Below are 134,117 nucleotides of genomic sequence, written 5' to 3'. Positions count from 1 at the left end.
TGAAAAAAAAATTTTTTTTCTGGATAGAAATCTGGATGCTAAAATGGGAGGTACTTTACCATTTGGGCTTGAATGTTTTCTGATCATTATGGTGCCCTAGGTCACTTTATGGAGTCTATGTTCTCTGGACTGGACTGTTACTGCTTAACAGTTCTGGGCTGAACTCCAGACCTGTCTACATAATCAGCTGCCCTCCTGACATCTCCGTTTGGGGGTGGGACTGTGATCTCACACTGAGCATGTCTAAGAGCAAGCCTCTGAGATGCTCTCTGTTCTTTACTAATGGCAACGCTACACTTTCAGTTGCTCAGGCCCCAAACCCTCTCTCCTTCCCACCTCTTCCAACCCACCAGCAAAGCTAGCTGCTCTACTCTCGAAATAGATTTTACAATTCTGACCACCTTTCACCATACCCCTTATCACCTCCCTTGCCTAATCAGCTGTTATCTGGTGCCAGAATTACTGAAGAGCCTCCACATCTCATGTCCCTTCCTTTGTTTCTACAGCCCGTTGTGAACCCAGAAGCCTGAGCGTTACTGTTAAGTAAGTCGGATGACGCATCTCCTCTGCTCAACACTCTTCAATGGCTCCCATCTCATTTAAAGTGTTGACTTAAAGAAAAACACACAACATAAGAGTTTAAGTTTTATTCAGGGACTTACTGAGGACGATAGCCCCGGAGGCAGTATGAGGAACAGCTCCAAAGTAGGGGAGGAGTCCGTTTATATACACTTTTTAGGGGCTAGGGAATACGTGCAGTCAAGCAACCATCTTGGTAATAGATGGTTGCTGTTCACCAAGAACGGATATCTCAAGTTAATGATTTTAGTGCTTTTCTGGTTATGGACAATGGAAGCATCCAGGCACAGTGAAGTTTTTCCTGAGACATGTGTCTGCTATCCGGTGGTCCATTTATCGAAAGCACAGGTGCCTCATCCTGTTTAATTCCTCTCATGGTGCACTCAGTGTGTGTTTGACTGCCAGGGGTTGGGACCTCACCCTCATAGAGCTGGGTGATGAGGATCACTTTTGGTTCTTTGCTCACAAAAGTAAACTCAAAGTCCTCCTTTGCCTGTGAAGTGCCACATGACCTGCCCCCCATTACTGCTTCTGCCTGTTGTTACCTTGGAATTCTCATGCCCAGTAGGTCAGTCTCCTTGATCTTTTCTTCAATATACAGGCGTATTCTTGCATCGGGGTCTTTGCACTGCTGTTTCCTTTGCCTAGATGCTCTTTCTCCAAATCTGTATGGCTGGCTTCCTTAATTTCTTCAGACCTTTATTTCAAAAGTCAACCTTGTTAAAGAGGCCTTCTCTGGTCACTCTGAAATATAATCCGTTCTAACATTTTTATTTCCTTCTCTCCTTCCCCTGACTTTCCCCCCTTTCTAACATTGATCCTTCTATAATATTATATCATGTATTTTACTTGCTTATCTTATTTGTCTCTCTCTCCTATTAGAAGTGGAGAAGGCAATGGCACCCCACTCTAGTACTCTTGCCTGGAAAATCCCATGGATGGAGGAGCCTGGTGGGCTGAAGTCCATGGGGTCGCTAAGGGTTGGACACGACTGAGCGACTTCACTTTCACTTTCATGCATTGGAGAAGGAAACGGCAACCCACTCCAGTGTTCTTGCCTGGAGAATCCCAGGGACGGGGGAACCTGGTGGGCTGCCGTCTCTGGGGTCCCACAGAGTCGGACACGACTGAAGTGACTTAGCAGTAGCAGTAGCAGCCTATTAGAAGATGAGATTTATGAAGGAATTTTTGTCTATTTTTCGTTCACTATTGTATCTCTAGTGCCTTGAACAGTGCCTGCCACATAGTAGACACAAATGTAAATATTTGATGAGTAAATGAAAATAAGGGACACAGAATTAGCTGCAGACCTTTATCAAGTCATTTGTCTAAAGAGCCTCTTGAGGAGGGTAAAAAAGGATTGAAAAAGCTGGCTTGAAATGCAACATTAAAAAAACTGAGATCATGGTATCGGCCCCATCACTTCATGGTGAATAGAAGGGGAAAAAGCGGAAGCAGTGACAGATTTTATTTTCTTGGGCTCCCAAATCACTGGGAACGGTGACTGCAGTCATGAAATTAAGACACTTGCTCCTTGAAAAAAAAAGCTATGACAAAATTAGACAGCATATTAAAAGCAGAGACACCACTTTGCTGACAAAGGTCTGTCTAGCCAAAGGTATGGTTTTTCCAGTAGTCATGTATGGATGTGAGAGTTGGACCATAAAGAAGGTTGAGCGCCAAAGAACTGATGCTTTCTAACTGTGGTACTAGAGAAGACTCTTGAGAATTCCTTGAACTGCAAGGAGATCAAACCAGTCAATCCTAAAAGAAATCAACCCTGAATATTCATTGGAAGGATGGATGCTGAAGCTGAAACTCCAATACTTTGCCCACCTCATGTGAAGAGGCAACACACTAGAAAAGACCCTGATGCTGGGAAAGGTTGAAGGCAAAAAGAGACGGGGGAAGCAGAGGATGAAATGGTTAGATAGCATCATCGATTCAATGGACATGAATCTGAGCAAACTGAGGGAGATGGTGAAGGACAGGGAAGCTTGGTGTGCTACAGTCCATGGGGTCGCAGTCAGGCACGACTTAGTGACTGAACAGGCTTGAGTTTCCTTGAATGTAAAATTGAGTTCTTTCACTAGATGGCGCTAAGGTTCCCTGCAACTGACTTGGAGCCAGTCCCTGAGTGAATCTGAAGTAAAAGCAGTTGTGTGGCAAGAAAGAAGGTCTGACGATTTGGGTTCAAGTCCCAGTGATATCCATGGTCTAGGTTTTCATTTTCACAACAACACTTGAAGAGGCTCTATCCATGGATCATGAAGCTTACTTACAGCTCTTAAAGTTTAAAACTATAAAATAAAGTCATTAAAAAAGAGAGAAATGGCCGCCATACTCCTCAATACCACACGGTGGCGAGGTTGTCCACCAAGGTCTCTGGCATTGCTGTGCCTCCTCTGCAACCAAAACAGCTCATGCGCTCATGAAATCTACATTTCATCAGCAACTGTGAGAGTAGCTTATTCATCAGATCTTGCTGGTTTATTTAAATAACAAATATAAAAAATTTTTTTAATTGATTGTTTTCTGATAAAAAGACATTAACCTCAAAAGCAAAACAGTGAGCTGAATTTTCAGCTGAGTCTTGGTCACCAATTCGAAAAGCTGAGGAATAAAAGAAGTGTATACCAGTGTTCGGAGAAGGCAATGGCACCCCACTCCAGTACTCTTGCCTGGAAAATCCCATGGATGGAGGAGCCTGGTAGGCTGCAGTCCATGGGGTTGCAGAGAGTCGGACACGACTGAGTGACTTCCCTTTCACTTTTCACTATCATGCATTGGAGAAGGAAATGGCAACCCACTCCAGTGTTCTTGTCTGGAGAATCCCAGAGACGGGGGAGCCTGGTGGGCTGCCGTCTATGGGGTTGTACAGAGTTGGACACGACTGAAGCGACTTAGCAGCAGCAGCAGCATACCGGTGTTAGACTAGTAAGGCCACAGCTAAGCTTAGTTCTGTAATACACATATCTGTCTGTACGTAACCAAGAATGTTCCCTCCAGGAGGTGGAAAAGATAGGCAAAGAAAGACAGTGAAGTCACTTAGTCATGTCTGACTCTTTGCGACCCCATGGATGATAGATAGCCTGTCAGGCTCCTCCATCTGTGGGATTTTCCAGGCAAGAATACTGGAGTGGGTTGCCATTTCCTTCTCAGCAATAGACGTATTCTAGGAAATTTTTGTTTGCTTGGAAGAGTTATTAAAGACTTAAATAAGAAAAGATTGTGAACAGTGATGGCATACATAGCATGCCTTCAATTCATAGTAGCCTTTATCATTACCGTTATTAGTGTAATTATTATTGTTATTCTCAGGGTCTATTTTTTTCCCCTGCTCTACCATCTCTCCAACTAGCAACAATGTTTTCAGCTTGAAATCTATTTCATTATTCCCTAAAAATATTTTTGGTCCTTTAACTGTAATCTAATTACAATTGTATTGCATGGTTTATTTTAGCTATATGGAAAATAAAAGTAAAATGAAGGTCATATAAATTAACCATACTCCACCACTCAGCTCAGAAATAATCAATAATAAGATTCTGGAACTATGCTTAACACACACACACATTTGTGATCAAATTTTATGAAGGGATTTTTCACTATTTTTCCATTTATTGTTATACTATGTACATTTTCACATCCTTAATAGTTTTCATAATTATTAGTTACAAACTACTTTTCTCATTAGAAAATCAGTACATTTTAATGGTAGAAAATACTGAAAAGTACAGGACAAAGGAAAAAAAAATCATTCCTAACCCCATCATCTAGCCTGGAGATAATTGTTCACATTTTGATATATTTCTTTCAATAATATTAATGTAAATATATATTCCATAGAATTGGAAATATATTACATATACAGTTCTGTTTCTTGATTTATTCAATTTACTTTTAAATTATTTTAAGATACAACAGATAGTTTTCTTTTTTCTCTTTCCACTTTGTTTGATCATTTCCCCAGTCATTACATGTTCTTCAAAGACCCCAATGGTATGGATAATTTTCCCTTTAATTCTCTTCTGATTGAATCTCTTTGGGGTCCCTGACTAAAAGGTTTAAAGGAAGTCCTTACAGACCCGGCATGGTTGTAAGAGGTGTAATTTCATACAGAGTTGTCCCACAGGGCTGCAACAAGGCTTAATGAAGCAGAAATACCGCTTGATCTTTATTCCTTGATTAAAAGACTCTAATCAATGTTAAAATGCAGCTCAGTCTCCAGAGACGAGGCATTCTAAACAGCTGCCACAGTACAGTTGTTTTCTGAACTGAAGTTTTCATAGGTGATGGGAGGGAGAAGAAAAGAGGGATGATGTCTCATCATTTTGATGTTTCAAACCCTCAGAAGACAGGAATTAAAATACTATTGATTGTGATAGAACATTTACAATTTATTGAGCACCTATTATATATTAGGTGTGGCTTCCCTGATGGCTCAGAGGTTAAAGCGTCTGCCTGCAATGCGGGAGACCTGGGTTCGATCCCTGGGTTGGGAAGATCCCCTGGAGAAGGAAATGGCAACCCACTCCAGAATTCTTGCCTGGAGAATCCTATGGACGGAGGAGCCTGATGGGCTACAGTTCACGGGGTTGCAAAGAGTCGGACACGACTGAGCGACTTTCCTTTCACTTTCTATGTATTAGGTACTGCAAGGAGTGCTTCTGACTTCATCTACTTCTCACAATAACATCATTTTACAGCAAATGAAACGGAGACTCAGAGGCGTGACGTGCCTTGTTCACAGTGACAGTGACTTGGACTTGAGTGTTTGGCTCCAACTTCTGTTCCATCAACCCTACCACACAGTGTCCCAAAACATTTATTGAACGACATATGACTGCAAATGTGGTTTATGAATCAGGAACTAGGGCTCCTCTCCTGAAATGGTGTAACGTGAGAGGTAAGAGGGGTTGGCTGACTCTTGGAAAAGCTTAAGGGATCGGCCTGAGGGATTTTAGCACCAAAGTATGAATAACTTTTCTTTTCTAACCAATTTTTATTGAAGTATAGTTAGTTTCTGCTGTACAGAAAAGTGAACCAGTTATACATATACCCACTCTTTTCTAGAGTCTTTCAGTCATTACAGGGAGGAGGCAATGGCACCCCATTCCAGTACTCTTGCCTGGAAAATCCCATGGATGGAGGAGCCTGGTAGGCTGCAGTCCATGGGGTTGCAGAGAGTCGGACACAACTGAGCAACTTCAACAAATTTTCACTTTTCACTTTCATGTGTTGGAGAAGGAAATGGCAACCCACTCCAGTGTTCTTGTCTGGAGAATCCCAGGGATGGCAGAGCCTGGTGGGCTTCCGTCTATTGGGTCGCACAGAGTCGGACACAGTCATTACAGAATATTGAGTAGCATTCCTTGTACTATACAGCAGGCTCTTATTAATTATCTATTTTATATACAGTAGTGTATATATGTCAGTCCCAATCTCCCAGTTTATCCCTCCCCCCTTTACCCTTCATAACTATATGCATGTTTTCTGTATTTGTGACTATTCTGTTTTGTAAATTAATAGTTTTAAAAAACACTTTCCAGAAGACCTGAGGATAGGGTGATATTCATTTATCAAATCAAGCTTTAGGCTCGAATAATAGTAACTGTTATTATAGTTTTATTTATTTATTTAGGCTTAATTAATTAATTTATTTAGGCTCAGTTATCAACTGTGGCGTTGGAAAAGACTCTTGAGAGTCCCTTGGACTGCAAGGAGATCCAACCAGTCCATTCTGAAGGAGCTCAGCCCTGGGATTTCTTTGTAAGGAATGATGCTAAAGCTGAAACTCCAGTACTTTGGCCACCTCATGAGAAGAGTTGACTCATTGGAAAAGACTCTGATGCTGGGAGGGATTGGTGGCAGGAAGAAAGGGGACGACAGAGGATGAGATGGCTGAATGGCATCACTGACTCGATGGATGTGAGTCTCAGTGAACTCCGGGAGTTGGTGATGGACAGGGAGGCCTGGCATGCTGCATTCATGGGGTTGCAAAGAGTCGGACACGACTGAGCGACTGAACTGATCTGATCTGATCAATAAAATAAATAAATTTTATTTCTTTAGGCTCAAATAATAATAACTATTATTATTTTGGGCTCCAAATCACGGCAGATGGTGACTGCAGCCATGAAATTAAAAGACACTTGCTCCTTGGAAGAAAAGTTATGACCAGCCCAGATAGCATATTAAAAAGCAGAGACATTACTTTGCCAACAAAGGTCCATCTAGTCAAAGCTTTGGTAGTCATGTATGGATGTGAGAGTTGGGCTATAAAGAAAGTTGAGCACAAAAGAACTGATGCTTTTGAACTGTGGTGTTGGAGAAGACTCTTGAGAGTCCCTTGGACAGCAAGGAGACCAAACCAGTCAATCTTAAAGGAAATCAGTCCTGAATGTTCATTGGAAGGACTGATGCTGAAGCTGAAACTCCAATACTTTGGCCACCTGATGTGAAGAACTGAGTCATTGGAAAAGACCCTGATGCTGGGAAAGGTTGAAGGCAGGAGGAGAAGGGGACGACAGAGGATAAGATGGTTGCATGGCATCACTGACTTGATGGACATGAGTTTGAACAAGCTCCAGGAATTGGTGATGGACAGGAAAGCCTGGCGTGCTGCAGTCCATGGGGTCTCAAAGAGTCGGAAACGACTGAACAATTGAACTGAATAATAACTACTACTACTATTTGACAACTCTGTATTAAGCACATAATATACATCCTGTCATTTAATCCTTCCAGAAGCCCAGTGAGATAGTATTATCCCTAATTTCCAGACGAGGGATCCAGAGGTACCAGGGCATTAACTTGCTAATGGCAAACAATGAGTATGAATTCTGATTCAGTCAAAATCCAAGGCTCCAAACTTTAATCATCAGTCTGTGATACTTGTTTGCTTTTTATCCCTCCTTTATCCTTCCTAACTTCCCTCCCTCCTTCTTTCTCTCTTTTCTTTCCTTTCCTTTTTCCTTCCTTCTTGTTTTTAAAGGGAAAGGCCTGGTTCAACTCCCAGTCAAGAAGTCTCTGCAGTTTCCTAGGGTGCCATTAATTAATTTCTTCCCTTGAGTGTTTCTGTGGGGGATGGACAGAGGAAAGAAGAAAATAAATATGCTAAATATCTAGTGGGTGTTAAGCATACTAAGAACTTTTGTGTGCTAAGTTGCTTCAGTCATGTCCATCTCTGTGATCCCATGGACTATAGCCTGCTAGGCTCCTCTGTCCATGGGATTCCAGGCAAGAATACTGGAGTGGGTTGCCATGCCCTCCTCCAGGGGATCTTCCCGACTCAGGGAACAAACCCATGTCTCTTACATCTCCTAGATTTGCAGGCCAGTTCTTTACCCACTGAGCCACCTGGGAAGCCCTCTAAGGCTGGTATTTCTGTCCATTGCATTGATTTCCATCTTCATGATTCCTAGACTCCACTATTTAAGCTGTAAACATCCTTTGATGCCAAACTTAAGCACCTCCTTATCCATTCGTCATCTATTCTCATCCTTAGAGATGGCAACATTTGATCATCTCCCAGCACTGTGTAAAAGCTTTCAGAGCTAACCTTTGTCTGCTTAACCAAACCCAGACTTTTTTCTCAGTCTGGTATTTAAGTCAGTCATTCAGTCACAAACATGTGCTGAGAGCCAATTATGTGCCAGATACACTCTAGGTGCTGGGACAACTGTGGAGAACCAGAGAGATAGTTGCTGCCCTCATAGTGAACAAGCTAGATAGTAAATAATTACAAATAATGAATTAAATACTCACTCCTCTGAATCAAGTAATTACAAGGCCCTCAACAAATCTGGTCTCAACCCATCTTTTCAGAGTTCTTTCTCATCCTTTTACTCCACCCCTGGGCTTACTCAGGCTTCCCCACCTCTGCAGCTGGGCCCATGCTCATCCTCTACTTCTGAATGCAGGTTCCTCCCTCTTCCCCACATCCACCTCCAGGACCAGCTTTAGTTCTGCCTCTTCCATGAAACCTGGCTAGACAACCTCTGCTAGACAGCTTTAGCCTGAAGGATCTTCCCTCATTTGAATTCCTAGCATTTATCCATTCAACAAATATTTACTGAATGACTTCTTGAAATGTTTGATGAATGAATGACTCTTCATGAGGTTCTAAACACATGCTATGGTATCCAAGATTTAAGTTACGTGGGGAATTAGACGTTTCCTACTGAGACAGATCCCAAGGTTTTTTTTTTTTTTTCCTTCTCTTCTGGGTAGGGGAGGAGTCAAGATAAAAACTGTATAGCAAAACATACAATATCAAGCAAAATGACAATAAAAATTGCCCATACTCATAATTCTACCACTTGAAAGAGATCACCATTGATGATTATTCTCTATCTCTTTAGGGTTTTTTTTTGTTTTTTTTTTTTTCTGTTTGTTTCTCTCTGTTAATACCATTTTGGAAAATTCATTGTTGCCCCAAATTAAATTTTTATTAAGAAGATCTTCTTTCTTGTATTTTTAAAAAACACAAAATGCCTGTACCCACTCCCTGCTTGCTCTCTTCTGCTTAGGAGTGGCATAGTTTTATTTTGAACAAAATTTAGAGAATTTATGCAAAGACTCATCTGTATCTTTTCCAGTTCACTGAATCTATGTACAAGAAGAATCCGAACACTGTTTTAGGGCATTTACTCAGAAGTCTTTGCTCAAGACCTATTCCAGTTGATCTTTAGACCACATTCTACCCTCCCTTCTTCAAGACCTGAAATGGGTGGTGGTTTTTGTTTAGTCCCTCAGTCGTGTCTGACTCTTTGCAACCTCATGGATTGCAGCCCGCCAGTCTCTTCTGTCCATGGGATTTCCCAGGCAAGAATACTGGAGTGGGTAGCCATTTCTTGGCATACAGTGTAGTCACACTCATGTGCAAACCACAGAATCTCAGGTCTGTAAGATGACAGATCTTCCAGATCACCCCTTCTCTTTAAGGATGAGCAGACGGTTTAGTACTTGCCCAAGATCTTGCAGCTGGTGGCAGCAAAGCTGGATATGCCAGCCCTGGTTATCTTTTCAAATTGCCTCACTGTCTTCAGTTTGTCTAAAGATTAACCCCAAACTGAAACAACAAAAAGAATAAAATACTTAGGAATATATCTACCTAAAGAAACAAAAGACCTATATATAGAAAACTATAAAACTCTGGTGAAAGAAATCAAAGAGGACACTAATAGATGAAGAAATATACTGTGTTCATGGATTGGAAGAATCAATCTAGTGAAAATGAGTATACTACCCAAAGCAATCTATAGATTCAATGCAATCCCTATCAAGCTACCAACAGTATTTTCCACAGAGCTAGAACAAATAATTTCACAATTTGTATGGAAATACAAAAAACCTCGAATGGCCAAAGCAATCTTGAGAAAGAAGAATGGAACTGGAGAAATCAACCTGCCTGACTTCAGGCTCTACTACAAAGCCACAGTCATCAAGACAGTATGGTACTGGCACAAAGACAGAAATATAGATCAATGGAACAAAATAGAAAGCCCAGAGATAAATCCACACACCTATGGACACCTTATCTTTGACAAAGGAGGCAAGAATATACAATGGATTAAAGACAATCTCTTTAACAAGTGGTGCTGGGAAAACTGGTCAACCACTTGTAAAAGAATGAAACTAGAACACTTTCTAACACCATACACAAAAATAAACTCAAAATGGATTAAAGATCTAAATGTAAGACCAGAAACTATAAAACCCCTTGAGGAGAACATAGGCAAAACACTCTCCGACATAAATCACAGCAGGATCCTCTATGACCCACCTCCCAGAATATTGGAAATAAAAGCAAAAATAAACAAATGGGACCTAATTAAAATTAAAAGCTTCTGCACAACAAAGGAAACTATAAGCAAGGTGAAAAGACAGTCCTCAGAATGGGAGGAAATAATAGCAAATGAAGCAACTGACAAAGAATTAATCTCAAAAATATACAAGCAACTCCTGCAGCTCAATTCCAGAAAAATAAATGACACAATCAAAAAATGGGCCAAAGAACTAAACAGACATTTCTCCAAAGAAGACATACAGATGGCTAACAAATACATGAAAAGATGCTCAGCATCACTAATTATCAGAGAAATGCAAATCAAAACCACAATGAGGTACCATTTCACACCAGTCAGAATGGGTGCTATCCAAAAGTCTACAAGCAATAAATGCTGGAGAGGGTGTGAGGAAAGGGAATCCTCTTACACTGTTGGTGGGAATGCAAGCTAGTACAGCCACTATGGAGAACAGTGTGGAGATTCCTTAACAAACTGGAAATAGAACTGCCATATGACCCAGCAATCCCACTGCTGGGCATACACACCGAGGAAACCAGAATTGAAAGAGACACATGTACCCCAATGTTCATCACAGCACTGTTTATAATAGCCAGGACATGGAAGCAACCTAGATGTCCATCAGCAGATGAGTGGACAAGAAAGCTGTGGTACATATACACCATGGAGTATTACTCAGCCATTAAAAAGAATACATTTGAATCAGTTCTAATGAGGTGGATGAAACTGGAGCCTATTATACAGAGTGAAGTAAGCCAGAAAGAAAAACACCAATATAGTATACTAACGCATATATATGGAATTTAGAAAGATGGTAACAATAACCCTGTATGTAAGACAGCAAAAGAGACACAGATGTCTAGAACAGTCTTTTGGACTCTGTGGAAGAGGGTGAGGGTGGGAAGATTTGGGAGAATGGCATTGAAACATGTATAATATCATATGTGAAATGAATCGCCAGTCCAGGTTCGATGCATGATACAGGATGCTTGGGGCTGGTGCACTGGGATGACCCAGAGGGATGGTATGGGGAGGGAGGTGGGAGGGGGGGTTCAGGATGGGGAACACATGTGCACCCGTGGCGGATTCATGTTGATGTATGGTAAAACCAATATAATACTGTAAAGTAATTAACCTCCAATTAAATAAATTTTTAAAAATGAAATTAAATAACAACAACAATAAAAAATGTGAAGCACTAAACTTGCCAAGTAAATCAGACCTATTCCTACCACGGAAGGGGAAAACTTCAGCACAGATCAGGCAGGACCTCTCAGCATGGGCTTATTTTGAAAAGTCACAGAATCTTCTCATTGAAAATCTATATTGCTGTGAAAGAATTTAAGCACAGAAGAAATGTTCGGGGCCACCTATCTCTTTCTTAAGGTTTGAGAAGTGGAGGATAACAAAAAGATAGATGGAAAGTCTGCCTTGCAGTATCGTATATTCAGCTTTGATTCTTAATCTGATTTCTACAGAGGTTACCGCGATCCAAGATGCAATTCCCCCAGATGAAAGAAATTCAAGATTTGTAGAAAAATGGAGTCTCTTCAGAGAGACCAAGCCCATTTCACCGACAGCTTTCCCACCCTCAAATTGAGCCCCAATAAAGTGATCTCTCTCTCTCGTCTGAATTCTAAAAATCGATGATATTGGACTCTCTTCCAACAAAAACCCAAGGAAGGGCAAGCTGTATGCAGCCCTCATAAAGGGCAAGAACTGTAGTTTTAAGAGTTCTAAAGAGCATTCCAGTGGGCCTGATGGCCTTAATAGACAAAGGTTACAGATGGAGTAGGGGTGCAATTCAGTCGGAGGGGAGTCGAAGCTGATCCACCTGGTAGGGACTGGGGCAGAGGCATCTCCAAGAGAAGGGAGAATCCAAATGTAAGAAGGAGCTGGAGAAGAAAGAGCTCTCCCAGAGGGCGCTACCCAGCTCGCCTCTCCTCCGCTCACTCTCAAAAGCTCACTTTAAGATCAAGAACACAGGTGGTGCCCAATGGGATTCCCTACCCCTTCGCAGCAAACAAAGGGAGCGGTCTCCCTCAGCCTTTTTGGTCTGAATGAGGAGGGCTCGGCTCTACCTTTGCGGAACCACCCATTCCTTTCTCAGGCACCCAATGAAACCGCAGCCTCTTCCTTGAACACTCCCAGGAAACGGACAGGTAGCTCAGACCAATGGTTGGAGCTGCGACGGGCCAATGGGAGAGAGAAATGGGTCAACCTGGGGTTTGAGAATGAGCGAGCCCGCACAGGGCGGGGGACGGGGACAGGGGGGACCCGTGACGTATGAGCAGGGTGGATGGAGAGGGGCGGGGTGGATGGCTGGCGGGGGTCCGTGGCGGCCAATGGAAAGACCGGATAGCCCGGGGGGCGGGCCCGGGAGCAGAGAGGCCCCGCCCCCTCGGGTCCGCAGGGCTGGGGTGGAGCCAGGTCCGCGTCAGGTGGTCCAGGGCGTGAGGGCGGCGCAGGGGGCGGGGCGCAGCGCGGAGCAGGGAGCAGCGGCCGGCTGGCGGCGGCGGCGGCGGCAGCGGCGGGCGGCTGCTGGCACCAGCTGCGCGAGCAGGTTACCCGCGGCGGAGGTAGCCAGGCCGCCTCAGAGTGGCGATCGCGAAGGCTAGGGCTCCGGCCCGCCTCGCCCCGATGCTGCGGTGAGCACTCCAGCTCCGCGCACTTGTCGCCGCGCCCCGCCGGCCCCAGCCCCGAGCGATCCGGCGTTCCCCGCCCCGCCAACCCCGGCCCTACCTGAGGCCGCCGTCGGGGGAGGGGTGTCCCCCCAGCTCTGCGGAGCCGCATGAACAATAGGCGGCGGCGGCTCCTGCGGGCGGCGGCAGCCCCGCACCCTATGGATCGGCCGCTCCATGGAGCCCTCCAGAGCGCTTCTCGGCTGCCTGGCGAGCGCCGCCGCTGCCGCCCCGCCGGGGGAGGATGGAGCCGGGGCTGGGGCCGAGGAGGAGGAAGAAGAGGAGGAGGAGGCGGTGGCGGCCCCCCGGGAGCTGGGCTGCGGCGCGCCGCTGCCCTACTGGACGGCCGTGTTCGAGTACGAGGCGGCGGGCGAGGACGAGCTGACCCTGCGGCTGGGCGACGTGGTGGAGGTGCTGTCCAAGGACTCGCAGGTGTCCGGCGACGAAGGCTGGTGGACCGGGCAGCTGAATCAGCGAGTGGGCATCTTCCCGAGCAACTACGTGACCCCGCGCAGCGCCTTCTCCAGCCGCTGCCAGCCCGGCGGCGAGGACCCCAGTTGCTACCCGCCCATTCAGTGTAAGGCGAAGGCGGGCCCAGGAGCCCGGCGGGGGAGGGGGGCGGGGGATGATGGAGGCCTGGGGATGATTGCGGAGGGAGGGGAGACCTCCCTGAGGGTTAGGTTGGGGTGGGCAATGATTGACCTGGGTGTGTGTGTGTGTGCGCGCGCGCGCTCAGGCTGCACGGGCTTTGGTGGGTGCAGTGGGTAAGATAGACACGCCGCAGGCAGGCCTCGCCTGGAACCTCGGGCGCTTGGGCTTCTTCACCTTCACCTGACCACCTCAGCAGCAGCTCGATTCCACATCCTGAAGCCCCAACACCACCGCCCCCGCCCCCACCCCGCCCCGCAAATCTGGCAGGATTTTAGGCAAGCTGGTGGTTTCTGTAATAACCTTAGTCCTCAAATCGGGGACCTTCCCGACCTCTTCTATCGCCTGTCCTCGCCCCTTACTTTTGGTTTAAAGGAGATGGTGGTGTCTCCCTCAGGGCCGAGCTGGTTCACAAGTCCTGGAAGCCTCTGAAACACCTTTGAAATACCATGTTGATTTCTTCGATCCTAATCTTGTATCTCAAAAGTGGTACCTTTAGGAGTCTTATTGAATAATGTGCTAAGAAGGGTGTGTGTGTGAGAGAGAGAGAGAGAGTGGGTGGAGGGGCAGGTGATGAGTGGAGAAATGATAGAGAGGGTAAAGTATGTCATTCCCCCCAGAGAGATCAGGAGCACAGGGTAGAGTGGTTAAATCCCAGCCCCTTGACACCTAGACAATATATTTTCTCCTTTCTTCTCACCCTAGATCTTTGCCTATATTTGGTATTTGCCAAATCTCAGGGGAATGATACCCAGGGGTCCCTCCCAGGGCCTTTCTTCCAGTGTCCTGGTTTTCACCAATTTCCCAGGAGCCCCCTGTAACACACCCTGTAATGAATTTTTCTTTGTTTTTTTTCAAAGGAGTTAACTTGCTATTAGAATCCTTTAATCCGTGATGCTAGGTGGTTTTAGAAGAAAGATGTAAATATCTCCCGGTACAGTTTATACTATTTTGCATTTGAGGGTTTCCATAATTTCTTTCCTGTTAAAAAAGTATTGTTAGTACACATGTATCTTTATTTATTCCATGTTTTATGTACTTTTCCCCTTAGATTTAAAAAATCATTACCGAGGGATAACTTTAAATAGTTTAAAACTGTCACTTGTAACAGTTATTTCTCTGGTCCTATGACTTATTTTTACCCAAGCAATTGTATTTTATCTTAACCTGTTTATTAAATAACAGCCATTAGTATAAAAATCATAGCCTCTTTCCTTGTTTTGACTGTCAAATTGACATTCAAGTATATAGCTTCCTTTGTTTTCTCTCTGTTTTATTCAATTAAAAACTTCCTGCTTCTGCTATTTGATCTTTATAATACCTGGAGGTGACAAATTACATTGTTTCCAGTTGTTGCATCTTTTTGGCTCTAGTGCTGGAAAAGTGAAGGCTAAAGGTCCTAGCATATAATGTCCCAAATAGTGTTGAGGATGAACTTGGTCTCATACTGGAAGAGATGTTGGTCTGGCATGTTAGAGAGTAGTGTAGTTTAAACATGTCATATTTTGAGGTTCTTTGTGGGTGATGTTTGGTGATTTGTTTTTCGGAGACATCTGGTGTCAGAGTAGAAGAGCTCTGTGAGGTTCCTGAGCAGGAACTGAGTTTCTTTAGTAGCTTTAGTGCTCCCGCTGTCAGAGCAGTCAAGAGTGAACCTGACCGAGGCTGGAAGAACCCATGCACAGAAAGCCAGATAGGTCCACACTGCACCATGTTAGAAGCTCCTTCTCCGTTGGGTGCCCAGGACTTCACCTTTACGGTAACAAAAGTTACCTTGGATAGAATAGATTCCTATATCTAAAACTCAGATGATGAGAAATTAGGAAGCATCTTGTACTTACTGAAATAATTGACTTGAACAACATTGCATTTGAAGGTCTTGTTAAGTTATTTAGCCACACTGGGAGTTCTGATCTTGACTGGGCTTAATTCTTGATAATTCAGAAAATTTAGTTCTAATCAAAACCCAATAAGAGTGCCCAGCGAAAGAGAGATACTGTGTTAAATACCAGGGGATAAAGAAATGAGAAAGTGAGGAGGTACTTAAAAGTCACACATGAGGGAAACTGGTGATGTAAATATATAATTTCAGTGCAGTGCTTTGCTAAAAGAAGTTGCTGATCTGATCAAGTGTTTCTGGTCTGTATGCTGTGTCCATCGGTTCAGTTACTGTCACTCAGAAAATAAAGACAAAGAAAAAAGACAAAGTCTTGTCTCCAAAGACTTTGAATGAAATTGAGCCTTTGACAACTTTTTCCCAGTTAGTTTTTCGAACTTCCTCTTTGGGGCATGAATTTTGCTATTAGATTGTGAATAGAAGACACAAAAGTGTTAGTGACTCTGTAGTGTCTGACTCTTTGCGACCCCATGGACTCAAGTCAGCCAGGCTCCTCTCTATGCATGAAATTCTCCAGGCAAGAATACTGGAGTGGGTTGCCATGAATAATGTTCAGTTTTAGTTTCAAATGCTGCTTTTCAGAGTGAAACTTTTGTTGCAGACTTTAATCAAAACAGAAGAGGAGGAAATTGCTAAATCTTGTGACAAGGAAAACATATAGGAAGGATATTATAAATCATCCAACACTCATAGAGTGCTTTTATCTTCTCCAATGTAGGTATTAGAATTTAGCTCTCCATGGGGCTGACAAATATAAATACCCCAGGAGCATGCTCATCTTCTTTATTTTAGTGAAAGATGGAAAATGTACAGTTACATCATCTTTGGAGATCTATCACCGTAGGTATTGAGAAAAAGTTTCTCTTACAGGAGAGTTGTTTTTGTTTCCAAGCAGGGCATAAATTAAGGATATGATTGATTTACATTTCTTTTTCTTGTACTCACCAGAAATATAAGGGTATATTTTCAGATGTACTTAAGATTTTTAAATGAGTGATGTGTGTACTATTCATTTACCCCAAACTCATCAGAATGTGCCTGTATGTTTAGTTTCTAAGGATACATTTGAGAGACTCCAAGACTGAAAGAAATAAGGATTTTTTCCTGATATTCCTGGAAATATTCTTCCACAGAAACCGAAATATGTGCTGCATGAGACTTGACCTGATTCTTACTTAAAACCAGGTCTTGATAGGAGCAGGGAAGGGAAGGAGTCCCACATGTTCTCAGCTGCAGTGATAGTCTAGTTTCGATCCACAAGGACTTCCTAACAGGGAAGAGAAAGGAGAGGACCCTCCCCACATCCCCCACTATTCTGTCTTCTGTCTGCTTGTAAGTTCTCTTCTATGCTTTTCTTGAAGGCTGGTCAAAATATTTCCTTGACTAAATAGCAAGAACATGAGAGTTTATGTTCTACACACAGAGAGAGAGAGATCATGGCTTTGCCTTCCCCACAGAGGTTTTCTGTCTTCTGTGGAATGCCATCAGAGGAGCTGTCCTTTCAGCACCCTCGTTCAGAATCACATCTTTTAAGTCCTCATGTTCCAAATAGGAAAAGGACTACGTCAAGGCTGTATATTGTCACCTTGCTTATTTAACTTATATGCAGAGTACATCATGAGAAACGCTGGGCTGGAAGAAGCACAAGCTGGAATCAAGATTGCCGGGAGAAATATCAATAACCTCAGATATGCAGATGACACCACCCTTATGGCAGAAAGTGAAGAGGAACTCAAAAGCCTCTTGATGAAAGTGAAAGAGGAGAGTGAAAAAGTTGGCTTAAAGCTCAACATTCAGAAAACGAAGATCATGGCATCTGGTCCCATCCCTTCATGGGAAATAGATGGGGAAACAGTGGAAACAGTGTCAGACTTTATTTTGGGGGGCTCCAAAATCACTGCAGATGGTGACTGCAGCCATGAAATTAAAAGACGCTTACTCCTTGGAAGAAAAGTTATGACCAACCTAGATAGCATATTCAAAAGCAGACACATTACTTTGCTAACATAGGTCCGTCTAGTCAAGGCTATGGTTTTTCCAGTGGTCATGTATGGATGTGAGAGTTGGACTGTGAAGAAGGCTGGGCATCAAAGAATTGATGCTTTTGAACTGTGGTGTTGGAGAAGACTCTTGAGAGTCCCTTGGACTGCACGGAGATCCAACCAGTTCATTCTGAAGGAGATCAGCCCTGGGATGTCTTTGGAGGGAATGATGCTAAAGCTGAAACTCCAGTACTTCGGCCACCTCATGCAAAGAGTTGACTCATTGGAAAAGACTCTGATGCTGGGAGGGATTGGAGGCAGGAGGAGAAGGGGTCAACAGAGGATGAGATGGCTGGATGGCATCACTGACTCGATGGATGTGAGTTTGAGTGAACTCCGGGAGTTGGTGATGGACAGGAAGGCCTGGTGTGCTGCGATTCAGAGGGTCGCAAAGAGTCGGACATGACAGAGTGAGTGAACTGAACTGAACTGATGTTTAAATAAGAGGCTTCCCTGGTGTCTTAGTGGTGAAGAATCTGCCTGCCAATGCAGGATCCATGGGTTCATTCCCTGGGTTGGGAAGATCCTCTGGAGAAGGAAATGGCAACCCACTCCAGTATTCTTGCCTGGGAAATCCCTTGGACAGAGGAACCTGGTGGGCTATAGTCCATGGGGTTGAAAAGAGTTGAACGTGACTTAGTGACTAAATAACGATGATAAGTGTTTAAATAAATGTTTAACACCTCCTGTGTGTTCACAACTATGCTTCAGACCAGAGGAAAGAAGAGGGTGGATACACAAGAAAATACAACACTTAATTTCCTTAAGGAGAATTCAGATATCTGAGGAAAAAGATATGTAAATATGCATTTATTAAACAGGCACCTATCTTTTCATCCATGAAAAAAAATCTGGTAGGAAAAAATATGAGTGCTCCCTCCATGACCCCTTAAGGGATTCCTAACATAACTTACATTTTTCTCCAGGAAGGTTCTAATCTCTTTTTGACGTAGGCATATTTTTTCTTGTTCATGTAATAGATAAGATAAGAATTAGTAATCAGTCAAGATTCGTATTAGGACCTAAAAACACTCAAGCTACTTTAAACAGAAAACAATTTAGTAGAAGAAATTGGGTGCTTGTAGATTTGTTGGAAGGGCAGGGAGAAGGAAGAGGCTCTTGGCTAGAACTATGGGACCAACTCGCAGTCCATTGCAGACCTGGCCCACCAGACAAGCTGCTTCTCTGAGAAGGTACAGAATCAGGAGTTACCATTGAAGTTGACTTCTCCAATACCCTGTTGTAGTTGCTGTCTGGAGATTAGGTGACTACTTGGCTTTGCAACATTCCTTCAACATCTGCAAAACTAGTAAGCTACCCCCATGAACTATAACCCACCAGGCTCCTCTGTCCATGGGATTCTCCTGGCAAGAATACTGGAGTAGGGTGCCTTTTCCTTCTCCAGGGGATCTTCCTGGCCCAGGGATTGAACCCACATCTCTTAATCTCCTGCATTGGCAGAAAGATTCTTTACTACTAGCGCCACTTGGGAAGCCTAATAATTGGACACTGATTTGATATTATAGAAAACCCACTTCTCCACAGCCATGCTTACCAGGAGAAGCAGCAAGGAGATGGTCTCCATATCACTTCTGCCTTCTGAATCTTACGCATCTCATTGGCTGAACCAGCACTCTGTCAAGAAGTCTGGGAAATATAGTTTTTAAACTTTTCAGCTTCTGTAGTACTGAAAGGTATACTGGAGGATTGTAGAATGGATGTAGATTATTAGTCTGCAGAACACACCATTTATTTTTCAAGAAGGGTACTAGATAAGGTGATGATCTTTTGTTGTTGCTGTCATTTATTTACTTTTGTTCTCATAAAACTTTTAAATTTATTTTTTAATTGGAGGAAAATTGCTTTACAATGTTGTGTTGGTCACTGAGGTGATAATCCTGAACAATTGGAACTTTGAGGGTGCAAATGGGCCACATATTTTGTATACTTAAAGGCAGTCCGACTAACTTCCTAAGAGTTTTCTTTGTGCAGACTGCCAGGTAAATTACAAAATATAAATGAACATTAGCCCTAGATAGGATGGAAATGCTATAACTGAGCAGGAACCTAGTTCTGAACACCACCAGCATCTGAATGGAGAATAGAGACATTGTGGAGCTGGCTGAGAAGAGAAAAGAACAGTCTTTTTAATGGCTGAGTAATACTCCATTGTGTATATGTACCACAGCTTTCTTATCCATTCATCTGCTGATGGACATCTAGGTTGCTTCCATGTCCAGGCTATTATAAACAGTGCTGTGATGAACACTGGGGTACACGTGTCTCTTTCCCTTCTGGTTTCCTCAGTGTGTATGCCCAGCAGTGGGATTGCTGGATCATAAGGCAGTTCTATTTCCAGTTTTTTAAGGAATCTCCACACTGTTCTCATCAGTTCTAATGAGGTGGATGAAACTGGAGCCTATTATACAGAGTGAAGTAAGCCAGAAGGAAAAACATAAATACAGTATACTAACGCATATATATGGAATTTAGAAAGATGGTAACGATAACCCAGTGTACGAGACAGCAAAAGAGACACTGATGTATAGAACAGTCTTATGGACTCTGTGGGAGAGGGAGAGGGTGGGAAGATTTGGGAGAATGACATTGAAACATGTAAAATATCATGTAAGAAACGAGTTGCCAGTCCAGGTTCGATGCACGATACTGGATGCTTGGGGCTAGTGCACTGGGACGACCCAGAGGGATGGTATGGGGAGGGAGGAGGGAGGAGGGTTCAGGATGGGGAACACATGTATACCTGTGGCAGATTCATTTTGATATTTGGCAAAACTAATACAATTATGTAAAGTTTAAAAAAAAAAAGGAACAGTCTGCAGTGGGCATCTCCTCTTTTGGTCTTGCCAAGAGTTCAGAAATATATGATCTTTGTGTTCAGTTTTTTCTTTTGTAGCAGTGTGACTATTCTCTGTATTTGTTTCAGGAGGTCCAGTTCCAGCTTTTCCCCAGATCTGAGTTTGATTTCTTTCATACTGAAGTAGATTCTCCCCATTTTGCTTTACTCTCTATTGGTCTCCAGCTGAATCAGCACGTAAAGGACAGTGGTGTGTCAGGCAGAGAGGATCAGCCCTCATGCATCTTGCAGTCTAGTAGGAAAATAGGCATTGAACAAGTAATTATAACTTTGTTGAGTCTTGCCAATAGAGACTGCTATGGGAGTGCTTGATGGAGGCCTGGCCTCGTTTAGTAGAGGGGTTAGGAAAAGTTCCTCTAGGAGATTATAGTTAAGCTGAGACTTGAGACCAGCTGGGTCAGCTAGGTGAGGACAAGGGAAGAGACTGAGAAGACAGAGAATAGGGTTTTCATGAGAGAAACATGAAATAGCACTTCACTTGTACAGCAACACCATATCTAACTCAAGATTCATAATCACTTGTGGTTATTATTCTCTATCCATGGAAGTTTTTCCAAACAGTCAAGTATGGTAGATTCAAACTCTGGATTTGGGATGGGAAATGAGAGGGTGGGGGTGTCACTGGGAACCTCAGGGCTGGAACTGTGGTGGGGGTAAGATGTTGCCTTGGAGACTCCTCTTTCTTGCACACTTTAATCACCAGGTCCTGGTAAAACCAAGTTTTGAAGATCTCCTGATTTTTCCCCTGATCTCCAGCCTTCACGGCCCCTGAGATTTGACTCTTGTGCTTATGTACCTGGATTACTGCAACGGTCTCCTTAGTGGTCCTCTTTGCTATTACGTTCCACATAGCTGCCAGAGCTGGTTTTCTTTCTAAGTCACAAGTCTGACCCCAGCAAGACTTTGAGCCTCATCTACCCTAATGCATATAATCCAGCTGCCCTGGACTCCTGAAATTCCTGATAGGCTATATACCTTCATGCACATGTTCTTTCCCTTCCCCCCGCCCCCGCCTTTTCTCTTTATTGAAGTAGAGTTGATTTACAATGCTGTGTTAATTTCTGCTGTATAGCGAAGTGATCCAGTTATGCATATACTTACTTTCTTCCTTATATTCTTTTCCGTTATGGTTTATCACAAGATGCTGAATGCAGTTCCCTTGTAGGAACAGCAGGACCTTGTTGTTTATCCATTCTATATATACTAGTTTGCATCTGCTAACCCCAGACTCCCACTCTGTCCCTCTTCAATACACTCACCCTCTTGGCAGCTCCAAGTCTGCTGTGTCTGTGAGTCTGTTACTGTTTCATAGATAAGTTCATTTGTTTCATAATTTAGATTCCACGTACATGTGATATTATACGGTGTTTGTCTTTCTCTGTCTGACTTCTTCCCTTCCTATGAAAATCTCTAGGTCCGCCCATGTTGTTGCAAATGGCACGATTTCATTCTTTCTTATGGCCGAGTAACATTCAATTGTGTGTGTGCATCACGTCTTCTTTATCCACTCATCTGTCAGTGGACGTCTAGGTTGTCTCCACCTCCTGTCTGCTGTGAATAAGTGCTTCGTGCCCTGTGTTCTGGCTCATGACCTTCCATCTGCCGGGACTGTCTTCTCCACCTTGGTCTTCATTTCCTGATGATAGCCCTTCCTCTCATTCTTTGGGCCCGTTTCAGATGTTTCCTTCCTTGAGAATCCTTTTCCCACCCACCCTCTTAACCCCTGTCCTGTGGTGGGAGTGAGTGATTTCCCTCATCTTCGGATCATACCACCACCGAAGCTCTTTTACACCACACTTTGGCTGTTGTCTGTCTGCCTTGGCACTGTATTACATGCTTCTTGCTACCTGGTATATACACAGTAAAATGTGAACAAGCCACACAAGGACTGATCTCCCCCAGTTTTTCTTTTAGTTAAAATGGTTGCTCTCAGTACAGTATTCTTCATGAAGTTCCAAGTAGAAGTTATTTCGTGAATACTTATTGAATACCTACTATGTGCCAGTCACTAAAGATAACGCGCTGGCCACAGAAAAAAATGTTACCCACTTTTCCTGTCCTTGGGGAGTTTATTGTGGGGAGACTGAAAAGCCAAGTGAACAGACAGCTTGTTGTGTTTACCCAGCTAGGTAAATGGGTGATTAAATGGTGTTTTTCAAATGTTTTTGACTTGCTCCTTTTTTCCTGTTCTTTCTCAGTGTTAGAGATTGATTTTGCGGAGCTGACCTTGGAAGAGATTATCGGCATCGGGGGCTTTGGGAAGGTCTATCGTGCTTTCTGGATAGGGGATGAGGTTGCTGTGAAAGCAGCTCGCCATGATCCCGACGAGGACATCAGCCAGACCATAGAGAACGTCCGCCAGGAGGCCAAGCTCTTTGCCATGCTGAAGCACCCCAACATCATTGCCCTTCGGGGGGTGTGTCTGAAGGAACCCAACCTCTGCTTGGTCATGGAGTTTGCTCGTGGAGGGCCTTTGAATAGAGTGTTATCTGGGAAAAGGATTCCCCCAGACATCCTGGTGAACTGGGCCGTGCAGATTGCCAGAGGGATGAACTACTTACATGATGAGGCGATTGTCCCCATCATCCACCGTGACCTTAAATCCAGCAACAGTGAGTACAGAGAGGTGGGGCTGGAGGGCTTGAGATCACTTTCAGACCCGGTCATAGCTTGGGTTGAAGTGGATGTCTCAGGAATCTTAGTGGGCAGTGAAATGCCCTGCTTAAAGCCAGTCCATCCTTTGGGAATTCTCTGGCAGTTCAGTGGTTAGGGCTCCGTGCTTCCACTGTAGAGGGCATGGTTGGGGAACCAAGATCTTGTATGCCACATGGCACAGCCAAAAAGAGAAAGAAAAAGGAAAAAAAAAATTACCAAAAAAAAGAGAAGAAAAATACCAAAAAAAGAAAAAACCCAATTAGCAGGCATGTTTGGCAGTGTGTGACTCTGTGATGTGCTGTTCAAACAAAACACTTAGATGCGTTTTTCCATTTTGAGGGAAGGGTGGGTGCTTCTGAACACAAAAGGAGTTTTCCTCCTCCGTGAAACAATAGATAAAGCAAACCAATACCATCTGTTTGCATTTCTGTCTGAACTATCCAACCTGAGTTCCCACCAGAGAAGGGGTATAAGAGAGAGGAGGCGTGTCGTTGAAGCCATGAGGCCCGTTCAGGTAACCGTGTCAGCTTGGGGAACACGACCTCACTGGTAGACCTACAGCTCTCCTGAGAGCCTCAAGGTGGTATTAATTAATAGTCATAACTACATAGTGTTTAATAGCAGGGAACTGAGAAGTAACTGTTTATTAAACATCTAGAACCCATAAACCAGATTGTAAAGCAAGTGTTAGACATAATTAAATGGTGGGTTGGTATAAACTTCAGTCTCTTTCCTTAGCTGAATCAGCAGGCCTTGGGAGTATGCTTCTTTTGTGTGGTAATTTGGACTTTCCCTGGCCTAAAGTGCATGGTAGAGAGGATACAATTTGCTAAGTGGTATATGCCTAAAGTCACTTTGAGCAGCCTGTCCAGAGAGGAGGGCGTTAGGAGTTTGGGGTCCCAGAAATTTCACGCTCTGTGTCCTTCAGCTTTGAGCCCAGAAATCCTTTAGACCTTGTTTTCCTCCTGGTTGTTCCACATGTGGCTTATTTTTGTCTTGATGCTATTGTGAATCTGTTAACTTTAAAAAATACATTTTAAATAACATAGGTAGTAAGTGCTTTTGTTCTAAAAATTAGGAAGTGTAGATAAACAGAAAGAAGGATCACCCATAATGTTTTCCTTCTGGAAGTGTATATATTGCATTTGGCATATTTTCCCAGACATTTACAAAGCATATATGGCCCATATATACAGAAATATACTTTCCAACTTACTTTAAAATAGCATTTGTTACCCTTACCTCATCTACATGCATCCTCTTCCCCTTTAATAAGAGCAAATTTCCTCCTGGTGAGTATGGAGCATTAGATATGTATTTTGGATATAATGCATGTGAAGGATTTCAGTTCCATGAAATAAATCTGGTTTCTCTTTTCCTTCTGCCATTATTCTCTCTCTTTATTATATGATTATTCTCATCCTTCCTGCACAATTCTGTTCTTTAAATGTGTGTGTGTGTGTGTGTGCTTAGTCGGTCTGACTCCTTGCAACCCCATGGACTATAGGCTCCTCTGGCCATGGGGATTCTCCAGGCAAGAATCCTGGAGTGGGTTGCCATGCCCTCCTCCAGGGGTTCTTCCCAACCCAGGGATTGAACCCAGGTCTCCCACATTGCAGATGGATTCTTTACCATCTGAGCCACCAGGAAAGCCCTTTAAATGTATAAAATAAGTTAAAACTTCTGCTGACTTCCTTTTTAAGAAAAAAAATTTTTTTTCTACCTAGAGATTGCTTTGGATGATGGAGTGAGAATAAGCTCATGTGTTGGTAGAAAATGGGATATAGAAGCTGAATTGTTAAAAAATGCATTCTTATATCCTTATCATGCTGGGTGAGCTAGGCATTGTGCACTCATCTTACATAATTGAGCCCATTTACAAACTTGGGCCAGGGTGATTGTAAAAGTTAATAATTTCCTCTATGAAGTTTTACATCTGGGTATAATTTCAAGCTGCAGATACGAGGTTTTACATTTTCTGATTTATGCTTGGAAGTCTAAACTCTTATGAAGGGAAAGCTATCTTGCTAAGGAGGTGCAGGGGACCTGAGTGTCATTCTGTCTCCTTGGAGACAAAAGCCTGGTCCTTTGTCCTAATGTGGGTCTTAGGATTCCCGAGGGGGACCTTCAGGTACAGTGTATGGTGGCAGGGCATACTATTTTAAAGGACCTCACCCAGCAAGACCGCTGATGCCCTGAAATGTTCATAGTCCACTGGGCTGCTGGTTGGTGCTGATGTTGATGCTTGCTGTAAATCTCACATGTGAGTTGGGGGTAGCTCCTTGGGTGGCTGTTTGTCTGTGATTGAATTTATCCAACATGAGCCCTCATGACACTGTTGTTCTTATTCCATCGCCGTGTATACACGACTTGAAAATCATTTTAGAAATGTTACGTCACTTCTTTGCCTCCAGTTTGAGTTGTAACTTCTTTGAGTTTTGCAGATTTGGGGATACTGGCCTGTTCCTCTTGGTTTTTATTAGGAGCTCCAGAGAGTCGCATTTTGTTCATAGTCATGTGAGGGCAGAATTCTGTGAATTATATGTGTTAGTTGACTTTGAACCCCCAGAGAAAAGAGTAAGGTACACATGGGGGCTGTCTTGTGGAAAAAACAAAGTAGCTTGTGATAAAATCTAACTGTTACAAAAAGTTCAGTAAAAAAGTGATATATTAAAAGGCTGATTATCAGGCTGATAATATATCCTGATTATCCGTTTAAAAAAGTCATGTGCTATTTATGACATATGTGTAGCATAGAACATCTTAGGTTGTTCGTGTATCATCTGAAGTAAGTTTTGGTTTAATGCCCATAACTTGAAAAAACAAAACAAAGTAACAGTGGCTAAAACAAGGTGTACATTCATGTTTGAAAGGAAGGCCAGGGGTGTTTAAAGCATCTCCACCTCTCTTTACTGCATCTCAGGGTTGCCTTAGGATCCAAGATGACTTCTGAAATGCCAATTATTTGGTCTGAGTCACAGGCCTGAAGGAGCAGGAAAAGCAGAAGCACAGAGGAAGCTGCTCCTGTGGCTGAGTCGTCTCCCTTTAGCTTCCTAGAAATCCAGCACAACACATCTGCCTGTATTCAGTGGCTAGAATGGAGTCCCGTAGGCATGGCTAGCACAGGGGCCACTGGGCAGTGGAGGGTTTTATTCTGGGTTGGCATGGATCCTGGCCAATAATCAGGGTCTGTTACCAAGGAAGAGAGAGAACATGGATGGTGGGGAAACAGCTGGCAGTCTTACCATGAAGTCTGGGAACATGCATTGGGAAGAAGTGTTATCTTAGATATTGATTAGATATTTACCATTATACAGCCAATAAAGCAGGGTTAGCCAGGTGCTGGGACGTGTGGCTCAGACTCCTGATTTAAGGGGTGGTTTCTACTACTCTACTGCAGTGCATCATTAACTTCAACATCTCTTCTTGAAACTACTCACTGAAGTCCTGGCTATAAAAGTGGATTTATGTGTCTCTGCTCCTCACACTGGGGAAAGCCAGCCACTTGATTGTTAGCAAAGACGTTAGTGAAAGATGGTCTTTTAGTGGAAAGATTGTCCTTTTGGGGGTAGGTAAGTGGAGTTCAGGGTTTTGGCTTAAGGGCATTTGGCAAAATAACAGTTTAATAGGGGCTATTAAAAATAAAATTAGTATAAAAATGAGGTGATGGAAAATGAAAAGCCTTGCTCAAAGTGAAGGTAGTGGTATTACTTTTGTTATTAACGTCTTTCCTCCCATTAAAAAACATGGAAGAGCATAGAGCTAAACGCAGTGTTTTTCCTTTTTTTTTGGCATTTTTGCATATTTCTTTTTACCCCTAAATCTTAACTGTGTGTATGTGCTAAGTCACTTCAGTTGTGTGTGACTGTGATCCTGTGGACTGTAGCCTGCCAGGCTCTTCTGTGCTTGGGATTCTCCAGGCAAGAATACTGGAGTGGGTTGTCATGCCCTCCTTCAGGAGACCTTCCTGACCCAAGGATCAAACCCACGTCTCTTACATTGATCCATGTCTCTTTCATTGGCAGGTGGGTTCTTTACTGCTAGAGCAACCTGGGAAGCCCCAAATCTTACACAGGAAATCCTAATAAGTACATTGCTTGTAGCCTGCTTTCTCTCCCCACTGCCAACTTGCTATATTGTGACCACTTTCTTATTAAATAAATATTCTTCTACCACAAGATATTTAAAGGTTTTACAGTTTTCCACTACACTATTTTGGCTTCCCAGGTGGCTCAGTGTAAAGAATCTGCCTGCCAAGCAGGAGACACGGGTTTGATCCATGGGCCAGAAAGATTCCCTGGAGAAGGAAATGGTAACCCCACTCCAATATTCTTGCCTGGGAAATCCCATGGACAGAAGAGCCTGGCTGGCTACAGTCCATGGGGTCACAAAAGAGTTGGACACAACTTAGCAATTAAACAGCAACAACATCTACAGTATTTAGATATAGTATATTAACTAAACCAAACCCGTATATAATCATCATCATCACCAAACCTCTAAATAATAATAACAACAAGCAACTACTGCTTATTGAGTGTTCTCTTTTGGTCAGGCCCTATCTAAGCATTTTATGTGGGTTCCCATCTAATTTTCACAGCAACCCTGCAGAGTGAAGACTGTGCATGTCTTTATTTTACAAATAGGAAGCAGAGACTCAAAACAGGCAGCTGTTTCTCTGGGCTCTCGCTGGTGGTCCGGAGACCAGGTCTGACTCCTCATGGCTGCACCATTCCCTGCACTCTGCTCAGGGTTAGCTGGGGTGTCTCACTGCTCCACTACTTACTTCATGTAGTGCTTTTGTTTTATATAATTAGGAGTAATGTTACTGTGTTTACTGGGTCTTAGTGTCCACATGTCATTAACTCATGAGAACTCATTGTTAATTTCACAGCTGAAAGAGCAGAGGTGAGCGATGAACTGGATTTGGTTCGGGACTAGCCACGCCTTTTCAAATGTCAGCTTGAACTCAGCTAGCCTTCCTCTTTTCAGATGTCAACTTCTCACGGGTCTTTGCTGTCCTATCTCCCTCTTCTTCCTCTGCAGGTGTTTCCCCTTTAGCCAGGCCAGTTTCGTCTTTCCCTTGGAACCTGCTGTGTATTACTTCCCACCCATGGGGCCCTCATCACACTTACTGTTGCTGTGGGATGAAGCTTGCTTTCAGAGGTACTCTCACCTCATCTCTCTGCCTGGCCAAACCCCACTCATTTTCCTGTACTCAAGTCACACCTGGCCACTTCCTGCTAGCCCGTCTCTGGAGTCAGTGCTAAGCAGGAGGCTCTTTCTAAGGTTACCCAGCAGGTATACGAGGCATGTCCTAAAGTATTGTGTTCAGTGGATGGATTCCATTTTCTGTGGGTACAGAGACACATTCTGCAAGTCAAAATAAATACATAAGTAAATAAAGCAGAAATGAAGCAAAGAACCATCCTGGTGAGTGGGACTCAGCGGGCGAGGCTGGGAGGTCTGAGCTGCAAGCCATGTGCACCTCTCAGTTCTTCAACTTTGCCTGGAAGCTTTGCTTTCCCGCTTTCACCTGAACATGACCATCTCCTGTGCAGAGATGGCTCTCGTTGGTGTGTCATTTTGAGCACTTGGTGTTGGGGCTATAATTGACACAGCCCTGCCCTCAAGGAGTTCCCTGTGGGGTCACAGAGAAGGACCTAAAACCAGCCCAGTGCAAGCACGGGCCCCCAGGAGGTGATGGTGCCTGAACACTCCCCATGGATTCTCTCGCCTCAGCCCTTTCCTGAAGTTGGAGGGGCTCAGGTCCCCTTCTTAGGATTCGCAAAGGGCGCTGCCCTCTTCGTGGAACATTTGCCCTCATTCTGCCCAGCTTGCTGGGGGAGGCTGCCCACCTGTTTTTCCTCTGGCAACCCTGGGTTCTGCTCTGTAACTTACTCAGGTGCAGGGAGAAGCCAGGCCCTGGAGAGCATGTAGGTACCTGCAGAGCCTGTGCTGGCATGGTCAGAGGATTGTGTTGTATGGACGATCTTGGTAGGTGTCCCTGGACTATGACTGAGCCCTGAGCTTAGGGAGAACACCATGGTAAGGGTTGGGTTCAGGGCAGGAAAGGATTTGGATAAAGGATGGAAATTGTGAATTTCCACACCATTCTTCTGTCCCTTCCCTGCTATTTCTGTTTCCTCTGATTCGAGCCTTGGTTACCTTGAAAGTCAGGGAAATTGTTCTGTCTTCTCTTCCCCACACCCCCCACCCCAAACCTGGTAACAGCTAAGTAGCCATCTCCCCTTTCTGTGGGTGGCCTGTGGGACTGTCATTGCTCAGGGTCACGGTTTGTGCTTTGGGATCTCGGAGGAGACAGGAGTCTGTCTGTGTCTCCTTCCCCGCCGTGGCTCTTGGACAGTTTTCCGTTCCTGACTTGGTGCTTTCCCCCATTCCCAGGAGGTAGCTCGGGATCACTTATGGATGGGAAACTGGGACACAGTGGAGACAGTGGTCTGGTTGAGGCAAAAGGAAAAGAGAGCTTCTTCCCAGGTCACCCATCTCTTTACCTAAAAGTCCCTGTCAGGACCCCCATCAGCTTCCTGCTCAACCACACTTGCTCCTCTTATTAAGGAAGGATCTATGCAGAATGTGTGTAGGTTTGGAAGGAAGAGGGTTACAGCTCATACTAATTTTGGGAGAAGAGGGTTACAGCTTATACTCATCTGAGGCTCAGAGCAGGTTATGGCGAAAGGAGAGCTTCTTAGTTGGGCGTCTGGGTAAGAAGAGGATGGGGCAGTGGAAGGAGCACTGACCCGGTGCCCCCTGGGCAGACGGGCTGGGTGGTCCCAGGCACATCTCATCATCTCTCTGGGCCTCAGATTCCTCACCTGTGAAATGAGAGGTTTGGATGAGATGGTCTCTGAGATCCCTCCCTCCCGGGGCTGACATTACACGATCCAGTGTGAATGTGTGTGTGTCGGGGGTGGATGATGACCCCGCGCTCTGTCTAAATCTGTGTCACGCTACAGGGCGCCCAGGCTCCCTGCTTCCTGGGCTCATTGCGGGGGCCAGAGCTCCCGATGGGGAGTCTTCACCAAGCGGTTCAGTGGGGAAACAGCTGACTGGAGCCCACAGGTTCTCCCTTCCCCCTTTGCTGCTCGGAGCATGACAGATGGCCTTGCTGAGACAAGATGCTCCGGCCACGTGAATCATGCCAGGGACCTAGAATATACCAAGGGCAGCCTTCCTCCTGGAAGCAGGACGCAGCTCATCACAGGCCACCTCTGTCCTTGGAGCTGAGTGAGGGGGCGTCCTGGCCTGTCAGAGCTCTGCGGCTGGTTTCCCACTCGGTCCTCTGAATCAACAACACAAGGCTTTTTCAGGCAGGGCTCCAGACCACTTGTTGTTTAATCACTAAGTTGTGTCTGACTCTTTGCGACCTCCATGGACTGTAGCCTGCCAGGCTCCTCTGTCCAAGGGGTTTCCCAGGCAAGGATACTGGATTGGGTTGTCATTTCTTTCTCCAGGGGATCTTCCCCACCCAGAGATCAAACCCATGTCTGCTGCATTAGCAGGGGCATTCTGTACCACTGAGCCATGAGGGAAGCCCTCCAGTCCACTTAGGCACTTTTAATCTTGTGCCTCTGTGCCCAGCACCAACAGAAGTGAGGGAGACTGCTTGTGCAGCACACGAAAAGTGGCCGTGAGACACAGAAATGAGAAGTGTTAAGGCTGTGGATCTACTTCGCCTTCTTTCCTAACTTTCCCAGGAGTTTTGCTCTCTGTGGGAAACTCAAAGATTTTGAGAAGTAAGCATTTCCCCCTTAAGCTTGACACTGGGAGCCATGTGGTCTCACGGAAGGAACACTGCTTGGGAGTCAGAGAGACTCGGATTTAGGCTACTTCTTGTGCCCCTGACATTGGGTGTGTCTCTTGGAGCTCCAGGATTCTCATCTGTAACACGTGGACACGACAAAAGAGAGCAGTGTGGTTTTAAGACAGCCTGAAATGATGTGCGCCAAGTATCACCTGGGCTCCCCAGGTGGTGCTAGTGGTAAAGAACCCGCCTGCCAATGCAAAAGACATAAGAAACGCACCAGTTTGATCTCTGGGTCAGGAAGATCCCCTGGAGGAGGGCATGGCAACCCACTCCAGTATTCCTGCCTGGAGAATTCCATGGACAGAGGAACCTGGCGGGCTACAGTCCATGGGGTTGCAGTGAGTCGGACACGACCGAAGAAACTTACCATGAAGGTATCACCTGCAACCACATTCAGTGAAGGGCTGCCCCTTTCCCCGCTCTTTCTATCTCTTGTTATTTTAGGTATACACAGGCTCTAGTTGGGTTTCCCTTTTTAAAGTAGTATGGGGATTTAGGCAGCCAGAAAGCCCTACTTTCTGCCAAGTCAGCCAGGGGTAGTTTTATCCCTCTCACGAAAAAGAAAGTGAAGTCACTCAGTCGTGTCCGACTCTTTGCGAGTCCATGGACTGTAGCCTACCAGGCTCCTCTGTCCTTGGGATTTTCCAGGCAAGAATACTGGAGTGGGTTGCCATTTCCTTCTCCACCAAAACGGGCAGATTTGTTTCAGCTGAAGCCACGGAAGGCATCGACCCCCAGCCGCTCCTTCCTGCTGTGTGCGGGCCTCTTGCTATCTCGACCCAGCCTTAACTCCGAGCACTTGGCCCCCTGAGAACACCGCCTTGTCTTGTTATGGCCTTTGGCCTGATTGAATGGGACAGCTGGCCAGTTTTATGGCTCTGCTGGCCTCTCAGCTGACAATTAAAATGCTTTTGCCCCAGGAGGAAGGCAATATATTTCTCTTGCTCTTTCGTCTGCTGCCAAGGTCAAAGGGAATGCCCTTTCTTGCATCCCCGTCCCGACTTACCCAAATCAATGTAGCATTTTTGTGGCATGGTTTCTTTTGAGACCCTGGAATATTCAGAGTGGGTGAGAGATTTTATTTTAAGTGTTATTGTCTTCTTTTGGAAGGAGAATGGAGTATGATTTCCTCTTTTCCTTCTTGGTATTACAGCTTTATTTCCAAATCTGGTTGTGCCCAGCACTTAAAAGTTCCTCAAGAAATGTTTGTGGTTTTGATCATCACAAATTCCAGCCTTGTGCCTTTTCCCGTGCATGAATCCCCTTGCCCCCAGATACCTTCTCCAGAAAACACTCAAGCTCTCCTCCTTTAGAGCCCACACTTGAGAGATGAACCCCCTTTTCCACTTCAAATGAGCCCACGTGAGCTCTGGGTGACACTGGTTTTGAATCCTCGCTCTGATGCTAGCTGGGACCTTCGGAAAAGGATGTACTCTCTTGGTTTCTGCAAATGTAAAATGGGAATAATTGTAATCCCACTTCCCTCATTTTACTGGGTAGAAGTGAGGATTAAATAAAATCGTGTAGGTGTAGCTCTTAGCAGTGCCCAACACACAGTAAGTGGCGCATACATCTATTGTAATTCCAGCAGCTATATTCCCTCGGTATTTACATCCACAATTAGTGATCTTGTACTTTTGGGTATGATTTGTCTTATAGTTGTATTTTCAGCATTTTATTTATATTTTCTCCAATTGCACTATAGATTTTTTTTTCAGTAAGTTTTTTTGGGGTGGGGGGCACACCATGTGCCGTGGGATCTTAGTTCCTCAGCAGTGAAAGCTCAGAGTCCTAACCACTGGAGAACCAATATGTATGTAGGTCCATGTTGGTTGTCTGTTTTATATATAGTGTGTATATGTTAATCCCAATCTCCTAATTTATACCCTGCCCTCTAGGATTCTTGACAGCAGAAGTGTTGTTGTTTTTCCTTCTTCCATCTTCCCTGCTCCTGTCTCCCCTGCTCCCCTACCCTGCCTAACATAGGACTTACATATGGCAGTCCAGATGTTTGGCAGCAGTTCCAATTTTGCTGTGAAATCTTGCCTTTTCTGTTCCTACTTCCTTTCCGGATGGACTCAAACTTCTTTACTGAGTGAGCTGCCTTTATGGTTGTCCAGCCTTGGCTTCCATAAACTTTTTGGGAGCTTGGGGCCCTATGGAAAGGGTTCCTTGAAGTTGCTTGGAAAGTCAGAAGCCTAATGTCTGCCTCTGGAATTGCCTACTTCTGAAGGCTCCGTCTGTCTGCCCATCCCTGGGAGCAGAGTTGGGGCACCCCAAACCTGGCACAAGGGCGAGGTAGTGATGGATCTTGAAGGTAAGATCTTCCCCTGCAAATCCTAGTGACTTGTTTCCAACCTGGTGTGCCTGATACAGCAGTGTAACAGGAAGAAGGATGATGATTGGGAAAAAAAAGTTATCCCAGATTCCACTGTGCAAATCTGGCTGTTTTAATGGTTGTATATGATTTGCTCAATAGACCTCATCTTCTCCTACCATTATAGTCATAGTTCACAGACTATCTGGACATTTATTATATTTATTTGTTCCTGCCTTCTGTTAAGCTTCAGAATCCAAGAGGAAGGGCAAAGGGCCATGGCTGAGTGAAACAGAGATAGTCTTCAGTTTCCAGTGACCCTAATTTTCTCTTGTGACTATTGGTAAGGTTAGAGCTTAAAGGAACCTTCTTTTGTGACCTGGAGAAGTTGAGTGGCGTGCTGGGTTACTGAATCTCGTGACTGTGTTCTTTCTCTCAGCCACTCCCAGACCCTGACAATGGCCAGTTACTCTGCCTGTGGTGTGGTGGGCAGTGGTGGCTTGAGGCTCTTGACACCAACCAGGGAATCAGCGATGACTAACTTACAGGACCTGGAGGTCGGAGTGAAGTCTGTCTTTCCTGCTTGCCAACAGGAACTTGGTCATTTTCTTCTCCGTATTATGTAGAAGGATAACAGTATTCACTGTTTTTCTAGGTGGTTTAATTTTCAGGAGGAAAAAAACAGTAAAAAAATCTTTGTTTCTTCCCCCCCCACCAGTATGGCTGAGATATGATTGACATATAGCATTGTGTACATTTAAGGTGTACAACATGATTACCTGATATGCATAAATATTGTGAAATGATCACCACAGTAGGAGTAGTTAACGCATCCATCACCTCACATAATTACTGTGTTTTTGTGTGGTGAGAACATTTAAGATTTATTCTCCTAGCAGCTTTCAAGCATATAATCCAGTGTTGTTAACTATAGTCTCCATGCTGTACATTAGATCCCCAGAACTTATTTATCTTATAACTGGAAGTTTGTACTCTTTGACTGGCATCTTGTTTCTCCCACCTCTCAGCCCCTGGGAACCACCATTCTGTTCTGTTTCTATGACTTTGACTTTTTTTTAAGATTCCACAGGTAAGTGAGATCATACAGTATGTGTCTTTGACTTTTTTCACTTAGTGTAATACCCTCAAGGTGCATCCATGTTGTCACAAATGGCAGGGTTTCTTTTTTTTGTAGCTGAATAATATTCCATAATATATATACACTTCGTCTTTACCCGTTCATCCAAAGACAGACACTTAGTTTTTTTATGTAACTTGCTAATTGTGAATAATGCTACAATGAACATGTAAGTGGAGATATCTCTTCTGGATAGTGATCTCATCTCCTTTGGATATATACCCAGAAGTGGGATTGCTGGATCATAAGGTCCTTCTATATTTAAAATTTCCTTGAGGAACCTCATACTGTTCTCTATAGTGGCCGCACCAGTTTACATTCCCACCAACAGTGCACAAGGATTCCCCATTCCCCCACACCCTCACCAACACTTGTTTCTTTTTTTTTTTTTGGTAGTAGCCACTCTAACATGTGCAAGGTCAGGTACACAAAAGGTAACCCTCACTGTGGTTTTAATTTGTGTTTTCCTGATGATTAGTGATGTTGGACAGCTTTTCATGTGCCTGTTGGCCGTCTGTGTATCTTCTTAGGAAAAATTTCTATCCTGGCCCATTTTTTAATCAGATTGAAAAACATTTTTATATCTTAAGTAGTGAACTCCTGGCTACCTGAATTTAGATATAGGAGGCCCAGGGGTGGATCAGTAATCTCACTACCATTGGCAATTCTTCTCCCCTCCCTACCCACAATGCCATAGGAGACCTACCCTTCCTAATTATTTGGATTAAATTACTTGTCTGTCCCAAGTGCATAGCAGCTGGTGACATGGAAGGATACTCCATCAAGTCCCATGGATGGTAATGGAAAATCAACTTACGTTTTCCCAGGAAAAGCTTCTCTAGGGTGATTTAAGATGATTAATGTGCTGTGGCACTATCTGATTTTGTTCCCTTAGCTTGTTATTCATGGTGAAGCAATACATGTCCCTTTACTTTCCCCACCCCCCGTATTCTTAGAGTTAGGATGAAGAATAATCATATTTTGTATTTGGTGCCATAGGGGTTGATTTGGAACAGTATCTAAGGTACTCCAGGCAGAGGTGGTGATCACCCCCATTTAACGGTAGAGGAAACTGAGGTTGAGAGAGGCTTAACACCTTGCCCAAGAACAGAACTAGAGAATGAGAGTGCCTGAACTCGAATCCCGTGGCTTTGTGGGGCGGATCGTCCCCACATCTGGAGCTGCAGGGGGGTGATCCTGCACTGTTCCAGCTCAGGGGCCTCTGGTGCCTCTGAAGTTTCTGCTCTATTGGTTTTATCTTGGTTTTGCTTGTGTTTATGTTATGGTTTTGTGTTTGGTTAAACAAGGGACGTGTCTGCTAGATTTCCAGATAAGTTCACAGATGCTTGTTTATGGAATTTAAAAATTTCTAACCAGAAGAGTAATGTAAACATTTAGAAAGTGTCTGGACACATTTATTAATGGCACAGCCCTTCGTGGTTGTTCAGATGTCACAACTCGTAGCTCCGTGTCATCTGGGAGGTAAGCAGGCCTTCCTGGGGCACTGCTTTTGCAGCTGAGTGTGTAACCAGATGGACTGTGTTGCACCAGTATGGCGATTCCATGCCCCGTGGAAGACAGCTTGCTAGGCATGCTTTGTGGTGCCCGCTTATATTCTTAGATTAATGCTGTGAAAAAGAAGTCACAGTAAATCCCCTATATATGAATGAGTTCCCTTCTAAGAGCACATTCATAAGGCCAGTTTTAAGTCCAATAAAGTTAGCCTAGTTACCCAACTAACACAATCGGCTATATAGTACTGTACTGTAATAGGTTTATAATACTTTTCATACAAATAGTATATAAAAGACAAGCACAAAAAAATAATGATTTTAATCTTATAGTACAGTACCTTGAAAAGTACAACAGCTAGAATACAGGGTCTGGCATCAGGCACACAGGCAAGAAGAGTTACTGACTGCAGGTGGGGAAGGAGGTGGAAGATAGCAGAGCTGAAGAATCCTCAGCTGTAGGATACGGAGGGCAAGCTGCAATTTCACTCACAGCTGATGCTGATGACACAGGTTCTGATTCCTTGCTGGAACCAGATACATGTTCGTATCTTTGAAAGTTTGTGCCTTGAAGGTTTGTATGTAGGGGATTTGCTGTAGACTTTTCACCATTCATTCCTTACTGCCCTGATTAGGACTGATCGCTGAGGGAATAGCACCCAAACTCTTACAGGTAAAGAATCCACCTGCCAATGCAGGAGATGCTGGAGATGCGAGTTCGATCCCTGGCTTGGGAAAATCCCCTGGAGGAGGAAATGGCAGCACATTACAGTATTCTTGCCTGAAAAGTTTCATGGACAGAGGATCCTGGAGGGCTACAGTCCATGGGATCATAAAGAGTCAGACTGAGCACACACGCACAGATCTCTTTTAAGTGAAGCTTCCCAATTGTCCCCTTCTCCTGCCTCACAGACAGAATTTTGACTCTGTTGCTACTTGTACTTTTGCGCTTTTGTGATGGGAGGACAGGCAAGGGGACAAGGACTAGAATCCTGCACATTCAGCCCAACAGAAACATTTTGTAAAATGGAATTTTAAGCAGGAAATTTGTGGGCTGCTTTGTGTAAAGACAATGAGTGGGAGGAAAAAAATGGATTAAAAAAGTGTTGCAGTGGACATGAGCCCTCTGCCTAAGAAAATAAGTCAAGTCCACCTAATTTGGAATTACTTTAGGATCCTCCTCTGGCCATTGAACACATCTCTGCTCACATTCTAACATGAGTCTGGCCTTATTTGCGTGGCTCTAGGTTGGATGGACCATGAATCTGGCCAGTTTTAGGCCCATCATAAGCTTTTTGGTGCTTGATTTGATATGTAGTATATAGGAGAAGTGACTGGGAATGGGAAGTTTACCGATAACAACCTTCCAGGAAGAGTAAGAGTGTCCCTGCTCAGGAAAAAGGAAGAAGTTCTTTAATAACAACACATAAGGCAGTGGAGCTTATTCCCAAGCAGTTTCTGGCTGTGCCCAATATGCCCAGCTTCCCAGGTATCAAGGAAGGAAGGAACAGGCAGGCCTTCTCCTGGAAACTGAACTGTGCCACCTTGAGAATCTGTGTAGTCTTGAGTTTTACTGCCATAGTAAGATCTTCAACTCCATCCCAGAGGAAGTACAGTATTCTTTGGAGGTAGGCTGGAAAGGTGAAGGCAACACGCCTTGTCTCACCCATCCCAGTGGGCATGGAGGTGGAAGGAAGGTATTGGCAAGAGCATCCGTGGCACCGACAGGAAGACGGTGAGTCAGAACAAAGCTAGTCTGACCTGAGGAGGTCTGGAGGTTGGTCCCTCCCTACTTAGGCAGAGAGGTTGAGGAATGATTCACAGGAAGCTTTAATCTGTGTCTCTTAGCTTTCTAGGACAGTTAAGGACTTGTGGTTCAAAATGGCAGCCCCCACTGTTTTGAGCCTTTGTGGCTGGGGCTCCCTCCCTCGAAAGGTGATGTGATGGGTCTCTATGGTGTGCCGTGCTGTTTCCTCCTCCAGCCTCAAATCCTTTCTCCCCTTGATGCCTCGGGTGAAGTGCAAGTTGCAAAGCCTGGAGTGTTTGCGTTGAGCCTGGGTGACGATTCTCAGTCCAACAGGTCCTTGTGTGAGACGGCTGTGTCTGCTATTATAACGATGCCGTAGGCAATATGATGGGTCAGTTGTTTTATCATATGCCTACATAGATGTCTCTTCCTCCTTCTTCCCATCCTCAGAGCCATGCTGTGTAAACACCCCCCAACAACCAGCACAGTATGAAGCCGTATGGAATAGTGTGCCAGGTATATATGAGACGGGCAGGGGTATGGAGAATTCTCTGGAAGGCCTTGATGGATAGACCTTAAAGAAGGAGTGGGATTCAGGGAGAATCAATAAAAGGGTGGGATGTGTGTGTGCGCGCACACTAAGTCACTTCAGTCATGTCCAACTCTTTGCAATCCTATGGTCTGTAGCCTGCCAGGCTCCTCTGTCCATGGGATTCTCTAGGCAAGAATACTGGAGTGGGTTGCCATGCCTTCCTCCAGGGGATCTTCCTGACCCAGAGATCAAACTGGTGCGTCTCTTATATCTCCTGCACTGGTAGGCAGGTTCTTTACCACTAGCACCACCTGGGAAGCCCAAAAGGGTGGTAGGCCACAGCAGTGGCTTTATAGGGAAGGGAGCCAGCCCCTGCTCAGATAAGGCCAAGTGTTTGTCGATGCCATGCCCCCGTTACCTGGCTTCTTCGGGGAATTCCCAGACCTGGCCTACTGAACAGGAAAGCCAGGTAAGGAACTGAGTCTTTCCTATAGAAACAGCTTCTGTCTCTGCATGGCCAAAGAGCAGCGTTAGGGGCTCCGAGTCAGGCAGACCTGGCTTTGGGCAAGGTCCTCAGCCTCTGAGCCCATTTCTACTTCTGTCAAATGGGGATAATCCTAGTTTTAACTCACAGCACCAGAATGAGCATTAAGTGAAATTATACATTAGCTCTTAGCACAGTGCCTGGCGCAAAGTAAATGCTCAATAAAAGGGAACTTTTCTTTTTCTTAAAATTCTGTTTCCAAGAGCAGCTGCTTCTCTGGTGGCAGTAGATCTGAGAATAGACTCACAAGTATGTCACCAGCTGCTTCTATGACTATTGCCTCAGAACACATCACCCTTCAAACAAGAGCCATTTCATTATACTCATGGAGATTTGGGGTCAGGAAAGGAGGGCTCAGTGGGAATGGCTTGTTCTGCCTCTCGGTGTCTGGAGCCTCTGCTGGGAAGATTTGAAGGCTCGGGGTGAGGCTGCAGATGAAGGCAGGAATCATCTGGAAGACTTGTTCATGTCCGTATCTGGTGTCTGGGCTGGAGGACTGGAAGGCTAGGATGGCTGGTGAGGTTGCTGGTGTATTGCTCCTCCAGGAGCGTGGTATCTCAGGGCTCTCAGCCTTCTTACATGGTGGCTTAAGACTTCAAGCACAAGTGCTCCAGGGACCAAGCTGCGTCATCCTCTCTGGTCTGGCTTGAAAGTCACGCAGTGTCACTTCCTCTGCTTCCTGGCAGTGGAAGCGAGTCTCAGGCCCACCCAGGTTCACAGACAGGCCACAGACACATCTTTCAGGGGGAGGGGTGTCGGGTCTCATTGGAGGAAGCATTTAAGATGGGAGGTGTTGTGCCATTTTGAAAATCAACCTGCCATGCCTGCCCTGGGAATTCTGATGGCAGAGCTGAGGATACAAGATTTTAGGGAGCCAGTCATGCAGCAGCCCCCCACACCCACATGCCAAGAAAGAAGAGTGACTGTTGACAAAATCATCAAGAGTCTGACGTGAGGACTCTTTTTTTTAATTTTTATTTTTATCTAGTTTGCAGCTGGGTGCTTCCTAGGCATGGCAGAGATCTGGCCATTGTCCTCAGTCACTTTGAGCCGGGTGGTAGGGATATTCAGGGCAGGCGGGTGTTGGAGATGACTTTAATAAGGAAAGTGGCTGTGTAGGGGCTGTGTCTCTGGCTTTCTGTCTCCTTCTGCTGCCATCTGTGTCTGGAAGAGCTCAGGACTGGAGTCCCAGCTGTGTTATCTGAGCTTAATTTGTACAAGATGGCAATGGCTATAGGTGCCCAAGTGGATCTGAGATTTTTGGGCTATAGGTGCCCAAAAGATCTGACTTTTTAAATAGTCATATTTTAGGATGTTGCTGAGAGCAAGGTATCCAGCAAACATGTGCTGGTGACTCTGGTCAGGGAGGTGATACCAGTTTTTCTGTTTTAATCACAGGAAGCTTGGCTATAAGAAAACTTTTCCTTAGCAGCATGAGGGAGGTAAGAAGCAGGTATGACATCTAGAGAAGAGATGAAAGGGAAGCTTCTGTGGAAAACGGGCTAGTCAAGGGGTCACTGAAAAATAGCTTGAAACAGGCTGATGAATTATTGCGCCTACTGGAGCCACTGTCGGTCTCTAAACAGAGTAATTCCCTACCACATTCTCTTCTATCTTCCAGCCCCCAAAGGTAGCAGAAGGCCACTCTTCTTGCTGTTGAGTCATGTGGCAAGCACAGACGTGGGCACATTACGAGGAAGCCTAGTGCCTTGAGCTGCTTCTCAAGTGCTGGTCCACACGTGTATATGTGACTCTCGCTTGCTCCCCGTGGCCCGTCGTCACGACATGGCCAGCCAGTCGGGACTGGCCTGGAACCCTGGACACACTTGGGGTGTGAACCAAGGCCTCTGTGTCACAGTCCCGTTAGCTATCTTAAGGCCCAGGTACCTGACTGAGGACTGGCTCTCCAGGACAACACCCTAGCCAGCTGAGGCAAGCTCGTCTATCAAATCCATCCCCTCTGGCCTGATTCTTAGCCCTAGCCGTTCGCTGAGCTCTTGGTTGCACACCCTTGGCTGACACCGTGAAGCGCAGGGCCCTGGCATCTGGGGCTGGCCCACGGTGCCAGGCCAGTGCAGCACGGAGCTCTTCTGGTCTTAGCGTGTCTGGACTGTGGAGCGGCGTGTGGTCCAGACGGGGACAGTTAGTAAGGTGTGAGTTGGTGGTTACAACTGAAAGCAAAGAAACCATGTTCCTTGGTGGTTGTAGAGAGGCTGGAAGGAGATGGGCAGCTTTAGTCCCTACTGGAAGGAAAGAATAGGTGGGCAGATGTTGGCACAGAGGTAGGGGAGTGGAGCATCCAAAAGCCCCCCTGTACTCACTGAATGCTGGTACCTTCCTATGAGACTGATGACATACAGATTCCCTGCCTGAGCAAGCGGGTCATGCAAAGCCAGAGGATATTCCTAGGACTGGCTGGCCACTCTGTCTCCCTTTAGTGTAATTAATGACTCTGTCTCTTCTCCCATCATCCCCACCCCCAGTACCTAGTTCATTCTTCATCACCTTCCCTGAACAGTTAATAGGTTACTTCTTGTGTCCTTGCTGCCAGCCTCTTGCTTTTTCAGTTCCATTTGTCTCACTGCAGCCTTGGTTGTTTGACTAAAACACAAATCTGCTCACACCGCTTCCCTGCTTAAAAACTGCCTGTGACTCCAGGATAGAACCCCGCCCCTCTGTGTGGCCTGTGTCTTCCGGTCCTGCCCCAGCCCAGTGATCCAGCTCCATCTTTTCCTTTTCCCCTCATGAAGGTTCAGCTCCAGCTACAAGGGACTCTTTCCTATTTCTTGGCGGCATCAAGGTTTTTTTCCCCTCTCTGGCTTGGAATCACATTATTCCCCTTCCTTAGAGTGGCCTTCTGATGCTCTCCCATGGACTAAGCCCTGACCCTTCTTTACAGTTGCAAGAGCAGATGTATATTTTGTGACCTTCTTCCGAGGAGTTTCTTCCTTTGCCTGTTATTCGGCAGGAGATGCTCAAATAAGATGGGGCAGAGTCAGATCATCAAGCACATGGCAGCTGAAGCCACTCATCCAGCTTTGCCACTTCCTGGCTGTGTGACTTTGAGTTAGATCCTCACTTGATTCAGCCACAGTTTCTTCATCTGTAACTAGAGATGAGAACACTGCCCATGTTTGAGGTTTTTAAAAGAGATAGTGCTTGTGAAATGCTCAGCACAGTGCCTGGCATGTAGGAAGTGCTCCATAAATATATAAACCCAGTAATGATGATGAAAGTGGTTATAGGTGTAGCTTTGTGGCCAGAACGAATGGGCATAGAAATGTGAGAATGAGCGAACTGCCATCCTGTGTTTCTTGATAAGATCATCTCTTCATCCCATTCTGTTCCTCTCCCTTTGCCTATCTAAGTGTCAGCTGACTTTTTCCAATAACCGAAGCAGTTGGTAACTTTTACTGGCCAAACTCAGTGGATTTTCACACAGGAATGTTTAGTGGGGATGAGTCTTGATCTCTTGGAGTAACAGCCTGGATATTCTCTCAGTTCTCATTGTGATCCTGGGTGTAGGTTGTGTTTTAGAGACTAGTTAACCAAATCACTTTCCATCCATGTTGGCTCCTTCCTGGAGAGGAGGGTGGATGCTCCAGTTAGCCAGGATGGGGCCCTGAGGTCTGTGGACAGAGCCCAGGATCTCAAGAGTTGACCAGTTGGGGCACGTTGCCCTCTGGTGAGGGGCTGCTCCTTGTGCTTCAGAATTCCATCCCGGGTACCCTGACCACTGTTAATAGCACCAGGCTGGTCTGATAGGAGTCTTTCTGAGCCCTGGAGTGTGATGGAGCAAGGAGAATCTTCCTGCCTAAAATAACCTTTCCCTCCCGTTTTGAACATGATGAACTGTCCTTCCTGGGGTGGATGAGCAATGAGTTTCATTTCCCTGTTGGGAGACCCAGGTGCAGAGTTTCGGCGTTCATGCTTATTCTTTGCCTTTCTGCTGTATGAACCTCAGCCTTTCTTACCGCTCTCTGGGGGATGCTTCTGCTGATCTGGAGGTGAATCACTGGGTAGGGCACACATTTTAGAAAAGGAAAAAGAGATGTGGATGGTGGCTTGGTATGTGTGGGGGCAGGAACTGAGGACTCGCCTGTGAAAGGGTTAATGATATTTGCCCTGGGCCAAGCCCCAGGAGCTAGAGTCAGGCAGACAGCTGGATGAGTCAGGCAGAGGCGTTTCATAGATCTTCCAGCCTCATGGCTGAAGGGCCCCTGGGAGAGGATCCTGTACATTGAAGTGGAGATCCTGGAGCAAGCACATTTTGTTCTGGGCTCCAATGAACAGCCATGTTGGCCCCACCTGCTACGCTCCGCACCTGTCTCACTTGTCTTGAGGGTGATGGTCCAGGGGTGATGGTAAACTTGAAGAGCCTGGGGGTGTCTCTGCTTTATGACTTCTTATCCTCACTCTTTGGAACATTTCACGTTCTCTCCCCAGCTCTCCACTGACCTTACTGATGGTTTGCCCAGCTGTGCCATCTAGAGGGCTGGGACTGAGAGATGGTCGGTGGTATTGAGTTTGCAGGGTTGGCTTGTACAACCCAAAACAAACCTCACAGCTTCTGAAGTGGTGTCAGACCTGGTGCAGGGGGGTTACGTGTCCTGCCCATGAGACCTTCGTCCCAACCCTCAAGCTAACATGCTAGCCATGGTGCTTCTAGCACACCTGTGCCCTGAGTTAGGGCTGGTGAGAAGCTGCCCCCAGCAAGCCTTTGCCACCTCACCTTGTCAAAGCTGTCCTAGTTTGAGTAGCTTCTAGCTCCCCAAATATGTACAGACTTCACTTCTAAAGCCCTCCCATTTACATATAAAGGGCAGGTTCCCTTCTCTAGAAGCATCTAGAGCAATGCTCAAATGCTTTAGCTTTAGAGATTCCCCTCTCGTCCCCCAGGTTCTAGTGGAAAGGACCGTGGACTCAGAATTACATTTGACTCCTAGTTTCTGGGGCTTCTCTGTCAGCTTTCTTCCGCTCTGAACACAATTATCCCTCCTTGTCCTTTCCAGTGAGAAGTAACCTTCAACTTGACAGAGAAAACTACCCTTAGCAGTGGCTCTGCCCATACAGGACATAGGATTAGGTGAGCAGTCTGCCCAATTACTTTATAATCTGAAGCTGCCCCAAGACACATCAAATCCAGATGTGGTTCGTACACTGGTGTAGGGGAGACCAGCATTATAGAGACACAAGGGCTTTTAGAGATGGATCTGTTAAACATCAGAACCCTGGAGGGGAGGGGCAGCATGGTACAGGGAAAGGGCATGGGCACAGAATCCAATGCATGGTTCACATCTTGCCTCTCTCTCTCTGCCTAGATGCGGGCAGGTTACTTAACCTTTGAGCCCAGCTTTCCAATCTGTAAAATAAGGATGTCACCCCCCCTTGCAGGGTTGTCATGAGGACTGAATGAGGTGATGTATGTGAAGTCCTTGTATTGTACCTAGGACAATAGCAGACATGTAAGAAATGGTAGCTACTAGTGTTATTAAATGGCCTAATTTTAAAAAATTTAAACAAAAACTGTGTGCTTATTTTAAATGATTTCAACAATATAGATGAACATAGAGAAAAGCTTGTCACCCCACATCCCAATCCCATAGCATTCAGGTGTTTTTCTATGTGGTAGATAGATAGCATATTCTTAACAGAAAGGACTGATCAAATTATGTATTTTTGTATACTCATATCTTCTTAGTATATAGTCACATATATAGTTATGTATCATTAAATTGCCTTCTATATATCTTTTAAATATCTGAGTTATTTCAAATCCGAAAAGATGGTACTGTTAAAGTGCTGCACTCAATATGCCAGCAAATTTGGAGAACTCAGAAGTGGCCACGGGACTGGAAAATATCGGTTTTCATTCCAATTCCAAAGAAGGGCAATGCAAAGAATGTTGAAACAGCTGCACAATTGTGCTCATTTCACATGCTAGCAAGGTAATGCTCAAAATCCTTCAAGCTAGGCTTCAACAATATGTGAACCTAGAGCTTCCTGATGTACAAGCCGGATTTAGAAAAGCCAGAGGAACCAGAGATCAAATTGTCAGCATCCCTTGGATCATAGAAAAAGCAAAGGACTTCCAGAGAAGCATTTACTTCTGCTTCATTAACTATGCTGAAGGATTTGACTGTGTGGACACAGCAAACTGTGGGAAATGCTTCCTCCTGAGAAACCTTTACGCAGGTCAAGAAGCAACAGTTAGAACCAGACATGGAACAATGGACTGGTTCCAAATTTGGAAAGGAGTACGCCAAGACTGTATATTGTCACCCTGCTTATTTAACTTATATTCATAGTACATCATGCGAAATGCTGGGCTGGATGAATCACAAGCTGGAATTAAGATTGCCAGGAGAAATGTCAATAACCTCATATATGCAGATGACACCACTCTAATGGCAGAAAGTGAAGAGCAACTAAAGAACCTCCTGGTGAAGGTGAAAGAGGAGATTGAAAAAGCTGGCTTGAAACTCAACATTCAGAAAATGAAGATCATGGCATCCAGTCCTATTACTTCATGGCAAATAGATGGGGAAACAATGGAAACAGTGACAGACTTTATTTTCTTGAGCTCCAAAATCACTGCAGACAGTGACTGCAGCCATGAGATTAAAAGATGCTTGCTCCTTGGAAGAAAAACTATAACAAACCTGGAGAGTGTATTAAAAATCAGAGACATCACTTTGCTGACAAAGGTCCGTATAGTCAAAGCTATGGTTTTTCCAGTAGTCATGTATGGATGTGAGAGTTGGGCCATAAAGAAGGCTGAGCGCTAAAGAATCGATGCTTTCGAACTGTGGTGCTGGAGAAGACTCTTGAGAGTCCCTTGGACTGCAAGGAGGTCAAACCAGTCAATCTTAAAGTAAATCAACCCTAAATATTCTTTGGAAGGACTGATGCTGAAACTGAAGCTCCAATACTTTGGCCACCTGATGTGAAGAACCGACTCATTGGAAAATACCCAGATGCTGGGAAAGATTGAGGTCAGAAGGAGAAGGGGGCAACAGAGGATGAGATGGTTGGGTGGCATCACTGACTCAACAGACATGAGTTTAAGCAAATTCCAGGAGATAGTGAAGGATAGGGAAGCCTGATATGCAAAGAGCTAGATGCAACCGAGCAACTAAACAACAATATATCTTTTATGCATATTTTTAAAGTAACACATGTGTATTATCTGGTTTGACAAGCCAAGTTATATCACAAGGCTCATAATAAAAAATAAAGCTCTCCTGCTCTTGCCTTTCTTACTCCCTGAATCTCCATCCTGGCTAGTGATCTTCTTGAGGGGAGGTACTGGTTTTATTTATATTTGAACACTCTGTACTTAGCACAATGCATATGGGCCCTCTATACATGTGGGCTTTTGGGGGGGAAGGATTTAAGTCAACACTTATTATAGAACATGACATTCTACTAAGAAAAAAATATGCAGCTGAAACCCGTTTCAAATGGAATCATTTTATAGCAGTTCGGAGAGGCTGTCCAAATCTTTGGCTATATCATATGGAGATTTTATTGCCTGGAATGTGGCTTTTGGTTTAGATTTTCAATTTTAACGTGTCTATTTCTGTTTTGCTATAAAGAGATTTTATAGTAGTGAAATTGAACTTTATATTAGTTAGATTAGGTTAGCTATGAGAAACAGACACCCAAAGTAACAGTAGCTGAAATAAATCTGTTTCTCTTGTATGTAAAGGTCTTAACAGGAGACCAATCCATGGCTGGCACAGCATCTCTGTTCCATGAGCCCTAGAATCCTTCCTGTCTGTACCTCTGCCAGCCTTTGGGCATGATCTTCTCCTCCTAGTCCAAGATGGTAGCTCGATCTCCAGCTATCACATTCATGTTCCAGGCAGCACAGGGTAGGAAGGGATGAAAAGAAGAGCCAAAAGCCCTGAGCTGATGTCCTTTAAGACAGGTTACAGAAAGCAGTCACATGATACTTCTTAGTCACCTGGCTGTATCTTGGAACAAGGTGCCTAGGAAATGTTAATGTTATCCGTGGCCAGGTGCCCATCTTGAAATGGAGGGTTCTGTTACTATGGGAGGAGGGGAGCATAACCACTGCAGGGTGACTGGCAGTCTGGGTCACACATTTTAAGCTCTTTTCCTACCATTAATCCCTTGTTAGCCCTTTCATGATACACTGCCAGGATTGCTAATGTGGCAGTTCATTTCTGCTGTGTTTCCACTTTGTTTTCTTTCTCACAAATGCTGCTGAGTCTGTCCTTCTTTTTTAACCCTTCCTTGGAGGTGCTCACCCATCCATCCCTCTGGAGTCAGAGGCTTTGGGACACCTGTTTCTTCAACGGGAGATGACAGCAGACGAGTGGACCCTTTCCCCAGGGGCAGTAACCAGCTGTTTTTTTTGCAGAATGGGCTTCCGGTGGCAGCCTGGCCATCAGCAATTCCCAATGGTGGGCAGCAGACCCAGGGGGAGGGGACTGCTGCTAGGTGCCTTTGAATCTAAAGGCACTGTAGAAAGGATGAGTATTCATATTTCTGTTTTTAAAAGGTGTGTAGGTGATACTGTGTTGGTAAAATGCAAACTCATTTAAAAACACTTTTCTCCGGGGTGTTTCATATAGCCTGGTAGTCTGGGGCTCTCCTTGTGCTTTTATTCAGACCTGGGTTATGTCCGGTCCCTACCTCTTGCCCGCTGTGGACCAGCCTGTCTTCATGTCACTCTCCATATTTGCCGTGCCTTCCAGAATGGTTGAGACAATTGAATAAGATTATGCACATGAACCATTTAGTGCCCTGCACACACGAAGGCGCCCATAAGCATGAGCTCTGGTTAGTGTTTTCTTCTTAATCAACACACACTATAAGTACAGCTGTCGTCATAATAGAATTTTTTTTAAGCTGAAAGGACGTATTTTAAAAGATCAGGAGTGATTGATGGCGCCTCTGGTGAATCCAATGTAACCAGTCCTCAAACTCCTATTTGGGGCTACTGCCTTAACTGACTTAATTAGAAATCTTTGGGGATAGTTAATATTCATTCGTTCGTTCAGGACCATTATTTTTTGAACACTTATTAGGCCTCTTCAGGTTACAGAAGGGGAGCCATTACAGTTCAGATTTGCCCTGGCACTTGGACAAAATCCCTCCTCTTACCGAGTTCTCTGGCTTTGCCAGGAGTGCACTGCACACGTCCCTTCACTTTGGTTTCCTCTTTTGTACTGAGAGAGTGGATCCGAAATCCCCAACCACCCGATTCGCCCCATCCTTCTGTAGTTCTCCCGACAGGGATTTCTGGCTGCCTGCGCCCAGGGTTTGCCCGGAAGCCCCGTTTTCTTTGCTGGCTGTGCCCGCAGAACTCGGCGCAGCTCTGCTCTGCTCACAGTGCTGAACCCGGCTGGGGCCGCAGCGGCCGCCGGCATCTCCCTGCCGCCTCCAGGCAACGCCACACCTCTCCCGAGGCGGAGAGTCAGGGAGTCTAGGCGGTGAATCATTTGCCTCGGTTGAGCAGGTCCGTCCAGCCTCTCTCGGCCTCGCCCGGGGGGACAGAGTGGGCCGGGGGCCAGGGTGGGGACAGAGAGGCCGGGGTTCGGTGCTGGCCGTGCTCTCACCGCACGCGAGTGGCCAGTGAAGTGAGGCTCTTCCACGTGGCTCCGGCTGATTCAGCCCCACAGCGAGCCTGCCGTGGGATTTTACTGCCGGTTCTCTGGAATGCTGGATGGGGCTGAGCCCGAGGTCTTCTTTCATCCTCTGGAGACAACGGGCTGCAGGAAGCAGTGTCTTCGGTGCTGACTCAGGCACCCTAAGGCCTGGCTGGGTCTGGTGAGGAGAGCTTTTCTCTGGGCTAGAATCCTCTGGTCTAATGCCTCTGGCCTAATAGCCCTCAAGTGTAGCTGGCCTTCAGCTCAGATGGGTGGGGGAGCTGCGCTGACCCCCAGGAGAGACTATCACAGCTTTTAAGGAATTACACTCTTGAGAAGGTCAGAGGTGGGCCACAGGGGCCTGGTGAAGATTGCATAGCACTGAGGCCAGAAAGCCAGGCATTCTGGTTCTTCATCGGTTGCTTTTTCCCTTTCTGCCTTGCTGTGGCTCAGAGATTGTTCTGGGAAGGTGCTTGCCTCTCAGTTGGAAAAAAAAAAAAAATTCAGAGAACAAAAAAGAGGTCATTAGAAATTAAAGTCATGTAGGGGAAATGAGAAGCCTAATAGAAGGGTTAGAAGACAAAGTGATGACATTTCAGGAAGAAGATCAAAAAGAGAAAAAAGATGAAAGAGTAGAGGAGAAAAGATTAGAAGATTGGAAGATCAATAAGAAAGCCTAAGACCTAAACAATAGAGGCTCCAGAGAGAGAAAATAGAGAAATATGGGGAAGAAAACAACAGTGAAATACTTCAAGAAAACTCCCTGTAACTGAAGAACATGAGTGTTCAGATTTGAGAGGACTCACAAAGTCTTCACCCAAGGTGCATCCCTCTGATACTTCAGAACACTGGGGATTAAAAAGAGACTCAAAATTTCCTGAAAGAAAAAGACACGTCACATACAGAGCATCAGGAAGCAAAGTGGCTCCGGATTCCTGAACTGCAGTGTTGGAAGCAAGAAACTGATGCATGATGCCTTCAAGATGATGAAGGAAAATCTCATCATTTATGCCAAGTATGGGGATAGAATGTAGAACTTTTATAACAAAAAAGTGTACCTTCCGTGCATTCTAAGGAGCTGTTGGAGAATGCCTATCACTAAAGTAAGAGAAGAAAGCAGCAGAAAGAGAAAGCAGGGTACAGGACAGAGGACACCCGTGAAGGGAAGCCCCCGAGGACTGTGAAAGGAGACCCCAGGAGTGGAGCTGTGCATGGGACATAGAGGGGGCAGTTTAGATCCGGAAGTGTGACTGAGGACTGTCATCTCCAACTCGCCTACTGCCACTGTTCCGTCAGTTTAACCTGAGGAATGACTACCTGGGGATCCTCATCAAGATTCTTATCCATACTTGGCTGTCTTGCTCATGTGCTCATGAAACTCTGTTGCCTGGATAGACAAAAATGTTTTCTCTGACCAACCCCAAGAACCTGAGGTAGGCCCAAGTGAATTTAGAAACAGAAAATAGAGGGATTCCACCCCCCACAAACATATTTCTGATGGATGTCCAGTGTCTGCATCTCTCCCCACAATTCCCTGCAGTCAACTTTCCCCACTGTGGCCACCTACCCAGTTTTTCTAGCCCTCATATATGATCTTGCTTACTGACTTTCTCAGGAAGGGCTCTTGTCAGTTCTCCGGGACCATGGCCAGACACTGTTTAGCTTATTTCCTTGAGAGCTTTCTTCTAGCAAAGGCAATATTTTTTACTGTATTGTGGGTCAAATTGTGTCTCCCTAAAAATGACATGCTGAAGTTCTAACCTGTGGATATGACCTTATTTGAAAATAGTCTTTGTTTTTTCTTTTTTTTCTTTTGGCCATGTAACGTGGCTTGTGGCCTCTTAGTTCCCCAGCCAGGACTGAACTCAAACATTCTACAGCAAAAGTACAGGGTGTCTTAACCACTGGACCTCCAGGGAATTCCAGAAATAGGGTCTCTGTAATCAAGTGAAGATGAGGTCCTGTGGTATGAGAACTGGCCCTTGTCCAATGCTTGGTGTCTTTATAAGAAGAGGATTTTGGATAGAGACACACAGTGATGGGAATGCCATGTGAGGACCAGAGACAGACACAGAGGGCAGATGGCCAGTAGAGAGATTGGAGTCATGCTGCCCTAAGCGGGGGAATGCAGAATTGCTGGCAGCCACCAGGAGCCTGAAGAGGCAAAGGAGGGTTCTTTCCTACAGCCTTTGGAGGTAGGGAATGCCAACACTTTGATTTTGGACCAGAGGTCTTGCTTCAGACCTGAGATTCAGTAGATTTCTGTTGTTTTAAGCCGCCATATTTGTGTTAATTTGACAGCAGCCCCAGGAAACTAGTACACCTGGCTACATTTGTGCTTGTCACTTGCTTTTTCAAAACTAAATTACATCTTAATTCACAGATGTATACATAGGGGGTAAGATAACAGGGGCGAATAATTGAAGTCACAGCAAGGAGATCAAATCAGTCAGCCCTAAAAGAGATCAGTTCTGAATATTCATTGGAAGGACTGATGCTGAAGCTGAAGCTTCAATACTTTGGCCACCTGATGAGAAGAGCCAACTCATGGAAAAGATCCTGATGCCTTGAAAGACTGAGGGCGGGAGGAGAAGGTGGCAACAGAAGATGCGATGGTTGGATGGCATCACCGACTCAATGGACATGAGTTTGGGCAAACTCCAAGAGATAGTGAAGGTTGGGGAAGCCTGGTGTGCTGCAGTCCATGGCGTCGCAAAGAACCAGATAGGACTTAGTGACTGAACAACAGTAGAAGTCAAGATTGTGAGATATCTGGAGAGAGGGAAAGGGATGTGATGGAGAGGAACATGTGGAACTTCTAAGGACTGGATGGAGTCAGATGGGTTTTCATCTTATTCTTTAAATCCTATGTGTTTTATACACCCTTTCATGTGTATATATACTTGACAGTAAGCTTTGAAAAAAAAAAAAAAAAGACTAAACCAAGCAAAACACAGCTCTCAAAACAGAATTGGACCTATTGTTCAATCTGGGAGAGATGATGTTGAATCATTTGGGCTAAATGAAAGCTTGGGGATGTGGGAACCTTGGAGCCAAGGTGAACATTTAGCGACTCAAAGTCCCTTGTGCTAATGGAGATGAATAATTAATAAGAAATCTCAAAATGATAACTCATCAACCAAAGCTCAATTTCCCATTAGGACATATGGGAAAGTCTCCTCAGTTATGCCAAGTTTGGAGAGCCTGGCCTCCAGCTAAATGATGCTTGGTTGGACTCTCAATGTCCTTTGTGGCCACCCCTGCCTGATTCATTCGCTTCTCCCTCTGTTGTTCTAGCGGGGGATGGACTTGAGATCCTTGGTGGTGGTCTGTGTTAGAGAATATCAAATCCCATAGAAAGTCATTCACCCTCTCTGAATTCATGGAGGATCAAGATTCATTTTGGTGCGAGTTTGCCTTTATTCCTTTCTAACCCTTTTCTTTCTAACAGAGGCACCTGGTCTTAGACTCAGAACTTTGACTAGTGCAGGATCTGCTAAAACTTACATTAATTTTTGTTCTCATTTTATTTATTTGCACAGGTTACCTGATACTAAGAGAATATTTGTTTTTTTCCACTTAAAATAATGATATAAAATGTCTTCTTTTAGTAATTTTTAAAAAGTCAGATTAAAGAAAAGTACTAAGTAAATGGATATAGGTGGTAGCCTGTCTGGAAATAGTGTCCTTGGTTTACTGAGGTTTGGAAAACTGTGATTATCTTACTGCAGATAGAGTAAAACGTGAGCCCTCAGTTGACGCACATGTCGTCTTGAGCTGATCCTCAGATTTGTCACATATCTTTGCATACATCATGCAGGGGGCGCTTAAGGACAACATCTCTATCTTATCTATCCTTGGGTCCCCCCTCCCGCCTGACAGCAGCAGGATGTATTCGTCACCAGTAACCCTGGCTGAGGTAGTCCCCCTTTCTCTGGTCTTGTTGTCTTGCCTGGTACCCACCCGGCTCCCCTCAGTGCTTCACGGTAGGATAATGTAGGAGAGATGTCCCTCCAGCCCCAGCAGCAACAGGATGAGGAAGTGGATAGTCTGAGAAGGTGCACAGAGACTGCTTCAGTGAAATAAGGGACCAGCGAGGGGTCGGTTCTTTCTGAGAGCATGGTCCTCTGCTTGGTTCCTGGAGGGGCGTTGGCATGAGTCTCAGAAAAAAGAGAATTGAGTTTCTGCCTTCTAGAAATTATATTCCATCACATTCTAAAGGGAATGATGAGACAAGTACATGCAGCAGTTGGGAATAATTAAAAGAAGCATATAGGGGACTTCCCTGGTGGTCCAGTGGTTAAGACTTTGCTCTCTTAGTGCAGGGGGTTGGAGGTCCATCTGTGGTCAGAAAACTAGATTCTGCATGCTGCAACTAAGATTCTACATGCCATACCTAAGACCCAGTGGTCAGAAACTAAGACCTGGTGCAGCAAAAGAAAAAATCTTTAAAAATCTTTAAGAAAATAGTATATAGTGTTAAATTATATGGTACTGGTTTTGGGTGCTGAAGGAATACTTCATGAAAAAGGAAAGCAGTGAAGACTAGTTGATTAATGACAGCATTAGGGATCAGGTGGAAATTGAGCTAAGCCATAAAGATGTATAGGATTTCTTCCTGTTCTCTGGATGGCACAACACGTGAAGAGAGATCCGGCCTTGGAACACCTCTCCATCCTTCACTCGCTGTGGGCAGCTGACTTAACCTCTCTGTGTCTGTTTCAGCACAAGTGTAATAGGGAAAATAATTATGCCTACTTTATAGGGTTGGTTTAAGGATTAACTAAGGTAATGGCATGGAGAAGGCAATGGCACCCCACTCCAGTACTCTTGCCTGGAAAATCCCATGGATGGAGGAGCCTGGTGGGCTGCAGTCCATGAGATCGCTAAGGGTCGGACACGGCTGAGCGACTTGACTTTCACTTTTCACTTTCATGCATTGGAGAAGGAAATGGCAACCCACTCCAGTGTTCTTGCCTGGAGAATCCCAGGGACGGGGGAGCCTGGTGGGCTGCCGTCTACGGGGTCGCACAGAGTCGGACACGACTGAAGCGACTTAGCAGCAGCAGCAGCAGCAGCAGCAAGGTGATGGCAAGCTCTTTACATACATCATGTAAAGAGCATAACTCCACTACAGGCTTGTACCTTGGAGATATTTCGGATTTGGTTCCAGATCACCACAGTGAAGTATCACAATAAAGCAAGTCACATGAATTTTTTGGGTTCCCAGTGCATATAAAACACAGGCTACACTGTGTTGTAGCCTATTGAGTGTAGTCTATTATGTCCACAAAACAACGTACATACCTTAATTAAAAATACTTTCTTGCTAAACAATGCTAACCCTTATCTGAAGCTTCAGCGAGTCATAATCTTGTTGCTGGTGGAGGGTCTTGCCTCAGTGTTTATGGCTGCTGACTGATCAGGGTGGCTGTACCATTTCTTAAAATAAGACAGAGATGTTTACAGGATTGATTGACTTTTTTTTGACAAATGATTTCTCTGTAGCATGCAGTGCTGTTTGATAGTTTTTTACCCACAGTAGAATGAAATTGGAGTCAGTCCTCTCAAACCCTGCAGCTGCCTTATCAACTAAGTTTTATGTAATATTCTACCTATGTTGTTTCAACAGTCTTCACCAGAAGTAGATTCCATTTCAAGAAACCACTTTGTTTGCTCATCCATTAAGAAGCAATTCCTCATTTGTTAAAGTTTTATTATGAGGCAGCAGCAATTCAGTCATGTCTCCAGGCTCTACTTCTAATTCATGTTATTTCTTCTCTTTCCATCACATCTGCAGAGACTTCCTCCACTGAAGTCTTGAACCCTTCAAAGTCATCCATGAGGGTCAGAACCAACTTCTAAATTCCTGTTAATATTGATATTTTGAACATCACTAGTGTTCTTAATGGCATCGAGAATGTTGAATCCTCTCCAGAAGTTTTTTAATTGGGCTTGTGCAGGTTCATCAGATACATCACTGTGGGAGCTATAGTCTTAAGAAGTGTATTTCTTAAATAATTTTAAGATTTGAAAGGCAAAGTTGCTCCGTGCTCCACGGGGCACAGAATGGATGTCGTGTGAGCAGTTGTGAAAGCAATAAGAAACTCATTGTACTTCTCCACCAGAACTCTTGGGAGGTCACACGTATTGTCAGTGAGCAGTAATATTTTGAAAGGAATCTTTCTGAGCAGTAGGTCTCAACAGTGAGCTTAAAATAATCAGTAAACCATGTTGTAAACAGAGGTGCTATCATCCAGGCTTGCCTGGTACCCATCCGGGTAAATTTAGCATGACTCTTAAGGTCCCTAGGATTTTTGGAATGGTAAATGAACACTGGCTTCAACTTGAAGTCATCCGCTTCATTAGCCCCTAAAAGAGTCTGTCCTTTGAAGCTTTGAGATCATGCATTGACTTTTCTTCTCTAGCTATGGAAGTCCTAGGTAGCAGCTTCTTCTAATATAAAGCTGTTTCATCTACACTGGAAATCTGCTGTTTAGTGGAGTGACCTGCCTTAAAGATCTTAGCTAGATCTTCTGGAAAACTTGCTATAGCTGCTACATTAGCACTTGCTGCTTTACCTTGCACTTTTATGTTATGGAGATGGCTTCTTTCCCTAAACCTCTTGAAACAACTTCTTCTAGCTTCACACTTTTCTTCTGAAGCTTCCTCACCTCTCTCAGCCTTCATAGAATTGAAGAGTTAGGGCCTTGCTCTGGAGAAGGCAATGGCACCCCACTCCAGTACTCTTGCTTGGAAAATCCCATGGACGGAGGAGCCTGGTGGGCTGTAGTCCACAGGATCGCTGAGTCGGACACGACTGAGAGACTTCACTTTCACTTCTCACTTTCATGCATTGGAGAAGGAAATGGCAACCCACTCCAGTGTTCTTGCCTGGAGAATCCCAGGGACAGCGGAGCCTGGTGGGCTGCCGTCTATGGGGTCGCACAGAGTCGGACACTACTGAAGCGACTTAGCAGCAGCGGCAGCAGCGGCAGGGCCTTGCTCTGGATTAGGCTTTGGCTTAAGGGAATGTTGTGGCTGGTTTGATTTTTCTACCTGGACCACTCAAACTTTCTTCATATCATCAATAAGCCTGTTTGCTTTCTTATCATTCATGTGTTCATTGGGGTAACACTTTTAATTTCCTTCAAGAGCTTTTTCCTTTGTATTCGCCATTTGAACAACTGATGCAAGAGGCCTGGCTTTTGGCCTGTCTTGGCTTTTGACATGCCTTCCTCACTAAGCTTAATCATTTCTAGCTTTTGATTTAAAGTGAGAGAGTTTCATCTGAATACCTAGAGGCCATGCTGCTGCTGCTGCTAAGTCTCTTCAGTCATGTCCGACTCTGTGCGACCCCATAGACAGGAGCCCACGAGGCTCCCCTGTCCCTGGGATTCTCCAGGCAAGAACACTGGAGTGGGTTGCCATTTCTTTCTCCAATGCATGAAAGTGAAAAGTGAGAGTGAAGTCGCTCAGACGTGTCCGACTCGTAGCGATTCCATGGACTGCAGCCTACCAGGCTCCTCCATCCATGGGATTTTCTAGGCAAGAGTACTGGAGTGGGGTGCCATTGCCTTCTTGACTAGAGGCCATAGTAGGGTTAATAAATGGCCGAATTTCAATATTGTGTCTCAAGGAATAGGGAGGCCTGAGGAGAGGGACAGAGATGGGGGAACAGCTAGCTGGTGGAGCTGTCAGAACACACACAACATTTACCAATTAAGTTCGCCATCTTTTGTGGGCATGGTTCATGGTTCCCTAAAACAATTACAACAGTAAGAACAAATGTCACTGATCACAGATCACCATAATAAGCATAATAATAATGAAAAAGTTTGAAATATTGCAAGAATTATCAAATGCGACACAGAGACATGAAGTGAACAAATGCTGTTGGAAAAATGCCACCAGTAGACTTTCTCAATGCAGAATTGTCACAAATCTTCAATTTTGTTTAAAAAATACAGTATCCATGAAACACAATAAGGCGAAGTACAATGAAATGAGCTAAGTCTGTATATAATAAGTGATCAATAGCGGTTAGCTATCATTATTATTTAATCAACCATTTGATTTAGTCACTCAGTCATGTCCAACTCTTTGTGACACATGGTCTGTAGCCCACCAGGCTCCTCTGTCCATGGAATTCTCCAGGCAAGAATACTGGAGTGGGTTGCCATTCCCTTCTCCAGGGGATCTTCCCTACCCAGGGATCGAACCTGGGTCTCTCATATTACCGGCAGATTCTTTACTGTTTCAGCCATGAGAGAAGCCCATGTATTTATACAGTAAAGATGTATTGCATGGTTATTATGTGTCAGGGCCTGCCAGGCTTTCCAATAGAGTTCTCAATACTTTGAACTCAGAGTCCCGTGGTTTCCACATACATATGAGACCCTTAATCATAATAGTGGTAACGATAGCTGTAATGTCCTGCGTGCCTATTTATTTATGTGTCAGGCACTCTGGGGGGTGCCTTATCACTGTATTGCCATTAATCTTTATCCTCGTTTTATAGAATCAGGAATAATGATGCAGAGTTTATGAAAGTTAACAAGCGTTGCATGGAAAATGTCAAGCCTGAAATTTAGATTGCCTGTTTTTGTTTTTTTCTATTCTCACTGACTCTTGTTACTGTCACCCTAACCCATTATGTCCCAGATTGAACTTGGCTTCCTCAAATGGGTTTGTCTTTCAACTTCTCAGTTAGGGGTACTGCTATTCTACTTATTATCCATATCTGAAAGACAAGAGATGTCTTCCTTCTGTGTAAAGCCCCTATATCTGATTAATCACTAGGATTTGAGTTCAGTGCATCTTTTTCTTCTCTTCCTCTGCCTGGCCAGACCTCTCTTGACTTGTATTTGTTAGTTTTCAGCATTTGTTCTACCGCACCCCCAACGACAGGGGGGTTTATACGATACGCTTTCATGGAATTCATCAGATTTTGATAAAAGATCGTTAAGTTTTCCAAGAAGTAAAAACCACAGTAGTTTGTTACTGCTGCATCTGTGTTTGTCAGCAGTAGACGCTTGGAATGGGCTCACAGCAGTGGTGTAGATAAGTAAGCTGCTATGAATATAACCTTTCTCTCTTACCTAGGAAAACATGTTTGGAGGAAACTATGCTCCACTCTGTTTTAAAAAGTAAAGCTTTCCCTTTTAGCAAACAGTGCTGGGAAAATTGGATATTCACATGCATAAGACTGGCGCTGGACCCCTATCTCATATGAATACAGAAATTAACTAAGAATGGATTAACGACCTAAATATGAGAGCTGAAACCATAACACTCTTAGAAGAAAACATAGGGGCAAATCTTTATGAACTTGGATCTGGCAGTTCTTTGGTATTACATCAAAAGTAGAAACAACAAAAGGAAAAATAGGTGAAGTGGACTTCATCTAAATTAAAAACTTTTGTACATCAAAGACCATTACCAAGAAAGTAAAACGCCTGTAGAGAGGGAAAAATACTTGCAAATCATGTGTTTGATAAGGGTCTAGAATCCAGGATATATAAAGAACTTATAACTCAGCAAAAGAATGACAGACATTTCTCCATAGGAGATGTACAAATGGCCAACGAGCATGAGAAAAGGTGTTCAGTGTCATTAGTCATTAGGGAAATGCAAATCAAAACCACAGTGAGATACCACTTTATATCTAGTAGGATGACTATAATAAGAAAAAGGAAAAGGAAAATAGCAAGTATGGTGAGGATGCAGAGAAATTAGAACCCTCATACATTGCTAATGGGAATGTAGAATGGTTCAGCTGCTGTGGAAAATAATGTGGTGCTTCCTCAGAAAGTCCAACAGAGAATTACCATATATCCTAATAATTCCACTCCTAGGTATACACCCCCCAAAATGGAAAACAGGCACTCAAACAAGTATATGTGCACATATATTTATAGCAGCAGATTCACAATAATCAATCGATGGAAACAGCCCAAATGTCTATCAGTGGACAAAAAGAGAAACAAATTATGGTATATACATATGATGGAATACTGTTCAGTCACAAAAAAGGATTAAAGTACTGGTGTGAGCTACAATGTGGGTGAACCTTGGAAACATTAGAAAGCAATTTAGTGGTTGCCAGAAACTAGGAAGAGGGGAGAACAGGGATGATGTGTGATGATAATGTTCACTTGCTAAGTTGTGTCCAACTCTTTGTGGCCTCATGGACTGCAGCACACCAGGCTTCCCTGTCCTTCACCATCTCCTGGAGCTTGCTCAAACTCATGACCATTAAGTCAGTGATGCCATCCAGCCATCTCATCCTCTGCTGCTCCCTTCTCCTCCTGCCCTCAATTTTTCCCAGCCTCAGGGTCTTTTCCAATGAGTTGACTCCTCATATCAGGTGGCCAAAGTACTGGAGCTTCAGCTTCAGCATCAGTCCTTCCAGTGAATATTCAGGGTTGATTTCCTCTAAGATTGACTGGTTTGATCTCCTTGCTGTCCAAGGGACTCTCAAGAGTCTTCTTCAGCACCACAGTTCAAAAGCATCACTTCTTCGGCACTCAGCCTTCTTTATGGTCCAACTCTTTACATCCATACATGACTACCGGAAAAACCATAGCTTGGACCATACAGACTGTTGGCAAAGTGGTGTCACTTTTTAATACACTGTCTGGGTTTGTCATATCTTTTCTTTCAAGGAGCAAGCATCTTTTAATTTCACAGCTACAGTCACCGTCTGCAGTGATTTTGGAGCCCAAGAAAATAAAGTGTGTCACTGTTTCCACTTTTTCTCCATCTATTTGCCATGAAGTAATGGGACCAGATGCCGTGATCTTAGTTTTTGAATGCTGAGTTTCAAGCCAGCTTTTTCACTCTCCTCTTTCACCCTCATCAAGAGGCTCTTTAGTGCCTCTTTGCTTTCTGCCATAAGGGTTGTGTCATCTGCATATCTGAGGTTCTTGATATTTCTCCTAGCAATCTTGATTCCAGCTTGTGCTTCATCCAGCCTGGCATTTCACATGATGTACTCTGCATATAATAGCTGTTTAATGGATATGGGGTTTCCTTTTGGGGGTGATGAAAATGTTTTGGTACTAGACAGAGGTGGTGGTTGTATAGCATTGCAAGCGTACTAAATGCTGCTGGATTGTTCAATTCAAAATGGTTAATTTTCTGTTATGTGGATTTCATCTCAGTTTAAAAAAACTACCAAAAAACGGCTTTCACAAATTTTGTTGCTTTGATTGTTAATAGTAATACATATTTGGTAGATACCAGTATTTCAGGATATTATTCTTGAGAACCATTGACTGCAACCATCTGCTAGAATTACTGACTACCAGGATTATAACCTCTCTCCTTTGCTGTGGGCAGGACCCCTAGGCCAGAGATTTCTAACTTCCATGCCTTCAGGGGCCCAACTTGTTAGAACAAATGCTTGAGGTCATCTGGGTGTAAGGCCGCAGAGAGTCATGGAGATTAGGTGGAGCTGGGCTGGACGGGCACTGTCTAAAGGCATTCCAGTTTACACAAACTGCCCTGGGCTGCCTCTTGCCTGTTTGCATCTTTTGACTATCCCTCTTAAGCCATCCAGACACTAATATATTTAGAAAATCACCTTCAGTAGGCCATCCCATTTCTAAAAGTCAGTCTCCTGTCATAGCATCTAAACTTCTCTGCCTTCCTGTTCCAGCATAGGCTCTGAGAAAGCTCAGCTGGACTCATGAAGCACTGTGAAACCATAACGCTCCTCCCACTGCACCCCATCCCAGCCACCTGTCCAATCCTGTCACCCCATTGGATCTGTAAGGGGAAGGGCTCTCCCAGAGTCTTCGATTTACAGGTGGCTCAGAGAAATGCTCGGTGACCAGTTACTGCCACTGGGGCGGGCATGGTGGCTTCTGTGGTGCCGCTTCCCCAGCAGTCTGAGTGCTTATTAGTCTGTTATCTCTCTACCCACAGAGAAGGGGAGAGAGGCACAGAAGAATCTGGGAAGATTTTTGTGATTAGATGAGATATAGACAGTTGTTTGTTTTAATCTCCCAAGCATTTCAAGGCTGGGACCCATTCAGGATGCTGGAAGCTTGGAGTGGGGCGGGGGTGTGTCAGGGGTCAGGGGAGCAGGGGAGAGGGTATGGAGGAAAGAAACTTAGTCCATTAGATCCAGGGAGTGGCTGGAGCTGTTTTCTTTTGTGCTTCTATCCCTATAGCTGCTTGTCATCCCTCTTTGGGGCTTCCCTGGTAGCTCAGTGGTAAGGAATGCACCTGCCAAGCGGGAGACGTGGGTTTGATCCCTGGGTCAGGAAGATCCCCTGGAGAAAAAATGGCAACCCACTCCAGCATTCTTGCCTGGGAAATTACATAGACAGAGGAACCTGGTGGGCTACGGTCCATGGGGTTGCAGAGAGTTGGACAAGATTTGGCAACTAAACAACAACAATCTCTCTTTACTGCTGATTTTCTGGGACGCACACAGAACATAGAAAACTTTGATGCACATCTTTCATTGTGTAACAATTTAGTGGACGTGTGCTGGGCACGGTTTAGGGGGCGGGAAAAAAAAGTACAGTTGTATGACTTGAGGGATTGACATAGAAAACTTTGACCCACATCCTTTCATTGTGTAACAATTTAGTGGACGTGTGCTGGGCACAGTTTAGGGGGCAGGAAAAGAAAAGTACAGTTGTATGACTTGAGGGATTGACTTCAGCTAAAACCCACCCTCTTCTCCTGCTCTTCGCATTTAGACTTGAACGCCAGAGAGAATCTTCCCTCCTTCTCTGAAATCCTGTGCACAGAGCTCTGAACTCTAGGTGGTTCAGCATCTAGGCCTCAGAGGGGTGCTAACCCAGGGGCCCTGGGAACTGTTCCAGCTGTGGAAATGGAGGCTCGGCTTCCTCACATCCCAGGAGCTCAAATTTAGGGGAAAATCTCTGCCCAAAAGATATGCTTTCATAAGACTTTAAATAAAGTCACTTGCAGAGGCTCAGGGAAACTGTTCAGACACTATCTGAAAACCTTAGAAGTCCAAAAAGCACCTCCACTCTTGATGGTGAAAGCCCAGGAGTGCCCTGGAAGAGACAGGAAGCCCAGGGAGCTTCTCCTCAGGAGAGTCAGCTGTGACCCCCTGCTCTTCTGTCCTGGGGTGTGAGGGGGCCCTACGGTGTCACGGTAACAGAGGAGGCTCTTGAGTCAGGCTGCCAGGGTTTCACTCCTGTCCTTATTAGTTGAGTGACCTTGGAAAATTTATTTAGTGGCACTGCAGTTTCCTCATCTTTAGAGTAGCCATGGCGATAGTATCTACCTCATAAGATTGTTGTGAGGGTTGAAGATCATGCCTGCAATATACCTGGCACTAGAATGGATGCATCCGAGGTGTGTAAGGATGGTGGCTCCACCATCCACCCATGGTAGCCGCACGACGGAGCCTGCAGGAGGGGCCCAGAGGAAGGCAGGAGGGCTGTGTATTGCGTGGTTTCCTGTCATTAATGCAGACTCTCTGGTCTCTTCTATATTCCTTGCCTTGTCCAGTACTGATCCTCCAGAAGGTGGAGAATGGAGACCTGAGCAACAAGGTTCTGAAGATCACTGATTTCGGCCTGGCTCGGGAATGGCACCGAACCACCAAGATGAGCGCGGCCGGGACGTATGCCTGGATGGCCCCTGAAGTCATTCGTGCCTCCATGTTTTCCAAAGGCAGCGACGTGTGGAGGTAAGGTCCAGAGGTGAACAGTCAGCCTTCCCCATGTGTATTTTCACTGCACAGATGCCTCGGGACTTGGAGAATTGGTGCAGAATCCCAGGCACCCCCAAGAAGGTCTGGGTGACCTCTTCAGAGCAATTTCTACTAAATTCCACACTGCTCAATGACAATTTCTAATGCCTCATCAACCAGAAGTCCCTCCAGTGCTGTGGCTGGCACCAGTTCTATGTAGGCTCCTTTGTGTTGGTGACTGATCCCTCAGAAAGACCAGGAGATTCTAGGGCAGTGTGTACTGACCTACAGGATGGTGGGGGACCCAGTCACTCCTGGAGACCTTCCCCACGGTCACCCTGGCTTCCTTAGCATCAGTGGCTGTTACTGATGCACTTGTTCTCACTGTAAGCTCTTCAGCTGATGAGTATTGTTTGTGCTGTCTCTTTTTTCCAGGTGGGCTGGAAATTATCCTTTCCAGTTATCCAGTTAAGCTTTTAGTTAAGGATCTGTCTTGTCCGTTGAGCATTGATAAAGAAATGGGAAGATGGGTCTCAAGCATGTGCCCAGAACTGCAGAGTCAAAGATTAGACCAACCATCCCTCTAGTTAATGTCAGCCCAAAAGGTCACAAAGACACGGAGCTAAAAATCTTGTTCCCACTAATGGGAGGATGAGCATCTGCAGAGTCTAAGCATCATTATGGCTGTGAGACAGTAGCATCACCTTGGTATACAAAAGAAAAGACTTTAGATCATCTTTAGATCTGTAAGTCCTTTAAAGGATTTATAGATCATCATTATATTTTGTCTATGAAGTTGTTGCTTCTCACTGTGTTGTAAAGTGAGCTTGTATGTGTGTGTATTTTAAATAACAGCTTTTTTTAAAATATAAATTTATTTATTTTAACTGGAGGTTAATTACTTTACAATATTGTGTTGGTTTTGCCATACATCAACATGAATCCGCCACAGGTATACACGTGTTCCCCATCCTGAACCCCCCTCCCTCCACCCCTCTGGGTTGTCCCAGTGCACCAGCCCCAAGCATCCAGTATCATGCATCGAACCTGGACTGGCGATTTGTTTCCTATATGATATTATACGTTTCAATGCCATTCTCCCAAATTTTATTGAGATATTATTCACATACCATAAGGTGTATCTTTTAAAATATATTTAAGTCAGTTGTTTTTTTGGGTGAATTTACATTGTTTTACACTAATCATCATTATTACTAGTTTCCGAAAGCTGCTTTAACAAATTACCAAAAACCTGATGGCTTAAAACAGTAGAAATTTTTAGTCTAGAGGCCAGAAGTCTGAAATTGGTGTCAGTCGAATCGTACTCTCTCCAGAGACTATAGGGCAGATTCTGTTCCAAATAAGGATTCTAGGTATTAGGACTTGGATGTACCTTTTCAGGGCCACCATTCAACCCATGACAAGCAGAATATTTTTCATCACTCAAAAAAGCCCTCAATACCTATTAGCAGTCATTCCCCATTATCTCCTATCCCTACCCTTACTCTCTGGAAACCACTAATTCACTTTCTGTTTCGATGGATTTGCCTGTTTTGGACATTTCGTATAAATGGAATCACATGGTAAGGGGTCTTCTGTGTCTGACTTCCTTCATTTGCATGTTTTCAGGATTCATATATGTTGTAGCATGTGTCAGAACTTCGTTTTTTTTATGGTTGAATAATATCCCATTGTATGGATATACCACAATTTGTTTATTCCTTCATTAGTTGGACTTTTTGGTTGTTTCACTTTTTGTCTAATGTAAATAATGCTGCTACAGACATTTGTGTGAACATATGTTTTCAGTTCTCTTGGGTACATACCTAAGAGAGAAATTTTCTGAGTCGTATGGTAATTCTTTATTTAACTTTTTTGGGAAGTGCCAAACAATTTTTTTGTTTACCATGGCTTACCGTTAGCAACACACGAGTGTTCCAATTTCTCTATATCATCTCGACACTGGTTCTTTTTTTATTGCAGCCATTTTAGTGGATGTAAAGTGGTATCTCATTGTGGTTTTAATTTGTATTCCCTAATTAATGATCTTGAGCATCTTTTCATGTGCTTATTGGTCATTTGTATATCTTCTCTGAATAAATGTGTTCAAATCCTTTACCAGTTTTAAAATTGAGGTATATTGAGTCCTTCCATTTTTATGTTGAAAGAGTTCTTTATATATTCTACATACAAGAACCTTATCGGGTACATGGTTTGCAAATATTTTCTCCCATTCTGTGCATTTTCTTTTCACTTTCTTGATGTTATCCTTTGAAACACAAGCATTTTTAAAGTTTGGTGTCCAGTTTATCAGCTGCTTTTCGATTGGTTGTGCTTTTCGGTGTCCTGTCCAAGAAACCAAGTCATAAAGTTTTATACCTTTGTTTTCTTCTAAGAGTTTTATAATTTTAGCTCTTAACGTATAGGTCTTTGTTCCATTTTGACTTAACTTCTGTATGTGGTGTGAGGTGGGGGTATAATTTCATTATTTTTCTTGTGGCTATCTAGTTGTCCCAGCACCACTTGTTGACAGGACTGTTTTTTTCTTATTAAATTGTCTTGACATCCGTGTCGAAAAGCAGTTCACCACAATGTAAGAGTTCATTTCTGGACTCTCACTTCTATTCCATTGATCTATGTGTCTACCATTATGCCAATGTCACCTGGTTTTTAAGTACTATAGCTTTGTAGTAAGTTTTGAAATTAAGAAGTGTGAGTCTTCCAATTTTCTTCTTTTTCAAGATTATTTTGGCTATTTGGATCTCTTCAATTTCCACATGAATTTTAGGGTCTTTCTGTCCATTTCTGAAAAGTAGGCAGCTAGAATTTTGTGTTAAGGATTGTGTTAAATCTTTAGACCACCTTGGGGAGTATTGCCTTCTAAGTAATACTAAGTCTTCCAATCCATGAATATGGGATATCTTTCTATTTATTTAGACCTTCTTTAATTTCTTTCAATGATGCTTTACAGCTTCTGAATATTGAATCTTATTTCCATGCACATTAATTACAGGGTGAAGTAGCTATTGTGAAGAAAAGAATATTTGACCAGATCTCATTAGGTTAAGCTATACCCTGATATTCAACTATTTTTGACCTACAAAAACAGCAATTTCATACACTTCAACTTAACACTTTCATTGCTTGACTGTTGGCTAATTAGATTAGTTGACGTATTAAGCTAATTGGCTGTTACAAAGAGACCGACCAATGAAAGAAATGTGTTTCTTTTTCAAGGAGTAGTCCAGCCTGTCCAAACTGGTGGGACAGCTGTGCCCCTTGAGATTGTTTAGGAACTCAGATTCTTTCAGGATCCCTCAGCATGTTGTTCTCATCTGAACAGTTACATCTGAGTGACAGTTACTTCTGCACAAGTATTGTATTTATATCCCACAGAAAAGGAGAAAGAGAGCTTATCCAGGGGAAGCAGCTTGTCTTTAATTTGAAGATGACTCCAAAAGTAGGTATTCTTATTTCCACTTTACAGATGAGATAACTGAGGCTTAGATGATTGAACTCAGTTGCCTGGGTTCACCCAGGTGGTAGAGGTAAAGCTGTGATTTGAACTAGATATGTGTCTCTTGAAAATCTGTGCTTGCAGCCACTTCACCATCTGTGTACTCTTAATCCTGCACTTTGGGCCCCCTCTTCCAGGGGGACTGGCCCATGGCCCATGATGCCTGAGACCTAGTAGGATGTCCCAAGAGGGCCAAAGCATGTCTAGGAACTCAGGACAAAGCTGGTTTCCAAACTCACTTATAATGCATTACTCCTTCAAGAAATGTTTATTTAAAAATTACTTACTCTGTGTTATGACCAAGCAAGTGTGCTCGCTTCCTGCTGCATAATGGAAAGACCTAACATCAAGACTTTTGCAGAGAGAAAAAGTTTTTATTGTAGGGCAGCCAAGCAGGAAGCAGTGCTCAGATCTGTCTCCCTAATCGATTGATCCAATACTTTGGCCACCTGAGGTGAAGAGGCACGTCATTGGAAAAGACCTTGATGCTATAGGAAAGATGGAGGGCAGGAGGAAAAGGGGATGACAGAAGATGTGATGGTTGGATGGCATCACCAACTCAATGGACATCAATCTGAGCAAACTCCAGGAGATGGTAAAGGACAGGGAAGCCTGGTGTACTGCAGTCCATGGGGTCACAAAGAGTAGGACATGACTTAGTGACTAAACAACAACAAATCAATCAGCTGTTGGGTGAGATATTTATGTGGAAGTAGGGAATAAGAGGGGAAGGGACTGGGAAATGATTGGTGGAAAGTGATTTTGAGTTTCTGGAGTTCTCTGCACAGTCTTGACTGCTCTTCATGCCTGTGCAAATTCAGGGGGCTTCCCTACATTACGTGAGGTGGATTTTCAGCTTGTAATGTGTGAAGTTCATTATCTAAGTTCACTACTGGTTGTCCTAGTCCCTCAGTGTGCCTTGAAGGAGGCTCTCAGCAGGTTGTCTTCTGTATCTGTGGTTTCCCTGGTTTTCTGCAAAACAAGCTTGATATCCTCCAGGTATCATTTTATTCCTATCTCGTTTCTACCTTATGGGCCTTGAGTGCGAGAGGTAATGGTATGGTTTCAGTGTCAGATGCTGGGCTGAGCCTGAGTCCAGCCACCTTCCCTTGCGCTCTCCTACCTTGCCTTCACTCTGCTGAACTCGTCCAGGGCCTTGGGCCTCTGCAGTTGCCAGGTGCCCAGGGCCAGCAGAGTGTGTCTCACTGTTCTTCAAGGATAGTTCTCTGGACCTCTTCCAGGCTGTGATGGGGCATAGGATGAGAATGGCCCAGACTCCCTCAAGAAGACATTCTTACCCTCTGATTGTGCTGTGCAGGGAGGGCAGTGGTGATAGTCGGAGGGCATCCTCCCATGGTGACTCCTTGCCTGTGGTGTGTAGGATGAGGTGGGGGCATTTTGTTAATTATTTTAAGTTTTTTAAATGACAGAAGGAAAACATGTTCACTGCAGAAAAAAAAATTAGAAAATATGGATAAACAAAAGAGAGAAAGAAAGAAAAGAAGAAAATCACCCACAGTGCACTTCTAAAGATAATCTATGATGACATTTTGGTGTATTTATTCCTGTTCTCATGATCACCCACCCGTCCCTTAAAATGGGATCATTTCTGTTTTGTAAGCTAACTTTTTGAATGTAATGCAGCATGAACATATTGCCATTTTTTTGGGTATTTATCCTTTTTTACATGAATGCTCATGCTTTTTGTAAAAAAATGGTTTTGTGTATTTTTTATGATTCTTGCTCTTTGTTTTTTTCTAATATTTATTTTTAAGTAACTTATTTATTTGGCTGTGCCAGGTCTTAGTTGTCATACACGGGATCTTTGGTTTGGGGCATGTGGGATCTATGTGGAATCTTTAGTTGCAGCACGCGGGATCTCGTTCCCTAGCCAGGGATTGAACCTGGGTCGCCTGCATTTGGAGCACGGAGTCTTAGCCACTGGACCACCAGGGAAGTCCCCATATTGCCATGTTAATAAGTATTTATTATGTCAATAAATATATTAATGTGTATATTTGTAAATAAATTAGTAAATATGTTGTCATTTTGAATGAGGGTCTGGTTAACAATAAGAAGAGCAATTGTATGCTACCTCCCAGTTTGCAAAGTGCATTCACGTATGGTAGTTCAGTTGTCTTTGCCAAGATTATTAAACGGTCAGTGTGGTTCCTGCAACGTGGGGTCCCAGCTGATGACCAAGTGCAGGAGCCCATTCAAGGGAACACCGTCTCCTTTTAGAGAGTGGACCCCTGAGCTGACAGTCTTAAAGTCCATGCAGGTTAATAAGAAAAACAGCCCTGGCCCAGGACAGGTGCAGAATTGCTGACCTTCGGTTCGGAAGGTGTTCACTCTCAGCCTTTCCTTCACCCCTTCCCCACATCCAGCATTACCAGTGGAAAGGATTACTGCACCTCTGAAGGTGGTTAATGATTGACACAGGGTGCATTCCCGAGGGTTTGAGGTTGGGCTCTGAGGACTCTTGGGAAATTACTGGCAGCCCTGTGAGAGCTGGCAGTTCTCTCAGCGGAAGGGATGCTGAAGCAGAGTTCTAGCTAGCTGGTACCGGGAGGCCACTTGTAAATGGTCTTGAACAGACTTCTTGACCTTCTCTTATCCCTGGGAGGGCAAGAAAATAGGCTAAACCCAAGGTAAATCATGTGTACCTCTCCCCAGGGGCTCAGATCCACTTAATGGGTGTTTCTCCAGTCCCCCTTTTGGACTCTAGTCCTGCCAAAGGAATACCAAACCTTCACTTATATCACCCACTTTCTGTTATAAAAATACAGAGGAACATTGGCAGAGGAACACTTTGGTTAATTCATCCCCAGAAGGGCTCCTTCCCTGAATGCTAGTGCCCCTCCAGACGCTTTCTCATTTCAGGCCCTTTCCGTGGAGAAGCACGCAGCATTTTCCAGCAATAGGTGGCAGTTTCAGGATGCAGGGTAGTTATTGTTATTTGTTCCTTGCAACTCTTCTGTGAGGTGTTGGGATTGCCAGTTCTGTTACACGGTTGAGGAGACAGGTTTGGAGAGGTGAACTTGCTTTCTCAAGGTCACACGGCTGTAAGTGGTAAAGCAGGCATTTGACTTAAGTCTAAGTCTTTCTTGAGCAGCACTTCTCCCACTTTTCCTCATTGTGGAGCCCTTCAGATGGAGTGGAAAGCCCATGAACAAAGGACCAAGACAGGTGAGAGCAGAGCTGCCCTTGTGGAAGCTGGAGGGGAGGGTCCGTGGCTCCTCCCGCTTCCAGGTGGCCTGAGACATCACCCTGGAGTAGAACTCAGTGTAAAAACCAGAGCAGGCGGGACTTGAGGACACAGACAGGATACGTTTGGATCTTTGGATACATTTGGATCTTTGAAAACACCTTGTTTTTCCAGGTTGTTAGGGTTGGGATATCGATTGTCTTTGGCTATATAGAAGAAAGGGGTTTGGGGAACATTGAGTTTTCATTCCTCAGGCTAGGAGTAGGCAGTAGTGCCAGGAACACACACGGGAATGACTCTAGCATGGAATCTAGGTAGCAGTGCCTAGAACTTGTAGGGGTCCCTGGGTGGGTGCTGCCCAGCGTGGCTGCTGTCTAGATAAGTCACCTGAGAGGTTTGGCCGGAAGTGCCCTGGTGCAGTTCCTGATGATATTTGGGGCTGACTCTGCAGCACCTGGTGCAGCCTGCGGGACAGTCTGGCTGTGCCCTCGCTCCTACATCCACGCATCAGCTCATTCACTATGTGAGGGTGTAGGCGTACCGGAGCCTGGGCAAGGCCCTGAGAATGCAAAGGTTACGAACAAGTTGTCCCTGCCCTTTAGGAGACCACAGGCTGGTAAACAAACAACTGAAGGGCTGAGTAACACGTCGGGGTGTCAGGGAAGGCTTCCTGAAGCGTCCAATTGTTCCCATCAGTCTCAGACTAAAATCCAACTTCCTGTCAGGACAAGACAAGACCTGTAACTACCAGTCTACTAGGCTATTTTTTCCCCCCTGTCAAAATACATGAAAAAAATGTATAGTATCTGGAGGGCTCACTGGGAGAAAGCCATTGTCCAAGGAGACTGGCCAGTCCACTCTGAGGGTCCCTCTGTAGAGACCCCTGGGATGCCCTGGCACAGAAGTTGCTTTCCTTTGGAGCCATGCCAGGCCACTTGGAGCCCTTTGACGGCAAGTCCACACCCTTTTTTATGCTGATCCCTGGCCTCTCTACCTCCCTTAGCAAAGTTTTGCTCAGGGTTTAGCTGCCCCCTGCCTCTGTACTGGTCTGATGTAGGTGACCTTCCTTTGCGCCCTCATAGTATTTCTGTTGTGACGTCTCTCTCTGTATTCTAAGCAGTGTTTTTTTTCTGTTCCTTTCTCTGATTTCTTTGTGGATAAGATCTGTGTATTTTTATCCTATATCCTAGTGCTTGGCATTGAGTTTGATGCATAGTAGATGTTTAAAATAAATGAATAAATGGTGGTGCATTTGAATCAGATCTTGAAAGATAATTAGCAGAGTTTATCAAGCAGAAAAATGGTAGAAGGGCAGTCTAGGGAGAAAGAATTGAGAATTGGTCCAGACCCACTATGACTTACTCTATATACGCCCTTAATAGATGTGGCTAAAACTTAACTTTTCTCATCTGAAAAATGATAATATTTATCTTGCAGGTTTGTTGTAGGGATTCAAGATGACACTTGTAAATGTCTTAGCATGCTGTATGTACAAGGTACCATGGTCAAATAGTTACTGGGTTTATTATTCTTTTTAAAATTAATATGTCTTCTTGTTGGTCGATGAGTATTACCGATGAGTATTACCAAAAAATTGAGGTTTGTGTTGCAAATATAAGGAAAGACCCTCTTCAACTGCTCATGGCCTCGTGGTTTCTGTTCCTGAGTTATTCCTGGAAGGATTAAACACTACATGAGTTTGCCTGGTTGTGATTGTGAATTCATAGGATAATTATTCCACTAAACTCTATATTCCTGGTTCTCTAACTCCAAGGACAAATGAAAAGAAATTCTTCATGTGCACTTAGAAGGTAGGGAGGGAACTTGAAGCCTGCCCCGATCCACCACTGCAGTCCGCCCTTGTGAAACTTGCCCCTTTGAATTAGGCAGAGTTCACTGTTATGGATGCACTCGCGCTGGTCACGGGCAAGAATCTACTCAGCCTAATGGGCACTGAAAGAAATCTTTTGCAGGAACAAAATCTGTTTATTTCTGGTGGTCATCTCTCTGCTTTTCTAAAGCTAAACAAACAATGTATCTGTTGCCATATAATCCAGCAGTCCCACTTCTGGGCATCAGATCAGATCAGATCAGATCAGTCGCTCAGTCACGTCCGACTCTTTGCGACCCCATGAATCGCAGCACGCCAGGCCTCCCTGTCCATCACCAACTCCCGGAGTTCACTGAGACTCACGTCCATTGAGTCGGTGATGCCACCCAGCCATCTCATCCTCTGTCGTCCCCTTCTCCTCCTGCCCCCAATCCCTCCCAGCATCAGAGTCTTTTCCAATGAGTCAACTCTTCGCATGAGGTGACTTTCCTTCCAAAGAAATCATTCCTTCCAAAGAACACCCAGGGCTGATCTCCTTCAGAATGGATTGGTTGGATCTCCTTGCAGTCCAAGGGACTCTCAAGAGTCTTCTCCAACACCACAGTTCAAAAGCATGAATTCTTCGGCGCTCAGCCTTCTTCACAGTCCAACTCTCACATCCATACATGACCACAGGAAAGACCATAGCCTTGACTAGATGAACCTTTGTTGGCAAAGTAATGTCTCTGCTTTTGAATATGCTTCTGGGCATATACCCAGACAAAACTGTAATTTGAAAAGATACATGCACCCCTATGTTCTAAGCAGCACTGTTTACAATAGCCATGGAAACAACCCACATGCCCATCAAGAGATGATTGGTTTAAGAAGATGTGTGTGGTATACGTATTCAATGGACTATTACCTGGCCATTAAAAGGAATGAAGTAGTGCCATTTGCAGCAACATGGATGGACCTGGAGATTATCACACTAAGTGAAGTAAGTCAGAGAGAGAAAGACAAATACTATATATGTCACTTATACGTGGAGTCTAAAATATGACACAAATGAACATATCTACGAAATGAAAACAGACTCGCAGATGTAGAAAACAGATTTGTAGTTGCCAAAGGGGAGGCGAGTTTTGGATTAGCGTTGCAAGCCATTGTATATAGGATGGATAAACAACAAGGTCGTACTCTATGGGCTTTCCAGGTGGCTCAGTATTATAGAATCGGCTTGCCAGTGCAAGAGACATGGGTTCGATCCCTGGGTTGGGAAGATTCCCCTGGAGAGGAAATGGCAACCCACTCCAGTATTCTTGCCTGGAAAATCCCATGGACAGAGGAGCCTGGTAGGCTGCAGTCCATGAGGTCAAGTTGGACATGACCTGGTAACTGAGCACACACAGGCACGGTATAGCACAGGAAGATATATTCAATATCCTGTGATAAACCATAGTGGAAACCAAATGAAAAAGTATACATGTGGGGGGTGTGTGTGTGTATATTATTAAAAAGCAAATACTTTGCCAACAAAGGTCCGTCTAGTCAGAGCTATGGTTTTTCCAGTGGTCATGTATGGATGTGAGAGTTGGACTATAAAGAAAGCTGAGCGCCGAAGAATTGATGCTTTTGAACTGTGGTGTTGGAGAAGACTCTTGAGAGTTCCTTGGACTGCAAGGAGATCCAACCAGTCCATCCTAAAGGAGATCAGCCCTTGGTGTTCACTGGAAGGACTGATGTTGAAGCTGAAACTCCAATCCTTTGGCCACCTGATGGGAAGAGGTGACTCATTTGAAAAGACCCTGATGCTGGGAAAGATTGAGGGCAGGCAGAGAAGGGGACGACAGAGGATGAGACGGTTGGATGGCATCACCGACTCAATGGAGATGAGTTTGAGTAAACTCCGGGGGTTGGTGATGGACAGGGAGGCCTGTCGTGCTGCAGTCCATGGGGTCACAAAGAGCTGGACACGACTGAGCGACTGAATGGAACTGAATCACTTTGCTATAGAGTAGGAATTAAATACAACATTGTAAATCAACTATACTTACATACAATTTAAAAGAAAATAATATATCTGGTGATTAAAGCTAAAGTTTTCTTAAAGCAGAAAAAAATATATTCCTGGGAGCCTTCCTCTTCATCCAGTTTATTACATTCACAATAGCAACCACAGAATAGCTGTGGCCCTTGAGCAATGATTTAAACAATAGAGCATTCATTTCATGATAGCCTTGTCCAACTGCTCATGTCATTCGCACTTCACAGATGAGGAATTTGAAGAATAAGACTTTGAAACCGAGTATGGTTGACTCCAGAGTTTTTGCTTATAGCCAGTAGGGCTTTTTGCTTATAGCCAGTAGGGCTTGGCCTCCCTTTTATATTACGGCAGTATGTCTGTTCTGTTAGTCTCCCTACATGTTAGAGAAGATGTGGGATGCTCGTCAAAGCCTCATTAGCTATTTCAATGAAGTTACAGCTGTGGTTCATTGTGTGACTTCTGTCTTCTTCCTCTCCCTAGCTATGGGGTGCTGCTTTGGGAGCTCCTGACTGGTGAGGTGCCCTTCCGGGGAATCGATGGCTTAGCAGTTGCTTATGGAGTGGCCATGAACAAGCTTGCCCTTCCCATTCCTTCTACATGCCCGGAACCTTTTGCCAAACTCATGGAAGGTGAGTGACCCCTGGCTGGAACAAAACTGGAGACTGTTTGACCTTTCTGTCCGCATGGGTAGACTGTGGCCAGTTCTGCATGACCAGTAACTGGAAGAGGAGGTGAAGTAGGAGTCACTCCAGGAGGAATCCTAAAGACGGTTACAAGAGTTAGCTCAAGAGGATATCAGCACCCTGCTGCACTGGCGTCACCCACGTCCCTTCTGTCCACCTAGTGACCGTAGAGCTTAACTTAGAAACTAAAGGCTGCTATGCAGTGCCTCGGTATATTAGTTAATGCAAAATAAGAAGAATAGTAGCTTTTATTTCAAGACCTCAGTGTCTTATGTGTAGAAATGAAGAAGATCTAAGAAAAGAAAAATTCTAAAAGTTGTCTAGTTAGGCCCTATGATTTTTATCACTGAGAAACCCTAAGCTGAGAAAGGTTAAATGGATAGGTAGCCCCTCCATTAGTTAGGGACTGAGCTGAGAGAAGATAGAATTCACTTTTTCTGGGCCCCCTGCTTGTGCTTTTCATCTCATCAGCACATCAAGGAGGGGGAGGGTAGCTCATTTATTTATGGGAAATTGAGGCCCAAAGTGTAACTACCCATTGTCACGCCTGGAATCATGTATTATACTAACTTGATAAACTGTGGTTGTTGTACTTTACGCAAGAAAACTCTTTGGACTTGCCTTTCTTCTGCTAAATGAGTAGAACAGAGTGGGTGCAGAGTTGCTGTGTTGTGTTTCCAGTTTCACTCCTGATGACTGTGATGCTGGGCAGCTTGCTTTACCTCCTGAGCCCTGTTGGGGGTTCCCTCAATGCCAGTTTCTCTGTTTCTGGAAGAAGAAATAAGAGGTGGTTTTCTGTCAGATGTCACGTGACATCCTAAGTCTTCCGTCTGCCTCTGTCCATTCATGCTTCCTGACTCGTGTGCTCCATGCAGATTGCTGGAATCCCGACCCCCATTCACGCCCATCTTTCACGAGTATCCTGGACCAGCTAACTACCATAGAGGAGTCTGGTTTCTTTGAAATGCCCAAGGACTCCTTCCACTGCCTGCAGGATGACTGGAAACACGAGATTCAGGAGATGTTTGACCAACTCAGGGCCAAAGAAAAGGTAAGAAAGAGAAGCAGAAGGCATGTGTTGACTCAGTGGACCTTCTCCACTGGGGCCTCTGAGCAAGGCTGTGATGCGGCCACTCTCCTGCTTGGTTTGTGATATCGAAGCAGCTTTTTCCTTCCTGGCTTTATGTGGAGCGTTCTCCAGGACTCAGGTGTGACCTCACACGATAAGAGAGTTTTTCTCTCTTTTGGGGATGTGGTAGGAATAAATGGACGAGGGCATGGCAACCCACTCCAGTGTTCTTGCCTGGAGAATCCCATGGACAGAGGAGCCTGCTGGGCTACAGTCCACAGGGTCACAAAGAGTTGGACACGACTGAAGCAACTGACCGAGCATGCACTCACAGGAATAAGTAAGGGAAGTCATGAGCCCAAAGCTGTCCTTGCAGAGTATCTACTTCACTGTCCAAACTGGAGGAGGAGCACCACTGGGCAAGTACCAACAGGATGTCTCAGTCTGGCGGCTGGACAGATTACGAGAAGGTTCTAGAAAGGTGTCTTGGTTCTGCAATGGACTCGTCAAAGGGGGTTAACAGGATATAGGGATACTTGAACGCTGAGAACAGTTATCAGAACATCCTGCCAGTGTCTTTGGGGATCAGGATCAGAAACAGCACATGAGCTAAAAATACCATGAGTCTCAAATTATTTGGCATGTTTCATGTTTTTATGGAAAGGGCTCAAAGGCTGAACCAACTGAGGAGTTCAGAGACTCATAGCCCATTAGAGATCTGCCTTTTTGTTTTGGTGACCGTTCTCTGAATGGCCCTGTTTTATGCCGTAGTGTCTAGCTAACAGTCAGGGTCCACACGGAGGAAGCTAATCCAAATCAAAGCAGTTATGTTGCTTGTTCCTCAGGACCTGCAGCTCGGGGCACGAGGGATGTCCAAGGTAGACTTGGTTAATTTCTTCTTTCCCTTCTCATTCCCCACTGTGGAAATTCGGAAAGCAATATAATAGTAGTGTCTAAAATTGTCTTCATGGCTTCCCAGTTCTTTCACTTGCAAGGTCTGAAGAGACCTTTTCATCCGTTTTATCCAGGAGTTTTATGGCCTCTGCTACAGCATGTAGGGCAGGTGTTATTAGCTTTTGCATCTCAGAGCTGAAGATCAGTATCTATCTAAAGCCATACTACTAGTAAGTGAGGAGGCAGAATCTTGAACCAGGGCCTTCTGGTTCCAAAACCATCTCTTCTTTCCAATATCATCATTGTTCCCTAAACAAATAACTTAAAAATCATTTCCAAAGCCGATCTGAAGATGTAAATGTTTTGCTGCAATGTAGCAATCCTAGTGGAGAAGGCAATGGCACCCCACTCCAGTACTCTTGCCTGGAAAATCCCATGGATGGAGGAGCCTGGTAGGCGGCAGTCCATGGGGTTGCTAAGAGTCGGGCGCGACTGAGTGACTTCCCTTTCACTTTTCACTTTCATGCATTGGAGAAGGAAATGGCAACCCACTCCAGTGTTCTTGCCTGGAGAATCCCAGGGACAGCGGAGCCTGGTGGGCTGCCGTCTATGGGGTCGCACAGAGTCGGGCACGACTGAAGTGACTTAGCAGCAGCAGCAATCCTAAGCCTGGTTTTGTTGTTTAGTCGTGTCTGCCTCTGTGTTTAGTTGTGTCTGACTCTGTGGTCCCATGGACTGTAGCCCACCAGGCTCCTCTAATTCTGTCTATGGAATTTCCTGTCTGTGGAATTTCCCAGTCAAGAACACTGGAGTGGGTTGCCATTTTCTTCTTCAGGGTGTCTTCACAGATCAGGGATCAAACTCATGTCCCTGGCATTGGCAGGTGGATTCTTTACCACTGAGCCACCAGGGTACTGTTTGGCAAGTCAAGGAGCATTCTGCAGGGGGATGCAATGAGCTTGTGACAATTCTTTAGCTGGGAGAGGGCGTGGATCCTCACTGACCATTGAGTAGAATGATTAAAAGAGACTGTTCCAATTACTAATTATATTCCAACTAGAAGAACCCCAGAGTTCCTGACCTTTTTGAATCATTAATTCCTGTTTTTTTTTTTTTTTAATTTATTTTTTATTGAAGTGTAGTTGAATTATGGGCTATCCTGGTGGCTCAGCGGTAAAGAATCCACCTGCCAATGCAGGAGACTCAGGTTCGATCCCTGGGTTGGGCAGATCCCCTGGAGAAGGGACTGGCAACCCACTCCAGTATTCTTGCCTGGAGAATTTCATGGACAGAGGAGCCTGGCAGGCTAGAGTCCGTGGGGTCACAAAAGAATCGGACATAACTTAGTGACTGAACTACAAAAACAAATTGAATTACAGTGTTGCATTTGTTACTGCTGTACAGCAAAGTGATGCAAGTATACATGTGTGTATATATATGTATGTTTATATTCTTTTTCATATTTTTTCCACTATGGTTTATCACAGGATATTGAATATAGTTCTATGATTATTTCTTTTGATTGATGACACTATAAGGGTACCAACCAGTAAGAAAAATGCAAGCTGGATTTTGTCAGAAAGTAGATACTAGGAAAAGTCAAACCAGTTCTCATAGTAGCTAACACATGTAGAGCATGGGCTATATGCCATGCTCTAAGTAATTTATATGAATTCTTACATACTCTTGCATAAAAAGCTAGTAATTGTTTTAGGTAATACAACCCTGTGATGTTGGTGCTGTTACCTCTGTATTAAATGCGATGCTCATTTTAACTTGCCCAAGGCCACAGATTCAACCACTCTGTTTTGGAGTCCTTGCCTTGAGTGTGGATGGCCTCTCCATTATAAGTCTTGGAGTTCAACAAGTGAGGGTAAAGATAGATGATGAGCTTTCTCTCTGGAGAGATTCCTCTTAAATCATTGTATGTGAAAGATGTGATTTATATAGTACGGAGCTGATGCCCAAATAGGTGTTTCATAAGAAGGGGATTTACCATGTTGGAGGGGTTCCAGGTATATGGTGCCATAGGCCAGTACTCCATAAATGTCCTGGTTTCCCATGTAATTCACTCTTCAGGTTAGCTCAACCTGCTGCTCCCTTGTATGTGAGGATGGATTGGTTTCTGGGCTGGGGTTCGAATTCCCTTAAAGGAAGGAGTTTAGACCCAAGCCATTCCTTAGACAAAAGCATGTAGGAGAGAGGAAGGCTGAGAGTAGCTTGAACTAATTTTAGCTTTCCCATTTAGCAGCAAAATAACCAACCAAGAATAATTTTTCTGAATCTTCTACGTGTTTTTGTTCTGATGGTGAAAACAAGAAAGCCAAGGGTTTGGAGGACACACAGCAGTCAATCTGTTCATCAAATAAGAAGTTCAAGCTCATTTCTCAGGCACTTGTGATGAATCCATATTACCATAAAGAAGGGTTGCGTTTATAACATTGTCTTCTCCTCTCCTCATTTCTTTCGTTCATTCATTGACTCAATAGTTAATCAGCAACTACTGAGAATCTACCCTGTACCAGCCAACCTTCAAAGTGCTCACCCTCTTCTCATTTCTATTCTTTTTATCACTTCAACGGTCATTAGCAGGTATTCTTGCGAACAGAAGGCAAGTTGAATGAAACACTCCTTTCATCAGAATATTTTATTCCCATTTTGCCTCTGTTCTGTCTTCTGTTTTCTGCCTGCTGCTCTGCTTCCCCAGTATGTGACATACTTTTTTTCTAGCCCTGGGTTCCATTTCTATATTTTTATCTAGAGCAGAATGACTTCTTAGAGTGGAGCATTTCATTGAGAATTTTAAGTTCCAATCACAGGAGTGTTGCTCTGACTGCTTTATTGGGGGGAAAAAAAGTCTCCCCTTTCTAGACCTGGTTCTCTCAGGTTGTTGACATGAAAGCTTCTGAAGTTTTAACGCTCTGCTCCAACCCCGTTTCAATCCTGAAAGTAAAAGTGTTTGTTGCTCAGTGATGTCCGACTCTTTGCATCCCCGTGGACTGTAGCCCACCAGACTCCTCTGTGAAATTCTCCAGACAAGAATACTGGAGTGAGTTGCCATCCCTTCTCCAGGAGATCTTCCCGACCCAGGAATTGAACCTGCATCTCTTGTGTCTCCTGCATTGGCAGGTGGGGTTCTTTACCAGTTGAGCCACAGCCTTTTTTCACTTCATCATGGGCCTATAGTAACCAGTATTAATAGTTTAGAATCTATAAAGTTGTTTACAGATGCTTTATTCTTTTTCCTGGGTTCTCTCCTATTTGCTGATGCTGTAATCTCCCACCTCTTCCTAGGAACTCCATGCTGAGTTCATTTATAAATTCACGCAGAAGGACAAAGGGAAGGCAAGGAAGAGGTTCTGCCCCCCCCGTGTGGTGGTGTTTCTAGAGCAAGTGCCTGGCAAAGACTTCAGGAAATGTTCTTGCTTCTCTTTGCTGGGCTGTCTCCATCCCTCTAGAGCACATGGCTGCCCTTTAAGATAAGATGAAAGCTTCAACCACATGCCTCAGTGGACTCACTCACCAGGTGAACCAAGATTTAGATGACATGCCTCACGAACCTTTTGAACAGCCACCCTGGGAATGTATTTATTTTTATTTGCACATTAGATGATCCCTGGAGTGTGACTCATTTATAGCTGGCTCATTTTTAAGCTAGATTACCGTAAGTTGGCCCTGGTTTTTAAAAAATTTCCTTTATGTAACAGAAAAAAAAAAATCAAAATAGAACCGAGACTATGAAAGTTAAGTACATGATTATGATTATATGATCATCACCATATGATTATATTTTCTACCTAAACTTTGTTGTTTTTCCTGGTCACAGATAATTTTAATCAATCAGTCAAGATGTTGTTGTTATTTACTCCCTAAGTCATGTCCAACTTGTTGTGACCCCATGGATGCAACATGCCGGACTTCCCTCTCCTTAACTATCTCCTGGAGTTTGCTCAAACTCATATCCATTGAGTCAGTGATGCCATCCAACCATCTCATCCTCTATCGCCCCCTTCTCCTCCTGCCTTCAATCTTTCCCAGCATCAGGGTCTTTTCCATGAGTCAGCTCTTTGCATCAGGTGGCCAAAGTATTGGAGCTTCAGCTTCAGCATCAGTCCTTCCAATCACTATTCAGGGTTGATCTCCTTTAGGTTTGACTGGTTTGATCTCCTTGCAGTCCAAGGGACTCTCAAGAGTCTTCTCCAGCACCAGGAACTCTCAGCCCCCTTCTGCAGGGCTTGGCCTGTGACTACCCTAGCTGTGTACTCAGAATGTCTCTTCTGAGCCTGTCTTCCCTTACCATTTGGGTGGTCAGGTGTTCATTTGCCAACTAGCTATCCAGCACCCCCATCTCCTCCAGAGAGTGAAGTGTGGGGCATTAGAGGAGAGCTGTCCAGGTTGCCGTGAGCACTGCTGTCCCAGGGGTGAGCCCCCCCCACTGCCCCAGGGGTGCCCCTTCTCTCTGACGGTTCTACCCGCCCGGCAGGAGCTACGCACCTGGGAGGAGGAGCTGACGCGGGCCGCGCTCCAGCAGAAGAACCAGGAGGAGCTGCTGCGGCGCCGGGAGCAGGAGCTGGCGGAGCGGGAGATCGACATTCTTGAACGAGAGCTCAACATCATCATCCACCAGTTATGCCAGGAGAAGCCCCGGGTCAAGAAGCGCAAGGGCAAGTTCAGGAAGAGCCGGCTGAAGCTCAAGGATGGAAATCGCATTAGCCTCCCTTCTGGTTGGTACCCGGGAGACCTGGGGGAGGGCTTCCCAGGTGAGGCTAGTGGTAAAGAACCTGCCTGCCAATGCAGGAGACGTAAGACCAGTGAGTTTGATCCCTGGGTCAGGAAGATCCCTTGGAGGAGGGCATGGCAACCCACTCCAGTATTCTCGCCTGGAGAATCCCCATAGACAGAGGAGCCTGGTGGGCTACAGCCCATGGGGCCACAAAGAGTTGGATACGACTGAAGCGACTGAGCACGCACGACCTGGGTGAAGCATGAGTGAGCCGAGGGGCTCGTGCGGCAGGGGGTCTGTGGGAACCAGGGACTGGGCTCAGAAACGTGAGACCCCGGGTTCCTTATAGAGCTGGTTGGAAACCCAGGTTCTATTCCCGGGAAAGCCTGGTCTGCTGAGAAGCTTCACCCTTCCAAGGGGGATTTTGGAGTATGACTGCATACAGAACATGAGGGCAAGGCCATGACCGTGGCTAGCCTGACAGGCAGGTGTGGTCCAGTCTGCTAGAAAGCATGACCATGCATGCTTTTCTACAGGCAATTCCTACAGGCAATTCTTACTGTAGGAAAACCTGGAGAATGAAGATGTCATTGGGGTAAAAGATTCCCAGGGTGAGTGTGTGCATGTGCCTATGAGATAAGAAGACTCCTGGCTCTGCAAAATAACTCAGGGTTTCCGTAATAATTAGTTCTCTGTGTGCAGTTGAGATTAGGATGAATGTTTAAGAATTTGATTTACACGTAACCTTTCAGAAACACATTAGTTGAGCAAAGGTACATTTGCGGTAGGTACCACCTTGGGAAAATGCAAAGAAATAAGAAACTATGAATTAGAGCCTCTGGAGTTTATGTACCCACGGAGGGAGGTGAGTACTCATGTGTGTGTTTATGTAGATAAAAAAGTTCATTGTATTCTGAGCCTGTCAGTCCCCAGGAAAGCAGACTTATTAGAAGTGTAAGGAATCAAGGGAAAATAGCGTAACGGGAGCAGTAGTAGATGATTTTAAGCACTGGGATGGTGGCTTAGGTACAGACAAGAGAATCCAGTTAGTGAAATTCAGTGAGTGTTGCTGCACATTTTTTTTTTTTTTTCAGGCAACACAGAGTCTTTAAGCATCTCTGGAGCAACATGTGCCAGCATCTTGATGTGTGCTAAGGAAGCAGATAGAAAAGCCATGGATCCCACCTCTAGGGAGATCACCGTCTAGAGGGGAAACCTAGGTGCCAACAGGCAGATCTTTTTGATAAGCCCTTTGATAGATGGGGAGAATGAAGCCCAGAAACTCAGAGAATGTACATTTTACATTCCTCATGCTCTGATGTAAATGCTTTTGGAATAAACTGGAATTTGGACCATTAACTGCATCTCGCTCACTTTCTGAGATTCCGTGGGTTAATCCTGTTACCCTGCCCTTAATGAGAAGCATCGGTCTCCCTGCTTTGGTCCCTGAGAAAAGGAGATGTGTACCAATAGATTATATGAGACAGAGTAGTTTATGTATTTTATGTTAGATTTCCTAGAATAATCAACTGGGCTTCCCCAATGACTCTGTGGGTAAAGAAGCCACATGCCATTCAGGAGACACAGGAGATGCGGGTTCTATCCCTGGGTCAGGAAGATCCCCTGGAAAAGGAAGTGGCAACCCACTCTAGCATTCTTGCCTGAAAAATCCCATGGACAGAGGAACTTGGCAGGCTACAATCCAAAGGGTCGCAAAGAGTCAGACACAACCAAGTGACTAAGCACACACACACAGAATGATCGACAAGGTCTCATGATATTTTAAAAATTGATTCCAAGTAGGTACTTGCTGCCTCTATGTACATTATATGGACAGCTTTACGAAAACAGTCTAATGAAGTTCACTTGGGTAGTGAAGCTTCTGTCTCTGCATACATCCAGCCGCCACATCCCTATGGGAAAAAGAAATGATTCTAAAAGAAAACATTTCCCAATTGAAAAGGAGCTTCTCAGGACATACTGCCCATCCCTCAAGGCTGCCAGCAAGTATCAATTCTCTCATAGGAATTTTTTTAAATTGAAGTAGAGTTGATGTAACATTTTATACAAATTTCAGGTGCACACATAATGACTCACCATTTTTAAAGGTTATATTCCATTTATAGTTATTATAAAATATTGGCTATATTTCCTGTTTTGGACCACATATCCCTGTTGTTGTTTAGTTGCTAGTATCCAGCTCCTTTGTGACCCCGTGGACTGTAGCCCACCAGGCTCCTCTGTCCATGGGATTTCCCAGGCAAGAATACTGGAGTGGGTTGCCACTTCCTTCTCCAGGGGATCTTTGCAATCCAGAGATCGAACCTTGAGTCTCCTGCATTGGCAGGCAGATTCTCTACTACTGAGCCACCAGGGGAGTCCATATATCCCTGTAGTTCATGAGAATTTGATGATGGGAAAATTCTAACACACACATCTGTTTGTCTTCCCCCAAGCAGACTTCCAGCACAAGTTCACGGTCCAGGCCTCGCCCACCATGGATAAAAGGAAGAGTCTGATCAACAGCCGGTCCAGCCCTCCTGCGAGCCCCACCATCATCCCTCGCCTTCGCGCCATCCAGTGTAAGTCCGTTTCCCAAATTAGCTGGGGCCAGAACACACCAGGGCACCTGTCCCCTGTTCTGTCCAGCCACAGCCTGGTCAGGCTGGCTCCGTCATTACTCTGCCACCTCTCCTGGACAATATGTGTACACATGCACACGTGTGAGGGCTTCCTAGGTGATGCTAGTGGTAAAGAACCCGCCTGCCAATGCAGGAGGCCTCAGAGACGCAGGTTCAATCCCTGGGTTGGGAAGATCTCCTGGAGAAGGGCATGGCAACCCACTCCAGTATTCTTGCCTGGAAAACCCCAGGGACGGAGGAGCCTGGTGGGCTACAGTCCATAGTGTTGCAAAGAGTCAGACATGACTGAAGCGACTTAGCATGCTTGCACTCACATATGTATGCAGGCCCTTATCCTCCATTACCTCATCTCTCTGTAAACTTGACCCTGCCTCCTCTACATTTCACTGTTAGCCAGATACCTACAGAGGGGTTTGTGGGTGTTGGCGGGATCTTTAGTGAATTACAGAGTAATTTGGGATGTGATGAAGGTACCCTGGACTTGGGATCTGGTATATTTAGGACTTGGGACCTCTGCCATATTTGGAGCATCATGGTATTTCTTTGGTCCATGCTTCCTAGGAAGGGGCTTTGTCAAAGTGCAGGTTCCAAGGTAAACTTGCCAAATACTTTACAATAGTCCAAATCTGAGCCAATTTTATTTTATGATGGTGTTTATTAAAAAGAAGTTAGGCATACCACACATATATACATATATTCCTAGTGTGTGGGAGGGAGAGGTTGAAGGGGCATATGCCCTAATTTAAAGATAGAGAGATTTCATCCCAGAGAAAACCCCCCAAGACCTGAATTTTGGGCTTTCCTTGAAAAATCAAATCAAATCAGTGGATTCTTTTTCTCCTGTGCTCTGTATTTTGCCTCAGTCCCATTAACTCTTTGTTTTCTGATAACTGGCTCCTTCCATTCTCCCCTGGGGAAGGGAATGGCTACCCACTGCGGTATTCTTGCCTGGAGAATTCTACGGACAGAGGATCCTGGAGGGATATAGTCCATGGGGTTGTGGAGTTGAAGATGACTGAGCAACTAACACACTCCTTCTACTCATTGATGATATAAGGCCAGTCACTGAAGAATTTGGGTTTCAGCCCTTGCTCTAAGGTGTCAGGGTCAGGAGAAGGTTCCTCCTCCCCTCTCTGTTATATTTCTCCAGGCCTGTTGCTCCCAGTCTCTAATTTCCCTCTCCATAGTGTTGAACTCCTCACTTCCTTGCTTTCCAGCACTTTCTTACCAAAATTTCTTCACTTCTACATCATCTTTACTCCTTATCTCTCCCACCTACTTTCTCACCCCCTCCCCCCACATCATCCCCCAGGCCAATTCCCACCCACCCACCCCCAATAAAACATGTTGCCTAAGTCAGGTCTGTTTGGAGCTCTGGTGACTGGCTGGCCAGGATTCCACCTTCCACTGGACTCGGAAGAATCTGGGTGGTTTTCCCACATTTGGCACTTTGAGTGCACAGAGTGAATGGTGGCTGGGAACTCCCTTACATGCCCGGCAGGCTCCACTTGGGCACAGAGTTGCTCACAAAGTCTGACTCTCCCACACCTGCAGCTCCAGTTATGTGAGTGTGTGTATCTGGTCAGGAAGAGGCTAGTTTAGGGGGAAGCCTCTCTGTTTTCCTAATCCCATTTGACCTTTATTATTCACAGTGACACCAGGCGAAAGCAGCAAAACCTGGGGCCGGAGCTCTGTGGTCCCCAAGGAGGAGGGGGAGGAGGAGGAGAAGAGGGCCCCCAAGAAGAAGGGACGGACGTGGGGGCCAAGTACACTTGGTCAGAAGGAATTTGCCTCAGGAGATGAAGGGTAAGAGCCAGATGATGGGAAATCCTTTAAAAATGCGGCGTGAAATACCTTTTTCTCTGTTGTGTGTTTCACCTTGTTCAAAGAAATTACATGCCTCTTGATCTTTACAAGAAGGTTTTCCAATTGCCTTGTTCCCCAGAACCTCCTAGTTCAGGAGTTGGCACAGTTTTTTTCATAAGGGGCCCAGTAGGAAGTATTTTAGGCTTTGTGGGCCATGTGGTCTCCGTAGTAACTACTCAGCCCCACGAGGTGGTAATGCAGAAGCAGCCACAGATCATGGACAATATGTGAATGAATGGACATGGTTGTGTTCCAGTAAAACTGAACAAAAACAAGTGATGGGCAGGATGTAGCTTGTGAGTTAGTTTGCCGGCCCCTGGAGCATCCTGTTCAGAGGAGCAAGTAGCCCAAGCATTTGGCATGTGCGAGGAGTTCCGCCTGAGTGTTTTACTTACACCTGGCTCTTGTCCTTAAAGCATCTGCCCAGAGGAGAGAGAAGGAAAGGCGAGATGACAGGGCTCTTGAGCGGAGGCTTGTCCTGAACCAGAGGCAGGCAGAGCTACCCGGCCTTGGAGGTGCAGGCGGAGGTCACTCCAGGGCCACTAGCCCTTCTCTATGAGCCCACCCTATAACCATGCTGATGTGTGTGAGACCCCTCTGGACAAAGCACACTGCAGGCCCTGTTGCCTTGGATGTGCTCGTGTTCTCACGGAGGGTTTGCGGCCCACGGGTCCTGGTCTTTCATAGACCAGTTGATTGTAGCGTGGTAGTGAAGCGCATGAACGCTGACTCCAGGCTGCCTGGGTGTGAATCCCGACTCCTCCAGCAGTGGGGCCTTAGGTATCCTCATCTGTTAAATGGGGATTCTCTCCATACCTGTCTCATGGAGTTGACCCTGAGTAAGCTTATCTTTGGGAAGTCCCTTAAAAGGTGGGCTAGCTCATAGTAAACTTGCATAAATAAACTTATGTAAATACTTACTCTGATGATTCTTCCATGCTTCTCATGCAATTCTGCTTCATACCTGAAGAATGCACGTGATGGGCTATACTTCTTATTCTTGTGTTAGAATCTAGAACCATATTTCTTGACTTTTCCAAGTGTGAGGATAAGCAGCAGCCCTCTTTATCCTTTTTAGTGGCTTTCCAAAGAACTTCTAAGGTTGACTATTAGACTTAAAGGTGCCCTCAACCTGTAACTGGCCTTGGCCTTGGTATTTCTCTGAATACTAAGATTTCATGTCCAAAATCTATTTTGCTATGCTAGAACGTGAAAATAAGTTTTGGTTCATGAAGGATGGACTCTTTGAAGCCAGGCTTTGGAAATCACTAGTTACATTGGAACAGAAAATTTAGATATGTAGGGCAGGCCTCCCTAAGCTGAATAAGAAATCAGTGATGGAGTCCCCTGGTTGCTCTGCTGTACTAAATTCTGCAAGTGCAAACACTCCCTAGTCTGTCCCTTGAGCCTTGGCTAGAGTGGGGTTGAGCTGGGGCTGAGGAACCCAGTCACCCTGAGTCCCTTGGTATTTATGACATTAGTGTGATTCTGAGTAGGCTTTACCAGGTTGGCTATGGATTCCAACAGTCTCTCTGGTTCTGTTTCATTTCAGTGTATTTTTTGTCTTGCCAGTAAATTCACTGCATTTCAACATTACACAAAACATTAACTTTAGAATTTTCTTCCTCCTTACATAGATTTGCCCTCAAAACTTTTGAAGCAGTTCAAAATATGTGACTTAATTTTTCAGGATTATCAATTCCTCTGAAGAAATAAAATCTCAGGAAAAGCCTTAATGTTGGGAATTTTTGAGACCCTCTGTATGATACTGTTTCTAATGTTAGTTCCTGTTGACTGAAGAAAATATATAATGACAAAAAGCTGTACTGAATTCAACAACATTAGGTGAATTTGCATCCCCATCCTTTAAAAAAACAGTATGTTTCTGTAGGAAACATAAGCACCTGTCTGTAATCAGCAGCTATCTATGGATTCACAGCCCCCACCCCTCCTCCAATTAAGCTGTGGCTGCCCCTGGGATGTTTATCCCACAGATAGGGAGGTCGTGGACCTGTGACCATTCCAGCAGGGCCATCTTGTTATGATCCCTTCATGATGTGGGCTTTGCAGACTGAACAAGGGGAGGGCAGCTGGCTAGGTAACAGGAGCCCAGCCTTGAGGGTTCTCAGGTGGGAGAGGCTGAGCAGCATGTATCCACTGTTGCCTGCTACTGATTCTCTTTATTCATTGAAGATCCCCTCAGAGACGGGAGAAAGCTAATGGTTTAAGTACCCCATCAGAGTCTCCACATTTCCACTTGGGGTGAGTCTGATCTTCACCACCTCATCACATGTACTATAATAATCCTCCTCCCTGCCCCCGTTTCCTTGTCCTCACAGCACACCCGGCAGAATCAAGCCTCATTATTGCCAGGGCCATGTTGACTTTTTTTTTTTTGGAAGCAGTACCATCGTGCACCTTGGGAAAATTCCTGTGTTGGTCCGACTTAACGTTTCCTCATTGCCCTGACCACTCCTGTTGTTAAGATTCTCCCAGCATCCTTTGTTTTAGGGAATCAGTACATGGCTGTTTATCCTTTGGTCTTCAGCACAGGCTTTGACGCTGCTGATCTGAATTCCCTGGATCCAGAGCTGGAAGGGATTTATAAGATTTTCAGTCAGAAGTCTCAGGCTGTGGGTTTGGCAGATGTTTCTCTCTGGCTGTGTATTTTGGTTGAAATCACTGATGTCTGGAATGTACTTTAATCACTGGTATTTCTGATAGCACTTGAAACAGAGATCTGCAGGCAGGGGAAAAAGCTGGTCCTTCTCCCTCCCTGGAGATGGGATGGGAAGAGTGGGCTTTAGTTGAATGGCTCTCTCTAGTCCTAAAATGAGAGCTGCCCCTGGTTATAATCCCAGTATCTCCTTGGCAATCATAGCCCGCAGATTCCTCAGGCCTCCTTCACTGTTCTTTAGGAAAAAGACCAGTGCTTGTGGGCCTCTGATGCCCTGTCCTGTAAGAGGGTTGGCGGGGTACCCAGTGTGTGTCCTTGGAATTACTGACTTGCCACTGGGAGCTGATAACAGGGATTTGAAAGCCAGCTCCTGTCCTTTTCCTCTCCGTTCCCAGACAGGCCGAGGGTTCGAGTCCAGCCTTATGTACTACCCACATAGGTCTGTCCCAAAGTGCACTGGGTTGACGCAGCTTTTGTCAGTCGATTTTTGTATTTGAAACATGGATGGCTTTGGAAGTTGCCTAAGCATGCTGGAGGCTTGGAAGGAGAAGTTGAGAAGTGGTGTGAGTGGCGTGGCCTGGCCCATCTCTGTGAGCTCATTGCCCAGTGCTTGCCTTGCACTGCACATCTCAGCATTGCAGTCTTTCTAATGTCACTGGTGTGTTGTATTATAGTCAGTGTCTGTGGAGTCTTGGCCTTTCCCTTAAGTTGGGCTTAGGCAAGACCCTGGCCAGGGCCGGGCAGTCCTCATTCCTTCTGTTCTCTCGCCAGCCTGCCCAGGAGGTCTTCCCACAGCTCCATGGCAGCATGTGTAGGGGTGTGTCATGCTTCTGCTTTTCTGTCCCTAGAGCATGTGCACTTCTGTTAAAGAAGCAGGTGGGCTCAGGAAGCTTTTTGCCTGTACCCTGAGGCTCTTGGGCTTTGCTGTAATGAAGCAGATGGGGAGAGGCCCCCGGAGCTAAGGGTAAAGGGGGTAACCCGTTCTGACAGTTTCATCATTTCCTCTTGTTCAGCCTCAAGTCCCTGGTAGATGGATACAAACAGTGGTCGTCCAGCGCCCCCAACCTGGGGAAGGGCCCGAGGAGTAATCCAGCCCTGCCAGGGTTCACCAGCCTTATGGAGATGGGTGAGCATTGCCTTTGTCTTAACTCCCTCCCGATCCCTCAGGGAAGTTGTGGCCAAGCTTCTTGGACTCTTTCAAAACCTCTAGCACTGCTTCGTGGGGCTGTTTCCTCTTTTCCTCAACTCTTGGTCCCGCACCCTATTCCCTCTGTTTGGCTCTACTCCCATTACAGGGAATATTTCCACATGACCACCGCTGCCGTGGAATCTGCCCTTGACCTCCTGTCCCAAGGGGCTGGTTATAGTCTCCTTAGGGCAGTGAGGCAGGGGGAGGTGTGGAATCAGGCACTTGCCTTTCCTGGGTCTGCTTCCTTGTATTTTAACGTGGGGAATCCATAGAATGGGAGATGGCAATAGAACCCCAGTGTTCCTCCAAGGAAGCTCTTCCAGTGTTGCCCTGTGATTACTAAATGTGTAAGGCCTTCTCCAGGCTGTCTCTCAGAAAGTACTCCTCGCTCTAGAATTCCAAGGTCATAATCAGTCAGTCCATAGAGTAGACTGGCCTTCATCCATGCCGAGGATTCTAATCCTTTGCAGGAAATGGGTCTTAAGACAAGTCTGTAGGTTGTCAATTCTAGAAATTCAAGGTCCCTTCCCATTTCTTTTTTAATTAATTTTTATTGGAATATAGTTGCTTTACAATGTTGTGTTAGTTCCTGTGTGTGTGTGAGTTGCTCAGTGGTGTCCGACTCTTTACGATCCCATGGAGCCCACAAGGCTCCTCTGTCCATGGGATTCTCCAGGCAAGAATACTGGAGTGGATTGCCATTTCCTTCTCCAGGGGGTCTTCCCAACCCAGGGATCGAACTGGGGTCTCCCACATTTCAGGCAGGTGCTTTATTATCTGAGCTACTAGGAAAGCCCAGAGTTAGTTCCTACTGCACAGCAAAATGAATCAGCTATACATATACATATATTCCCTCCCTTTTGAACTCCCTTCCCATTCCCTTCCAGTTTCAACTTGTAAAATAATTAAGGATGTACCTGTTCTGGGAAACTGACACGGCACTTCTATGACAGAAGGAGCAAATTGGCAGATCCCCTTTTCTGCAAATGGGAAAACAGGCTCTGGGAGGGAGAGCGACTTCCCCATGTTGGTCACTGTTGAGTGTGAAGTCCTATTGGTTCCTGGTCCTGCACCCCTGACTATTCAACCCCTGGATCCCTAGCACTAAGCCAGGGACGTGGGGTTGGGGAGAAGGACCAGATTTTTATTCCTGCAGCCTCGTTCCCATCTTCTGTTCCCCCTCCACTTCTCTCCTCTCCGCAGAGGATGAGGACAGCGAAGGCCCACGGAGTGGGGAGAGTCGTCTCCCGCCGTCACCCAGCCAGTCCTACCTCTGTATCCCATTCCCTCGCGGGGAAGATGGGGATGGCCCCCTCAGCGACGGCGGTCACGAGGAGCCCACCCCGGTCAACTCAGCCACCAGTACCCCTCAGCTGACGCCAACCAACAGCCTCAAGCGGGGCGGCCCCAACCACCGCCGCTGCGAGGTGGCTCTGCTCGGCTGCGGGGCCGTCCTCGCTGCCACGGGCCTCGGGTTTGACCTGCTGGAAGCTGGCAAGTGCCAGCTGCTGCCCCCGGAGGAGCCCGAGCCACCAGCCCGGGAGGAGAAGAAGAGGCGCGAGGGGCTCTTCCTGAGAGCCAGCCGGCCCCGCCGGAGCACCAGCCCCCCATCCCGGAAGCTCTTCAAGAAGGAGGAGCCCGTGCTGTTGCTAGGAGACCCCTCCGCCTCGCTGACGCTGCTGTCTCTCTCCTCCATCTCTGAGTGCAATTCCACCCGCTCCCTGCTGAGATCCGACAGCGATGAGATCGTGGTGTACGAGATGCCCATCAGCCCCGTGGAGGCCCCGGCCCTGAGCCCCTGCACCCGCAACCCCCTGGTCAACGTCCGAGTGGAGCGCTTCAAACGAGACCCAAAGCAGTCACTGACCCCCACCCACGTCACCCTCACGGCCCCCGCACAGCCCAGCGCTCACCGGCGGACTCCTTCCGACGGGGCCCTCAAGCCGGCTGCCCCTCCAGCCAGCAGGAGCCCCTCCTCCAGCAATGGGCTGAGTCCCAGCCCTGGAGCAGGTGAGACCTGCCCTCCTCCTCCTCCTCCTTCCTCCTTCCTCTTTCCCGCCTTGGGGCCTCTCTCCCAGAAGTGGAGATATCAGGCCGACCTCAAGTTCCTCCTCTGACTCAGCCAGTTGAGACAGGCTGCTCTGGGCCACAGGAGGGGACTGACGTCTGTCTGTCCTGTGCCTCGGGGGGGTCTTCCCTGAAGAGGGGAAGCAGACAGACAGGATCTGGGGAGAATCCCACTGGGACTCCTGTGAGATGCTCAGGCCCTGGATCTGGGAGTGTACGGGCCAGTACTTTCAGGGCGCATCAAGGGTAAGAGGCCAGCTCTGTTTGTTCCCTGGAAAGAAGACTGCAATTACAGGGAGGAATCTGGCCACACACAGGAGGGTATTTTCTGCCACGTAGCTTAGCTCTTGTCTGTCATTACAGAGTGAGTACAGACCATGAGTACACACTCGTAAGGCAGGCTTCCAGCCGGGCATCACACCCTGCATCGCTCATCCCTTACTCACACCTGACTCTCAGACGTGGAGATGCGTCCCGGTGAACTGCTGTGCCGATGCACACCCTGTCCTTCTCTGGCTGACATCTGAGACACCTGAGCATACACTCTCACTCCTGCCCCATCCCTTGCTCCCTAGAAGACCTCGATCTGACATAAAAACTACCTGAAATCCCATAGGAGAGGAGGGTGCGGCAATACCCGTTCAGTGAGACGCGAATATGAGTGACAACTGTACTTTACTATTCGGCTTGCCCTTCTCCTGCTCAGATTTTTTTGTTAAAATCAGACAGGTGGCCTCTTTGGAAAAAGAGACCCCCAGATTACTAGTCTTTAGGTTTCTGATGCATTGGAGAAGGAAATGGCAACCCACTCCAGTGTTCTTGCCTGGAGAATCCCAGGGATGGGGGAGCCTGGTGGGCTGCCGTCTGTGGGGTCGCACAGAGTCGGACACGACTGAAGCGACTTGGCAGCAGCAGCGGCAGCAGGTTTCTGATACCTGCTTTGTCCTTGTTGAGCATGCTAAGTCGCTTCAGTCATGTCTGACTTTGTGCAACTGTATGGACCATAGCACACTAGGCTCCTCTGCCTACGGGATTCTCCAGGCAAGAATACTGGAGGGGGTTGCCATGCCCTCCTCCAGGGGATCTTCCTGACCCAGGGATTGAAACTGTGTCTGTTATGTCTCCTGCATTGGCAGGCGGGTTCTTTACCACGAGCGCCACCTGGGAAGCCCTTGTTCTTGTCACACGTTTATTAAATGGATGAACTGAGAATGAAAGACATTTCCTTAAGTTGTTTCATTACAGATATGACCTCATGTGTCCCATTATTATAAGATACAGGGACCATGGTCTGTGCCCTGGATATGGTCTGTAGTTCATTGTTACACCCCCAGTGCCTGCCAACACACTGCATAACACAGAGTAGGTGCTCATTTCTCAAGTTATCCCAGGTGGTCAGGGCCATGGTCCGTGGGGCGGGGTGGCGGGGGGGTTGGGGCCGGGAGTAAGTGGCGTGTGTGGTCTGTCATCTGATACCTCTCCCTTTGTCTCTTGGACCAGGAATGTTGAAAACCCCCAGCCCCAGCCGAGACCCAGGTGAATTCCCCCGTCTCCCTGACCCCAATGTGGTCTTTCCCCCGACCCCAAGGCGCTGGAACACCCAGCAGGACTCTACCTTGGAGAGACCCAAGACCCTGGAGTTTCTGCCTCGGCCACGTCCTTCGGCCAACCGGCAACGGCTGGACCCATGGTGGTTTGTGTCCCCCAGCCACGCCCGTAGCGCCTCCCCGGCCAACAGCTCCAGCACAGAGACACCCAGCAACCTGGACTCCTGCTTGGCCAGCAGCAGCAGCACCGTGGAGGACCGGCCAGGCCTGCCAACTCTGCTCCCCTTCCAGGCGGGGCCGCTGCCACCCACCGAGCGGACGCTTCTGGACCTGGATGCAGAGGGCCAGAGTCAGGACAGCACTGTGCCGCTGTGCAGAGCTGAACTGAACACACACAGGCCTGCCCCTTATGAGATCCAGCAAGAGTTCTGGTCTTAGCACGCAAAGGGTTGAGGGCGGGCAAGGGGGGACGCAGGAGGAGACGGGGAGGGGAGCTGGCTGGCACAGCCCTTTCTCAGAATTGGACCCCCCTGAGCCTCCCGCCCTACTTCTTGCACTGATAATGCACTTTGAAGATGGAAGGGATGGAAGCAGGGCCCCTTCAGAGGGCTTCTCACCCTGCAGGGCCCTTCTCCCTAGGTCCGCTGGAGGGGCTGTGGCCATCAGCTCTGGCTGTGTGGGGGAGGGAGGGGTGCGTGCATGTCCCCCACCCTCCACAGTCTTCTCGCCTTCAGGGTGACTCTGCAGAGTCACTCAGCCGAATCTGCCTGCTGCTCCCTCTCTTCAGCCCCCAGGGGGTGCCCTCCTGGGGTCCCTCGGTTAGCCCTGAGTTCAGCCTTCCCACACACCCAGTACTGGATGTTCTCTGATTGATTTTGCTCCTCTTCCATGTGCTTTCCCGACACTCATGAATGAGAATCTCATTTGGTGTGAGATGTGAGCTTTTCTGCGTCCTAAGCCCTATGGTGCCGGCTGGAGAACGGAAGGCAGAGTGCCCCCTCGTTGGGCACAGGAATTGAGGGAGCTGGGACCACCTGCTGCACTTCCATGCACCCCCACTTCTTTATTTGAGCCTCCCAGTGGTACGGGACCTGCCTTCGTGAGAACTGGAAGGAGGAGGGAGTTAGGAAATACAGTCGAGTTGCAGTAAAGAGGGTCACAGAGTCTGTCTGTCCTCGTTCCTTTTATAAACACTCAAAGAAGAGCAGAAACCAGCACGTGTTGACAGCACCCATCTCCTGCCTGGGGGTCCAGACGTGGTCAGACCCGGTTCTGAATCAAATATGCACTCGTCCCAGGAATTGCCTGGGGAGGCTCAATCTCTGGTGTCAGTTCTGAAACCAGAGACAAAGTTCCTGTGTTTGCCCCTTTTGTCATCTGATCTGTATGTGTCTTCCCTTGCCTTGATCTGCCCTCCAGTCCCTGGAATTAGTGGATCTGGGGTTACATGTTTGGTGGGGAGGTATCTCTACCATGCACCAGAATAGCATGTAGAATCGGGTCCTAGACACTGGGAGTTGGAGCCGTGGGGCTTCCTGCTTGCCCGTCATCATTCTGCAATGCCCATAAAGCCAAACGAGCCCTTAGTTCCTTGCGTGAATGGATGTGGTGGGTAATGATACCTGTAAGGTGCCCTGTGAGCCCCTCATGTACCCTCATCTTCAAGTCCGAGTGTTGGAGACCGACCAGGGCTTCTTGTCTCTGTGCACAGGTAGCCCCTGCTGCTGGGCCCCAGACTGTGAGTTGGATAGGAAGGAACAGAGGCCAATCCTGGCTTTTCTGGAATTCATTTCCTTGGCTTGAATGTTGAGCTTCTGGAGCTTTCTCACACAGGTCTCCTCCCTTCCTCTTACCCTGAGGCTCCCGAGGCGAGTGTGAACAGTTGTCTTTGAGTGGGGATAACGACAGGAGTCCTTAGTTCACGCTCCTCCCGACCCAAGACTCTCTGTGTCACTCCCCCGTCGTTTATCCTGGCTGTTTCTCTGCAGGCTTTGGAGGCCCGCCTGCAGGTTCCTTGCGTTTGCTGCCCGGGTGCAGGACAGGAGAGCAGCGATGTTGGCACAAGTGATGGATTTGGTCACTGCCCTCTCTGTGACTATGCTAGAAGTCCTGCCCTGAGGATGGCAAAATGAGTGACCTTGGTTTTCAAGTTGCTCCTTGTTTTACAAGCCCACTGGCAGGCACTTAGGTTCAAGGGCCCCACCTACTTTTGGGCGGGGAGGCACTGTTGGTTCTGTTGCCCAGGGTTCTACTGTTGCGTCTCCTTTCTCTCCGTTTCTTTGTTCAGCGAAGACAGTCCAAAGGAAATGATTTTTGCCCCCGACCCCACTCCTTGGCTAGAGGGGGTGGGGTGGGGTGGGGGGGCAGTGCTTGAATCCCATCAGCTCAGCCAACCAAGTGACTGCTCTTCATTCTCAGATGGCCTGTGCCCTTTCTGAGGACTCTCCATGGCCCCAGGCCCTAAGCCACCTTCACATCTCTAAACCCTTGGCCCCAGTCTCTGGTCTTCTGGTGGGTGCAGCCTACAGTGTAGTCCAGACCACCCTGGCTCTGGCCAGCGCTCTGGAATGAGGCAAGGAGTCTTTGCTTATTTTCTGGTTTTTGTCGTTTTGTCTAGAGTAAACCCTTGCCACTGGGTGACAGCTGGAACCCGTCTCCTCCTCATCCACCTACCTCCTCATCCACCTAGGGGATGACAAGGGAAGGCGGGGGCTCTACTGTGGGAGGAGCTATACCTACAAGAGGCAGAAGCAGGGTTATTCCGAAGATGCTTCTGTGGGCTTCCATGACGATGGAGGCCTTTCCATCTCAGCTCCTTCAGACTGGGTCTCCGAGGGGCCCCCATCTGCCACTCCCTCTCTCTCTGGGGCAAGGCTTGGGTGGGATAGGATCCTATAGAATAAGGTTTGGGTTGCCCCCCTTTTCCCTTTCCTCGGACACTTTCCACTGCTCTTGGCGGGTGCTCCTTCATGGACGATGGTAATGGAAAACAGATACTGCTCTCTGCCCCTCTGGCTTCTTCAGTTCGTTCCACTGATTCTACATAGGATTGTCCTCTGTCCTTGAGGATCCAGGTCACTGCCAGGGGCTGAATAGATGTCCCAGTTATTTCCATATGTTATGTCTGAGAGGCTTTGAAGGATGCTCTTAGCTTCACATCCTTTAGTATCGGGAGAGTCTATTGTGATGATGATGGTGATGGTACCTGACATTTGGATGACTCAGGATAGGGCTAACCCTTCCTCCTAACCTTTACAAAAGTACGTTATTTGCCTTCTATCTTTGATATACTTGGTGGTAGAGAAAGGGAACGGAGAAGGCAATGGCAGCCCACTCCAGTGTTCTTGCCTGGAGAATCCCAGGGATGGGGGAGCCTGGTGGGCTGCCGTCTGTGGGGTTGCACAGAGTCGGACGCAACAGAAGCAACTTAGCAGCAGTAGCAGCAGAAAAGGGGAAATGCTTAAAGATGAAGATCCAAGTGAAGAGAAGTTAATAAGCTGCTTGGACCGATTGCTGAGTTGGGCACCCGGCTCTAGGACTGAAGGCATTGGCTCTGTTCTCTGTTCTGCTTTTGCTGTCTGACCTTGGACTTGTCTCTTAGTCCCTCTCAGATTTCCTTCCTGTAAGAGCAGCCGTCACCTGCTTCCCTCACAAGGGCAAAAAAGCGTGTATCAGAGCAGGTCCGAGAAGCCCGTGGCTCCCGGCCAGCGAACAGGACAAACTGCTGAAGTTGGCGGTGCGGTCCCCACCACCTCTGCCTCTAGGGGACTTGCCTACTTCCTCTGGCTTCTGGAAGAGGCAAGATTTGGAGTTGGCCTAATGACTAATGGGGACCGTGGTCAGGCACGTGCTCTTCTGCTGTATTTATATGGCACCTGGTGTTTAGAAGCATCACTCCTAATTCCCCCACTTAAGTCGTTAGGCTGATCATCCTACCATGAGTGTCTTATGGAGCAGGAAGTGGGAGACAGGGAGCTGGAAGCAGCACCAAAATGATGATTTAGGGCCTCTCGTTTCTTTGAGTCATTTCCCAGAGTCTGATGTGTTTTAAGGCTGGAGTCAGGCCAGTTCCTGAAACTATCTTTAGGAAAGGGTCTGCTGGCCCATAGGACACATGTCATGGTGGGGGCTTCATCACAAGACTGCTTTTCCTTTAGACCACAGTTGCTCAGGACACAAGTCACCCCAAGAGCATCTAGGCCTGATACCGTGTCCTCATTCTTGCTCACAGCGCCCCGTGGGAGACTCCTTCCCGCCCCCTCCCCTAGAAGGAAGGAACCCCATCTTGAGCATTCCTAACTCTTCAAAGTACAGAGCAGCAGGTATTAAAGGACAGCTGTGAGTGGTACCTGCAGGGTTGGTATGTCCATGCGGGTGTGGCAGGCCCCTCTGTGAATGCAGACCCTTGACCATTTCCACGCATGTCTCATTTAGCCCACCTCTTTGACTCAGGTGTGTGAAGGCAGGTCAGAAACACTGTTGTCTCTTAAAGAATTTCGGGGAGAGGGCAGGTGCTGCCGCTTCTGTAGTGCCAGGCTCTTGCGAGGTCTCTGCCGGAGACTGTGGACTGGGGTTGGGGGAAGGCCACCCCTGGTGCCTTGTAAGGGAACGGGGCGGCAGGAAACTGGTGATCAGAGCTACCCACCCACTAGTGTGATGTCACACACGTCTCTCCCTCTCTCTGGATCTCTGAGCCCAGCTGTGAGCCCAGGGTGATGCTGCCTTCCCCACCTGTAGCACAAGACCCTTCTAGCTTGAAAGTCTGTAGGTCCCAGGGCCCCTGGTCCAGCACTGATAAGCCTCCCCTGGCTGGGTTGCTTCCCTTTGTGGAGGACTGTGTGTGTGTGTGTGTGTGTTTGAAAGTCAAATATTGGCACTCTCGTGTGGTTTGACTGACTAGACCACCTGCTTCTCTCCTTGGCTTCAGGCCTGAGATGCCTACTTGTCAAGTCACAACTATTATGAGGAACACATTCCCAAATGTCTCTCTTTGGTCAGACGTATCATTATTTTCTTAGATCAGGAATTCAAATGAGTAAAACTCTACATCAGAAGGGGAAACCCTCTACTGCTTCCGGGGAGGCCTCTTTGCCTGGCTCTGCCCTGGCCTTGCTGCCCAGCACCCACCACCACAGTCACTGGCATTGGAAGGGCAGGAGGCAGAAACTGGAGTCCTGGCTGATTAAGGCTAATTAACAGGGTGGGGGTAGGTGTCTAATTAGCCTGACCTGGCCCTGCGCTTCTAGTTGGCCCTATGGCCTGGGTGAGCCTCACATTCGCTTATTTTCCATTTGTCCTGCTGCACTATTGACAGGCTCACCCCCTCCTTTGTCCATTTCAGATCTTGGGCCCTAGGGGAGCACCCTGGCCTCCAGAGGCTGCTCAGGGAGCCGTGATTCGTTCTTCTGAAGGTTGGGCTGCTCCATGACCTGGAGCCAGTAGGACTGGTCCTTCCTGATTCTTCTTGGCTGTGGTTCTCTGCATCTCCTGCCTGTGGCCTGGCTTTGGGTCTTTCACTCATGACCACAGCTGGAAATAGAGAGGTGTCTCAGGGCCCAGCTGTTGGCAGCCAGGAGCTTATCTACTCCTGTCTTTGTTTCTTTTGGGAACAGAGTTGCCTTTCCCCTGACCCAGTCTCCCTCCTGACTGGTCTGATCCACCCTCCCTGCAAACACCCACAATCTAGTTTTTCCCGCCTGATGGGCAGGCGTGAACCTGGCAACTAAATAGGAGTCTCAGGATGGACACCAGAGTACAGTGGCAGAGGTTCAGAGACAGGCCTTTCCTGTTGACTGTGCTGGGTGGACGTCCAGGAAATCAGAACCCAGAGGTCAGATTGGTTTACCTAGAGGGGTCCTGGTGGATGATGGCCCCACAGAAATAGTGGTCTTCTCTACACTTCCTAAAGTGTAAAACCAAGTTTCATAAGTATTGGGTTAGCCAAAAAGCTAGTTAGAGTTTTTCCATAAAATACAGAAAATGGGAACGAACTTTCTGGCCAGTCCAATAACCTGTTGCCTGTGTTCCTGAAATCCTTCACATCTAACTACTTGCTTTGAGAGATATGACATTTAAAAAATTTTTGATTTTATGTTCACCATGAATTTTTCATTAATTTCAACTTTTGAAAGTACTGCTTTGAAATATGATTCATCTGGATAGCGGAGGGTTGTTTTGGTGTTTTTTGTGACCCGCTTAAATTTTACATCCAAGGCGAGTTGCCCCACCTTATCCTGGCCTCAGCTCTGCCTGCCCCTCACCTGAACACACTGAGGGCAGACCTGTGAGGTAGGCTTGGGTCTTTTCTGGTCTTCCTTCCTTTCAGGTTCTGAGTTGGGTGGTGACCCTGGAAGTGTCTGCATAGGAATGTGTTGACTTAACAGCAGTGAGACACTGAGGGCAGTTTTCAGCCTTGGCCCTGTGACTGGGGTAACTTTTCCTGGATGTCCCCTAGCTGCCTGTCAGCCTCTCTGAAACCCTGAGGTCGCTTAGAGGAGTGCATGTGTAAAGGGAAGGGATTATAGTGGGAAGGATGCTTTCGAGTCTCCATCTGAAAACTCTAGGACATCTCTGAACCTGCAAAGACGTGAATAAACCGTTTTCCCAGTTCCAGAAAGGACCAAGATGGACAGAGGCATTTTTGCTCCCTTGCACAGGCACTCCACTGCCTGGCGCTCAGTGACCTTCATGTCAGCCATCACGTCACCTCCATCGGTATCCTTTTCGCTACTGTTGTTATTCTCTGTCGTCTTTACTTTACTCTCATCATTTATCTTTCCCTCCAGTTCCAGAGGCCATGCTGGCTATGGCTCTTTGCTTCATCACTGTCAGAATGAGGCATGGGTCCATCCTGGTCTGGGTATGAGGACTAATAATAAATTATATGAAACCATTGTATTTCTTCTAGGTGAGTGGTGCTGTCCTGAAAGTGTATATTCTGTTCTTTTCTTTCTTTTTGACTCACTTACCCCGGGGGTGGGGTGGGAGTATATTACCTCCAGCTAAGAATGTGGAAACCAAGGCTCAGATGGTTATAGGCCCAAGGTCACACAGCTAGGAAGGAGTGTTGCTGATCTGTTGGCTCCAGAGTCATCTCTTGTTTTCTCCTGAGCACATTTTAGGCCACTGTTTAGACATTCTGGGATAAAGTCAGCCTAGCTTAGGTCCACCATGCCTCTAAGATGGTTCTCTATCCAAGGAGGAGTTGTCCTGTGACTAATCTACCACCAGCCTCTGAGACTGGAGACACCCAACAGGGCTTGCAATCTGCCTGGAGCTCAGTCGATCTCCTCTCTGCGCCTGCTACTTCCTTCTCCATCGTTTCCTCTTTATGATTGTTCAGGGGGTGTTGAATATGTCAATTGCGTAGCTCTTCTCCCATGATCACCAAAAGCCTGTGGGCTCTCACTTCTTTTTCCAGCCCACAGTTGCCCCATGACTGACCACTCTTTACTGCAGCTTCGACCCACATCCCTCTGGGCCTCTCAAATTTGGAAGCCTTATTGTAGCTCCTCTTGGGAACTTGAAATCAGGCTTTTGTCTTTTTATTGTATCAGATCACATGCCCTTGTTACCCAGTTGTGGCAAAGAAGGAAGGTGATGAACTTGTCCACTTCTTCCTCTAATTTTCCTCACTACCCACACTAAACACACACACTCATGCTCACACAGTCACACTCTCACACTCACACACATGTTCACACACACATACACACAGATTTAGTCTGAGACTGTATCAGTATTTTCTAGGGAGGTTAAGGAAAGGAGCTGGAGATGGGTTTTATTTAACTCACAGAAAACCTTTCTTTGGGATTTTCCTCCCCTTTAGAGCCTTTGAGTCTAGGTAAAATGGAAGTTCACATACCCACCCTGGTCTTGTTCCTTTGTGTGTAGCTCCTAATTTTCATTCCCAGGCCTTCCCTGCTCCAGCGTCCTGTCCATGTGTGCTGACCCTGTGTCCTTGAATTCCCATTTTGCTTTGGGATTTAAGTTATTGTAATTTGTCAACAATATTTAAAAATAGAAAAGTCCTGAAGGAAACTTATCAGGTTCTTTTCTTTGGCTTTTTTTTTTTTTTTTCAAGGTACTGTAAATTGTTAACTAGGGATGCCAAGCAGGCTTGGTTCAATGGCTAAACCTCTTATCGTATTACAGCGTAAGGCTGATCTCAGCCTGGTCTCACCACCAGAGCACACACAGACTTGAATAAAACTGTTACAATCATGACTTCTGGTTTGCCCTGGTGCTTTGTAAACTTGTTCTTTCCTCTCTTTTCTTCGTAAGTACACAAGATGTCCAAGTAACTGTTTCTTGACGACTGCCATATGTAGGGATAAAATAATGGGAGAGAGGGGTAGATACGGTGCAGGAAAGAGGAGGTAGGCGAGGAACCTCCTCAAAGATTCTAGAGACCCCCAACTGGACCACGGAGGCCCACCAGCAGGTGCCTACCGAAACAGTTCAATTTCTTTGCACAGCTGACTTTGCCCAGGTAGTGAATTTTGGCTTTCAGAACTCCTAGCAAGGATGTGCTCTCTCACCCCATATCAGTGTCCACCCTGACGTTCCTGGTGAAGCTGGGAATGCGGCTGAGAGGACAAACACCAGAGGAGCCGTGCACTTGCGGACAAGGTTTGCCAGCCGTGAGTCATAGGCTCCTTGTGGTCTTGATACTCTGAATGGCACTTGCCAGCTGTGTGACCTTGGGCAAGCCGCTTAATCTCTCTGCGTCTCTTCTGGAGCAAGCTCACCACAAAGCAGCTTTTGTGCTCACTTTCTATGACTGTGCTTTGGGTGAGGCTGAGGGTGAAAGCAGAAGAATTTTGTTTGGGGCCATTCTTTAGTCCACTGTTTCTCATCACTCAGCTGCATGTGGAAAAGTGGCTTCCGAACTTCCATGTTGACCCACTCACACTTTAACACCTCGACCTTCACTCACTCCATACCTCTGAGCCCCTTTCTCTGCTCCCTGGGGAAGGTGTCTGGGGTGACTGCTAGATGCTTAGACTGTGAGGAGAAAGATGACCTTGTGCTGAACTTCAAAGCTGATTTGACCAGGGCCATATGACCTTTGTCAGGCTGACTGGGCAAAGATGAAAAATTGACTCAACTCCTTGTTCAAAAAAATGCTATGAGAGACATATGTATATAAATTGCTCCATGTTTCTGCAGAGCAGTTTGATCTTGTGGCATTAATTCTATAACATGGACTCAGAAATTTCATTTAGCAACACAGCTAGCTGCAGTGTGCCAAGCCTTGCACTGTCTTGACCTGCATTATTTCATTTACAACATCTCAGCATCCTAAGAGTAGATCCCATTATTCTCTCCATTTTATACTGAGAAAAATGAAGACTGAAGTCCAGGAACAGGCCCAAGGCCACAGAACTATCAAACAGTGCAGCTGGGCTTTGTCTGACTCTAGCCTCTGCTTTCATTTCATAAGAATGAGTCAGATGCAGGCAAAGACTTGTTTACAAGTCATCTCAGTGTTATTTACAGGAGGCTTCTAGTGACTACAGATGACCCAAACAAGATTCTGGGGGTCTACTTCTACCCTCTTCCTCCATCAACATGGAATCTAAGAATATGAGAGCATATTTCTAATTACAAATTAAAAACAGTCTAAATGCCTGGCAATGGGGCTGCTTAAACTTTCCATCTCTGCAAGGCACTTATTGAATATCTTTGTGCCAGGTGCCAGCTGGACACTGGAGATCTACAGCTTGTTCAGATACAGGCCAGTTCTGCAAGACTTCATGGTCTGCTAGAAGAGATTGAAATATACAGACACCTCTTTAAGGTGGTCAGTGTTATGATGGTGCTACAGGAGCACCACGGATTGGCATTAGCCTGAGCTGGGGCTTCACAGACCTCTCCGAGGTGGTGACATCTGAGTTGAGTCTTAAGGGATGGTGGAGCACAAATGCATGAGATGGCTTCCTCTCATAGAAAGCAGTACATGCCTGTCTCTTTCTTGTGGGAAAGTGACCCCAGGTGATACCTCACAATAGGTTCTGATTTTACAATTCAACCATGTGTGAGGTTATGTAGCCATTAAAATCAGATTGTTCAAGAATAATTAAGAAAATAGGGAAGCATTCAAAAGTTTAAAGGCAGGATACCAAAAGCTTCAAAAATAACTTGATCCCAATACACAAAATATACTTCCTTTCCTTTCCATCTTTTAAGAAAATTCCCTTTGATCAGTTCAGTTGCTCAGTCATGTCCGACTCTTTGCCACCCCATGAATCGCAGCATGCCAGGCCTCCCTGTCCATCACCAACTCCCGGAGTTCACTCAAACTCATGTCCATCGAGTCGGTGATGCCATCCGGCCATCTCATCCTCTGTCGTCCCCTTCTCCTCCTGCCCCCAATCCCTCCCAGCATCAGAGTCTTTTCCAATGAGTCAACTCTTCGCATGAGGTGGCCAAAGTACTGGAGTTTCAGCTTTAGCATCATTCCTTCCAAAGAACACCCAGGGCTGATATCCTTTAGAATGGACTGGTTGGATTTCCTTGCAGTCCAAGGGACTCTCAAGAGTCTTCTCCAACACCACAGTTCAAAAGCATCAATTCTTCGGCGCTCAGCTTTCTTCACAGTCCAACTCCCACATCCATACGTGACCACTGGAAAAGCCATAGCCTCGACTAGATGGACCTTTGTTGGCAAAGTAATGTCTCTGCTTTTCAATATGCTATCTAGGTTGGTCATAACTTTTCTTCCAAGGAGTAAGCATCTTTTAATTTCATGGCTGCAGTCCCTTTGATAAACATAAGTAAAAGATGGAAAGATAGTCAGTTATTGATATCTCTATGGAGAGGTATTATGGATAACCTAAAAATGTTCTTTACTTTCAAAACTTTTAAGGCCTTTTTCAAAGAATATATGTTCCTTTTACAGTCAGCAAAACAATGATGACTGTAGCAGTTTGGGGGTACTTCCTCATGATCCCAGGGGTCTCTGCAGATGTCCCACAGATCCCTTGCTTTGAGGCTGACCCCCTTGTGCCAAGCAACACAGCACAGTAACTGCAGAAGCCCTGCTGTTGGAAGATGAAATTGGTGCTGGGCCCAGGGCTAGCTTCCCATTCCAAATGGTATCTCTTCTCTTCCTTACCCCTTTCCTCATCATTTCCTCCCAATGGAGAGATGGTCCTGGACTGGTGAGCCACCTGCAAAATGCAAGCAAAACCTGGTGAGAAGACATGAAGAAAGTCCTAAGAGAGAAGGTACATGGAGGCCTTCAACAGGGCATAGCTGGTTAGGAATGTCTGGCTATGGATGGGCCTGTCATGCACTCCTAGGTTTGCAACACATAGACACACCCCTCCATGAAAGGAACTGGGCTGGGCCAAGGTACACCACACCCTGTTCAGTTGATGATGGAATGTGCTTCATTCAAGGCTGGGATGTGCTAATCCTCTGATCCCTCCAGTCCCCACCCAATCTAGTCTGACCAGCTCAAGTTGGAGAACACGTTCTGGGGTAGGGGCATGGGGTGGTGGTGGTGAAGAGTGGGCTTCTGCACTCTGCCCTGCCCCTACTCTCAGAGGCTGGTCACACTGCAGCTACCCAACTGGGAGGGTCTCTTGGGCAGTCTCAATGGCAGGCACTGGAGACTTCCTTGTGTAAGGGGTAAGGGGGATCAGCCCTAGCAAATATGCTCACAAAATACAGGTCTGATCATGTTACACCCTAAGGTCTGTAAGAGAAGATTCACATTCTTTAGCATGGCCTTGAGGGCCCTTCAACATGTGGTCCCAATCTTCCTTCCCAAACTCCTACCACACTGTCCCTGCCCCAGGCCATCTCCATACCTAAGATGCTACCCTTCTCTGCTACCTATAAGATTTGATCTTCCAGGAACAGAGACCTCCTGTTGGAAAACCATTCTCCTTTGTATGAGCATGAAACCACACAACTCAAATAGGACTTGAACCCACGGGCCAGAACTCCAACCTGGCCAGAACTCAGACTTGAACCCACTGTCTTCTAATTGCAATCACACACTTGGTCTCAGGACTTAATGATTAGCTCAGGTTCTTGGCTTAAAACCCAATATTCAAAAAACTAAAATCATGGCATCTCTTCCCATCACTTCATGGCAAATTGATGGGGAAAAAATGGAAACAGTGACAGACTTTATTTTCTTGGGATCCAAAATCTCTGCGGATGGTGACTGCAGCCATGAAATTAAAAGACGCTTGCTCCTTGGAAGAAAAGCTATGACAAGCATAGACAGCATATTAAAAAGTAGAAATATCACTTTGCTGACAAAATTCGATCTAGTCAAAGCTATGGTTTTTCCAGCAGTCCTGTACGGATGTGAGAAAAGGCTAAGCACCAAAGAATTGATGCTTTTGAACTGTGGTGCTGGAGAAGACTCTTGAGAATCCCTTGGAAAGCAAGGAAATCAAATTGTAACAGGAGGGAAAGGGGCCAGGCACAACTTTTGAAAGAATAACATAGCCCAAGGACACAACATAAACTGATTAGAATTAAATGGGTCCAAGATGGCAGACAAGTCAACTTTGATAAGACCTCCATCCTCAATCAACAAGCTAAATAATACACCCAGAAGCGCTGCCATGAATAGCAAGAGTTTCAAAGAATAGCAAGGAGAGATAAGAAAGCCTTCCTCAGCGATCATTGCAAAGAAATAGAGGGAAAACAACAGAATGGGAAAGACTAGAGATCTCTTCAAGAAAATTAGAGATACCAAGGGAACATTTCATGCGAAGATGGGCTCGATAGAGGACAGGAATGGTATGGACCTAACAGAAGCAGAAGATATTAAGAAGAGATGGCAAGAATACACAGAAGAACTGTACAAAAAAGATCTTCACGACTCAGATAATGATGATGGTGTGATCACTCACCTAGAGCCAGACATCCTGGAATGTGAAGTCAAGTGGGCCTTAGAAAGCATCACTACGAACAAAGCTAGTGGAGGTGATGGAATACCAGTTGAGCTATTTCAAATCCTGAAAGATGATGCTGTTAAAGTGCTGCACTCAATATGCCAGCAAATTTGGAAAACTCAGCAGTGGCCACAGGACTGGAAAAGGTCAGTTTTCATTCCAATCCCAAAGAAAGGCAATGCAAAGAATGCTCAAACTACCATACAATTGCACTCATCTCACCCGCTAGTAAAGGAATGCTCAAAATTCTCCAAGCCGGGCTTCAGCATTACGTGAACCGTGAACTTCCAGATGTTCAAGCTGGTTTTAGAAAAGACAGAGGAACCAGAGATCAAATTGCCAACATCCATTGGATCATGGAAAAAGCAAGAGAGTTCCAGAAAAACATCTATTTCTGCTTTATTGACTATGCCAAAGCCTTTGACTGTGTGGATCACAATAAACTGTGGAAAATTATGAAAGTGATGTGAATACCAGACCACCTGACCTGCCTCTTGAGAAACCTATATGCAGGTCAGGAAGCAACAGTTACTGGACATGGAACAACAGACTGGTTCCAAATAGGAAAAGGAGTACTTCAAGGCTGTATGTTGTCACCCTGCTTATTTAACTTATATGCAGAGTACATCATGAGAAACGCTGGGCTAGAAGAAGCACAAGCTGGAATCAAGATTGCTGGGAGAAATATCAATAACCTCAGATATGCAGATGACATCACCCTTATGGCAGAAAGTGAAGAGGAACTAAAAAGCCTCTTGAGGAAGGTGAAAGAGGAGAGTAAAAAAGTTGGCTTAAAGCTCAACATTCAGAAAACGAAGATCATGGTATCTGGTCCCATCACTTCATGGCAGATGGATGGGGAAACAGTGGAAAGTGTCAGACTTTATTTTTGGGGGCTCCAAAATCACTGCAGATGGTGATTGCAGCCATGAAATTCAAAGACACTTACTCCTTGGAAGGAAAGTTATGACCAACCTAGATAGCATATTCAAAAGCAGAGACATTACTTTGCCAACAAAGGTCCATCTAGTCAAGGCTATGGTTTTTCCAGTAGTCATGTATGGATGTGAGAGTTGAACTGTGAAGAAAGCTGAGTGCCAAAGAATTGATGCTTTTGAACTATGGTGTTGGAGAAGATTCTTGAGAGTCCCTTGGACTGCAAGGAGATCCAACCAGTCCATCTTAAAGGAGATCAGTCCTGGGTGTTCATTGGAAGGACTGATGCTGAAGCTGAAACACGAATACTTTGGCCACCTCATGCAAAGAGCTGACTCATTGGAAAAGACCCTAATGCTGGGAGGGACTGGGGGCAGGAGGAGAAGGGCACGACAGAGGATGAGATGGCTGGATGGCATCACTGACTCTATGGACATGAGTTTGGGTAAACTCCGGGAGTTTGTGATGAACAGGGAGGCCTGGCGTGCTGCGATTCATGGGGTCGCAAAGAGTCGGACACGACTGAGCGACTGAACTGAACTGAACTGAGGCGATATGACAGTCCCAAGGCACTGTGAAAAGACCAAGGAGTGGACAGTGGCCCAATTCCTGGAAATCTTCACCTTGTAGATTAAACAAAGATGTACAACTTGAGAGTTATGAGTTAAGTTTTATTTGGGGCAAAAAGAAGACTGCAGCCCGGAGACAGCATCTCAGATAGCTCTGAGAGACTGCTCCAAAGCAGCAGTGGGAGAAAGTCAATATATAAGGTTTGGGTGAAGGGGGAGTTCAATACCATGAAGCACTCATTTTACAAAAGGTTTTTTGTTAGTCATGAGGGTCTGATATCACCATGAAGGGATTTAGTGCTTCTCTAGGTTTGAGGAGATGCAAGGATAGAGATCATAAAATCTGCTCCTAAAAACATCCAGCTATCTAATGACTTGTCCCACCAGATTCCCTGGAGCGCAGAGTGCCTCACTCCACCCTGACTCCCTTAGGGGTTGTTGAAGGTGAACAGCTATAGCAGCAGGGGTTCAATCTCAGTAGAGGCAGATGGCAAACACCTTTGTTGTTCAGTGATTGGCAATGCTCTTGGTAAGTGCCAATTTGTAGTTGACAACCCTTTCCCAAAAATAGTTGGAATAATCCTCCCACTCATTAACATATGAAATTACCCAGCCTATAAACACTAACTGCACCATGTTCCGAGGCTGCACTTGCCCTCTGCGATGGCCCACACTCAGTCTGTGGAGTGTGCTTCTCTCTGCGTCTAAATAAATCTATTTCTTACCTATCACTTTTTCTCTCACTGAATTCTTTCTTGGATGAGACGTCAAGAACCTGAGCTTCAGTATGTTCTGAAACCAGGTAGCATGGGTTTAGGTTGGGTTTGAGTCCCAGCCACATGGGTTCAAGTCCCAATCTGAAATAAATGGTTTCAAAACAAATCAGTCCTAAAGGAAATCAACCCTGAATATTCATTGGAAGGACTGATGCTGAAGCTGAAGCTTCAATCCTTTGGCCACCTGATGTGAAGAGCCAACTCATTGGAAAAGATCCTGATGCTGGGCAGGAAGAGAAGGGAGTAACAGAGGATGAGATGGTTGGGTAGCATCATCGAATCAATGGACTTGAGTTTGAGCAAACTCTGGGAGATAGTGAAGGACAGGGAAGCCTGGCGTGCTCTAGTCCATGGGGTCGCAAAGAGTCAGACATGACTGAGTGAACAACAACAGGATCTTGATGTCTCTATGCAAACGAGAGAAAAAGTGATAGGCAAGAAGCGGATTTATTTAGAGTTCCATAGACAGAATACAGTTCATCTCAAAGGCAAGAGCAGGGACTTTTGTGGTGGTCCAGTAGTTAAGACTCTGCACTCCCAATGCAGAGACCCAGGTTGTCTCTGGTCAGAGAAGCAGAACGTACTACGACTAAGAGTTTGCACACTACAACTAAAGACCCCGCATGCCGCAAGCAAGACTGAAGATCCTGAGTGCTGCAGCTGAGAACCAGTGCAGCCGAATCAACAAATACTTAAGAAAAAAAAAAGGCAAGAGCAGCCCCAGGGTGTGGAGTGAGTGCAGCCAAAGTGGAAACTCACTCCACAGACAGAGGGTGGGCCATCTCAGGAGAGAGGCCCCCAAATACAGGGTGGTTCATTTTTATAGGGTGGGAAATTTCATAGGCTAATGAATGGGAGGATTCTCCCAACTATTTTGGAGAAGAGGTGGAGATTTTCAGAAACTGGGCCACCGCCCACTTTTTGACCTTTTATGGTGGGACTCACAACTGTCATGGTACCTCTGGGTGTGGCATTTACCATACTACTGTATTGCATGAGATTCAGGGTTCACTGGAAGTCAGGTCTTGGACCTACTTGGCTCTGGTCAATTTTTGTCATGTCCTATGGCTCTGTCATTCTCTTAAAGGTTGTATGCTGCCCCCTTGCCTCCTGTTTCAAGCAGACTCTCTGCTACCTACCCAAGTGTCGAAGTTGACTGTAATTTAATTAAGTGGTCAAATTTGGGTTGGGGAGGCAAGGGAGAATTGAGCTAGAGAAAGAGGAAAAGAGAAGAAAGGAAGAGAGGCTGGATTCTGCCCCTAGAAGCTCACAGTCTCTGTGGTGAAACCAAATACTCCAGGATGCACTGAAGAAGCATACAGTGGGACTCCTGCAGATAAAGACAGGCCAGTCCTGAGGTTCATGGCTAGTGGGGAGGCAGGCCGTTAAAGAAACACTGACTCCCATCTTGTTCTGTGCTTTACCCAACTTGAAGAGAAAACTCATCCCTCTGATAAATACTTATCTATCTCCTCCTCTGATCTGGGTTGCAGGATGACTGGCAGATTTCAATTCTGTTCGGGGCCAGGCAGGTCAATGAATGCTGCATTCTGAGGACAAAAAGGATGCAGTCAGGGGTAGGGGTGAGGAACTGTGACAAATGAGAGGCAAGGCCCATCTAAAGGCAACCACTTTTTTAAAAAACAATGTGTTAAACATGTTCCATCTGTGTTTTAAACCTGTGAGAGTGAATGACTTCTCCCATTTTGGAGTTTACCATCTAGTGGGGAAGGGGCTTCCCAGGTGGCGCTAGTGGTAAAGAGCCTGCCTGCCAGTGCAGGAGACATAAGAGATGTGTGTTCGATCCCTGGGGTGGGAAGATCCCCTGGAGCAGGAAATGGCCACCCACTCCAGTATTCTTGCCTAGAGAATCCAGTGGACAGAGGAGTCTGGAGGGCTGAAGTCCTTAGGGTTGCAAAGAGTCGGACAGGCCATAGGGTCACAAGAATCGGATATATGGAGAAGGAGAGGTGGGAAGTGATGTCTAAATTGAGACTTGAAAGATGAGTAAGACTGAAATAGTTACTGGGTAGTGAAGGTAAGGAGATTCCAATATTACAGGCAGCCCATGTGAAGGGAATTTTTATCTTCTCCCAGACTGCTTATCTAGCATTCCTGCCTCATAGGGTTCTTTGTTCTTGTCACCTTTTCTTTATCATCCTCATTAAGGTTGGGTGATAACTGGGAGAGAAAATGAAAAGATACATTTTAGCCTGGCGCTGAGGTGGGGCTGTTGACTGGGTGCCTCCAGCTGGTTCCTCTTGAGCTATTTGGTCTGCCCTGGAGTGAAGAAGGGGCTTCCCAGTGGTGCTAGTGGTAAAGAACCTACCTGCCAATGCGGGAGATGTAAGGGACTCGGGTTCTACTCCTGGGTCAGGCAGATTCCCTGGAGGAAGGCAGGACAACCCACTCCAGTATTCCTCCCTGGAGAATCCCGTGGACAGAAGAAGCTGGCTGGCTGCAGTCCACACGGTTGTAAAGAATCAGACACAACTGAGCATGTGCGCACCCACAAGGAGACTTTATAGAATAACACTGGGGTGACGGTTTTAGGAGATAAGTTCTAGGCACAGGACTTTTTTTTTCCTTGACCCCATCTCTGAGCAAATAATGTTGGGCTTCAGATGGTAAAGAATCTGCCTGCAATGCAGGAGACTGGGTTTCGGTCCCTGGATCAGGAAGATCCCCTGGAGAAAGAATGTAACAGTCCCTCCTGCCTTCCTCCCACAGCCTATGGAGCAATTGTTTTCAAAGTGTGGTCCGTTGACTCCAGGGGTCTGAGATCAAAACTTTTCCCAATAATATTGAACATGCCTTTTTGCTAATTTTGTTGTTCAGTCACTCAGTCATGTCTGATTCTTTGCAACCCCCTGGACTGCAGCACGCCAGGCTTCCCTGTCCATCACCATCTCCTGGAGCTTGCTCAAACTCATGTCCATTGAGTCTGTGATGCAATCCAACCATCTCATCCTCTATTGTCCCCTTCTCCTCCTGCCTTCAATCTTCCCCAGCATCAGGGCCTTTTCTAATCAGGGCTCTTTGCATCAGGTGGCCAAAGGATTGAAGCTTCAGCTTCAGCGTCACTGCTTCCAATGACTATTCCGGACTGATTTCCTTTAGGATTGACTGGTTCGATTACCTTGCAGTCCAAGGGACTCTCAAGAGTCTTCTCCAAAATGCAAATCAAAACTGCAATGAGATATCACCTCATATCAGTCAAATGGCCATCATCAAAAAGTCTACAAACAATAAATTCTGGAGAGGGTGTGGAGAAAATGGAACCCTCTTGCGCATTGCCGGGAGAAATGTCAATAACCTCAGATATGCAGATGACACCACCCTTATGGCAGAAAGTGAAGAGGAACTCAAAAGCCTCTTGATGACAATGAAAGTGGAGAGTGAAAAAGTTGGCTTAAAGCTCAACATTCAGAAAACGAAGATCATGGCATCCGGTCCCACCACTTCATGGGAAATAGATGGGGAAACAGTGTCAGACTTTATTTTTCTGGGCTCCAAAATCACTACAGATGGTGACTGCAGCCATGAAATTAAAAGATGCTTACTCCTTGGAAGGAAAGTTATGACCAACCTAGATAGCACATTCAAAAGCAGAGACATTACTTTGCCAACAAAGGTCCGTCTAATCAAGGCTATGGTTTTTCCAGTGGTCATGTATGGATGTGAGAGTTGGACTGTGAAGAAGGCTGAGCGTTGAAGAATTGATGCTTTTGAACTGTGGTGTTCAAGAAGACTCTTGAGAGTCCCTTGGACTGCAAGGAGATCCAACCAGTCCATTCTGAAGGAGATCAGCCCTGGGATTTCTTTGGAAGGAATGATGCTGAAGCTGAAACTCCAGTACTTTGGCCACCTCATGCGAAGAGTTGACTCATTGGAAAAGACTCTGATGCTGGGAGGGATTGGAGGCAGGAGGAGGAGGGGATGACAGAGGATGAGATGGCTGGATGGCATCACTGACTCTATGGACGTGAGTCTGAGTGAACTCCGGGAGTTGGTGATGGACAGGGAGGCCTGGCGTGCTTCGATTCATGGGGTGGCAAAGAGTCGGACACGACTGAGCGACTGATCTGATCTGATCTGCACTGTTGGTGGGAATGTAAATTGATAAAGCCACTATGGAAGACGGTATGGAGATTCCTTAAAAAACTAAGAACAAAACCACCATACGACCCAGCAATCTCACGCCTACGCATATAAACCCTGCTGCTACTGCTACTGCTACTAAGTCGCTTTAGTCGTGTCCGACTCTGTGCAATCCCATAGACAGCAGCCCACCAGGCTCCTCCGTCCCTGGGATTCTCCAGGCAAGGACACTGGAGTGGGTTGCCATTTCCTTCTCCAATATATACCCTGAGGAAACCAAAATTGAAACAGACACATGTACCCCAATGTTCACTGCAGCACTATTTACAATAGCTAGAACATGGAAGCAACCTAGATATCCATCGACAGATGAATGGATAAAGAAGTTGTGGTACAGTCAACTAAAAAATGATGTACAACTTGGGAGTTGTGAGTTAAGGTTTATTTGGGGCAAAATGAGGACTGCAGCCCGGGAGGCAGCATCTCAGACAGCTCTGAGAGACTGCTCCAAAGCGGCAGTGGGGGAAAGTCAATATATAAGGTTTGGGTGAAGGGGGAGTTCAATACCATGAAGCACTCATTTTACAAAAGGTTTTTTGTTAGTCATGAGGGTCTGATGTCACCATGAAGGGATTTAGTGCTTCTCTAGATATGAGATGTAAGGATTGAGGTCATAAAATCTGCTCCTAAAAACATCCAGCTATCTAAAGACCAGTCCACCAGATTCCTACAGAGTGCCTCACGCCACCCTGAACTCCCTCAGGGATTGTTGAAGGTGAACAGCTATAGCAGCAGGGGTTCAATCTCTGCAGAGGCAGATGGCAAAGGCCTTTGTTGCTGGGTCGTTGGTAATGCTCTTGGTAAGTGCCAATTTGTAGTTGACAGTACATATGCACAATGGAATATTACTCAGCCATAAAAAGGAATGCATTTGAGTCAGTTCTAATGAGGTGGATGAACCTAGAGTGAAATAAGTCAGAAAGATAAATATTGTATATTAATGCATATATGTAGAATCTAGAAAGATGGTACTGAAGAATTTATTTTCAGGGCAGCAGTGGAGAAACAGACATAGAGAACATGGACTTATGGACATGGGGAGAGGGGAGGAGAGAGTGAGATGTATAGACAGAGTAACGTGGAAACTTACATTACCATATGTAAAACAGCCAGCCAATGGGAATTTGCTATATGTCTCAGGGAACACAAACAGAGGTTCTGTAACAATCTAGAGGGGTGGGATGGGGTGGGAGATGGGATGGAGGTTCAAGAGGGAGGGGACATATGTATACCTATGGCTGATTCACGCTGAGGCTTGACAGAAAATAACAAAATTCTGTAAAGCAATTACCCTCCAATTAAAAAAATAAATAAATAAAAATTTTAAAGAGTCTCCTCCAGCACCACAGTTTGAAAACATCAATTCTTCAGCATAGCCTCTTTATGGTCCAACTCTCACATCCATATTTGACTACTGGAAAAACCATAGGCTTGACTAGAAGGACATTTGTCGGCAAAGTAATGTCTCTGCTTTTTAACACGCTGTCTAGGTTTGTCATAGCTTTTCTTTCATGGCTGCAGTCACCATCTGCAGTGATTTTGGAGCCCAAGAAAATAAAGTCTGTCACTGTTGCCATTGTTTCCCCATCTATCTTCCAGGCAGTGACGGGACGGGATGATCTTAGTTTTTTGAATGTTGACCTTAAACAGTAATGGGTAAAATTGCCGGCATCTTTTAGCACTTGTCATGGCAGTGATAGCAAACTGGACAGAACTCCCTGTATTCTTCACCACCACGTACTCACAGTAATGGGGATGTCAGGTCCACAGAAGAACGTCCGTGATAAAACCGTGGACATCACTAACTTAATGACATCCTGACTGTGAAGTCCTCTTTTTAGCGTTCTGTGTGATGACATGTGAAGTTCGCATAAAGCCGTATCTGCTGCCTGTAGACACACAAGGTTTGTCTCAGGGAAGGCATACACGTGACTGAGTGGCCAGCTGAGCTGGCTGCTTCCTCTTCTTTTTTCACAGGACACCAGTTTTACTCACGAGAATGATCATCAAGACAACTACAATTAATCAGGCCTGAGTATTTGGTAGATGTTTTCTTGAAAATGAAAAAAGTAAGACTGCTACTTCAAGGAAAACAACTGACAGTATTTGTTTCCAATGGTAAAATTCAAACTTTCAAGTAAAAATTAGGATTCTGGAAAATCTTGAGTCTGTCATGAGCTCGACAGCCTGCTGACACTTAGGAGATTTTTCTAATGTGATTGGTAGCAATGTTAATGAGTGTGATTTCTTTTATGTCGTATAATGAAACCTGTCAACACTTAGACGTTCGGTGTAACTCAGTGAATCAAGACGTTCCATATGACAGTGAATGAAGTTACCAAATCAAGCATTCAGAAATCCATGCAGAGCTCAAGATAGACCAATGGATTCTAATACAGCATAGTATAAAAAGTTCGTGGTTGTGGTTTCAAATTCCACATTCCAGCTGGCGTTTAAGAAACTATAGCTTGTTGAGTTTTGATATAGTATCAGAGAAGAATACCCACGATTATCTGAAAAGGCTATTAAAATAAGCCCCTTTTTTCCAAATACATATTGGTGTGAGGCAAGATTTTTTTCATATGTTTAAACCAAAACAAGGTGCTGAAACAGACTGAAGGCAGAAGATATAGAGTTTGGCTGCCTCTTATTAAACCATACATTAGAAACACGCAAAAGTGTAAAATAATGACTCTCTTTTCATAGAATTTTTTAAAAATATGGTTATGTTCATTGATAATTTGTGTTTACAATTTAACAAGCTTATTGTTATTTTAAATGAATCAATTAAAAAATTTTTTTAAGTTTTATCGAATACAGTAGATATAAAGCACATACATAAACAGGCACTCTTTGGGGGCGTCAGTAATTTTTAGAAGTCCTAGAGAATTTGAAAGTGAAAGAGAGTCGGACACGACTGAAGCAATTTAGCAGCAGCAGCAGAGGATCTGAGTGACCACCAGATGGCGCTGATGAGAATAAAGAGCAGACTGCGTGTGTTTGTGTGTGTGTGAGTAATGAGAGAGAGAGTAAAAGTGGGCTTCGCACTAGTTTTAAGGTATGAGATTTCCTAACAGCACTGATATTTGTAGACTCCGAGGTAAGTAAGTGAAAGACCTAGGACTTAATCAGTGGGTTTTCACAATCTAAATTAAATAGGCAGATTTATGCCAAATAATATATTGGATTTTTTTTTTTTTTTTAACTTCTAACAAAAGCCAAGCACATTCCTTGGAGAAGCTCCCTGAAGTCTTGGAAACTAAGCAGATTAAACCAAAAGAGCTCAGTCTTTTTCCATTTTGTGTTGTTAATAAGATAACATTAATCTCTGGGGTTTAGGAGTGAAATGTAGGCAGATTCATTCCAGTAAGGAGTGCATTGTAGTAACCTCACAGCCAGCAGCTCCTTCCCACAGGTCCTGGCAGCTCCAGTGGGGGAGGAGGTGACTGAGTTGGAGTTGTTGGGGTGGGGGTGGAGAGCGGGTCACCTTTGAGAGAATGAGCAGGCTTCTGGATGACAAAACAGTATAAATGTCTGGGTTTTGTGTGATGGACTACAAATAAGCATTGGGAAAACTTCAAGCCAAATATATTTTTCCTTTAGGAGGAGTCTGAAATAGCTGACGAAGGACAGAATTCTCTTCCAGAAGGTGAAGTGCTTATTGGCAATGCTCTTTTTTAAAGGTCACCAAGAAAAGGAACTAGAGTCTAAACTGGGAACTGGCTCTCTGAATGGGCCTATGAGCTGCTAGAGAAATGGATGCAGGGTGGTATCAGCTCTCCCCACCCTCTAGGTTGGGAGTTTATGTGTCCCCTCCTCTGGAATTTATTCATCCATTCACTCATTCATAAACATCATTTGGAAGCTACCGTCCATGTGCCAGGCCTTATGCAACATGCTGGGTCTACAGTGGAGCCTGAAACAGAAGTGGTTCCTACCCTTAGGTGGGCTTATTTGAAAAAACACAAGTCAATCTGAAGAAATCTACATATCTTCACGCCACTACCCAGCATAGACTTTTAAAAATGTTTCAAAATCCACTAAGCTTATTCTCTAGGAAACCATTAGTGCAATTGGTCAAGTTGACTGGCAGATTTTCTACATAAAGATGAAGGTGGGCATGACAATACAAGAGGCTCAGAAACAGTAGGAAGAGATGCTGTTTAATCTTGGTTGCCCTTTCTTCTTTCCTCCTTCCTTCCTGTCCTTCTTTTTCCATGAATATTTTTTGAGCATCTACTAAGTGAGACGTCCTATCCAGCAACAAAGCTGGACAAGACATACTTGGTCTCTAACCTGGAGGAGCATCCGAGTATGTAAACAACAAAAACGCACTGACAGACTGTGGTTAGTGATGTGAAGGACAATGGGGTTGGAACCAGCCTGAGATAAGGACAGTCAGGGCAGGCCTCTCTGAGGAAAGGAATTTCAGCCAAGATCTCTCAGCCTCAGCACCACTGACATTTAGGCCACACATTTCTTTGTTTTGGTGACTATCTTGCGTGCTGTAGAATGTTCGGCAGCATCGCTGGCCTCTGCCCACTAGATGCCAATAGCTGCACCTTCCAGCCCCATTTGTAAGAACAAAAAAACAAATGACTCCAGACATTATTAAATGTCCCTCAGGACCAAAATTGTTCCTGATTGAGAGCTGCTGATTGCAGCCAAGATTTGAAAGATGAGGAACCCATCAAAAGAGGACTGCACTGGGGGTCTTTGAGGCCACAGTAAAGCATTTGTATTTCATTCTAAGTAGAAAGAAATCATTGTTTTCAATCATGGGTGACATCATCTACTCTGAATTTTGAAAAGCTTCTTTAGGCTGTGGAGTGAAGGGTGGATTAACTAGGGTAGCAGAGACAGCCTCTGGCTGTCAACAGAGGCTGTTGTAGAAGTTGTCTGCCCAACACCCAGGAAAGGATGGCAGCCTAGACTAGGCCGTGGCACCTTAGGTGCCTCTTGATGAAAGTGAAAGAGGAGAGTAAAAAAGTTGGCTTAAAATTCAACATTCAGAAAACTAAGATCATGGCATCCAGTCCCATCACTTCATGGTAAATAGATGGGGAAACAATGGAAACAATGAGAGACTTTATTTTGGGGGGGGCTCCAAAATCACTGCAGGTGGTGACTGCAGCCATGAAATTAAAAGACCCTTGCTCCTTGGGAGAAAAGCTATGACCAACCTAGACAGCATATTAGAAAGCAGAGACATTACTTGGCCCACCACAAACGTCTGTCTAGTCAAAGCTATGGTTTTTCCAGTGGTCATGTATGGATGTGAGAGCTGGACTATAAAGAAAGCTGAGTGCCTAAGAACTGATGCTTTTGAACTGTGGTGTTGGAGAAGACTCTTGAGAGTCCCTTGGACTGCAAGGAGATCCAACCAGTCCATCCTAAAGGAAATCAGTCCTGAATATGCATTGGAAGGACTGATGCTGAAGCTGAAACTCCAATACTTTGACCACCTGATGTGAAGAACTGACTCATTGGAAAAGACCCTGGTGCTGGGAAAGATTGAGGGCAGGAGGAGAAGGAGACGACAGAGGATGAGATGTTTGGATGGCATCACTGACTTGATGGACATGAGTTTGAGTGAACTCTGGGAGTTGGTGACGGACAGGGAAGATTGCAAAGAGTCGGACATGACTGAGCAACTGAACTAACTAACGAACTAACCTTAGGTGAAGAAAAGGAGAACACCAGGTCCTACTGATGGACTTGATGTGGACATTCCATCACTAAGGGTAGCTCCATGGGGCTTGCTTTGCTCCCTGGTGAAGTGGAAGCATTGGCTGGGATAGGAGGGGGTGGGGAGGTTGGGGAAATGTTAAGTTTCAAGCCCATCCCAATAGCTGCTGGTTCATAGCTCTCACGAGAATATGTACTTGGGGTTAACATTTGGTTGGGATGATGTCTGGAACTGTGTGTTCTGGGTTCAGAGTTCTTTGTCCCCTTTGATTCTGGCTGATGGACAGCATCTCTTTAGCACTCAAGATTTATGCTCAAAAACCTGGAAAGGCAGAAAAAACAGAGCTGCTTAATGAATGGAGGCTAATCAAAGCTGGATGCTCAAGCCTCACTTTCAAAGCCAGTGATAATGCAAAATCTACTCAGCATCCTCAACTCAGTCCAAAGATCTTGTTCCTTAATGAGGAAAAAATGGAAACACAGTGACCTGGCAGCTGGGGCTGGGAGTAAACAAAACTACTGTTTATGGCAGTAAACCATAGCTGAGCACAGGTCTTTTGTCTAAAGTCAGAGAGTGATGGGTGGGCACTGGAGGAACAGGGCAGGGAGGCTGTTTGGTGAAAAGCATTAAGTGTTACCAGGGACGTGGGAGAACAGCAGGAACAAACTAAGGAAATACTAGGGCGCAAGGAAGGACTGTTTGTTAGTTTGTTTTTAATTGCATAGAACACCGTTGCCAGGATTTTAAATTGTAGTGCTCTGGGCATGTAATTAAACAAGAGGGTTTTGTTGGCACCAACTGGGATACCAGGTTGTTTTTGCAACTTATGATCTTCTGATATTAAAATTTCAGGGACTAAGTGTGTGTGTCCCTCTCCTCTTCGCACCTTTTTCCTCTGGGCCTCCAAGCTCCACGTAAAAATGATCAGCCTGCTTCATTTGTTTTGTTTTTGCCGCCTGGATGAAAACCTCATCCAGGTCTTGGTCTGTCCTGCGGCGATAATGTCAGCTGAGGGGGCTTCCAGACTGGAAACAGAGACGGATGATCACAGCCCAGCCGCAAGCCACCCCAGCCATTACAAAAGCCCCACGCAGTTTCTTCTTCTGATTATCATCATGGCATTTCAGAGCTGACTATGAACTTGGCAATTACCTTCTCACTTTGTATATGAGAAATCCGAGGGCCAGAATTGTGAGCTGACTTCCTGTAGGTGATTCAGTGGATGGCTGGAATCAAGAAATGCCCAGACTGGAGCCAGGGCCAGGGTCCTCTCTGTCTGAACCCTGAGGCCCCTCCTGTAGCTCCAGATCATCTCTTCTTCACCCTCCCCTCGCCCCAGCCTCCTTTGGCATGAACTCCCACCCTCCTGAGATACTGCTGTTCTCCCAGTCTTTTGGCCTGAAGTATGGCAGCCCTGCTGCAGATGTTTCATGGAGAGGGAAGAGGAAGGTCATGGCCCAGGGCACTGAAATGCTTTATGAAACGGTAGATGATAGTTCAGTTTTCAAGTCACGAGGGAACGAGGGAACCATTTCACCTTGGCAAAGGCAACTTACTTAGTGGACCGTAATGGCCTGGAAGAGTTCCTGCCCCTCCCCAAAGTGAGCAATTTCAGCTCTGCCAGCACAGGCCCATTACATCATAAAGACACTGCGTGTTTACCTGGCAATTATCTGGAATGGGAACCAGCCTTTTCAAGAGGTTCTCTTTGATCCTTCCTAGCAGTACCCTCAGGTGTGGGGGTCAGGGGCCAATGGAGGGCTTCTTCCTAGAGGATGAAAAGGGAGGCAATGCAGAAGATCTTGAGAGGGATCAGAAATCAGGCCTGGGTGTCTGGGGCTCCTGGCCACCCTTTCTGTGTGCTTTCTACTTGGACCTTGCTGCTACCACAGCAGACAGAGTATTGGGAAGTTTCCCCTTTCCCCAGTTTCTCCTTCCTCGGGTCAAGTAAAGAAGTTTCTCAGGTGCTCCTTATTAGGAGTGGATAAAGGAGAAATAGCTGAGGATCTCCAGGACTGAAAAGCATTTTTGCTTGTTTATGATGATCATGTCCCGGATGTCCTGATTTCAAATATTCTGTATTTATACTTCCCGGAATTTATATTCTGGTTTGGGGTTCTGAAGATAGAGATATTACACATATTTTCAAGTGAAATTCTTCACACCCTTCCTGGTATCGGACTTTGAACCATAGGAAGAACAGAATCAACTCTCCCCGCACCCCACAATCACAGCAGCTGATAATCGAGGGAGCCTGTGTTGCTTCCGAGCAGGGCGGAGCATGTTTGTGAGCATGGGTTTGGCAATTAGTTCTGGGTTCAAACCCAAGCTTCCAGAACCATAGTTGACAATATTTTTCTAAGGCTGTTTCAGAGCATTAGCCTCTGGGTTATCCTCCTAATCATTGCTGCCTGTCTCAGGGCCTTTGCACGTGTGCTTTCCTTTCTCTGGGATGCTTTTCCCCTAGAGACCCACATGACTACACCCCTGCCTCCTTCAAGCCTTTGATCAGCGTGATCAGGTGGAAGCCTTTCATGATCACTTTAAAACATGATCACTTAAAAGTTGTAAGAGTAGCTTAGAGGGTAAAGCATCTGCCTGCAATGCAGGAGACCCAGGTTCGATCCCTGGGTTGGGAAGATCCCCTGGAGAAGGAAATGGCAACCCACTCCAGTACTCTTGTCTGGAAAATCCCATGGACGGAGGATCCTGGTAGGCTACAGTCCATGGGGCCGCGAAGAGTCGGACACGACTGAGCGACTTCACTCACTCACTTAAAACTGCAGTCCTCGTACAGCACACGGAACTCTACACAATGCTCTGTGTTGACCTAAAGGGGAAGGAACTCCAAGGAAGAGGGGATATATGAATACATGTGGCGGATTCACTTTGCTGTATAGCAGAAATTAACACGACATTGTAAAGCAACTATACTTCAATTAAAAAATAATAATCAAATTAAAATAAAATTGCAGTCTTCCATGCCTTCATTCCATCCCCTTCTTTGCTGTGCTTTCCCACAGCATTTATCACCACCCTCTGGCATATTATACAATTCAACTCTATTTCTTATTGTCTGTCTTCCCCAACTACAACAGAAGCTCCATGAGGGCAGGGATTTTCATCAGCTTTGTTTATTGCTTCACCCCCAGTATTTGGAACAGTGTCTGGCTCTTGGTAGGAACTTAACAGATATAAATGGATACATAAATTTGAGCAAGTCACATCTTTTGTGATCCTACGTCCTCCCTCCCTTAGAGGTTGGAGTGACAACTGTTGTAGATGAAAATAATAGCCAACATATATTGCATGCTGGCTTAATCGGTGTCAGTTTTCAAATGTGCTAAGTGCTTAATGGGGATTATTTTGTTTCATCCTCCCCCAAATCCTATGAGGTATTCTTTTCATCTTCATTTTACAGAAGAGGAACTTGAGGCTTAGAGAAGTTGACTCATCTATCCAGGGTCACACATAATTCAGATCCATATTTGTTTGAGCCCAGAGCCAGTGCTCTTGACCCTGACAGCCCCCTGCACAGGGCTTGGGGTGTAGCCAGGCCTCGGCCAGTGCTAATTCCCTTCCCCAAGTCACACAGCGTAAGACCTTTGTGGTCGCTCTGCCCCCCTTCTATTGTGAACCTGTCCCTCCCACTGAGACCTGACACCTTGGGGGCATCCCCTGACCTCAGGAGGCAGCAAGGTGTATTTAGCAGGGAGATGGTAGGTCTGTTTGTTGGGAGACCTAGGTTCTGGCCCCTCTTTGCCACTAACCCACTGTGTGATCTTGGGCAATTGTTTCCCCTTTCTGGGCCCTAGGTTCCACTGGTTTGATGAGCACTGAAGTCTCTCTCAGCCACAGCCCTGGGGACAGTGGGAGGACACCTCTGCGTTGTGTGGTGCATGAATCACGTCGGAAGATCCTGCCCCCAGGCTGTGGCCTTAACCCCACTCTCCCCAATAGTACAGTCTATCCTGATTTGACAATGGCTGACCTTTCCCCTCCCACACCTCTAGAGTTTGAATTTCTGGCTGCTGGATTTGAGTGGGAGGATGGAGGAAGTGAAGCATCTAGTGATTTTCTAAGCACTTCTCTAGGGGTGAGACCAAGAGGAAGAAAAGAAGGCTTGAGAGCCCTTTCCACCGATAGGCACTGCCTGGGACAAAGCCACCGCAGGACCTGGACTTCCCTTGGGGGCTCACAGCGGGGATGTACCTAACCCTCTGAAAACACTGCAAAAGAACTTGGGGGCTGCTTGTAAAAGCCCATCTATCTGCCCAACAGCCCCTTACCAATTACCCACTGCACCTCCTGCCAAAAGGCCCCCATATTTCCTTATTTGCCAACCCTAAAACTTTCTCACTTTAGTTCCAAATTCTAAACTGGGATTTCCACACCGTTCTCCTTATGAAACAGAGGTGAGTTGGAGGTTGATTAAGCCGAGCTAGTCAATGTTTTAGGTTGTTTTCTTCACTGAATCATTCACTTACTCATTCATTCATTTGACATTTACGTCCTAGATTCTTTGCAAGGGATTCAAACAGGAAACTAGTCAAGTCCTGGCAAACTTAAATTGGGTAATTGGTCATGTCATTTGAGGAGAGTTAATAGAGAGATGGGGAAACAATGGAAACAGTGAGAGACTTTATTTTTTTGGGCTCCAAAATCACTGCAGATGGTGACTGCAGCCATGAAATTAAAAGACCCTTGTTCCTTGGGAGAAAAGCTATGACCAACCTAGACAGCATATTAAAAAGCAGAGACATTACTTGACTCACAAAGGTCTGTCTAGTCAAAGCTATGGTTTTTCCAGTGGTCATGTATGGACGTGAGAGTTGGACTATAAAATAAAGAATGTATGCTTTTGAAATGTGGTATTGGAAAAGACTCTTGAGAGTCCCTTGGACTGCAAGGAGATCCAACCAGTCCATCCTAAAGGAAATCAGTCCTGAATATTCATTGGAAGGACTGATGCTCAAGCTGAAACTCCAATCCTTTGGCCACCTGATGAGAAGAACTGAGTCATTGGGAAAGACCCTGATGCTGGGAAAGATTGAAGGCAGGAGGAGAAGGGGATGACAGGGGATGAGATGGTTGGATGGCATCCTTGACTCAATGGACATGAGTTTGAGTAGGCTCTGGGAGTTGGTGATGGACAGGGAAGCCTGGCGTGCTGCAGTCCACGGGGTTGTGAACAGTTGGACACGACTGAGCAACTGAACTGAACTGAACTGAATATTTTCAAAGATGGATAGAGTATAGGAAAACAGGGGATACTGTCGTTCCCTGGAACTAGAAACATCAGGATGGTATTATCAACCCTGGGCTGTAGGGATAAAAGGAGAGAACGTTTCCAGAATCCAGCAGGAGAGACCCCTGTGGAGAGGAACACCTGGCAGGAGCTGTGTGTAACCTTAGGTTGAAGGACTCATCTCTCTGGTGAAAGAAAACCTTGATCTCCCTCACTTCCCTCTGTTAGGGAAACCACTGACCCAAACCACCTTCCCTGGCCAGGCAAGTTAGTAACTGCTTGCATGAGTTATAACAGGAGGTCCTAGTAAGGAATGCGGAACTAACAAGCTACCACCAACCGGAAGAATCTGGGGAAGATCAAAAGAAGAAAGGAGATGCCAGTCCATATGTCCTGCCAACCTCCCAGAATCCTCTCTAAAATCCATCTTGGCTGAGCAATGTGTGCACCACCAGGAAGGTCCCTGAGTCAGAGTGATTGGCCAGAGACAACCTGGAAACTAACCACATCACCATAAAACCCGAGACTGCAAGTCACGTGGCACAGCAACCCTCCTGGGTGCCCTTACCTTGCTGCTCCCTGCCCGGGTGCCCCTTCCCAGTCAAGTCTTGCTTAGTCAGCATGTGTGTCTCCTTGGACAATTGATTGATGTTGTCGGTATGAATCAGCTTCTTGGGGTTCACAGCAGGGTAGAGAAGAGCAGAGTGGGGATCTGGAAGGACAAGCAGATTTCTAGCATAGAAATCAGACACAGCCTCTGTCCTCAAGGAGCTTGCCTATGAGAAGGGGAGACAGGAGTGCAAAAATCAATTACAGTGTGATAAATGCTTTAACAAAGACATAAACAAAGGACCAGAGGATCTCAGGGGTTAGGAAACGGAATCCGCCAGGGAGGGTGTTCTTGAGTGTGAAGGGTGAGAGAGGAGACCGGTTCCTGGAACATGGTTTGCAGGCAGAGATGTTTCTCAAATGATGATCAGGCTTCTTGGAGGAAGAAATATCTGGAAAAAAAAAATAATTAATTAAAAAAAAAGAAAGAAATATCTGAACTGAGACCTAAAATACAAATAAGAATTGGCCAAGAGAAGAAGAGAAAGAAAAGGAGTCCAGGCAGAGTGAAAAATGTGTCTAAAGGCTGGAGGCCGAAGCAGAGTATAGAACTCTTTGGGAAGCTGTTAGTAATGTAATAGGATAATGTAATGTAATAAAGTAATGTAATCGTTTTGAGGGGGATGGGTGAGAGATGAAGCTGAATATAGAAGGGCCCAGAGCATGAAGAAATTCTTTTGCCAGACTAAGGAATTTGAAATTTTTTCTAAAACTTCTTTTGCCAGACTAAGGAATAATTTGCAGTTTTTAGGTAAGTCCCTAAAAGGTCTTAATCAGGGGAGTGGTATCATTGTATTTATGTTTTAGAAAATCGCTTTGGTTGAAGAGGAGAGAGTGGATTAAAGGTAGGGAGATCGGAAAGAAGGTTGTTTTCAGTAATCTAAATGAGAGATGACAGTAGACTAAAGTCAACTGGTAGAAAAGGTGATGATAAGAAGTATTAAGAAGGTGAAGCTTGATGGGATTTGTGAATTGGATGTAGGAGTGAGGGAGTTTAGTTTTGGGGAGATGGTGATAAAGTTTACTTAGGTAAGGATCTTTAGAGAAGGAGTGTGTGTGTGTGTGTGTGTGTGTGTGCGTGTGTTGGGAAGATAGTGTGTCATGGTGGAGAAGATGGAGGGAGTTGATAGCTAATCCAGTTTGGGCATATTGAGGTGACGGCACCTGTAGGAAGACCAAATATGACTTGGTGCTGAGACTAGAAGAAAAAGGGCAGGGCACGACCATCAAAGACTGACACAGCCATTAAGAAGAACAGAATATGATAAAAACCGATTAGAACCTACTAGACCCAAGATGGCGGAAGACTCAACTTCCGGTACACCTGGAGCCTGGTTACAAGTGCAGTGTAACACATTAGCATACTCAGTGACACGCCCAGAGGTGCCATGACAGTTCTGAAAAAGTGAAAGTCGCTCAGTCGTGTCCGACTCTTTGCAATCCCATAGAGTGCAGCCTGCCAGGCTCCTCTGCCCATGGAATTCTCCAGGCCAGAATACTGGAGTGGGTAGCCGTTCCCTTCTCCAGGGGGTCTTCCCAACCCAGGGATCGAACCCAGGTCTCCCACATTGCAGATGGATTCTTGATGATAAAAGGCCAAAAAGGGAATGGTGCCTCAATTCCAGAAATCCCTGCCCCTTCTCCAAGATAGAACATTCCTCCCACTCACTGGCCTATGAAATTTCTAAGACCATAAAAACTAACCACTCCCACACCTCGGTTGCTTACATTTTTAGACAATCCTATGCCCTGAGCCCGCTGCTCTCACCTTCTGCTATGCCCACACCCAGTATATGGAGTGTTGTTCAGTCACTGAGCGTCATGTCCGACTCCTTGCTATCCCATGGACTGCTGCACTCCAGGGTCCCCTGTCCTTCACTGCCTCCCATACTTTGCTCAAATTCATGTCCGCTGAGTCAGTGATGCTATCTAACTTCTCACCCTCTTCTCCTTTTGCCTTCAATCTTTCCCAACAGCAGGGTCTTTCCAATGAGTCAACTCTTTGCATCAGGTGGCCCAAGATTTGGAGCTTAGCTTCAGTGCGTATCTCACAAAATAAACCTGCTTTCACTTTACTATGGCTCACTCTTGAATTCTCTCCTGCTCAAAGCCAAGGACCCTCACATAGTAGCTCATCCCAGGGACTCACTTGAGACCTGGGACATGACCATCCTCTTGTTCAGAAGAGGTCTTGGTGGAAGCTATGGATGTGAGAACCATCAGAATGCAAGAGCTGATTATGGCAATAGAGTATCTGAGATCACCATGGAAAGAGCTTAGAGTTAGGAGAAAAGAGCACCAACAAACACTGACTAGAGGATGATAGAAGTAGAGGAACTGATAAAGGAGACGAAGAAGGAGTGGCCTGAGAAGGAGACAGGAGAGAGTGCAGTCATAGAGCCAAAGAGAGTATTGAGTTCTGAGAGGAGGCAAGAGAAGTAAACATGTTGGATATTTCTGAGAGACCCTGGGCACAGGAGTTGGTTAACAGCATGACTGTCCTTTCTCCTTCGATGCCTTTTAATCTGTAGATAAGAAATACTTCCTGAGCTTCCACAGTATGGCTGTTATAGGCTGAATTGTGTCCCTCCCCAAAAGATCTGTTAGAACCCTCACCCCTATGTACCAGAATGTGACTGTATTTGGAGATAGGGCCTTTATGGAGGAGAACAGACCAGTCAATCCTAAAGGAAATCAACCCTGAATACTCATTGGAAGGACTGATGCTGAAGCTGAAGCTGATGCTTGCCACCTAATGTGAACAGCCAACTCATTGGAAAAGACTGTGATGCTGGGAAAGACTGAAGGCAAAAGGAGAAGAGGGCAACAGAGGGGGAGATGGTTGGATAGCATCACTGACTCGATGGACATGAACTTGGGCAAACTCCAGGAAATCGTGAAGGACAGGGAGGCCTGGCGTGCTGCAGTCCAGGAGTCAGACACGACTTAGCGACTGGACACCAATGGGTGGGTTCCAATCCAACAGGACTGATGTCCTTATAAGAAGATGATATTAAGATACAGACAGGTGGCAGAGAGAAGGCCATGAAAAGATGGCAACCTGCAAGCCAAAGAGAGAGGCCTCTGGAAGAAACCAACACTGCCTATGCCTTCACCTCCAACATCTAACCTCCAGAACTATAAGAAAATAGATTTCGGTTGTTTAAACTACCCAGTCTGTGGCAGCCCTAGTGAATTAATACTGTGCTTTACTTAGGGATTTGAAAAAGCAGACAGCATGGGCTAAGGCTCTCAAAGAACTTAGAACTCTTTCAGAAGAGAAGCAACACACAGATTAGCAACTGGCCCTTCTAGCCAAGGTAAATCAGGTTTTTGTAATTGGGTTGGTAATAAACCCTGCTGGAGGTTAGAGAAGCAAGCACTTGCTCTGTTCGGGGGAGGGGGCGGGGCGGGTCATCTGGGGAGATTTCACGGAAGAGGTGTTATTGAGCTCAGCCTCAAAGCATAAGGGGGCTTCCCGGGTGCGCTAGTGGTAAAGAATCCGCCTGCCAATGTGGGAGGTGTGAGAGATGAAGGTTCGATCCCTGGGTCAGGAAGATCCCCTTGAGTAGGAAGTGGCAACCCACTCCAGTATTCTTGCCTGGAAAATCCCATGGAGAGAGGAGCTTGGCAGGCTACAGTCCATCGGGTCGAAAAGAGTCAGGCACGACTGAGTGAGCACAGCTTGGAAGCATGTGCAGGACTGAGATTGGCAGGGAAAGGGAAAAGAAACCCCAGTGGATGGACAAAGCTAGCAAAGGGGTGGAGAGGAGAAAGTGGGGGCTGCTGAGGGAGACAGCCATTGTTCAGGCTGGCTGAAGGGGCAGCTCCTTCAGTAGAACTGTGGGATACGGGGTATACACAGAGACTGAGAGCTACAGGTCCTCTCAAGTTCTGTTCTCTCATCCACGCTAATAGAGGGTTTAGCCAAGCTCTTGGCTGCCCAGCCAGATAGGTCCTCTGCCATTAGGTATGGTCATGTGACCGGGTTTCAGCCAATAGAATGAATGGAAGAAGTGGAGCAAGGCGGGCTACAGTCCATGGCGTCGCAAAGAGTCTGACATAGCAATTGAACAACAAAAGCCAGGCTTTTAAACTAGGGGCAGTTTTCTGCCCCAGAAGATACTTGACAGTGCCTGGAGAAATTTTTGGTTGTCGAAAGTTGAGGCTGAGGAGATAGAGTCGTGCTACGGGGTAATGCTGCTGCTGCTGCTAAGTCGCTTCAGTCGTGTCCGACTCTGTGCGACCCCATAGACAGCAGCCCACCAGGCTCCCCGTCCCTGGAATTCTTCAGGCAAGAACACTGGAGTGGGTTGCCATTTCCTCCTCCAATCTATGGGGTGATAGGAACGCACTGAACATTCAACAATGTACAAGACAGCCCCACCCCCACCCCCACCGCCCAGGAAAGGATGCTCGGGCCCCAAACATCAATAGTGCGGAGACCAACAGCCACTAAGGTTGGGTCTACAAAAAGCCCATGTTCTTTCTATTACACCAAATCGGGTGGTGGGAGTGAAGAGGGGGTTATGAAAAAAAATGATACGGTAGGATAAGGAAGTCATGAAAAAATTGGTTTAGGAAGGGTTAGCCTAGAGGGGTGCAAGATGAGCTGGAGGAGATGGGAGAAAAACTAAGAGACTAATGGAAACCACTGACAAGGTCCAGTTGAGAGGCAGGAAGGACCTGGAGGGGTGGGTGGTGGGACCAATAAAGGGAGGAGAATTTAAGTGTCAGTGGCAAGAACTTGCTGATGGAGCATATATAGAGGATGGGAGACGCAGGGAAAAGTGAGACAGACTAGTCCTCGAGGATTCCATCTCACTAACCCCCTCCCCCTTCCCATCCCCTCCCACCCGTTTTTCTCTGCCTCCTCCTCCTCCCCCTCCCCTTCCTCCCTCCTCCCATCTTTCCTTTCCCATCCTTCCTTTTCCCCTGCAGCCTTCTTTCCCACTAAGCCCTTTCCGCAAAGGTCTGCTGTCTTTACCCCTGACCCTCAGTTCTAGGCAGTGGGTCTCAGTTTCCACCCGCATCAAGTGCAACTTGGAAAAATCTGTTTCCTCAGCTTTATCCCGGTGACAAGAACCGGCAACAGCAACGGACTCTGAGGCTTTTCCATCTTACTTCCTTCATTTCCTGCTCACAGGGTGGATTAAAAACTTGGTTACAAAACCTGGACTGGTGGCTCCTGGAAGAGCCCTGAGGGAATTTCTGACGGGCTGGAGGAAGGAAATCCTCTGTCTTACTTTTGCTGTTTTTTTTCTGGAGTGTTTTCCAGAGGACGACAGCCTGTGGACATGGCCCCCGAGGGCTTTGGTGGGGGTGGCCTTCCTCCCTTTCCTCACCCCTGGCCTGGCCTGGGCTGACAGCCTGCTTCAGGGCCAAGGAACCAGCAATGCCAGGCACTCCCTGAGCCCTGCTGGCCAAAAGGTTAGTGTTTGTTTTCCATCTCTGCATCCCTGGCTCTCTCTCTTCCCCAAGAGCTGGGAGCCCTGTTGGGGGTCTCTGGTGTCTCCTGTTTTTGGAAAAATTTGGTCAGTAAGAGGGCTGCAGTGATGAACTGATTGCTTTCATTGTTGTTTCATCGCTCAGATGTGTCTGACTCTTTGCGACCCGATGGACTACAGCACGCCAGGCTGCCTTGTCCTTCACTATGAGTTTGCTCAAACTCACGTCCACTGAATGGATGATGCCATCCAGTCATCTCATTCTCTGTCACCCCTTTCTCCTCCTGCCATCAATCTTTCCCAGCACCAGGATCTTTTCCAATGAGTCCGCTCTTTGCATCAGGCAGCCAAAGGATTGGAGCTTCAGCTTCAACATCAGTCCTTCCAATGAATATTCAAGGTTGATTTCCTTTAAGATTGACTGGTTTGATCTCCTTGCAGTCCAAGGGACTCTCAAGAGTCTTTTCCAACACCACAGTTCGAAAGCATCAGTTTTTGCTGCTCAGCCTTCTTTATGGTTCAACTCTCACATCTATACATGACTACTGGAAAAACCGTAGCTTTGACTATACGGACCTTTGTCGGCAAAGTAATATCTCTGCTTTTTAATACAATGTCTAGGTTTGTCATAGTTTTTCTTCCAAGGAGCAAGCTTCTTTTAATTTCATGGCTGGAATCACCGTCCGCAGTGACTTTGGAGGCCAAGAAAATAAAATCTGTCACTGCTTCCATTTCTTTGGATTGCTTTCATGGCTTACAGTTAAATCCAGGGACCGTCTGGTTCTGCCCTGGATCCAGACTGGGGGCTCAGCACTGGTTCCCCAGCTCCTCCCATCATGGTTTTCTGACGTGCTGTCCATCTGACCGCTTCCCTTGGGTCAGCCTGCCTGCATTCCTTGCCTCTAGGCCTCCTCTGCTTGCTTATCCTTTTTTTAGGTCCTTAATTTTCTCCTCACTCCCACCCCACAGCCTACCATCTGCCGTGGGAGCCAGGTCTTGGGAAACAGGGGAACAAATCTCAGCTCCTCTTTGGCCTTTGACTCCAATCCCTTTTCTGAGTCCTTTTCCCTCCATCTTTCAGGTATCTGCCTCCTCTTATGCTTCTCCATCCACAACATCACCACCTGTTTTGAGGAAAGAATTGGGTACCAGTCCTGTGTACTTTTGGTGGCCTCATGGCATGATGTTTTGGAAAAGGCTTGCATTTTCTGGAGTTTAATAACCTGGACTGGAGTCCAGGCTCTGTTTCTTACATGCAGCTTTAAGTATCTCAGCTAACTTCTATACACTACTTTCCTTAGTCCATAAATTGGGGCCAGCAATAGTATAGAACTTGTGAAGTTGTAAGGATTAAATGAACAATACATGTAAACATTTGGATAGTGCCTGGTACTTGAGAAGTTCTATTTAAAAATTAGGTGTTTTTATTTACATAAATATGAATTGTTATACTATAGCTCAACAAGAGTCCTTCTACATGTAGGAGAGGCTGCCTTCTCGCCATGTCAAGCTGAATCATAGGCCATGATGGGCTGACCAGGCTACGGGGGTGGCCGGGTCAGTGTCTGCTGCCACTGGGGTGGCCAAGCCAACACTGGTGAGGCCCAGGAAAGGCTGAGCCAAATCCCCAAATCAGCACCATTGGCTTGAGACGCAGGGGCGGCGGTAGAGAAGAGGAGTTGAAGTCAGAAACTGAAAGTGGGCTCTGCAGGAGCAGAGATGATGTCATTCCAGCTCACTGGCCCATCAGGCCAGAGGTGGGCAGGGAACAGACAGCATATGCCACTGCAGGGAGAAGGAAGGCCAAAATGGAAAACACGGATGCTTCCCTAGGAACCTGCTGCAGGCAGACAGGTGGGAGGCACTGCGTAATGAAGGCTGATGTGCCAGTAAAGACCTCCCCCCGACCCCGTTATTTTGTTTTAAAAACATCTTTAAATTTTTATACAATTTTAAAACTTGTATTTATTATTAGTTATTTCTGACTGCTCTGGGTCCTCATTGCTTTGAGGGCTCTCTCCAGTTGCAGTGAACAGAGGCTGCTCTGCATTGTCTTGCTTGTCTTGTTGAGGAGAACAGGCTCTAGGGTACGCAGGCTTTAGTAGTTACCGTGAACAGGCTTAGCGGCTCCTCACAGAATGTGGAATCCTCCCAACCAGGGATCGAACCCATGTCCCCTGCATTGGCAGGTGGGTTCTCATCCACTGTACCACCAAGGAAGTGCTATACAAGTTTTAAAGGGTACTCTCCACTTACAGTTATTACAAACTATGGCTATATCCCCTGTGCTGTCCAATACACCCTTGAGCCTATTCTACACCTAATAGTCTGTACTTCCTCTCCCCTACCCCTATGTTGCAGCCCCCACAGCTGGTAACCCCTGGTTTGTTCTCTGTATTTGTGAGTCTGCTTCTTTTTTTGTTGTATTAACAAGTTTGTTGTGTCTTTTTTAGATTCTGCATATAAGTGATATTATACAGTATTTATTTTTCTCTGTTTAAATTATTTTACCTAGCCTTATGTTCTCCAAGTCCATCCATGTGGCTGCAAACGGCAAAATTGAATTCTTTTTTATGACTGAGTAGTATTCCAATATAAAGCATCTTCTTCATCCATTCATCTGCTGATGGACGCTTAGGTTGCTTCCATATATTGGTAATTGTAGATACAGCTGCTATGGGGTGCATGTATCTTTCCAAATTAGCATTTTTCTTTTTCAAAAAATATACATCCAGGGGAGGAATTGCTGGGACATATGGAAGCTCCATTTTTAGGTTTTGAGAAAACTTCATACTGTACTAAAGACCATTTTCACTGTCACAGCCCCCAGACCCTCCATTTCCTGTGGCCCTTTCTCCCTTGTTCAGGTCTCTGCCATTCATGGGCTCTCCTTTCCCCTCCCAGAGGAGGCCCCTTGGAAAAGCCCTGAAAGTCACCATGGCTTCAGGTAAATGGTAAGATCTTTTATGTTATCCTCTAAGTTTTCTCTATGGGAAGGATGGGAGCCTCTGACCTTTCTTAAAGAAATAATATCTTTACCCAGCTGAAGGGCAGATATCAGATGTCTAGGCTCCTGAGTCAGGAAGATCCCTTGGAGAAGGGAATGGCAACCCACTCCAGTATTCTTGCCCGAAGAATTCCATGGACAGAGGAGCCTGGTGAGCTACAGTCCATGGGGTCACGAGGAGTCAGACATGACTGAGCAACTAACACATACAGGCTCCTTCCAACTGCTCCCTGGGTCAAGGATGGAGCCACTTCCCAAGGGAGGAGCAGTATGTAGCACACAGGGCCCCCGAAAGTCAGGGATTGGGGGCCCCATCCATCCCGGAAGACCACTGACATCTGACCTTTGGCATCACCCCTTGCACCCTGGCTGACCAGAAGCTCTGTCTCAGAATCCCTTCCTCCTTGTTCTTGATTCTCTTTTGTGAAGTGCTGGGAGTTGATGAGGTGACTGTGGGAAGTAGGAGGAATCAGATTGAAATGCAGGACTGACAGAGGCCATTGCTTGGGGCAGGAGGAGGAAGTTACAGCAGAGGCTAGAGCAACCCTCAAGCTTCCACCTCCTTTCCTTTCCCCTCCTGTCCTGCCTGGCAGATGATGAACTGGGCACTGGGCAGGGAGCGGGATGGGCTGACAGATCCATCTCTCCACTAGTTCATTAGGAAGAGAAATGACTAAGCCAGAGCTGCCAAAAACCAACTCTTTGGGACTGTTTTTTTATTTTTTTTTCTGGCACCTTCCACAGCATTACCAAGCTAATGGAGGGGTCGGGGTATCTGCTGGGAGCAACAGGAAAGCCAGGTGACTACAAGGTTGAACAGTCAGGTGTGTGCCCAGTGGGGTGGGCATGCATGATGTCCTGAGATGGTCCTTGTGATCCTTCTGGACCCAGGAAGAAATTGTCTTGGGGTCTGTACCTCCAGACTCCAAAGAACACAGTGGCACAACTGGGTGGGGCTGCCCTGGTGACTCAGCAGGAAGAGAGTTCCAGGCAATGCTAACTGTCTCTTGCAGGGATCCCTCCTGAGGAATGTCTGAGGCCAGAGTGCAGTGGTTGGGCCTGTTTGCTTTTTCCACACTCTTCAGCAGTGGCCCTGCCCGCCTCCCCCATTCATCGATATAATGGTTGTGTTTTTCTATCCTAAGAAAAATGCAGTACAAAAGCATCTTTCAGCCAAGTCCGCTAGCCCCAGGGGTGATTTTCAAAATAGTGCCAGACATGAGTCCTCTCACAGCAGGATGTCAGGGAGGTCCGGGGGTCCGGGGAAGGGGCAGTGTCATTCACCACCTGAAAGGAGAGTGTTTGGGGAGAATATTCACATTTTTCCCCTTTTTGTCAGAAATACATAATATTGAATTTACTATCTTAGCATTGTAAAGCACCATTCAGTTGTGGTAAGTATTTACATTGTTGTGCAACAGACCTCTGGAACGTTTTCATCTTGCGAAACTGAAACTCTATACTCACTAAACATGAATTCCCCTCTTCCCTCCCCCAAGCCCCTGGCAACCACCTTTCTACTTTCTGCATCTATGATCTGGACGGCTTCAGATACTTTACAGGAGTGGAACCTTACAGTATTTGTCCTTTTGTGACTGGCCGATTTCACTTAGCATGATGTCCTCGAGGTTCAAAGCATATTAATGTTTTAACAGCCTGTGTTTACAGTCATGGGTTGGCTGAATGTCAGCTCTGCCCAGCCCCCACCTCAAGCTTAAGCCCTATTGTGCGTAAGTTCTGGAAATTACTCGTGTGTGTGTGTGTGTGTGTGTGTGTGCGTGCGTGTGTGCGCGCGCGCGCACGTGCGCTTAATCGTGTCTGATGCTTTAGAAATCCCATTCTTCATCCCCAAATCTCTATTATCGTTCCTTCCCCAGTAAGTTCTAGGAAACTCTTGGAGTGTCAGAATCTCTCTGCATTGGACAGTTTTTTGATTCAAGGCTTTATTTATTTAACACCAGTGTGGTTTTTTTTTCCCCGCCTTTCTAGCTCATTCCCAACTATTTCCTTGCATATGCCACTTACTATCTAAATGGAACTTCTTGCTATTTTTTAAAACACACCCTAAATGGTCCTGATCTTCTTGCCTTTGCTCATGTCCCCCTCCTCTACATGGGGGGCTGTTCTCTCTTTTCTCATTCTGTCCAACTCCTATCCATCTGCTAAGTCCTACTCAAACGGTACCTCCTCCCTGAAAGTCCCCAAATATTGCCCTGTTCAGAAATGATCTCTCCTTCCTCTGACACCCTAAAACACTGTCTTTTAAAGCTTTCGTATGGCACTTATATTAATAACTGTATATCGTTGTCATAATCATTTGGTAGTATTCACTGAGAATTTATTTTTATCATGAATATATTCTGTTCCTTACAGTCTTATTTGCTTTGCTGTCTTGTTGAATAGTTATTTAGGCCATATTATCTTCCTTTTCAGATTATAATAATTGAGCAAACGGGGTTTGGCCTCAAACAGACAGGCCTGGATCCTAGTTCTGTTATTGGCCATAGGACTTTGGGCAAATTAGCCTTGCTAACCGGAGAAGGCAATGGCACCCCACTCCAGTACTCTTGCCTAGAAAATCCCATGGATGGAGGAGCCTGGTGGGCTCCAGTCCATGGGGTCGCTAAGAGTCGGGTACAACTGAACGACTTCACTTTCACTTTTCACTTTCATGCATTGAAGAAGGAAATGGCAACCCACTCCAGT

The 134,117-nt window shown here is 45.9% G+C and overlaps 1 protein-coding gene and 1 non-coding gene across 3 annotated transcripts; one reads left to right on the top strand and one right to left on the bottom strand.

The window, feature by feature from the left end:
* The first annotated feature begins 12,963 nt into the window (after positions 1-12,963).
* Positions 12,964-100,272, top strand: MAP3K9 (mitogen-activated protein kinase kinase kinase 9). Of its 2 annotated transcripts, XM_061429287.1 has the most exons (12): positions 12,964-13,649; positions 22,730-23,143; positions 61,924-62,104; positions 73,170-73,318; positions 74,248-74,423; positions 79,819-80,059; positions 82,518-82,640; positions 84,353-84,506; positions 86,760-86,828; positions 88,257-88,369; positions 89,636-90,442; positions 92,000-100,272. In XM_061429287.1, the coding sequence occupies exons 1-12, from the start codon at positions 13,250-13,252 to the stop codon at positions 92,482-92,484; spliced, it is 3,312 nt and encodes a 1,103-aa protein (XP_061285271.1). In that variant the 5' UTR covers positions 12,964-13,249; the 3' UTR covers positions 92,485-100,272. The 2 variants fall into 2 exon arrangements, with proteins under 2 accessions (XP_061285271.1, XP_061285272.1); XM_061429288.1 differs by lacking the exon at positions 86,760-86,828 and having other exon boundaries at positions 12,965-13,649.
* TRNAW-CCA (transfer RNA tryptophan (anticodon CCA)) lies at positions 67,508-67,580 on the bottom strand. Its single transcript has one exon. It is a non-coding gene; the product is annotated as a tRNA-Trp (tRNA).
* Positions 100,273-134,117: the final 33,845 nt, after the last annotated feature.

This window comes from Bos javanicus, chromosome 10 (genome assembly GCF_032452875.1).
Source record: "Bos javanicus breed banteng chromosome 10, ARS-OSU_banteng_1.0, whole genome shotgun sequence".
Taxonomy (NCBI): Eukaryota; Metazoa; Chordata; class Mammalia; order Artiodactyla; family Bovidae; genus Bos; species Bos javanicus.
The sequence above is the reverse complement of the archived record's forward strand: the minus strand, read 5'-3'. Positions and strand labels throughout refer to the sequence as shown.

What these genes read in the sequence shown, in the direction of transcription:
- MAP3K9 (XM_061429287.1), top strand. Translation starts at nt 13,250, where the DNA reads ATGGAGCCCTCCAGAGCGCTTCTCGGCTGCCTGGCGAGCGCCGCCGCT. An exon ending in TTTTGCCAAACTCATGGAAG is followed by an intron (nt 73,319 to 74,247) that starts GTGAGTGACCCC and finishes TGCTCCATGCAG; the next exon opens with ATTGCTGGAATCCCGACCCC. An exon ending in TCGCCTTCGCGCCATCCAGT is followed by an intron (nt 82,641 to 84,352) that starts GTAAGTCCGTTT and finishes TATTATTCACAG; the next exon opens with TGACACCAGGCGAAAGCAGC.